The sequence below is a fragment of the Equus caballus genome, chromosome 16 (genome assembly GCF_041296265.1).
Source record: "Equus caballus isolate H_3958 breed thoroughbred chromosome 16, TB-T2T, whole genome shotgun sequence".
Taxonomy (NCBI): Eukaryota; Metazoa; Chordata; class Mammalia; order Perissodactyla; family Equidae; genus Equus; species Equus caballus.
The window spans coordinates 22280332-22424510 of record NC_091699.1 but is presented as its reverse complement, the minus strand read 5'-3'; the positions used below and the strand labels follow the sequence as shown (position 1 = coordinate 22424510).

The 144179-nt window shown below is 42.3% G+C and overlaps 2 protein-coding genes across 3 annotated transcripts; both read left to right on the top strand.

The window, feature by feature from the left end:
• Positions 1-47954: 47954 nt before the first annotated feature.
• Positions 47955-91056, top strand: ARL8B (ADP ribosylation factor like GTPase 8B). Its single transcript, XM_001496214.5, has 7 exons — positions 47955-48368; positions 78602-78682; positions 80030-80103; positions 80522-80615; positions 83382-83449; positions 83728-83798; positions 88975-91056. The coding sequence occupies exons 1-7, from the start codon at positions 48246-48248 to the stop codon at positions 89022-89024; spliced, it is 561 nt and encodes a 186-aa protein (XP_001496264.1). The 5' UTR covers positions 47955-48245; the 3' UTR covers positions 89025-91056.
• Positions 91057-98833: 7777 nt separating this feature from the next.
• On the top strand, positions 98834-124353 carry EDEM1 (ER degradation enhancing alpha-mannosidase like protein 1). Of its 2 annotated transcripts, XM_023620047.2 has the most exons (12): positions 98838-99483; positions 105103-105175; positions 108399-108502; positions 110432-110603; positions 111600-111783; positions 114053-114227; positions 115829-115949; positions 116449-116619; positions 118451-118524; positions 119387-119483; positions 121569-121772; positions 124053-124353. In XM_023620047.2, exons 1-12 carry the CDS (start codon positions 98975-98977, stop codon positions 124140-124142), a joined length of 1974 nt encoding a protein of 657 aa, XP_023475815.1. In that variant the 5' UTR covers positions 98838-98974; the 3' UTR covers positions 124143-124353. The 2 variants fall into 2 exon arrangements, 1 of the variants encoding a protein (XP_023475815.1); XR_011427220.1 differs by lacking the exon at positions 118451-118524 and having other exon boundaries at positions 98834-99483.
• The last annotated feature ends 19826 nt before the right edge of the window (positions 124354-144179 follow it).

Here is a 144179-nt window from a genome sequence, read left to right as displayed (position 1 = left end):
ATAAACTTAATTTACTAAGGGGGACAGAGTCATAGAAAATTCAGTGACTTGTCCAAGGTTGCACAGCCACAAAATGGCAAGGTCAGACTTTGAACTTGAGTGTATTTGGCCGTGAAGCCCACGCTCTTAACCACTGACCTGTGTTGTTTGAGCGCCGTGTGTGTGATGCAGTGATGGGTGTGCAGGCCACAGAGGAGCACGAGAACATAGTGCCTAGTCTCAGGGCATTTATGAGCCTTTTATTGGAACAACCGAATGCCAGGCACTTTACATGTGTAATCTTCGCACTATTACCCTTATCGTGAAAAGGAAGGATGCTACCATCTGTTATGGGTTGGACTGGATCATCGCCCCTCTGCCCCCCAAATTCATATGCTGAAGTCCCAACCCTCAGAACCTCAGAATGTGACTGTATTTGGAGATAAGGCCTTTAAAGAGGTAATTAAGGTAAAATGAGGTCATATGGGTGGACCCCATGCAATCTGACTGGCGTCCTTACAAGAAGAGATTCGGACACAGATGCACAAAGACGGAAGACGATGTCACCCACAGAAATAAGGTGGTCATCTACAAGCCAAAGAGAGGCCTCAGAGGAAACCAATGCTGCTGGCACTTTGATCTTCGGCTACTAGCCTCCAGGACTCTGAGAAAATAAAACTTTGTTGTTTAAACCACCTAGTCTGCGGTATTTTGTTATGGCAGCCCCAGCAAACCAATCCTCCATTCATAAGGAAATGGCTTACTATTAGCCAAATTACACACATCATAACCAGAAGAGTTGTTTACTTTGGGTTTGAGTGGCTAATTCTAAACCAGGACGGAGAAATTCAGAAGTGACTCCTCTCCTCTAGTCAATCCATTTCCAGCTACTTGAGTAGGTGCAAGGCCTTGGGTCTCAACACTCTGGGAGCCTGACATGATCTCCCTTTTTGTCACCTGGACCTTTCCTTTTCTTCTCTCCATCTCCCAGACTCCGGCAGTCCCTTCCCTCTCATTACTTCCTTCCCTCCTTCTACCCAGGGTCTATCCTTTTCTTTTGTTTAATTTGTAGGGTGGCTTCTTGGTCAAGTTCTACTGATGGATGGGGCCTAAATCTTAAAGGCAATGTGGAGAAGGGATAAGAACTCTGCACGGTAATCTGGCCTTAGAGTGAAGGATCTAGAAAGAAATCAGACTTTTCACACCACAAAGATTAACCTTCTATTGGTAAATCTCTATGCCTCCCATCACCTTCTCCACCAGAGTCACCATCCTATTATTTGAATGTATCGGTTTGGATATGTATCAATCAGAAAAGGCTAGGTTGTGCTGCAGCAACAAACCACCCCCAGATCTCATTGGTTTAACACAAACAAATTTATTTCTTACTTACGCTAAATTGGCTGCGGGAGCCTCTTTTGTCATAGTCACTGGGGAACCCAAGTTGATGGAGGCTCCATCTCTATTTCCTTGACCGTTCAGGCAGGGAAGGAAGGTGTGGAAAATCATACTGGCACATACAAGCCTTTGCCTGGAAATGACACACACCACTTGCAATCACATTTCATTGGCCCATGCAAGCCAAATATTTGCATCTTACCTCAAAAGAGGTAGGGAGGTGCAATCTTATCACGTGCCCAGAAAAAGAATGCAAATCTTTGCAAACAGCCTTGATAACCACCATGGGGATACTTTTGGCTGCAAGTAAAAAAACCCCATCTAACTAGAAGTGGCTAAAACAATGGAGTGATTTATCATCTTTTATAACAAGTTCCCAAATAACAGGGAGTTGCCAACTTGGTTCATTCGCTGGCCCGACACCATCATCTAGCACCCAGCTTCCTTGTTTTCTGCCCTGCCATTCTCAGTTTGTTGCCCTAACATCATAGGACGGCTCTCTTCATGGTCCGAAGACGGAAGCCTCCTTTCAGTTATTGCATGCAGGTGATAACACTCAGAGTTAGAAAGGGAAACATATCCGTCTCATAGCCCTCTTTTAAAGCAATGAAATCCTTCCCAGAGGCTCCCCAGCAGATTTTCCCCGTCTCGTTGGCCAGAATCGTATCATGTGCTCTTGTCTAAACCACCCACTTGACAGAAGGACGGAGACTGCTAAAACTAGCTTAAACGAAACAAGATTTATTCCATAGGACTGCCTAGAGGGCCAGTCCTCTTGCCCCCCAAAATAAAGGACACGGCCACTCACAGGAGAATGAACCAACTGGGATCCTGTTTTTAAGGGGTAAAGAATCGCACTGTGGCAGAAAACTGCCAGTGTCTGCTGTCCCAGGCTCCAGGGAGGGGTGAGTGCGGGAGGTGAGAGGGAAAATCATTCTGCCTCACGTGTCTGATCTCATCAGATCTTCACATTAAAGTTTAAGATAAGTTTTCTGTCCTGTTTCACAGATAAGAAATGTGACATTCGATACCCATAGGTCTATCTGACTCTGAAGTCCTCCTTCTTACCCTTGACCTGGCTGGTTATGCATCAAGTACAATTGCAGGGTGCAGCATCAGAAGAAATGTTTTAAAAAGCCCTTTGGGGAGGCAGAGGAGGAAGAGGTGAATCCTGGCTTTCCATTAATCAATGATTAGTCCCGGGGCAAATAGGATTCCTGTGGTCAAATTGGCTAATCACTGAATTCCCTTACAGACGTCAGCCAAAGAGCCCTTGTCAACCAGGGACAGTGCCCACTTCGTGGCAAGGGAAAAAGAGCAGATGTGTTCATCTGCGACTGTACCCAGGACCAAATTTACCTAGAAGATGAATGTGGCCAAGTTGTCTTTGAAGCGACTCTCCATTATTTCAGAGTCAAGGCAAAATGTCTTGTGACATTTCCGCCACCAAATGTTTTATTAGTCTCCTCTCCATGAGAAAAGTTGGCATCAATTTAAAATTCAGCCCTTTCCTCAGCCTTTGTTGATAGGCACACTGGTAAATGTCATCAGAACCCAAATCTAAGAATCCAGTTGGTGGGGTGGAGAAATGGGGCAGGCAGCTCTCAGGAGGGCTCCGGGATGGAGCAGAGAGGTGCCCACCAACATCTGCGCTTACCTCCACACTGGAACCCACAGCCTGCCCTGAGCTGTTTGCCGCCCAACTCCAGGTGTGCACTTGACTTCAACCCTCTGACCAGAACATGAAGAGGCCCAGGGTCTGCTCCTCCCACGCCTGATAAGTGGCACTCCCATTTTGGAGGCCTTCCTAAGTGCCTGGCACTGAGTTAAGCATGTTGCTTATGCATTGCTCATGGTTCTTCCTCCAACCCTCAGGGGTAGGTGGCTTTCTCATGGAGGAGTGGACAGAAGCTCAAGAATGCTAAGCAACCTGTCCAAAGTCACACGGAGGTGACTGAGCTGGCATTTTATCTCAGGTCTGGTTGCAAACTTAACCCTCTTAACTGCTATACACTACTTCCTCTACTGAGAGGAAGTGAAGAACTTGATTTTGTTTCAGAATCTCCATGAAAAGTCTACCACATGGATACGGAAGTGACTATCCCCTATCAGTTCAGAGAAATTACAAAAAACTTGCCCCAAGTTGCACAGCTAGTAAGTGGTGGAGCCAGGTTTTGAACATGTCTGGATGGCCCGACACCCAGAGCCCCCTCCAACCGTGAGCTGCCTCCTCCTGTATGTGCGTGAGCTGCAATCCTGGCATCCCCCATTCCTGAGTGACCTTTCACCTGGATAACCAGCTTCTTTATAATAGAGAATTGCTGCCTTTAAAAACTCGTGAAACAAAGAAGGATCATGTGTTATATTACAAGCTGGTTTTGAGATATAAACGTGTATAAAGTTTCCCCCTCTTTGAAGTGGCTCCAGGTTTTCTAAAGGAATCTTCTGCTGTTAAAAATGCCCCATGCATTTTCCCAAGGTCTCTTTAGGTCAGCCTATTTAAAAAAAGAAAGACCTTAACTTGTCACTCAGCTCTTACTTTGCATGAATCATAACAAGACTATACGTGGGGAACAGCCTAGTTCTAGGAACCGGTAATAGAAGCTGGGGTTTGTCACCTTCACTGGTGCGTCTCAAACCTTACTTAGGTGCTTGTCTGGGGCCCATGTGCTGGTGCACCCTTGACCTGGGGGAACTGAGCAATTGGGTGGTGGCCACCTCAGCTGATGGATGCCCGAGTAACACACCCAGATGCCTCTGTGACCAGACCCCTGCCAGAGGCCAAAGAGTAGAAAAGACTCTTCAGGGCAATGGCCTCTCCCTCCCTTCAAGACAATAGTTCTAAACCAGGGATAATAATATAACAACAACAGTAATAATGGCTGCTAACATTCATTGAACACTTCACAACGATTATTCTCATTGGTGTGTTTGCTACTGTTACTCCATTAATTAACTAATTTAACCATCAAAATACCCTATAAATAGCAATTATTCTTGCAACAAAGTGTGGTGCTTAACAGATTGGGCTGTGGGGGCAAAGAGACCTAGATTTGACTCTCAGTGTCACCTCTTGCTGGTCATGTTAGTCTGGGAAGTTACTTCAACCTGCTAGGCCTCAGTTTTCCTCATCTGTAAAATGGAGACAATAATGGTATCTGTTTCATAGAGCTGTTAGGAGCATTAAATAGGATCTTGTATGTAAGGCACTGAATAGCATAGTTGTTGGCTCAGAATGAGGGCTCAGTGGTTGGAGATGATGATTAGCTATTAGAAGTAAAATGCTGAGAAATTGCCATTTCTGTGCCTTCAAGACGAGTTGGCCTTCTAGGACCAACTGTTCTCTGCCTGTACCCTATGAGCTCCTGAAAAGATCTGAGCTTCCGATCAGTGGTGATGCAGAAGGAAAAACAAAGAATGAAATGATCTCTAGAAATGAATTACGATTTCTTGCCCATGAGCCAGAATATGGTGCTCAGGTGTCTTGCTTGGCAGATTTTAACTTGGCAAGGGTTTGTGTGGTGGTGGGAAGGTGGAGGACATGAGGAGGTAGGGAGGAATCTATTTTTCAGCTTTCATTTCTGCCTGGGATTTAGTACCAAACATATTTTCTCACCAGCAAGATCAAAGGGATGGTCCACCTGACATTGCTCATGGCATCCTGCCGGATGGCAGGGAGGAAAGAGAAATAAATCAAAGTATTTGCTACCACAGCCTTTTGCATTTGAGAGGAAAGGAAGACATAAATCTTTGCTGTAAGCTGGGCCTTGAAATAGGGTGAGAAATTGCTGCAAAATGAATATTCAAGCAGGAATGTCAGTGGCCTGGTTTTGTTGAGTTGAGTTTGTATATGGATCTGATTATCTCTTAGGACAAATCCAGTAACACTGTTCTGAGTTTTGGGACTCATTCTCCCTTCCTATGCATTTTCCTTTCCACTGACATCTACTGAGGGCTAACACTGCCCCGGGCACTGGGCTGCACACCAGAGGATACAGGCTAATGGACTCAACGTAGCACCGCTGGGAATGTCCAGTCTAGTGGGAGGGACAGACACTGAGCAGATTCTTAGACCAACAATAATTGTAATTGCAATAGATGCTAAGAAGGAAAAGGCTGGAACTGATAAGGATAAGAGTGAGTAAGACGGTCACCGCACCTCATCTGGGGCTTCAGGGACAGCCTCTCTGAGGAAGTAATATTTGAACCGAGACCTGAAGGTTGAGCAGAAATCAGCCAGGCAAAGAGTGGGTGGTGGGGATGTGGGTGGAGAAGCTTAGTGTTTTCGAGAAACAAGGAAATGGCCAGTGTGGCTGGAGCTCAGAATGCAAAGGGGAGGGTGACGTGATCTGGAGCTGGTGAGGGGGTAGGAGCCAGGCTTGGCCTATTTTCCTCTCACTGTGTATGGCTCCTGTTTAGTTCTGATGTGTCCAGTTCCTAGAGAGGAGAAGGCAGGCCTGCCCTACCTGTTGTGGGGCCATAGGTCTACCGGCCAATGGAGCACTCCTCTGGGTCTGGTTGAGGCCTCCTCCCACTGCATTGTGCCCAGTGGCTGGCTGGCCCCTTGGCCCTCTTTTCACCACAGTGGAGCTGCACAGTTTTCTCCTGGGAGCTCAGCAGCCCCCAAGCGCTGAAGCCTGCTGTCCTCACTCACAGGCTTGAGGAGTGTGGCTTCAGTTACTTGGGTGTTCTGGTTTCCTCTTCTTGTGACTGGTACTGCCTTGATCTCGAGTGCCAGTAAAAAACCCAGGTCCCCACTTCCTACCCAGTCTCTGGCTCTTTCTCTCGATATCATTCATAATAGTAAAATGGCTGCCTTCCACAGGGCCTTTCTAGTCAGTTCGCTGGACTAGAGTTGATCTGTGGCTGCTCTGTGTCAAGGACTCCAGGGTACGAATGGGAACAAAACTAGACAGGATCCTGCTTTTGAGCAGCTTCCAGGCCCCCTAGGTACGAGGCAAGCACCTTCCCTGTGATCCCTCCCATCCTCAGAACAACCTCATGCGGTAGGGCCTGTCCTTAGCACCCATTTTATAGTTGAGGAAACTGAGTCAAAGAGAGGTTAAGCAATTGACCCAAGGTCACACTTATCAGTGGAGAGGCTTGGCCTTGAACCTGTCTGATCCTAAAGCCCAAGTTCTTAACCAGTGCCCTCTGTTCCCTCTACTCACCTCTCTCTCTATGAATTTCTGGAAATGTCCTTAGACTGTGGTTCTCCTGGGACTGGGGCCTTGTCTTGTGGTGGAATTCTGCTCCATGCTCCCGTGCGTCCCTGCGGCCGCAGCTCACCTTCCTGTTCTTGCGTGCCCTATTGTGTCCTGCGGGGCCTTTCCGTCCATGTCGTCTGTTGGCTGAGTTTGCTTCTGTCATCATGTATTTCCTCTGCGTTCTTTGGCGCTGGAGTTTCACCTACAGCCTGAAGTTCAGCCTATCACTCAGAGAGGTAGGGTTTTCCTTTTCCAGACCTATCATCATTTCTTCTCAGTCCCCGCCACTTGCTCACTGCTAACCCTTAGATTCCCAGCTGGGTGACAAGGTACAGAGTGGGCGCCGCAGTAACCCCAAGAAAGACCCGAACTTCTCCCAAGAGTGGTGACTTCAGGGAAATGTTTCTTAAAGTGGGTGGCACTGTCCTTAGAGACTGTTTCCTTGTGAAGGTGCTTTTGGTTCTCACAAGGATTTCTGTGGTGTTGGGGGGAGACGGGGAAGTCTCATGTCCCACTGGCTTTGGGGGCCAGTGTGAGACAGGCCTGCTGGACAAAGAGTTATCTTTTGTCCCCTCAAGATTTGAAATGTCCCACCAGACATTTACACAGGTGAGAACTTATTTTTCGTTATCTCAGCATAGGTCCTAACTGGTTTTTTTTTCATATAAACACAAACATGGTTTTAATAGCCACCAAGCTTCCTAGGAAGGCTACTACTGTATAAATGGAAGACAGTCTCTACCACTTTACTAAGAACTGTTCACCACTTCGGAAAATAGCGTCATTCACAGCAGTACCGCACTGGGATCTGAGTCACCAGTGCCACACAGCTGCACCCGTCTTCACTCATAGATATTTCATTCCTAGATGCCTGTTTAGCCCTTATTTGGAAATAGCAAATACAAAGCAAAAGAGTCAACAATGTTTGGTTGAATGTTGTCTCACTCGTCTGAACTCCAGGTGTATTCACCAAAAGTCGGTGGAGACATTTGACTACTCACTGTCTTCTTGAATTATCTGAGTACTTTCATGTTGAAATATGTATTGTATGGTAAATTATATCCTTTATTTCTCCCTTAGATGACATTTAGAACAATACATTGATTTTTAGAAAGTAGTAGATTATTCTATCTATGAATTTCAATTCAGGACACTACAGGCAATGTTATAAAAAATGTTTAAGAAAAAGGGGTTGTGATGGAACTAAGAACTATAATTTTAAGGAAATGAGAATAACCTCTTTTTTGGATGCCAGAATTTATACTCCAAACAAACGATAGTCCCATCCAAGCCTCCTTGGCAACCAAGGACTTATTTTATTGGCTGTTTTTGCTCCAAAGACTTTTGGTATTTTTCTCTTGTAACTATCTTCAGAGGCAAGGTAGGATTTTATTTGTTCCCCCTTCCCCCTTGAGAATTGTCTAGGGTTTTGCTCATTGAGGAAGATTTTGGTTTTGATTTTTTTGTTTGTTTGTTTTTTTGTTTTTTTTTTTTTAAAGATTTTATTTTTTCCTTTTTCTCCCCAAAGCCCCCCGGTACATAGTTGTGTATTCTTCGTTGTGGGTTCTTCTAGTTGTGGCATATGGGACGCTGCCTCAGCGTGGTCTGATGAGCAGTGCCATGTCCGCGCCCAGGATTCGAACTGATGAAACACTGGGCCGCCTGCAGCGGAGCGCGCGAACTTAACCACTCGGCCACGGGGCCAGCCCCTGGTTTTGATTTTTGAAACAGTTTTTCAAGGCAAGTCATCTTGCAAGATGGGTGATCAAGCTGCGTGGTAATTCTTGGTCACGCACTGTGAGATCCGGGGGCAGGGACTGTGTTTATCCATCCTTTCCTCTCCACCCCAGCACTTAGCATGTGGATACAGTAGATGCTCCGTACTGAGTTGAACTAAATTCTGTCAAATATGTGATGTAAGCTTGGGGTAAAAGAACTGAATCAATGCACGTATATCCTACTGAATTTAAATAGTCTAAGTGTACCGTAGCAGAAAGTGAAACCTCCTCCTCTGAGTGTCAGTGGAAACACTTAAAAGATGGTGTGGCATGGGTTCAGTCCAATAAGAGTGGAGTGACCAGCAGGTAGCCCCACATTGGTGTATTCCAGATGAAAACTAGCCCCGCTCCTCCCTATCCATTCCCTTGGGGATCCCACTTCCCAGAGGTAACGATTAGGAGTAATGGCAGATTTTGAAATCTCTCCTTTCCTTGCAGAAAACACTGTTATCAATTTAGTGAGTCTCCTTCCAGACTTAAAATACATCCATGGCAGGTGTATGTATGTGTGAAGGGGGTATGTTCCTGGAGAGTGAGGGATATTTTCACGTATTTCTTCAATTTAAAGAAATGAGATTATGTCACAATACTATTCTAAAATGTGCTTTTTTCCACTTCCTGTACCATAGCCCGTTTAGAACCAGGTTGTGATCAAGTGTTTAGAGTAGCTTGGCTTTGAATGAAATTCCAAAGCAAGAATGCCAAAGATGTTTTGAAGCTAGGAAGACAAGACGACAATTTTAATGGAAAATATGCTTTCAGGAGGCTGGCCCGGTGGCGCAGTGGTTAAGTTTGCATGTTCTGCTTCTCAGCGGCCCAGGGTTTGCCAGTTCGGATCCCGGGTATGGACATGGCACCGCTTGGCAAAAGCCATGCTATGGCAGGCGTCCCACGTATAAAGTAGAGGAAGATGGGCATGGATGTTAGCTCAGGGCCAGCCTTCCTCAGCAAAAAGAGGAGGATTGGCAGTAGTTCGCTCAGTGCTAATCTTCCTCAAAAAAAAGAAAGAAAAAAGGAAAATATGCTTTCAGATACACAAGTTCTCATGAACACATTTTTCCTCCTCATTTGAAATGTACTGGAGCTTTGCAGTTGGTAGGTTTGAGTTCAGACTCCAGTGGGGAACCAGAGCTTTTATTCTGGTGCAGGAGACCAACACCAAACAGGGGACCAAATAAGGAAACAAAGTCAACATCATTTAAATTGGGGTAAACGTTCTGAAGGATAGAAATAGTGATGGTTTAGAGACTGGAAGGTCACTTTAGTTAGAGTCGTCAGGGAAGGCCTTTCTGAGGAGGTGACCCCTGAATGGAGACCAGAGACAATGCAAAGACCCTGAGGTAGGAGAGGGCTTGGTGTGCCTGAGGAAGCACATGAAGCACGAGAGATGAGTGACCAACCAGAAGAGGCCTAGGAGGTGAGAGCAGAGAGGCAGGCAGGGGTCTTGTAGGCCCACAAGAACCTTGTGACAAGAAGTTGAGGTTTTATTTTAAAGGGAGTGACTTGTTCTGATTTGGTTTTTAATGACCTCTCCAGAGAATGAGTCAGAGAAGGACAAGGTCAAAGTGAGGAGACCAGTTAGGAGCCATTTAGTTGTCCCGGCAAGAGAGGATGACAGCTTGGATGAGGGAGGTGCTATGGATGGGAAGAAGTAAATAGATTCAAGATCTCTTTCTGAGGTAGAACCACCAGGATTTGCTGATGGAGTGACGCGGGGTGAGTGTGTGTGTGTGTGTGCGCGCGCGCATGAGAAAGAAGGGGATCACTAAAGAACCAATGGCTTGGATTTGGACCTGAGTAACTGCGTCGATGGTGGCACTATTATAGAAATAGGGAAGATGAGTGAAGAACAAGTTTGGCAGGCAGACGGGTCAGGGAAGTGAGAATTCTTTTTTGGTCTAGTTCATTTTGAAATGCCTTTTTGACACCCAAGCGAGATACAAAGTAGGCAGTTAAATAAATACACTTAGAGTTTCAGAGACAGGTCTGTCTGGAGATGTAAATTTCAGAGTAATCCACATGCAGATCTATCTAAAGCCAAGGATGCTGACAGTGGAAGGTGGCTGCATTTTCCAGTTTTTAATCATCTTTACTGCAAAGTTTCTGAGGAATGAGAAAAAGAACTTAAAGAGAGGGAGGAGAGAGATAAAGAGAGAGAGCACACAATTCCAATTTTATCTACAGGCTCTGTCTTGCAACAAAACAAGTTTTTGGTTTTGCAAGTACCTCTTTTAGCAGGGCCCTGAGGTGGCACAGTGTTATGAGACATGGGACACACACACCACCTGCTGGTCACTTCTTAGCATTTTTCCAACACGCTCCTCAAGGCAGAAAGAAGTTTTTAAGTTCAAGAATATAAGCTGCCAGGGGAATGCCAAAGAAATCAGGGTCAAGGTTGGTGCCCCCAGTAGCTAACAGTCTCTCACTGGGAAGGTCACAGATGCTGTGGGTGTGGTGGCATAGTGGGAAGAACCTGGGTTTGGAGCAGAGAGCCAGATTTGGATCTTGCCTTTGCTTAAGCAAATGGCAAGTCTCTTTGCCTCTAGACTCTAGGCAGCATGTCCAACAGAACTTTCTGGAATGGTGGAAATGTTCTATAGCTGCACTGTTCAATGCGGTAGCCACTAGCCACATGTGGCTGTTGAGCACTTGAAATGTGGCTGGTGTAACTGAGGAAGTGACTTTGAAAATGTTAATCACTTTAAATTTAGGTTTAAATAGGCACCCATGGCCAGTGACTACCACATTGGACGATGTAGTTCTGCAGACTCAGTTTCCTCATCTGTTCAATGGGGATGACAACACCTACTTATGAGGTTCTGTGCAAGCCAAATGAGATAATATGGAAAAACGTCTCACACTGTGCATGGCTTATAAAAGGCAGTTATAATGTGTCTTTGGCTACACACCCAGTCGAATCAGTAGAACATTCCACCCGTACTCCTCCACCCATCACTAAATTTTTCATTAATCTCCTGCTGTGAATTCAAAAGGAAAAACAGGGAATATTCATCAGTACCACAAGTCTGTCTCTCTTAAAAACATTCTGTTTGGAATGAATCAGTAAACGTGTTTTGTATTTTCCCCCCTCTCTCTGAGACGGGAGACTGTGTCATCCCAGTCAATGAATAATCAAAGGCAAAGCCAAGCAGATGATAAATCTTGGCCTCTGTCTTGTGAAGCCACCCACCAAGCAAAGTTGAATAAATCTGTTCAGGCTTAGCATATTTTTCAGGGTAATTAGTTGCAGTTTTTGCAGACTCTCTGATTGGTTAACCTTATCCTGGGCCTATTCCAAGCTAATGAAACAGAGAATGAAGTCAGGTCTGATTTTGGTTTAAGTTTCAGGGAGGGGACCATACCGTTAGCCTTGACAACGCTGGAAGCAAAAAAAAAAAATGTTTGTTCTTGCTTCTCTATCCTGAACCCCAGCAACATCTGGGCTTCTATTATTTTCCCAGATGGTCCCCTTCTCCTTGGAGAGGGCTATAGGTGACTTAGAGAGAACATCACAGAATACCATGTAATTAAACTAATTACGGCTCTGTTGATGCAGAATGTTCACATTTTTAAGTCATGGGATTATGAAGTTATGAAGATAAACAAGAGGCACGCTCTAGAAATGGGTAACCATGTGGGCTTAGAGTCAAGAGGTCTGGGTTCAAGTTCTAGCTTCTCCACTTGTCCACTGTGTGACCTTGAGCAAGTACTTAAGATCTCCTAGCCTCTGTCTTCTTGTTGGTAAGATGGGCATAAGGCTACCCGCCTCAACAGATGGTTGTAAGGAGAAATAAGATAATGCCTATAAAGCACCAGCACAGCACCTGGTATGTTGGAAGGACTCAAAAGATGCTGGCTAGGGGCTGGCCCAATGGTGCAGCAGTTAAGTTTGCACATTCTGCTTTGGTGGCCTGGGGTTCGCCTGTTTGGATCCCGGGTGCAGACCTACACACCACTTGTCAGGCCATGTTGTGGCAGGCATCCCACATATAAAGTAGAGGAAGGGGCTGGCCTGGCCATGCAGTGGTTAAGTGCACACGTTCCGCTTCGGTGGCCCAGGCTTTGCTGGTTTGGATCCCGGGTGTGGACACGGCACTGCTTGGCAAGCCATCCTGTGGCAGGCGTCCCACATATAAAGTGGAGGAAGATGGTCACGGATGTTAGCTCAGGGCCAGTCTTCCTCAGCAAAAAGAGGAGGATTGGTGGCAGATGTTAGCTCAGGGGTAATCTTCCTCAAAAAAAAAAAAGTTCTGGCTAGTGTTATCACCCTTTCTTTAGTGTGTGTAGCTATGCTTCTGGGAGAGAAAAAATCCCCACATAGGCTTTTTGTGTCCCCCACTATGTTATGGGTTGCCTTGTGTTCTCCCCCTAAATGTGTATGTTGAAGTCCTAATCCCCAGGGCCTCAGAATGTGACCGTATTAGGAGATAGGGTCATTGGAGAGGTAATTAAAGTAAAAGGAGGTCATTAGGGTGGGTGCTAACCCAATCTGACTGACGTCTTTCTAAGATGAGGAAATTTAGACACACACATGCACAGAGGGAAGACCACGTGGAAGACAGCCACGTGCAGATTAACAAAACAGGCCTCAGCAGAAACCAGCCCTGCTGACACTTTGGTCTCAGACTTCTAGCCTCTAGAACTGTGAGAAAATACATTTCTGTTGTTTCAGTTACCCCGTCTGTGGTGCTTTGTTACAGCAGCCCTAGCAAACCAATACACCCACTCTGCCTGGTCCTCAGTCATTCAATTTCTCAGTAAATATTTTTATGCCTACTGTGTTCCAGGCTCTGAGGATACAAAGATGAACAGCACCAAGTCCTACACTCATTGACTGTATATTCTAGTCAAGCACACAAATGATGATTTCTATCGACAGTGCAAAGGCCCTAAAGTAGAAACGAGCTTGGAGGGTTGAGAGAACAGAGTGGAGGCCTGCACTGATGGAGCGGGTTGATGAAGGAGGAAGGACGTGAGATAAGAGTGAGAGACAGGCAGAGTGGATCCAGGTCATCAGCTGTAAGTTTTTGTGGGCGTTTGGTTTAAGGAAGGTCAGCACTAGAACTTGGTACCGCTGACTCCCTGGCCACTGCTGTCCTCAGAAACACCATCGTGATTCTTGATGAGTGAACCCACAAGTGTAGTGGGCTCTGTGATGCCCCCCTCAGATCCTCCTTCAGGAAAGGAGGATTCTTCCCCCAGGAGTTGGGAATGATGCTGGAAGACAGCCCCCTGTTGTTAGCCCACTTTAGGGATTTGCATTAACTGAAGAAAACTGCCTTGCTTTGTCATGCTTCCTTCCTAGGTTGCGCTTCCTTCTAGAGGAGCTCACATCCAGTGACTGGGAGACATGGGAGTTTAAAGTCTGGTGCTCTTGCTGCAACTGGGGACAGTTCAGAAGGACCAGTGCGGCTTCCGAGCTGCCCGTGAGGTTGGCTGAGACCTTTGCTGAGACTGCCTTGCAGGTCATCTTGCCCTCTGTCCCATCCCGCTTCTGTCCCTTCCCTTTCACAAGTGTTGTTATATTAAGCACTCCTTAATAAACATGCTGCTGCTAGTCTCCATCTCGGGGTCTGCCTCTTGGGAGCACCCCCGTGACAATGTCCATACTGAAAATCGAGCATGGATGAACCAGCAATGCAGAAGACCCTCAAGGCTTCCAAACCAGAGGACGGCTGTGCGTCAGGCAACTGTGAAGCAATGAGAGATGGAACAGGACGTTTGTGGGAGATCATGACTCCTCTAGGAGTGCTTACCACACTCCCACAATCCCTTCTGTGTGGTCCCTTATGCACGGGCCACTGCATGACCCTGCATCTGTGGCTCCAGCTGACTGGACCAGGGACAGGTGCCTGACTCAAAGGCAGTCTTCTAGAGGTCGGCCAGCAGCCCACGGGACGGCCTTTTGCAAGCGCCCTACCAGATGGCTTCTGTCTACCGCTCCAGACTCGTCCTGCGCCGGATTCTTCTCTATCTTCGCTTTCCAGCCAGACGGGCTTCCTGCAGCTTCTCCTTCCCTAAGACATTTCACATGCTGTTGCCTCTACCCAGAGCGAGCCCCATCACCTCCTCCCCATGTCTCTACTCCTCCTCCCTAGCAAATGTCCTCTTTTTCTCCTAAAAGTCACTTCATTGAGGAACCAATCCCTTACCTCTCCCCGACTTGAAGCTCTTTGTGGTTTCCTTCATAGCACTTACCCCGATTTGTAACCCTATGTGAGGATTGTTTCATTAACGTCTGTGTGCTGCACTAGGCTGGCAGCACGCTGAGAGGAGGCTCTGGTTGTCTTCGCTCCCCACATGCTCCCAGCTCCTAGCACAGCGCCTGGAACAGAGGGAGCACCCAGTAGTGTCTGTGGGATAACCGATAGGGATTTCCTTATTGAATGATGGCTGAATGAGCCAAATCAGTTCCCCATTTTTAGATTAGAAGTTTAAATTAGAGGGGCCGGCCCTGTGGCTGAGGGGTTAAGTTCATGCACTCCACTTCAGCTGCCCAGGGTTTGCAGGTTCAGATCCTGGGTACGGACCTACACACCACTCATCAAGCCATGCTGTGGCAGCGTCCCACATAGAAGAACTAGAATGACCTAGGGCTAGGGTATACAACTATGTACTGGGGCTTTGGGGAGGTAAAAAAAAAAAAAAAAGAGGAAGATAGGCAACAGATGTTAGCTCAGGGCCAATCTTCCTTACCAAAAGAGCTTAAAAAAAATACAAACAACGAAGTTTAAATTAGAAAAATACATACAGAGAGAGTCAGAGTAGATGAAGATTAGGGGGAAGGAGCAGGTTCTCAAAGTGTGGTCCAGGGCCCCCTGGAGGTTCCTGAAAGCTTTTCAGGGGGTCCACAAGATCAAAACTACTTTCCTATTAATTCTAAGCTATTATTTTGCCTTTTACTACTCTCATTATCTCATGAGTATACAGAATATGAAAAGTTCATTTTTATAGTTTCAGATTTCACATTGCAACTAACCTTTAAGAAACTATCACTTCTCAAGTTTTGGGGTAATATCAAAAAAGAATATCCAAAACTCTCTGAAAAGGCTATTAAAATATGCCTCTCTTTTCTAATGATACATATCTCTGTGAGGCTGGACTTTCTTCAGATACTTTAATCAAAACAACTTATGGCAATGTATTAGTGCAGAAACATATATGAGAGTTCAGTTATCTTCTATTAAATCAGACATTGGGAGAGAATTGAAAAAATGTGAAACAATGCCACACTTCTCACTAAATACATTATTTTGGGAAATATAATTTTTTTCATAAAAATATGTTAATATTAATATGTAACGGGTTTGTTATTAGTTTTATTAAGTAATAACAAAAAATTTCTCAATTTTAATTTCTACTATGATAAATATAAATAAAAATAATTCACATAAACAAAAGTTCTTTGGGGTCATCAATAACCTTAAATACTTAGGGGTCCTGAGACCATAAGGTTTGAGAACTGCCGGAGTTGAGTACTACTCAGAATTCTTTTGGAAGCAAGAGACAAACTCAACCAGAACAGCCATAAGCCAAAGCTAGTCTCTCCCCATGTCAGTCCTTCTCCTCTTAGTGTTGGCTTCATACTTGGCAGCCTTTCCCCAGGAGGTGGTGACAATGACCGTCAGCAGCTCCAGGTTTATATCCTATTAGCTTAGCAACCTCAGCACATCTTTGCCAGCAAAAGTCTCAGCGTATAGATTCTCACTGGGCTGGCTCCCACCACATTTCCATCCCTAAGCCAGTAACTACAACTCTGGTTAGTCAAGTCTTGGTCTTCAGTTCACCCCTGGAATGGTGAGTTGTGTGAAGAACCACATGGACTGAAAAGCACGGCTCATCACAGGAAACTCAGAAAGCTTTAGCGTGAGACAGCAAAAAGGGTGTCAGACAGGCAAACGATATTTGTCATTTTGGGAAGATAGGAGTAAAAGGCTGAGAAAAATCAGAAGAGCAAGTTCTCTCTAAAGAGAATTAAGAATAAGCAGACTTTAAGGGGTTTAAGATCCTGAATAAATAAGCAATGTCCTCTGTTTTCTCTTCTCTCAAATCTTTCCTCTTATCTCCGCCAACATCTGGAATAGTTGTTGGAAAGAGCGTTTTAGAAATGAAGACAGTAGACAGAGGTGGGGGCGTCAGGGAAAGCCAGACTGAGTGACACACGTTGGGACAGGATTGGTGGAGGGAGGTGTTTCCGGCTTCCTGTTTCTGTCCCACCCCTGTGGCCTTGGTGATGATGGAAAATGGGTAGCTGTGGTCTGTGCTGATTGAATATAAGTATCTCCAGTATTTTGGGGGCTCTCTGGCTGTACTCCCACACAAACTGGGTCACATCTCCCCCCCTGCCCTTCAAACTTATCTACCCTGGGTCCTGTGGCCTCCTCTCTCTTTCTTTGTCTTCCTTCCTTGTTTCCTTTCTCTCTCTCTTTCTTTCTGTGAGTGTCAATATTTTATTTTGGTGTAAAGACAGGAATCTGGAAAATACACTGTACTTGAAATTTGCTTGGTCCTCACTCACGTTGTGCAAACTCTTCCCCAAACCCCTAACCCAGCTATTCTGTTCAAATTCAGATACTTAAAAACTACAGCAGCAAAACAAAAGCACAGAAAAAAGAGAACCAGATGGAGAAGGCAGCCTGGGCCAGTAGTATCACTTAGTACCGACGCTAAGATGCTGAACAGGAGCTTCTGTTTCTGTTTTGCTTTCCTTTCCTCCTTTCTCTTCAGAGGGGAGTCCGAAGTGCTGGGGGGTCCAGTTTCACGAAGGCTGCTTCAGTAGCTTGGCTGAAGAGATCTTGGAATTGGGCCCAGGGACGCGGTCTGAGTTATCACTCTCTCCATTGTTGTCCACAGGGGAGGCAGGAGCCAGGCTGTTCTCATCTTTCTTTGGATCAGTTTTGGGCCAAACATCTGCTTTTGCTTTTCCAGTTCTCAGCATCTGGGCAAAGGAGGGAAAGGGAGAGCCCTCTTTCAGACTCCTGATGCCAAAAGAGGACTGCCCTGAGGCAGTGGGTGACAGAGAGGTCAGCACAAGGTCTGCCTGAAACTCTGGACTTCTGCTAAGAGGGCGAAGAGAGAGGGCTCCATGGCCCTTGGAGATGGCGGGACCCAAAGCAGAGCTGGAGGAGCAGGTATGGGAATCAAAGGCCAGAAACTGCTGATCTTCTCAGGGAGTGTGGACTTCTGCCTACCTGCCCTGTTCCTTGTTCTCTAGCTCACTCCTGCACTCTCTGCAGCACTTGTCCCAAGACTTCTGTGCTGGTGCTTCCTCTTCTTAGTGTCACCTGAGAACATCACTGGGGTCTCCTTAGAGATCATAGGAGAGGGTCCAATTTCCTGAGACCCGGTCAGCGAGCAGCCCTGTACTGAGCACCCTCAGTCCACTCACATCCCCCATGACCTCACTGGTACACCTTGGAAACAACAGCTCCCATCTCCTCTCCACTGAAGGATGCTGGGCATTGCTCAGACGTGTCATCAGCAGCAATGTGTCCAGAGACTCTGATGCTGATTCTCTCTGGGTTCCTGGTGCCTGAGTCCGCTAGGGCCTATATTTCTAATTCCACCCCCTCATCTAGTTTTCTAAGGTCTTTGTATCTAATTAGGAAAGCCACCTGTATCCCTGAGTTCCTCTGGCCCTCTGGAAAATGTCTGATGACAACAAAAACCTGTGAGTTGATCTCTTTAATACTACCACCAGTGTAGGTTGGAGGATCACATGTAGGATGATGCCAATAAGAAGAGAAGCCTACATGCCCTGAATGCTTAGTGCCTTTCGTAGATGAGCTCCTTTACTTTCTCAGCAACGTTATGACACAAGTACTATTGTTATGCCCATTTTACAGATGAGGAAACCAAGGCCCAGAGAAGTTAATTGACTCACCCAAGAACATATAACTAGCTTAGTATTGAAAATGGAATTCAAGCCCTAGCCTGCCTGACACCAATGTCCATGATCTTGACCATTATACAAACTGCTTCTGGTTATTCGTATCAGTCTCCCTATGGGGAGTTGTAAAGAGAATTGAACATCAGATGGAGGTGGGGAGATGGAAGTTGGCCTCTGTATCAATTAGGGAAACGCTAGCTACTATGGTGATTAAACTCCCAATTTCAGTGGCTTAACACAGCAAAAATATATTTGTTACTCATACAGCAACCTGCTGAAGGTGTTCCCAGTGGCTTTCCTCCATGTGGTGATTCAGGAACCCAGGCTGGTCCCAGCTCATGTCTCTGCCTTCCCTTGGGCCCGTGGAAACCTCTGCATCCAGGAGGAAGGGGAGGGAAAAGAAATGGCACACCCTCTTCTTTACTGCCTAGGCCCAGAAGTGCCACACATCACTTCTGCCCACATTCTATTGGCCAATGCTAGTCATGTGGCCTTGTATGAGTGAAGGGGCATTGGGAAATGTATTCCCTCCCTGGTAGCCACTTCTCAGCATCAACTCTGCACCTTGCAAGGGGGAGCATAGAATGTTTTGTAAAAACTTATTTCTGCCTCACCTCAATGAGTATAAGTTCTTTCTATCCCATAGGTTCTGTAGTTTCATAAATTAATTTGTCCAGAATACCTGGGAATTTGATGAAGACTTGAAGGTCCTTTCAACATGGCAGTATTTGTGTGAGAAATGATCAAGACAGAAAATGTCCGTGGTAAGTGCACCCTGTGGCCTGATATTTTCAGCTTCCGAAAAGCGAAAGTGTCTGGATCTTTTTTCTCTGCTCCAGCCAGTGTGGTCCATCACAGAATTCCAACAGGAGGGCAAGACGGACTTCAGAGGCAGCAGCCTCGCTCCGGCTCCATGACTCACTGGAGAGAGAGGTACTCAAAGACGTGGTTTTTACATAATGTTTAGAAATAAGCATCTGAGAAGTGTGGAAACATGCCGTCCTGATTTACTCAGCTCCGTCGTTAAGTGCTGGCATTATCACCATCTGCTGAATGTGGAAGTTGTTTAAAAATGAGTCACCTGGCACCAAAAACCATTTCTGCACAGAACCTCCACCCGACAACACATCTCTTGGTATCAACGCAAAGTCTCTCTCTGCTTGTAAGTTCTAAGAAGGCTAAGAGGGCAGGAGATCCCCCCAAGCAGCATTTGGTTATTTATCCTCCAGTACAAAGACCTCAATTTTCTTGAGCCTTGTTGCTACACTTGCTTTTCAAGGATGCTGAATTACGTCACATGGACAAATGCAATGTTATTTCTGAGTTAATATGAGCACTGGCCAAATTAGACTCTTTTCAGTCCCTTTCGCTTCTCACACTCAGTATTTCTTTGATAGCTGGCAACTTAACCACTGAGAAATGCTACTACTGAAAGATAAAATCGTCTCTTATACACCCAAAAACATGTCCAACCTCTTCCCAGTAAAGGGTCCAAAATCCCTTTATCCATTTTTGGGTGATGCTCATTTCTTTCCTAGCTGAGTCATACTGCCCCCTTGATAGCCTATAATTTAAATACTGAAATATAAGATTAATACATCTTACGTTAGAGGGTAGGGCAATGAAAGAGGGGAAGAAAAAATTGGTATGTACATGAGTAAATATATTCACGTCAAAATAAGGAAAAAATGCTCATCACTTACAGTCCTGGTTTCTGCAACTGGTCATGTGACCGTAGCTAATATTTACAACTGCCTTTTCCCATTATCCATTCCATATTCCCTTTGTCCTTAGCAAGCACACTGGCCCTGGCTCCTTACTGGTACCCAAAGTTTCATTCCTAACACACTTACTGTGTAACCCAAAAAGCTGTCAGTTTTATGTGGGACCTAGAACACGAGAAGGCTGTGGAACAGGATCAGGCTGCTGACTGGACGGCCCAGGAAGTGTCTGCAGCAGGAAAACGCTTTCTGGAGGTGCTGGTAGGCCCCGCACAGGTGAATCACAGCGTAGACATTTAGGATTGGGGGGCAAAGCTCTGTATTCAGCAGCAGATGATATCCGTTATAGGCAGATAACTACTCTCCTTTTGAGAAGCTGTTTGGGTTTGCTACTGGTCCTCATTGGAAGCTGAATCCTTCACCCTGGGCCACTGAGTTACCACGTGACCTGAGCTGTCCATAGGAACTGGGTGTTATGCTGGCTCGCTCTTCATCAATTGTGAAATATTAGAATGTGTGTCCACGTTTAAGAGTCCAGCCAATTTTATCACGAGGACTTCTGTAAAAGTTATCAGGAGACCTGAGCTATGATCCTCACTGGTGTTCCCAGCCAGCTGGGCGACTTGAGCGTCCACTTTCCTCATCTGTAAAGTAAGGACACTACGCTCACTGAGAAAGGATCAAGCAAACCCGATATAGGGAGGGGAACTCAATCAACTGGGTCTGCAGAGCAGTAAATTTGCCCGAAATGGGTTTCTCCATTCTATGGTCAAATCAGTTTGCTAAGCCTGTTTATGCCAGTTGTGCTCTCTCTCCCTCTCTTTTTTGTGAGGAAGGTTGGCCCTGAGCTAACATCTGTTGCCAATCTTCCTCATTTTGCTTGAGGAAGATTGTGGCTGAGCTAACGTCTGTGCTAATCTTCCTCTATTTTATGTGGGGTGCTGCCACAGCATGGCTTGATGAGTGGTGCGTAGGTCTGTGCCCAGGATCCAAAGCTGCGAACCCCAGACCGCTGAAGTGGAGTGTGTGAACTGAACCACTATGCCACCCGGCCAGCCCCAGTTGCTCTCTTGTATAACTTCTTATCATCCTTAATATTCTACTGTGCATGTGGTAGGCAGGTGAGGGGAGCAGAGTATTATTTCCCAAACTTATCATAAATATATATTTTTACATGTAATATAAATATAAGTATAAAACCTTGTAAAAACCCCTTTTTGTTGCAGACACCTATTAATAGCACCCGGAGCCAGGCTTCCACGGAATACAGGGTGGGAAATTTTGTTATCAAGTACTCCATAAAAATGATAAGCAGCTTTTAAAATTGGTAAGTCTAACGTCTGGATTTATACATGAGAATTCTTATAGAAAAAAGATTTAAGTTAAAAAAAGCCAAAGATGAAATTACATGTGCATACGGATGACGGTTAGGGAACGTTGCATCTAAGTACTTTGAAGAGGAGAGAAAATAAGAGATGAGTTGTGTTTGAGAAGTGTGGGATTGTTTTTCTATATGTTGAGGTCAATGATAGTTTAATAAATTAAGTTGTCAAGTGTTGGACTAGATGGGTGTTTATTAAACAGTGACCCAGGTAGTCAAGGGTAAGGCTAAGGTTAAGGGGAGAACAAGCAGAACTTTGAGGACCCACCCTCTGCTTTAACTAAAGAAATTCTGCTTTTGTCTGAAAGTAGAGACACAGCTGTGGAATTAGCCTGACTTTGAACCTCACCTCCCACTATTGCTGGCAATATGACTTGGGCATCTCTCTGACCCTCGGTATCTTCCTCTGTCAAATGGAGAAAAGAAAAAGACTCCCTTATAAGATTATAGCCAGGATGAAATGAGATAATCCAGACAAAGTACAAAGCACAGTACCAGGCACATGGTCATGGACTTGACAAGTGTGAACTATTGTTAAAATTCCTTTATATAATGGGTTTCCATGTAAGTGTGTCAGCAAGGGGCATCACGACCAAAAGGGCCTGAGAAACACAAGACTAGATGATTTTTAAGGTCTTTTTTATCTTCAAGAGTCTGCGACCCAACCGTATGACAGGTATGTCCTGTGACAGAAAATTGCCCCATCCTTGCTCCTCAGTTGTCACTTCTGGTCTGTCCAAAAAAAAAGGGAAGTCTTTGTTGTATAGTTCCTTGTTTTTTGCTCATTTTATTTGGTGTTTCTTTTAAATATGAGAACCAGCAGGAAAGTCACAAAGGCCCACAGTTTGTCTTCATATGGAGGCACATTTAACTCTTTTTTTTGTTTTGTTTTTTGAGGAAGATTAGCCCTGAGCTAACTACTGCCAATCTTCCTCTCTTTGCTGAGGAAGCCTGGCCCTGAGCTAACATCGTGCCCATCTTCCTCTACTTTATACGTGGGACGCCTGACACAGCATGGCTTGCCAAGCGGCGCCATGTGCACACCCGGGATCCGAACCTGCGAACCCCGGGCTGCTGAGAAGCAGAACGTGGAAATTTAACCACTGCACCACCGCGCTGGCCCCCATTAACTCTTGATTAACTAAGTGGGGGAACAGGTTCACTAGATTGTGTTTTCAATGTGAAAATTGTCCACCTAAAAAATAAAATTTACTATAAAATTTCTACATACTAGAAAATGACTAAAAACAGAGGCCACAGTTTATTTACAGGAAAGTGCTTCCTCCTTTGCAAGTTGTACTCATAAAGTGAATCAAATTTTTCATGGTGAACAAATTGTGTCCAACTTGACTCATGGAACTAGGGATGCTCATTGGGAGAGTAATCCTCCATTTGCCCCCAAATCCTTTCTCCACCCTTCTAGACCCTTCTTGGCATGCTGGGGAGGCTGAGCCCTATGGACTGTATCACCTAAGTCTCCTTGCCCTCTGGGTTCTGATCGGCATCAGCTGGAGGTTGGAGGGTGGAAGAGAGAGAAAAGTCTGGGTATTTCTTCCTTTTGCTTCCTCCATGACTTGACCTGGTTCGGGCAGTGGCCGTATTCCTCTGTGGCTTCAGCCTCCCTGGGACAGTCCCTCTCCGTGGTACCAGCTCTCAGCCAGGGTCTGGTCACATCTTCAGATGTGGGGGTAGTAATGGCTCCTCAAGTCACTGGTCACTGGAGACTTGCTATCCCCTTTAACCCTGCCCACACCTCTGTAAGTAGTTGCTCATTAAAGTCTCTTTGAAAATCCCAGCCAATGATTCTAATTATATGACATTCTGGAAAAGGCAGAACTATGGAGTCAGTAGAAAGATCAGTGGTTGCCAGAGGTTAAGGGGAAGGGAGAGGGGTGAATAGGTGGAGCACAGAGGATTTTCAGGGCAGAGAGACTACTCTGCATGACACTATAATGGGGGAATACACATTATTATACATTTTTACAAACCCGTGAAATGGACGACACCAAGAGTGAAGCCTAATGTGAACGAACTATGGACTTTGGGTAATAATGATGTGCCAATGTGGTTCATCAGCTGTAACAAAGGTACTACTCTCGTGTTGGGATGTTGATAGTCAGGGAGGCTGTGGGTCTGTGAGGGCAGGATGTATACAGGAATTCTCTATACTTTCCACCCAATTTAGCTGTGAACCTAAAACGGTTCTAAAAATACAATCTATTAATTTTTTTAAAATATCCCAGCTGAGTGTGCTCTTTCTGTGACTGCTGTCCACCTGTGCACTGAGTAACAATAGCATCATAAACACGATGGGGATAAAGGAGGAGACGGGCCTAGGTAGCAAAAACAAGACAGCCAATTACTGTATGAGACAGTATTAGATTTGAGTGTGAGATGCAGAGCCCCAAACAATGGCGGCTTAGACAGGAACAGTGTATTTCTCTCTCACGTAGAGTCCTCTATGCTCTCACCTTTAAAGTGGAGATGATTATAGAACAATCTCATTTGGCCATTGTGAGGATTCATTTAGCTAATGTATGAGAACTTCTTGACCGAGGTAGCAATGTACCTGCTTTGGACCAGGTGGCACCAGGGCTGATTGCTGCCGGGAGAAGCACAATATTTCCTCCCCCATCTGCTGAGGTTTCCTGTTAAAGGAAAAAAAATAGAAACGATATGAGACAATACCAAAAGGTAAAAATTTTTCCATTACTAAGAAAAAAAGAAAACTTCTCAGCACAGTAGCTGCCATATAATAAATATAACTTTTATTGCTGTTGTCATTACCATCCCCTTTCCTTACCTCCTCATATCTGCCATGCTCCATTCATTCTTTTGATTCCGTCATGTGGGAAATGAAGCTCTTTGGTGATGTGCTCATCCCGCTTTTGACTTTTCTCTTTATTCTTAAGACTCTTGGTAGCTGGTTTTGGAGGACGGAATCACTGGGCATCCAGAGAGAGATCAATGGCAAAGGTAGGGGGTAAAACAGCAATTGAGGACTGAGATCAGTGATGTGTCTCCACTGACGAGCACCTGGTTTGATGCTTCGCAGGAACTTGCATTTCCCTAAAATTACTCCTGAATGTCTACTGTCTATTTTAAATGATGAGAGCACTTAGCTCCTGCCAAGCTAAAACGTGCCTACATCTTTCCACGTGGTGATCATGCATCCAATAGATGGCTGGAGCCTGGGGTCATGGTGTGAACCCAATGCTCTTGGTGAGGGCCAGTTTGGAGGGGTGACATCGCTGGGCTCTTCAGGACAGGATTCTGATGGAAGGAGTTAGATGACATCGGATGTCAGCATGGACCAGCCACTTCCCCAGTGCTGTGACACAAGCCAATCCACTCCCTGATCTGGGAGGCAGAAATAATGAAGTGACTGGGCTTTAACCTGAAATGACTGAGAAAACCTGGGACTGAGATTCTGTTTTCCGCCACATGGCAGAACAAGGGCTCAACAGAGATTAAGCTGCACTGCGGACCAAGAAAGAAAGAAAGGTCCACCTGAGGCTTGTGGATGACTGTGGCTGTGAGAATTTATACTTACCATATTGAGAGAGTTTTAGGAATAATTGTAATATGAGATGAAACTTGCTGAACTCAGCTGTGTGCCAGGCACTATGCCAAGTGCTGTCATAAGGGATTTCATCCGGTCCTCACTACGATCCTGGCCAGCAGCACCATGATTCACATTTTATAGAGCAGGGCAACAAATGGGTTCATGGAAGCGAACTTCTAGAAATGAAGAGACTGGCCCAAGTTCATGAAGCTGGCAGATAAGGAGCAGGTTTCAAACCCAAGACCTCCTGATGTGGAAGCCTATGCTTCTAACCCCTTGGCCTTACTGTGCCCTAAATCCACCACTTTTAACATATCTTGCCTTCTATTGTAGTTTGTTTCTCACACCTTACTTTTTCAACTAGATTATAGTATTCCTGAGGGCAGGAGCAGGTCTGATGTATCTTTTAAAACTTTTTATTGAGGTATAACTTACTACCACAGACACAAATAATCAAGTGTGTGTAATCATCCAAGTCAAGATATTTAGAACATTCTCGCACCAAAGACCATTCCCCAGAAATCCATCTCAGTCAAAACAAAGATAACCAGTATTTTTATTTCTATGCCCTAGATTATTTTTTCCTGTTCTTGAACCTCATATAAATGGAATCATACAAATATATTAATATTTTGTTTCCTTACATGACTTAGCACATACTTATTTGGGGTTAGTTAATGTGCCCAAGAAATGCTGAATAAATGTCTAAGGAATGCATAAAGAGCCCTTATCCCTGGCCGCATTCAAAAATCTTCATAAAATAAACCTATACTTAAGTCTGTGAATACATAATATATATTATATATATTAGTAATGTATAATATATATATGTATACACATGTATATGTGCAGATAGATGTGTATGTATGTATGTGAACATGAAAAGCTATCCAGGAGTTTTTCTCTATAATGGTACCCTCACGCTGGATTGTAGGAGTCTGTTTAATGCCTTCCTGACCAACAATGAGGCCCTCGGCAGCACAGTTGTTGTCTTATTCACCTAGCACATATTTAATAGTCAGTGAATGAATAAACCATTCACTGATTCCATGTACTTATTGCCCATTCTTGGATCTTCTTTATGAAGCATTGCTTTTGCGCTTTTTAAATCGGCTCAATTGTCTTCTATAATTGAATTGTAGGAATTCTTTGCATACCCGAGATAGAAGTCCTTAGTTGGGTAGATGTTTTGCTAACATTTTCTCCCAGTCTGTAGCTTGCTTAGGCATTTTCTTTATGGAGGCTTTGATGAGCAGAAATTTTTAATTTTAGGGAAGTCCAACTTATCAAGTTTTTCTTTCTGATTTTGCTTTCTGTGACCTAAAAAACTTTTGCCTACTCCCAAGTCCTGAAGATATTATTTTGTATTAGTCTCCAAATGGTTTATGTTTTTACCTTTCATCTAGCAAAGGTAATGCTAAAGTTACATGGACACATTTTTTTTTAATTTAGTTGTAATTTTTAAAAAAAATTTTACGGTTACTTTCAATTTGTATCAGGTGATACTTGTTTTCCATTTATGGAAGCACAAGTTTCTTTTTCAAATAAACATATTAAAGCTAAAAAAGTGAGAATGAAAGTCTTAATAGATGGATGGAAATTGGTCACAATCATGGAGATGATACACTAATGAACGAAATCTGGAAAATGTTGAACTACTTTGTAAAGCAAGAAGCTTTAGCTTTCGATGACTCTAGACAATAATTGATTAACTTTTTTATTGATAGCTGAAAATAATTCTCCTATTAGCTTTGGCATTAAAGCTTTGGTGTGGTTCCCTTTATATCTAATTCTTTAGCTCGGATCGAGCCCAGGTTAACATAGTTTCTATGGATTAACAAATCCCAATTATCTAGAACACTGGACAAAAACAAAAACAGAGATCATTCAAAAAACAGTGATAATATGTCCTAAAATCAGCATTTGATGCCAACAATCATTTGAAATGTAATATTTATTCTGAATAAAATTCATGAAGAAATTCCCAGGATGGTACATCTTTCTTTCTCTCTCTTTTTTTAAGGGATTAAGATAGAAAGATGTTGCATATATGTGAGTTTAAATTTACTGTATTAACTTTGAATTTTAAAAATCTTTTCTAAGATATGAAAAATAAGAGAAAATCAGAGCACAGAAGATTTTTAGACCAGAGCATCAAAATGCTCTGATGCTGTCACGATGGATGCATGTCATTGTACATTGAACAACGTGAAGAGTGAACCTAAGGTAACCTGCGGACTCTGGGCAATTATGTCGTCTCGGTGTGGGTTTATCAGTTGTAACAAATGTACCACTCTGGTGGGGGATGTTGATAATGGGAAAGGCTATATATGTGTCGGGGTAGGGGGGAAGTGGGAAATCTCTGTACTTTCCTCTCAATTTTTCTGTGAACTTAAAGTTATTCTAAAAAAAGTAAAGCCTTTATAAAAATAGAAGAGAAATTATTTGTCTCTCTATCAATGAATTTGGTCTGATCATCACTGTGGATTATTGAGGGCAAACTACAGACCACTCAGCTCTGCTCACCTCCTATCACCCTCGACCAAGGCTGATAAGGAAACTGGAAAGGCAAACTCATTTGAATTTATTTAGATTAGGGCTCTTCAGACTTTTTTGATCTCTCATCCTATCAGCAAAAAATTTTGAGCACGTGCTTCCAATATATGTGCAGTTATTTATTTGTAAAGTATATATGGACTACTCTACTCATATTATGTACCTTATAAAACATATACCTAAAATGAAATTTTAAAAGAATGATATAAATATAAAAATATTTTAAATTATTTGTTTTAATTTAATATTAAGGCTAAAATATTATTTATTCTTTTCTGCAGCTAATGAAGAATTCATCCTGTAAGTAAGAGAAGATTCAGCTTTGTTATTTTCTTATTGTCTTGTGTTTGCGTTCTTGGTTTGTTTTCAATCAGTAGCTTTGCTGCAGGAATCATTTAAAGTCATTATTCATTAGATGAAGGTTAATTTTATTAAAATTAAGGACAAAATCTGTAAATCCGCATAAGTGGGAACACAGTAAAATATGCTAGAAGCAGATGTCTTAGCTGGGTTCCCCCAAAAGCAGAGCGTGGTTCAAAGTCTTGCTTGCAGCTGGTTCATTTGGGTTGTGATCCTAGGGAGCACTGATGCAGGATGGGGAGTGAAACAGAGAAGGAGGGAAAACCAGTACAAGAATCCCTTACCAAGCTGCCCCTCCCACTCCCCTGGCTAAGGAAGGTTGGTGCTTCATCTCACTGGGACCTTGTGGGAAGACACAGAGTTCATTTCAGAGCTGCGTGCCTGCAGGACAAAAGAGAAGCATTTAGCCATCAGCTCCTGTCCTGCATTGGTCAAGTCTGGCTTCGTGGGCATGAATATACCTGCTTTTCTGGATTGTGCAGAGGAGGTTCCCAAGGAACAGAAAGAGAGATCCACAGTGAGGGCTATGTCAGTGCTGACAGGATGCACAGCAGTGATGGAGCTCACTTCTTACACCTTAGGGGGCCAAGAGGATTTTGAATTGATGCACAAGAGTCGTCCAAGACAGCAGAGGAACCCCCAAAAGAGTACTTTTTCAACCTCAAAGCATTGTGGAACTCTCTCAGAGTACCTCCTATACCACACATGCATATGGTCATTTGGATACTGAGTGAGGGGAAAGTTTTTATTTATTTATTTATTGATTGATTGATTGATTGATTTATATATACCTCCTCTTTCCCTCCCTCCCTCCCTTCCTTCCTTTTCTCCCCCTAAATACAAATAGGAAGTGATAATGATTTATTGTTTCACCTCAGCGGACATTCTTGTATGCTGTGTGATGAGTTCATACTCTGAAGATCAGAGAAGATACACTACCCAGGAAAAGATAACAGAGGAAGTACGTTGTTACTGTCGGAAAAAATCCAAGCCGTATAATCCAAAGTCAAAAAGCATTTAGATTTTCCAGTGCATTTTAACAAAAAAAAAAGGGTCTCAGATTTCGAATGATTTACGTCCTTGCATGGATGATGGAGTGTTGGCAGTATAGAATTTGAACATTTGTCATATACGTGAGATAATAGCTGCTATTCAAACCTATTCATAAATGGTGAAACAAACTGAATTGTAAGTTTGGGCATCAAGCCAGGCCATCAGAGAGCAGTTTTCTTGGATTGTCTTGGTCCCTGAAGGAGGCCTTTTATTAAATTATGTTTTGGCATAATACTCATGGCTTGCATTGAAGGAAGCCATAAGAAACAGCTGAAAGTAATTTGCTATTACATTTTCTTTAGAGATGTTGGAGATATCTCCATTATATCAGCCAACATTCCCTCTATGAGGACTCCTGGAGAAAGTTCTCTCAGACATCAGTGCCAGTAGTTCTGACTTTCTGCTGAACAACTGGTACACTGGTATATATATCTATGCATATATACACACATATATACACATATCCATATACATATATCCATACATAGATAGATATACAGTATTTGTGTGTATGTGTGTGTGTAAAATCAGTTAAAATGTAGTTTAATCTTATATTCAATGGGCAAAATCAGTCTTGAGAATAATTGTCTTTTCCTTTTTGCTTTGGCTACCTGGAAGTTTAGCACTTAATTTGCTGCCTATCTTTAACATTTGTGCAAGACTGGAGAGCATGAATTTCAGTGTACTAACACTTCATTAGCTGTATTCTGTTGTTGGACCTCAATTTTCCTACTCTATTATATTTTCAAGCAAGAAAGAAATTCTTGTGCAATTGTATGCATTTTAAAGAAAGCAGCCTCAAGTCTGTTTTAGAGTTAGACTAGGTATAATTTTAAAAATAAAAATACCGTTTCAATATCTGGAAATCCATCTGAATAGCATAAATCATTCCAAGTGGTGGACATTTTTAAATTTCAAATCTCTGGAAAATCTAAAAACTATTGACATTTATACCCCACAGTATTTTCTCTTAAGTCTCTCAAACATTTTTTTTTTAAATCTTGGAGCCAATAAATAGCACTCCTTGATTCCCTTCTCAGTTCAAAACAATTGGGAAATAAGATACAGGAGACAGAGAAATGGAGATAAAAATGTCATCACTGGACTGGCCTGGTGGCACAGTGGTTAAGTGCACACGTTACGCTTTGGCGGCCCAGGGTTCGCCAGTTCGGATCCCGGGTACGGACATGGTACCGCTTGGCACACCATGCTGTGGTAGGCGTCGCATGTATAAAGTAGAGGAAGATGGGCACGGATGTTAGCTCAGGGCCAGTCTTCCTCAGCAAAAAGAGGAGGATTGATGGTAGATGTTAGCTCAGGGCTGATCTTCCTCAAAAAAAAAAAGTCATCTCTATTATCAATAAAGGTGACTATAGACCACGACTCAGGACTGTGTCCCAAAGGGCTTGCTGACATTCCACTGGAATTGACAGATTTTCCTGGCCAGGCTCTAGTGTGGATAGATTCCAGGTCTTCCCACGAGGGCAGAGCCTGCTGGGCAGACTACCACCCAATGAAGGGCAGCCCAAAATTCACCTTCTTTTCAGGCTGGCAGATCCCCAAGAGAACAGATCCTGGCAGGGCCCGAGCTTCCCTGCTCACTCCTTCTCCCAAAGCCACCAATTAGAGAAGTCACTCCTTCCTTGGGGCTGGGAAGGAGGGGGACAGCGAGGCAGGAGTGTCACCCTAGTGAACTGTTTCTTAATGATCACCATTTTACGTTGGGCAGGTTAGTTCTTGGTTGAATCATCTTAGACGTTGTAAGATCTTTAACAGCCTTAGACTGTGGATCCGTTATTTAATGACCAAAATAATGCCCACATATTTCCAAATGTACCTCCTTACCCCATAGGGTTGGGAACCTTCTTGAGAGGAAGGTGTGTGTGGCCTCTGTGGCCTAAGTGTGTGTGTGTTTGAGGTGGGGAAAGGGAGGGAGCAGGAGGGCACAGAGATGGAAGTTCCTTGCCAACGTTAGTGCTTTGGTTATCCTTAAATTTCTGTTAGCTGTACATTTTTAAGCTAATTCCTTAGAACGATAGTGGTACGAGTTGGCCTCATTCTGGTCCTAGCTGGCATCCCCAACGAGGATTGTCCGGAGCAGCACGGTAAGGCAACAGTCAGCCTTCAGCCTTCGGTGGCTGTAACTCCTCCCGTAGGTAGTTCTCATTTGTGATCTCAGGGTAGTCACATAGGAACCTGGTGGCTTGAATCCTGACAAGCTTCACGAAAGCTAAAGCAAAGGAAAAGGGCAGGCGTGGAAGAGACCAAGGAGAAGTTTGGGGGACAAGTGGGGGAGGCTTTTGCGTCTCCCATCAGCCACTCTACACAAAAAATAAAGGCAATATCTGCCCCATCCTGTTCCCAATTCTAGCCATCCAGAAGGGACTAAAAAGTTAACATTTCCAATGTCCATTCCCACCCTGAATCCATCACTCACTCCTAGAGATGACCGGTTTTTTTAACGATTCTTAAGCTCTACAAGTAGTTAACATTTGTTTCAGAGAGTGTACTCCTGTCTTGTTTCATCAGCCCTAGAGGGCATCTGTGACCTTGCTGCCATGAGTTACTGAAGAACTCAGTGCTGCTTCTCTATTGCCTGTGTGCCTACCACTCTTCCTTCCCCCGTTACTATTATTTTAAATTCTTATAATGGTGATCTTTATGATCTAAAGTAATATAATTAAACCTCAGTTTATTTTTGAAATTTAGACAGTTATCTATTGACACTCCTCTGTGAAAGGAGTGGAAACTAGGACATTAACATTTCCATCCAGTTCTCGTCTCCTTTTTGCTTTCCAATTTTCATTGTTCTTATTTTTTTACTGGCAAGATTATAATTCTTTCCTTATTCATCTAAGGATTGAGTCTAAGATTTAAACTTAAGAAAACTACTATAATATTACAATTATGTAATTACTATTTGCCACAAAGCCAATTTGTCATCCTAGATCCACGGAGAAGGAAATGTAACCTTGTGCCTTTAAACTTCAGCCACTTGGCAGGAGAGGTCTTGAGCATCACTGTTCAAGGGCATCTTCCTTCATTGCTTTTTAGTTTTCTTCTCTTCTCCTGGGTCCTGCTTAACCACTACTGCTTTTTTTTTTTTTTTTTTTTTTTTTTTTTACCTTACCCTATCTTCTTTCTTGAATTTCCTTTTCATTTTGCAGAATGTCTCCCTTTTCAATTACTTTGTTGTTCTGTACCTTGGTTTATTTTATTGCACAGTCAAGGTTTCCTGTAAGTGTGTGAGTACTTAATCTCCCCAGCAGGTCGCTGCGGCATAGATAAGCTGCAGGTGATGCCTGTTCCTGTTGTGCTGGCTATACCTCACCCCTGGATTTCCCGCTGGAGATTGTAAGTTGGAACGTAAGTATGTTAGAATGCCCTCATTATAGGAATAATCTAAAATCCACACTTGCTGATTTAAAAATATTAAAACAAACCATTTACAACTTTGGTAGCTCTTGGTGGTAGGAAGTTACTTGCAACAAAGCCCACCCTGCCATCCTTTGCTATTGACTGAGAACTCCAGCTCTGAGACCCTAGCTCATGGCCCTTCATCCTCTGTCTGAGCTGATAGCACCGAAGATTCCTAAGAATCATCCTTGAGTGTCAACCTCAGCTCTCCCATCTCTCTCCCTTTTTACACCCAATCATTAAAACCAGTGAATTTTTTCTCCTAATTTTTTTTATTTTAACAGTGTTTTATGGAGGTATAATTTACATAAAGGAAAATGCATAAATCTTAAATGTATAGCTTGATGACTTTTTACATATGTATACACTACCAAGATCAAGATATACAACATTCCTATCACTCCAGAAAGCTCCTCCATGCTTCTTTCTAGTCAATTGTCCTGCCTCCCCCACATAGGTAACCACTATTCTGATTTCATAGCTCATTTTGACCTGTTCTACAATTTCATTTAAGTAGATCCAGACCTATGTACTCTTTTGTATCTGGCTTCTTTTGCTCAACATAATGTTTTTGAGATTTATCCATGTTGTTGTAAGTATCAGTAGTTTGTTCTTTTCTGTGGATGAGCTTCATTTCATGAATACACCAAAATCTGTTTTTCCATTTTTCTGTTGATGGGCAATTTGATTTTTCCAAGATTTGGGCCATTATGAACAAAGCTACTATGAGCCTTCGTGTTCAAGTCTTTTCGTGCCCATATCCTTTCACTTTTTTTGTGCGTATACTTAGGAGTGCCACTTGCTAGGTTATGGCGTAAGTACATGTTGAACTTTATAAGAAGCTGCCACAGTTTTTCCATAGTGGTTGCACCATCTTATACACCCACCAACAACGTATAAGAGTTCCCATTGCTCCACGTTTTCCAAAATACTTGTCTTTTTTATTTTAACCATTCTGGTGTATGCATTGGAGTTTCTCATTGTAGTTGAGCACCTCTTTTAGAATATTATTTTTATTTATTTTTTAATTAATTTATTTTCTTTCTTTCTGCTTCTCCCCAAAGCCCCCCAGTACATAGTTGTATATTCTAGTTTTAGATCACTCTGGTTGAGCGATGCGGGACGCCACCTCAGCGTGGCCTGATGAACGGTGCCATGTCCGTACCCAGGATCTGAACCGGTGAAATCCGGGCCACCAAAGCCAAGCCTGTGAACTTCCACTTGGTCACAGGGCCGGCTCCTAGAATCTTATTTTTAAATCTTATGATATATCTTCATGTTGCCTGCCTTCGTGTTGGCTGGGTATAGAAATTAGGACTGAAACATTTTCATTCATGATCAGAAAACATTACAGCACTGACTTCTGGGACCCATGCTTGCTGAGGAGGATTCCAGTGCCAGTGTGGGTCTTTTTTTTTTTTAGGGAACCTGTTTTATCTTTCTGGTAGCAAAGAATATGGATATTGCTTGAAGAATTTTTTTCTTTTCATTTTATCCTTAGAATTCTGAGACTTTTAATAGTATATTTCTACTCATGAGCCTCTTTTTATTCATCCTATTCAGCATTCAGGGGCCTTTTAGGCTTCCAAAGGATCACGCCTTTCTTCCTCTTGAGGACGTTTTCTTCTATTTGGGGAGGTTATTTCCTCCTCTCTGTTGTCTCTGCAATCTATTCTGACTGTCCTAGTACACAGAAGCTGGGACCCCGTGGACTTATCTTCCATGTCCCGTCACTTTTTTTTTGCATAGCCTCTCCCATTATCAACATCACTCACCAGAATGGCACATTTTTTACCAAGGATGGACCCATATTGACACATCATAATAACCCAAATCCATAGTTATCTTATGGTTCACTCTTGGTGTTGGACGTTTGGACAAATGTATAATGACATGTATCCGTCATTATAATAGCCTACAGAGTATTTTCACTGCCCTAAAGATCCTCTGTGCTCTACTCCCATCCCCCAGCCCCTGGCAACCACTCCTCTTTTTAATGTCTCCATAGTTTTGCCTTTTCCAGAATGTCATCTCATTGGAATAACATGGTATGTTTCCTTTCAGATTTGCTTCTTTCACTAGTAATATGCATTTAAGTTTCCTCCAAGTCTTTTCATGGCTTGATAGCTCATTTCTTTTTAGTGCTGAAGACTATTCCAGTCCCCGGGTGTACCACAGTTTATTTATCCATTCACTTACCGAAGGACATCTTGAGTGCTTCCAAGTTTTGGCAATTATAAATAAAGCTGCTATAAACATCCGTGTGCAAGTTTTGCATGCACATAAGTTTTCAACTCTTTTGGGTAAAGACCAACTTTAACTTTTTTAAAAAACATGTTTTTCACCTCTTTGCTCTACATCCTAGAGATTTTATTCAAGATTACCTTCTAGGTTGCTGTCTCAGTCCTCAGCTCCATCAGTTCTAGTACTCAGTCAGTCCATTCAGTATTTAATTTTGGCTATTTTGGTCAGATTCTTTTATTCTGTGTATTCTTTTTCCATAGCAGCCTATATTATTTTATGGATGTAAAATATTCTCAAATAATTTTGATGATCCTAAATTAGTTTTTATTAAAAAATTAAATTTGTGTTCCCTGATTTTTTTGTTCCTTTTTGGGTCAGTCGTTGTGTTTGTTCTTCTTGATCCTTCTCTTCACCGTTTTCAGTTTTCCGGTTCAGCTGGTCTAAATGCAATTTGTGCCAGTTTGTGTTTTCCAAAGATGGCCACACGAATATATCCTATCTCATATACTCTTCTTATAACGTGATGCTGACACTGTTCCATCAAGAGGTGGGGTCTTTGTTCCCTCTCCTCGAATAGGGGAGGGTCTGTCTATAGTGCAAGTGATGCTATATGACTTCCAAAGCTCAGTCATAAAGGCAATTCAATCTCTGCCTGGCTCTTTCTTGTGACAAGTCCTTTTGGAGCACTGAGCTGCCATACAAGAAGTCCAGCTGCTTCGAAGCCACTACACTGGAGAGACCATCTGGAGAAACCATATAGAGATAGAGACGCCCAAGAAACCTGTGGTTGTCCAGCCCTCACCTCTGAATTACTCCACTGCTGAGAGGAGCAGACACAAGCTGTCCCCACTGAATTCTGCCTAAATAGCAGATTTACAAGCAGTATAAATATTGTCGTTGTTTTAAATTTTTGGTAGTTTGTAGCACAGCAGCAGATAACCAAACACTGCTCTTAATCCCAGTGACGGTCCCCAAACTGCCCTCCCCTGTGGCCTCCTGCTCCCAAGCTTCTCTTGTCCCCCGGGAAGGATTACTCTTTATTCCAGTGCTTTCCCTCTACTCTTTTCTCCATTCAGCAAATTCTGTTTCCCTTTACCTTTTACAACTTCCCCCCAATTTTTGCTCTGCTCCTAGTTCCTTTATTTTGCTTTCCTTCACAGTTATGGTTTCAGCAGTATAAAAAAATATCTTTTTTGTCTTCTCTATAGGCCCTGGGAGGTCAAATCCTGTGTTCAATTGACCCAGAAGCCTTGAAAAAGTAACACGCATACATACATATATATGTTTTCAAAATGAAACAAAAAAAATCGGAGTGGAAGAAGGGGAATGAAATAACTTAATGAAGAGAATTTTTTTTGTCAGTCACACGGAATGAATTTTGAAGTTCTGGGCTGAGAATTGAGTGAGGAAGCGAACATTCAACATGAGGGAAAGTAAGGTTCAGGTATGAAAAGCCCCCTTTATTTTATTCTATTTTGGTAAGAACGCTTAATACGAGATCTATCCTCTTAAGAAATTGCAAGTGTACAATGCATTATTATTGACTACTGGTACAATGTTGTACCGCAGCTCTCTGGAGCTGGTTCATCTTACTTAACTGAAACTTTATGCCTACTGATAAATTACTCCCCATTTCCCTCTCCTTCTAGCCCCTGATAACCACCATTCCAGTCTTTGATTTTATGAATTTGACTATTTTAGACTTCATATAAGTGGAATCATTCAATACCTGTCTTTCTGTGATTGGCTATTTCACTTAGTATAATGTCCTCAAGGTCCACCCACGTTGTCACACACTGCAGAATTTCCTTCTTTTTAAAGAATTAATGGTATTCCATTGTATGTGTATGCCACATGCTCCCAGTCAATGGAAGTGCATGTCGAGAAGTCAAGAGGCCTCCATGAACCTTCAAGAAACTGCTTTGTCTTTAGCTCCGTCTGAGTAAAACATTCCCATAAGGCGCTTTCTTCCATGAGCTGTTGGATGATTGGAAAAATCAGCTCATGTCTTGAGCCATGTCCCATTGTCACCACTGGATGGTGACATCTCCGAACATTAGCAACTCCACCCTTCAAGGCTATGTGGGGCATGAAACTGTTCAGAAGAGGCATTTCACACTGCATGCTGGAAAGCTGACCAATCATATCCTTTTTCGTGGGAAATACATATTCTAAATGAACAGATGTGAAGATGGGTACTTGACTAAGGTATCTCCTGAGCCTCAAGTCTCCAATCAAAGAAGCGCTGGGAGACAGAGACTGGACGGCTGGGGAAATACACCACGCTACCTCTAACTCCCTTGTATCCTTGCAATAACCCCCAATCTCAAAATGAATCTCTGGGCATGTTTGCCATAGACAACTTAAAGGAAACTAATAGGCTGAGGTATAACAACCAAAGTTATAGTTCATAATTTATTTTTCTGTTCAGCATTAGGACTTTGGAGAAGGAAATACCTCTGTCATTGCTTTGTAAAATACAAGTGATTTATAAATGGGGCTGAGGTCCTTGCCTTCTGACTATCTGCATCAGATCCACCTGTTGAGAGGATATCTTGTTTAAAATACAAATATCTGTGTCCCACTGGATACCTAATTAACTAGAATCTCTGAGGGCGGACCCCTGGAAACCTGCATTTTAACTGTTTTCTCAGATGACCCTGCGCACACTGAAGTTTGAGAACCACTATAATACAGATAGTTTTCTTCAAAGAGTGTGTGTATATACGTAGTGGATATGCACAACCTGTGTGTCAGGGGTTTTGGGGTGGCCATTCTTAGAAGAGGTGGGGTCAATGCCATTGCCTAGAAAGGAGGGTGAAATCAGCCTTTTATATCCAAAAGCTCAAGGGGCACTCTGGGAAGTTCCCTCTGGGAAAGACAGGGGGGCAAGTGCTGTCATTTCCAGCAGGGGCAAATTCCTGCTGAGCCCACACAGACGCAGCCTCTTTGAGGAAGGATGACCTCATGGGATGATGTCTGCAAAGACGTCCATGAGGACTAGGTAAAGACTGTGGAGCGGAGTGAAGGGTTCCTTGGGTGAGGCTGGCACCCAAGGAAAGGAAGAGACACGACCCACTTTTCTTCAAAGGACCCACTGTCTAGGGCATGCGATTGAATGAGCAAGAACCCACTCCCACAGTCAGCAGCCCCACTTGACAGACAGGCCATGAGCACGGCGATTTACCTGTACACGCAGATGTGGCTATATTGGTAGTCAACATACTGAAATACTGTTGTCATGAGTGATCAATAGCTATTGCCTCAATCCCCCCTCCCCTCAAGTGTCCTCTCTACCCTGACTACTCTCACCTGGCTGCCTCACTCCAATATCCCATGATGTAGTGATCAAAGGTTAATGCCAGATACGGTGGGGGTCCCAGGACCCTGCACCAGCACAACAGCTGGCTTGTCTTCTGATTGGTTCGTGCCCACACTACACAGATGGTTGCATATTTTGGGTCACACCTATAGTGGGTAACTTGTTTCTGATGACATTAAGTAGCTTGGAATATTAGCGGCCCTGGTAAGCCCTGGACTGAGAAATCAGGATCCTTCCTGTTGGAAGTTGAGCCAACTTCCTCGGGTTCTGAGGTCCTCTTAGGAATCCTGACATGCCAAATCAGAGAGAGCACCTCGAGAGACAGATACCAGACTCCCTCCTAATCTTGATATGTAGGGCTGTGAGCTGGTCCTAATTCAATTTCAAAAATACAGACATAGCATCAATACTAACCCAGGGATCATGCAGCAATTCATACTGGTTAAATAAGCATAAGGAATTATTATTTTTATTAAATTACCATGTATGTCACAGAAGGGTTGCTGTGTTCCTGAAAACAGATCATCAGGAATTGTGGTTTTCCTGGGCCATTTGAAGTTCAGACCACTAGAATGGACACTCCAAGAGTGTTTCTTTTTTTCTATTTTGTTCACTGATATCCCAATGCCTGGGACAGTGTCTGGCACACAGTAGGTGGTCAATAAATGTTTGTTGAATGAAACTATGATTTCAATGGATTCTCAGTTTACTGTTTTGTTTCAGCAGACACAGGAAGAAATCAGCAAGAGATATCAAATCTGTTTTCTACATAGAAGCATCCAGAGTCACTATCCCTTGTAATGGAGGGAAGCTCCATTGGAATTTATAAATCAGTGGTTTCAATTTGCAACCTCTGCCCTTGAGGCCAACTGCAAATCACTCGTTTATGAAGGAGTGGCACCTTAAAGATGTGACAAAAAATAAGCACGTCCATATTATTCCAGGTTGGTAATTGAGCTCTGTGAGGGAGGCTCTCATTACAGGCTCACCAGGTGATGGGTTCTGAGCAGACCTCATCTAGACCCAGGAGTTGATCTCAAGAGGCCAGACGGATGGTTGGATGACACGAAAGCCTTCAGATTGATATCCCTTTGTCAGGTTTCTTCCTGGGGTTTCACTCGTTTTGCATTCTCTGTTTGGTTCTCTCGGCCTCATTAGATGATTCCTTAAACATTCATTCCCAGCTATTTTTTCCCTTTTCTTTCTGAGCCCACAACAGCCAAACCCTTAACATAAAAGCCCCAGAGAGAACTGGCAGGCTGTTTAAATTCAGTAGATTTTAGTTGCATTAGGACAATCACACTAAATTAAAACAAACGAAAAACACCTCCTTTAAGGGTGGTTCACCTGAACATTAACCAGCAATGCTAATTGTGATATTAATAGCTGTAATTTCTTCGGCACCTACTATGTGGCCCAGGTACTTTACATACATAGGCTAACTTTCATGTTGGTAAGAACAGCAAAACTGAGGATTAGAGAGATTGCCTTGCAAAGTGCAATGAGGCAGAATCATAAATCTTGATATAAAGGTGACCATAATATATTCCTTGCAAAAGGCAAGTTTTACAACATCATGTTCTACTTAATCTTAATAGAAAATATACCTAAACACATACATATGCACTCACATAATATATGTTCGTAAATGTATGAGAAAAATGTGCAGAAAGCTGTGCACCCTTAGGCAAGTTACGCGCCTTCTCTAAGCCTTGGTTTTTACGTCTGCAAAGCAGGGGTCGTAAACGTATCCATCACAGAGAAAGGATATGAGGATTATATGAAACAGTCTATGTAAAGCATTTTGCACAGTGCTTGACACAAAAATGAGTCCTTGATCCATTTTTGGCTATCATTATGATTATTACGAAAGAAAATTCAGCAAACTGTCAGCAGTGAGTACCTTTAGGGAGTGAAGCTGGGGGTGAGGGAGGGGATGGCAATATGTGCTTTCTACTTTACTCACATCTGGGTTGTTCGAAGCATTTGCATCGATCAGATGCTACTTCTATTATATAATATAATGTCAATTATTTTAGAAAAAATACCTCTCATGCCAAAATTTATTTCCCCAAATGCCTTTATCTTCCTCTACAAGCAACCAGTAAAATAATAATGAACTGTTTTGGAATCTGAAAGGTCTATTCATGTGCTTCTGTTCCGTAGCATATTTTTGGCCCGAGAGCAGCGTGCAGGCGCCGGTTATGAGCAGTGTTTTCTTTGGACGCCCTGAAGCAGCCTTCCCCGGCGCATCGGCAAAGCAGACCGCCTGCCTAGGCCTGGTGAACGCCGGCGGTGTTTTGGACCGACGTGTCAACCCTGAAAGCTTCCCCTCCGCCTTTGAACTCAGCAGCAGATGAAAACCTCCCCGCTACTCCCAGAGATCCCAGACGATCCCGCTGCGTGTCAGAACTCTGTGCCCGGCGTCCGCTGCCAGGAGCAGCCCCTGCAGAGCGCTCCGCAGCCGCCAGCGGGAGCTCAAAGGCGGCGGCGCCGGCCGGAGCCCGGGAAGCCACGTGGTGCCGAGCGCGTCGCGTCCGTGGCGCCTCGCTCGCTGCCTTCGCAAGCCACCCGCGGAAACCAGAGGCCTCCTTTCAGAAGGTGCACAGAAGTTCACTTACATCTCACTTTTCGGCGCCCGCCTCCATTATCAAAGGTTGCTGTTAGGGATTTAATGAAAGCAGTCTAAAACACTGCCAAAGAAAAGGGATCCGAATGGAGAGAGGGCTGCAGAGTGGCCACAGCTTCATTCACTGGGAAGCATTTACAGACCTCCCTACCAGGTGTCAGACCCGCAGCCAGACACTGGGGCTGCCCCGGTGAGAAAGACAATCCCTGCCTTCCGAAGGCCTCAGTCTGGAGAATAATAGTAGGGTAAAAGATGGTTAAGATGAAACCATTTTGTTCTGCTTTTGGCTGAAACGCCAAAATAATAGATGTCACATAACGTCATCCTGTGTGAGATCTCCGTGAAAGACTTGCGAAAAGGATGGCGTTGAGGTGCTGAAGCCTTCACCCCTGCTGAAAGGGACCCAGCGGGGGAAATGAAAGAACAGGGTTTGAAGAGAGCTGTTGATGAGTTGAGTCGTCGTCGTCGTCCCCAGCGCCCCCCCCCCCCCCATCCTCACTCCCAGTGAGGGGATGTGCGAGGGTACCTGCTAGTCATTTGAAACCTCCCAAAAGGGCCTTTAAAGGGACCACTTAGAGAGGCCAGGGGGAGCAGTGAACTCCTGCCTGAGCCATCTAAAATGTGTGGCACTGGGGCTGGGCCAGCTGTCCTGACTGAGGAGCAAAATCTCCATAGCCAATCCATAAATCAAAATTGGGGTGAGTTTATTATGAGCCAGATCTGAGGACTAGCCTGGGGCCTTCCTTCCTTGAGGAAGGAAGGCCACCAAAGAAGTGGGGGTACAGAGTGGTTATATAGCGTCAAAGAGCATGAATCACATAGGATTGGAATGTCCCTTTTACAACAGTCGTGAGATTGCCTAGCTGGCACAGCGATTCGCACAGCAGGTAGCAGGTCTGCTGTCTCGAGCTGGGTGGTCACAGGGTGGGCGCAGCAATCAATTCCTAGCCTAGAGAGATGCTTATCCTTGAGGAAATCCCAATGGGGGGGAAGTTGCATCTTTATGTTAAGGGCATTTGGTCTTGTCTTTGGGACATAGGAAATGCTTAAAGCAGATGTACAACGCATGCTCAACGGCCATGTCAGGGCCTCTTGGAAAAACAAGGTCAGGCTGAATTAGTTTTACACCAAGTGGCTTCCTCATATACTCCAATATATCCTATTGCTTTCCATTTGTTTGTCACCACCCCGGTTGTGGGGCTTTGATATGGAATCCCTAGGAAGGGAACCCACCAGGAGACAGAAGCAGCTAGTCCAGCCCTATGTCCTTCCCAATGGTCCAATCTGCAGCTGGCTCCACACCCGGGGCAGGGGGCGCGGGGGGTGGCGGGGAGGGCAGGAGAAATTTGTATCTAAAATAAACTTTTGTTTTTTTCAATTTCTTAAAACTAGACCTATTTGTTACTGATCCTGAGGTGTGTGCAGTGACTTCAGGTGTCAGCAGGATGTGTTTGTTATGTAAGGGTGACAGGGGCAGGGGAAGAAGCAGTGGCATGCCAGGGGGGCCCTGGGGCCGCAATAAAGGGGTGCATTGTCTGTAGAGAAGGTAAATGCAGTAGTAAGCCAACAGTTGATCTGCTTGTTATTACCACTGTGCTGGCACTATTTGGAACAGTGTCCATGATAAGACTCTTCTCCTGCCTGGGGCCACCCCTGCTGCTCCCACCTGTTGGTAGCCATTGCCCCAGAGTGGATTTAAAGGACACAACGGCAGGAAATAGAAAAAAAAGACCTATTGTTGAATCCAGGGTCCTTAATGGGGAGCAATTTTGCCCCCCAGGGATATCTGGCAATGTCCGGAGACATGTTTGGATATGACAACTGGGGGCGAGGATGTCCTGCTGGCACCTAGTGAGTGGAAACCAGGGATGCTGCTAAAGATCCTACAGTGCACAGGACACAACACAGGATTATCTGGCCCCAAATGCCAAGAGTGCCAAGGTTGAGAAAACCCGGCCTTGACATTGCAAGGACAGGATCTATACTAAGGGCTCCTAAGGCGCCAGTGAGGACAGCCCAGAGAGGGTTCCCAACGGACATTGCTGCAGACCGTGGACCCTTAGAAGAATGGGATTATGCCAAATCTTCTGGTAGGAAACACAGGAACACAGGAAAGAGAGTTTCCACATTAGGCATGGAATCTCAAACGTGAGAAATAAGAACAGTGCCATTTAGTGAGCACTTTCTGTGTGCAGGGCACTGTGCCAAGAGATTCTGTAACACTGTTGCATTTGACCTTCATGCCAACGCTGAGAAATAGATATTGTCTCCGTTTTAGGCTCAGGAAGGTGAAATACTTTGCCAAAAGTCAGAAGTGAGAGAAGTGGGGTGCAGACCCACACCTACTTGACTCCAAAATACTTGCATTTACCCGTCAAACCATACACTGACTAGCAACTAAAAAACAGAACCAAAAAGCAACGATGACCCGGATGAAGCAGGGACTCACTTAAAAAAAAAAAAAGCTTCTATTCTGTATTTCCATGTTCTTTTATTTTCTATCATTCCCTCTACTTTGCTGTATTTTCTTTTGTTTCTCTACCTCTCTTTGTTCCTTTCATAGATAGTCTTTGTTTTTGTTTGATTCTTAAATTTATTTTAGACAGGATTATTATCAGAGCACTTGACAGAAACTCAGATCCAAGCGGCTTAAGGAGAGAGAGAGAGTGGCTGTCTCATATAATTGAAAAATTCAGAATAACAGGTTCAGGCCTGGCTGAATCAGGGTGCTCCAAGAAACAAACCAAAACCCTTTGGATCCCTTTCTCCTCTGCTGGATGGTCATGTGGATGTTTCTGAGTTCCACTGATGACTTTTTTCTCAGTTTTTTGTGCCACTTGATGCTTCTTTGTTTCTTTTAAATATTCGGAATCATAGACTATCAAAGTTGAAAGAGTTATCTCAAAGATTTTAGGGCATTCTGTATGATATGGTAATGGTGTATACTTGACATTATGCATTTGTCAAAATCCATAGGATTGTACAACAGAGTGATCTCTGACGTACCCTATGGACTTTACTTAGTGATAATGTCGCAATAGTGGTTCACCAATTGTAATAAATGTAACAAAAGTAATTGGAGAAGCTGGAGAGAGGAGAGGGGTATGAGAACTCTCTGTACTGTCTGCTCAATTTTCCGCAAACCTAAAACTCCTCTAAAAAAATAAAGGCTATTAAAAAAAGGAATTATTTCCTTTCCCATATAGGAATTCCATCTTGAACATTTCAGTCAGGCTGCTATGAAATCATAAGATTTTAGAGATAAGAGGTTCTTAAATTTTATCTTACCCAAAACCTTCACTTCATAGATAGGGAAACTGAAGCCAGAGAGGGGAAGTGACTTGCCCAAGATCGCACAGCTATTTCGTTTTTAAAGCCGGGATAAGAACCTTTTATTCAAGATAAGGCTTTTACTTCCTAGCAGAGTGCTCTTTGCATCACTCCACACTCTACTGAGTATCTGTTTCCACCTCTGGAATTCTCATATGATTGGCTTTTCTTAAAATGCAGTCAACTAGCTCAGTTTTAGAATAATGGGGAATGTTCCACCTAAAGAGAACTCCCTAACTGGTTCTTTCTTCCCTTTTCCTGAAGGCTGACTCTCTCCTTTTAAAAGAAAGAGCTGACGTTCTGCCCCTTCCAAATGTTGGGGGGCTATCTATATGACCCGGAGTGACATCCATGGCTAATGAAAAATCCTGGCTCCTTGACTGACTTGGCCAAAATGCAGAAATGGCCTGTGGAGAAGGCCCAGGTGCTGTCATTTTAAGATGCTATGGGGCTGATAATTAGGCGAGTGGGAACATATGGAATGTGTCACACCCATTTTATTCTTCGGCCAAAGCTATTATCCCCTTAGACAAATGCACAGCAAACAAAACAGATGCCCGAGAGACGAGATTTCAGAGTCCCCATACTGACCATGACTTTATTGATTTAAGCAGAAATGGTCTCTCTTCTTAAGGAGATTGCAATTTAAAATCATGTCTCTAAATGTGATGTTGCCTCCTCTGTGCCTACGCTTTCTGAGAGCTAAGATTAGAATGGTCTTCAAGGATGCGTCCTGCGCTGAGGCCGTAGAATGGTACCTTTCTTATGCAACAGCTTTACTACAAACACATGGGTTAGTCTTATCTCCTGCCCCCGTCCTCACCATCCACATCCCCAGGAGACTGGGATTCCTAACCTTTACATATGGTATGTGACTGAGCACATGATCCTGCATTCCCATTCTTTGAACCTAACTCTAGACAAAGTTCAAAGGGAATAGTGTACCCGCAGGACTGTGTACACTATTGGACTAACTCCAGCAGAAAATGTCTCCTCAGTTACAGCATCAGATAAAGGTGGGATCCCTACCTCTGTTTTACAGATGAGAAACTGAGCCCCTGAGTTGTTACCAAATGCCCCAAGTCACTATGTTCCAGAAACAATAACTAGCATTTAATGAATGTCAGCGCTATCCAGGCACTATTAGAAGAGCTGTATGTGGGCTCATACATTCACTTCTAGCAGTAATCCTTTGAGGCAGATAACAATATTGTCTCCCTTTACAGTAAACAGAGGCACAGAGAGGTTAAGCAACTTGCAGAGTTCACACAGTTGATAGGTAGAGGAGCTGGTGTCAGAAGCAGTCATTCTAACTATGTAAGCTATATGCAGTAAGTATATCATCCTGCCTTTCATGATTTTACTTAATCTAATTTAATATTATTTTATTGAATCTTCATTCTAATGCTATGAATTAGGTATCATCAGTGGTGTGCTGATAAATGCCTAACAGCGAGCTCTCTGAGGAAGAGGGCGGATCCTGATTTGTGGTGGTTGCCAGTTTCGATGGTGTCAACATTCCCGCCATGGCCAGTTTCAAGCTGCCAATGTGACGTTGATGAGCACAGAGTTAGGCAGAGATGTTCAGCAGCTCTCCATTATACGGATGCATCATACATCGTCCGTGTCTTTCCATCATATGCATACATGTAGATAGCTTCAGGAACATAGATAAATTGTAGTAAAATAATCAGGAAATGATGAATTTTGAGTATTTATTGCCTTTCTTTATAATAACATTTATTCAACTGTAAGTTAAGTGAACAAAGGAAGCTATAGAGTAATGCCTAGAACATAGTCCCATTTTTGTATATAAGACAAAACTCCCCCCCAACACATAAGTGTTAATTTGATTTAAAAAAAAAGGGAAACTGTTAAAATGAGTTACTTCAGAGACGAAGGATTGAGGATGCCAAGAGACAGATGACATTTTTCTTGTCACACCCTTGTATTGTTTGATTTTTTACAACTATCATATTGCGCTTTACAGTAAAAAATAAGTTATAAAGCCTTTTTAAAATGGGAAACTAGAACTGGGAGATAAGAAGTGACTTTTTCATGAAATAGTTTTAGAGGTGAAGGGAATTACAATAATTGTAAAGGTTGAGGAATGTTCAATTTCTCGTTTTGAAACGAGTTTGTTCACTTGTTCATTGTCTTTCCCGCCGGAATGGAAGCTCAGTGACGACTGAGACCTAAGTGTCAACAAAGCCGTGGTCCTAGTCCCCATCGTCACTGCCTTCAACTAATACAGCCGCCTCCTAAAGCAGCTCACTGCTTCTGCGTTTTCCCTCTGGACCAGTTTGCTAGGGCTGCAGAAACAAAGGACCAGAAACTGTGTAGCTTAAAACCACAGAAATTTATTGTCTCGCGGTTCCAGAGGCTAGAAGTCCAAGGTCAAGGTATTGGCAAGGTTGGTTCCTTCTGAGGCTGTGGGAGAGAATCTGTTCTGTGCCTCTCCCCTGGCTCCTGGTGGGTCGCTGGCAATTCCTTGGTGTTCCCTGGCTTGCAGCTGCAACACTGCGTGCAGTCTCTGCCTCTGTCGTCACATGGCCTTCTCTCCTCCTGCATCTGTTTCTCTTCTCTTCTTCCAGTCAGTTTGGGTTAAGGGCCCACTCTACCCCAGTACAACCATTGTAACTGATTACACCTGCAATGGCCTTATTTCCTAACAAGGTCACATTCTGAGGTACCGGGGGTTAGGACTCCAACATATCTTTTGGGGGTTGGGGACACAATTCAACCCATAATGCCTTCCTACAGCCAATCCTCCACGAGGCTGCAAGAGTGAACTTTTATTTTTTTCTAGTGAGGAAGATTGTCCCTGAACTAACAGCTGTACCAATCTTTCTTTATTTTGTATGTGGGATGCTGCCACAGCATGGCTCGATGAGAGGTGCGAGGTCCACACCTGGGATCCAAACCCATGAACCCCAGGCCTCTGAAGTGGAGCACATGAACTTAACCACTACACCACCAGGTGGCTTCCACAGTGAACTCTTCAAAGTATAAACTGGCTCACTCTCCTGGCTTCTTTCTCATCACTCCAAGAATAAAATCTGAACTAGGGTCACTGTGCCCTATTTCATCTGGCCCCTGCCTTTTTCTCTGTCCACATCTCTTCCCAATCCCTGCCTTATTAATCTGAGCTAGCCACACTGGCCATCTCTATGTTCCCGGAGCTTTCCATGCTCCTTTCCCTACCAGGGTCTCTGCCACCCTTCTGTCTGGAAAGTGCTTCCACCAGACGTGTGTCTGGCTCTCCGCACTTCTTCCCAAACCAGAACTACCTCCTCCGAGAGGTCTACTTTGACCCTAACTAGAACAGTGGGCACTCTTGTCTCCTTCTCCGTCTTGTCTCCTTTTGTTGCTCATTTTTCTTCATAAAGCTCAGTACTACGTGGCATTATATCTCATGTTTGTTTATTATATTATATGTCTCCTCACTAGAATGTAAGCTCCATGAAGGCAGGGATTGTTTTTTAATTTGAAAGCCTTGTAGGTATTTTTATTTATCTGTCAAATAAATTAGGCTTTTGAGTAGGCAACTCGTTTACATTGTTAAAAGTCAAAATGATGTAAAAAGATAACCAGAGAAATCTCATTCCCATTCCTGCCTTTGCCCATCCAATTTCCTCTACCCCCATAGGAAACCATTTTTATTAGTCTTCCAATATTTCTTTATGGAAATACAATACACATTTGCTTATATGGACACATATGCTTTTTTTCCCAACTCACACAGAAAATACTATATACATATTCTGCACCTTGTATTTATGTTCCTTGAAAATATTTCTTGCACATCATTCCATACCAGTTTATAGAGAACTTCCTCATTCTCTTTTTACAGCTGCATAGCATTCCCTTTTGAGGACCTACTATAGTTTATTTCATCAGTTCCCTCTTGATAAACACTTGTGACTTCCTCTCTTTTGCTATTACCAAAAATGTAGGATAGGGATTTTTATGCTGAATACTCCAGAGTCTTGAAGTCTTTCTGCACAGAGGAGACAGTCAAAAAACAATTGTAGAAAGAATGAACAATGAATTCATCAACATTAATGAATGAAGGAGCGGTGGCAGAAAAGGGAGTCCCACTGGGCTGCCGGTACGCTGTGCTGCGGAGAGGCCCCACCAGGGGGCGCTGCAGGAGGCGGGCGCGCCTGGCCGGCGGGCCACGCCGCTCTTGCCGTGCGCGCCGACGGCGGAGCGGGGACGAGCGTAGGGGTAGGGCGAGTCATATGACCCGCTCGGCTTCCTGGCTCCGGCCGCCGCCGCCCGCCCGTGTCCGTCAGCGTTGTGCCGGGGCCCCGAGGAGCCGTTGAGGGGTCCGGGCCGAGGAGTGCTCGTGTGGACGTCGTCGCTGCCGCTGGCCGCCTGCCCGCCTGTCCGTCGTCCCTCCCTGCCGCCATCATGCTGGCGCTCATCTCCCGCCTGCTGGACTGGTTCCGCTCGCTCTTCTGGAAGGAGGAGATGGAGCTGACGCTTGTGGGGCTGCAGTACTCGGGCAAGACCACCTTCGTCAATGTCATCGCGGTGAGTGCCCCCGGCTCCCCCGCCCGGGGCCCGCGGCCCGCGAGTCCGGCCCAGCGTCGGCCCGAAGGCCTGGGCTGGGGCTCCCCTTGGCGCGATGGGGCTAATGAGGGTGTGGGGGGACTTGTGCATGCCATGCTTGTCACCTCCCCGAAGGCCAGGATTTGGAGTTTCCCGCGGCTTGATGGCTGAGGTGTAGCGCCGAGATCGGCAGCTGAAGGGTTAATTCCATTTAGTCATCTTCTTCAAAGGGCTGTGTCCTCAATGGAGCCGGGGCTTGGAATGGGTGAAATTGGGCTTGCCACATATTTCAAGCGATTGGAGTTTCCTTCGGGTTTCTTCTGGGGGGCAGCTGAAGTGTTAAGACCAGCCTGTCACTTTCCCGACGGGTGGGACTCTGCGAGTCCGTCGGTCCGGTGAGAAAGCGTAAGAATGAGAGCCACCCCTAAGTCGCCAGTCAGGGACGAAGAGCCCTGTGGCGAGGCAAGCAGGAGACCTATGTGGGCTCCTTGCTGAATTCCGCGAGCAGCTTGTCGCCTGTAATTCAGTTACTGGTTTTCATTCGTTCCCCCTGGGACCGAGATCAAGTTGATTGCCTCTGCGCTCACTGGGAGAAACTGGGAAGAGAGACTTCCAGCCAGTCCACAGCATTTATTAAGCCAAGCACTTAGGGGTCTTCGCTTTTCCAGAGCAGATTGTCTGAAGCGAAAGGCTAAGATGGATCTGCCATCAGCATAAAGTTGACTACCTTGAAAAGAGGGCTTGGTCTCTGGCAGCGGTGTTTCTCACTTGAAGAGAAGGGCAGGAACATAGCTTATTCCAGGCCCAAGGAATGGGTGTCTGGGAGGGACATTGCCCTGGGAACCAATATACAATGTGGTGTTTATTCAGCAGCGACTGAGTGGAAGGATGATTATTAAATTTTGCTTGTTTGCTTGGCTGGTGAAGGAATAAGAGCGAAAGATTCTCGTCAATCTTTATTTAGAGCCCAGGAGTTGCTGTGACTCAGTCTTTCCTGCTAGGGGCCTGTACTTGTCAGGGATGAGCTTTAGAACTATTCTAAAGAGAGATGGCAGCATTCTTCCACTTTAAGGTGATGGTTGAAATCTTTATTTAATAGGAGACTAGCTGTCCGACTGGTTTGGTTACAGCAATGATTCAAACACGGTTCCCTTGTTGGAGAAAACATGTAACTTGTGACTTTTCGTCCTTGCAGTAGTAGAGCGACAGGAGTGAGTAAGACTTGGAGAAAAAGATTAGCAGAAATCCAAACTTCTTTGAGGAATGTTGCGTATAAGTATCAAGAAAATTTACTTACTTGTTTGGCTGTTTTTGTAATTTTTTTTTTTGGCTTGGGATGACTATCTTTTCAGCAGGTATAGTAGAGTGGAATGTGTATCTAATACTACTGAAATTAATAAGGAAAAACTTTGGGCTAGGTAGCCATACTAGAACTTTTATATGACATGGAAAAGATCAGCCTGAATGCAGCTGAGCTCAATTAACTGTAAATTTTCTGGTATTCCCTTAAGAATTGGAGTTTCCTTGTAAATCCTCTCCTTTTGACAAGATTGAATTAATTTATAGTGTAAATAGGTGTATCACAACAATCGATTGTTGTATTTTTTGCAGAGAAATAGGTGTGCTTGGGAAACCTAAAAAAGTTTGGTAAATCCCAGAGGAACTTCTAAAAACATAAGCAGGATTTTCATGTCTATGTTGTTAGTAGACAGCGTAGCTTAATATAATGAGCATGAACTTTGAAGTCAAGCAACCCTGGGTTTGCAGTCTGGCTCTGCCGCTTAGCAGCCTTGTATCTTCTTTCAGTCTTTGCTTTCTCTTCCATTAAACGTAGATAATAATATGTTTCTTACAGAGTTACTCTGAGGAGTCAATGAAGTGACAGATGTTAAGTATTAGCACCATGCCTGCCCATAGAAGGGACTAGGTGAATGGTAACCATTGTTATTGTTTATAATGCACACATTTGTTTAATGCAGAAACAATATTTTGAAAAATTCCGAAGGGAATTAGCTGGGGTCCTTTCCTTCTTTGGGTCTGTGTATGTGCCCAAATGTGGGCTGCTGTAGTGGATTTATGGACTGTGGCAAGTAATCAAGTCATGGAGCCCCTCCCCCTTTCTTTTTTGCATTAAATTGTTTTAACAACAACAAAACTTCTGGAAAGCTGTTGAATTCAGAATGAACCAGTGGTTCCACTATTATTTTAACATTAGACTATTCTTTTTGAATTATAAGGATATGAGTAGGTTCTGTTAATAAAAGAAATCTGGACTGTAATTGGCTATGGCCTTTAAGATGCTGGAAAAAAAAAGACACTTCAGTAAATTTCATACATTGTTTTTTTAAACCTCAGACTCCAACCTAATCTGTGATTCTTATGGAATATATTGAGGGTGAGGAAAAAGTTAGTAGTTAAAGGTGATTTTATAGACTTTTAGATAGAAACAATGTGTCCAACATAGTAAATTTAGCCTTATCGTTTAAAAAAGTCAACTGCACTATTCTTTGTATTTTGTATAAAATGTTTGATTTATAGACTCAGAAATAACAGATGTGTTGAGCGCTATGTATCATTTGAGAAAGTTGGCCCTTTATTTGCTCAGGTTCAGCAAGTGACTTCCCAGGTCTGAAAAGCTTCAGGTGAAGCCAATTTTGTTTTAGTAAGAATCAACTTTTTGTAACATCAAATTAAAATGTGGCTATATCTTCTGCCTTAAAAGTTAAAAATCTAATAGATGTCATTTAACTTTCTCAAAAAGTCTGTGAAGCTGAATTACTTATATGTAGGGTTTGGTCCATTCTGAAATTAGGCAGTTTACCTACAGAGAGGTTCATTCCTAAAATTTGTATTCTTATGGTTTTAAGCTGAAATGATACTTCATTTTATCTAATATTTTATGTAGAGACGTTTAGTACACATTATGTTCTCTTTGTTTTGGAGATTAAAAAAAGAAACACTTCTAGTCTTTACTGTTCTGATTAGTGTTAGGACATGAAATACTGCCCACTGCTAAATATTCTGGCAGTTATTGCATAATAAATCATGTGCCCTGTATATGTAATGTATGTTGAGTAATTTTTATCTTTAACTGAGCCTCTTAGATGGGTTATAGGATAGTTAATAAATGTTTAATATGATTTATCACTGTTACAGGATAAGTTTTATAGACATTGTGTATTTTTGAAATGAGTAGTGTAAATATTTGTCTACATTTTTGTGAAGTGTTGATACCTTGAAGTTTAATACAAAGAAAAGTTTATTACTGCTGAGAATTAGGTAAGGGAAATATTAGGGAAGATTGTGGAAATCTGAGCCTAGAATCATTTTTTAAGAGTTTGTAGAAACCTTAAATAAGTGGTTTAATTTTACCTTCATTTTATAGATGTAGCTAGGAGATCCAGAAAGGTGAAATTCCTAAGACAGAAAAGCTAATTAGTAGCAGAGATAAAATTAGAACCCAAGGCCAGTGCACTGTTTTCCTTGTCTGTCTCTGTAGATCCAGCTGAAGTTAGAACTACAGAGCTGTGAATTGTGATAGATTAATCCTTTACAAATCTTTTTTGTATATAATTATACTCCTTTTATGAATCTGGAGAGCAGTTTAAATCCAAGCATCTTAAGTGTGTTGACTAAGATTTGAGGACTAAATGTGTGTGTGTGTGTGTGTGTGTGTGTGTATGTGTGTATGTATGTCTGTCTATTTGAGGACATGAAGTAGGAGTAGTGGAATATTATACTATTATGGTTGGACTTTTAAATAACTGGCTAAGAGGCATTATTGGGCTATTGAACTATGTTTAATATCTTTAAAAAGCAGAAATAATTCTGTGTTTGATCAGCATGCTTATTATTTAATTACTGGGGGGTAAGAATGGCAAAAACAGTTTTTAAAGAAAATATGCTGTGGCTCAAGTCTAAAGTTTACCAAATCTGAAACTTTACTCTGGAAGCTAGCCTTCCAATGACGTCGTCTTCAAATATAGATTCGGAGTTGTGGAATATGAAGCATCCTGCCAGGGAGCACCTCTTCAGATTTCTTTGTCCCCATCCCCTCTCCCATTATTTTTTCCATGCAGACCTAGAATCTCAAAATGTTCTTGTTAAGAAGCTGAGTGCAATAATGCATTTTAAATTACTGACTTAGAAGATATTTCACAACTTAAAGCACTGTTTAAGTTTCTAAAAAAGATAAAGTGGATGGTCACTGAACATGGAATACAAAATGCATTGCACCTATCAAAAATAGTTACTTAAAGATTATTTTTAGAAGATTTTTTTCCTGATCGTCAAAATAATACAGGGCCATTAGTAGAAATTTGAAAAGAATAGTATAAAGTGGAAGAAACCACTTACCTCTACCATCCAAGGTTAACTACTGTCCACATTTCAAAGTATTCCCTTTTTGTCTTTTTAAAAATGTATACATCCAAATGCCTTTTTAAAAAGTTTTGAGATGGTACTATTTATAATGTTTGTATCCTGGTTTGTTTTCTTTTAATTATGGTGTATGCATTTTTCTACATGTAACACCATTTTTAATGCCTTCATAATTCATTCTGGTATGGCGTATCTTGTGGATATACCATTATATATTTGATCATTGCCTCATTATTGGACATTTGAGTGGTTTCCAGGGTTTTGCTGTTGTACAGCAATTTGATCTGCATTTCCTGAAGATGACTTCCAGAGTTGGCATCACTGGGTCAAAGGATATGAACATATTTCATGTTAAATGGCCAAATTGCTTTCCAGAAAGTATGCACTTCTGCTGAGAAGGTCTTCTCAACAGATTTCATATATAAAGTTAGACTTTAGTTAAGTAGTTTGTCCTTTGGTATTTTTAGGGCAAAACATACTTAGTTTTGTTGATAAGGTAAAGTAAACCAGCAGTACTTTTAAACTATCCTGTTAGATAATTGCTCTCTTTTTGTGTTTAATGTTTTAAGAAGTACCTATTTATGTTTCAGCAACTGCTGAGACTAATACTATAGAGAACATAATTCTTTTTTCCATTTTCTTTTTTATTGAACTTTGTAGGCAAGCCATATAAATGCAGCTCATCCTTGTTAGCTGTCATGATCAAATTTGTTTTAAACTTATTGGCGGATTGCGTTATGAGTTTGTATTCCAGGATTCTGGCATATTTCCATGCAGACCTCACCTGATCTTGTCCTATTATAGTGAGATACTGCTTTTTTTGAGGGAGCGGGGGAGGGTGTTAAAAAATACTCTTTTGTAAACCAGAGTCTAAGAAAGTTTGCCAGGTGGACCACTTTTTGAGGCAGTGGCATATGAGTTTTTTAAAAATTCATAACTGAGTATAATTATAAAAGTTGATTCATGTCCTTTGAGCTTGTATATGAAAAAAACTAAGGAAAAAAATATTAACCTATTTGCTGAATAGGTCAAAATTAAGTGATAATTTAAGGCACTTAGTTTTTCTAAGATGTGACAAACCAAAATTGAAATTTCTAATGGAGAAATTTGAGTGAATTTCTTTCTTCAAAGTCAAAATCACAAGCCTTATGTTCTCTTGTGCTATTTTTTTTTAAGGTTACAGTGTTTCTTAAATTAGATATTGGATCTTGTATTTGGATTCCATTTCATGGGTTGCCCAGTTTTATACACTAGAATAACATTCTTTTTGTTTTTTGTTGTTTTTTTTATTTGTTTTGAGGAAGATTAGCCCTGAGCTAACATCTGCTGCCAATCCTCCTCTTTTTGCTGAGGAAGACTGGCCCTGAGCTAACATCCGTGCCCATCTTCCTCTACTTTATATGTGGGATGCCTACCACAGCATGGCTTGCGAAGCGGTGCCATGTCTGCACCCGGGATCCGGACCAGTGAACCCTGGGCACCGAAGCGGAATGTGCTCACTTAACTGCTGCACCACCAGGCCGGCCCCTAGAATAACATTCTTATTTCATATCCTGGAGGAACTTTCTAAAAACATTGAAAAAAAAACCAAAGCTTTAGGATTTATTTAAAAATTGTCTCTAAGAATACTATATTTTTTAAGGATTATAATACCGGCAAAATAATTTAGGTTTCAGGTATTTAAGTAGCGACATTTCTGCTTGAAAATCAAAGCCTTCCCTCCCAAACTGTGTTAGAAAATAATCATTTGTTGTAAAAAAAAAAAACCGAAAAAACCCACACTTGGTTGATTGGCAAAATACTAAAAAAATGTCTTTTGTAACAGTTTACTTGATAACAGTTACTTTAGCATCTACCAAAGTAGTATTACTTTAAGAATATATTTTGAGCCTAACTCTTGGCATATGAATGTAGTGTGGTTGATATGGTGACATATTTATTTGGAATATATTTGAATTAAGTGGCTACATGAGTTGGAATGGCATAGAGGTTAGGACCTGAGAGCCAACCTGCTTAGGTTCAAATCCTGACTCTTCCACTTGTGTTATTTTTGGCAAGTTATTTAACTGGGTTTCCTCACTTGTAAAATAGAAATAATAGTAACTTCTACCTCATAGAGTTGTTACGAGTTAATACTTGTAAAACACTTTGAACAGTGTTCAGGACAAGGCATGATATGGAAGCCTTCCTAAATCTTAGCTGCTACATTACTATAAGGCCTCCTTGAGGGCAGGGATTTCTGCCTCTTTTGTTCCTTTTTGTTTCCAACTGTCTGAAACAGTGCCTGACACAAACTAGGTGCTCAAATAGATTTTCAGATGGACAAATATTATTATATTCAAAGTATAAAATTAAGAAAAAGTGTCTTTACGAGCTTATATTCGTATTTCAGTATGCAAAGTGTTGCATAATGTTAAGAATGAGAGTTCTGGAGTCTGACAGATTTGGATTTGAATATTGACTTGGCCATATATCACTTGTGTCAGCATCTCTGTGTTTCATCTTTTCCTCCTCTGTAAAATTATAGAGGATCGTAGAGCTGCCTCACAGAATAGTTGTCGGAATTAAATGAATGTATACACAGTGCTCAGCACAGGCACAGTGCCTGGCGCATAGAAGGCACTCCATAAATGGTGACTGTTATGTGTCCGGAGTAGTAGTAATTAGTAGCTGTTATGTTCAATTACCATTTAGATTTCTCTTGATTATATTTTAAATATTAGTAGCTTTTGTTTAGGAAGTAAGCCTTTTTTGTTTGTTTAATTCTTGGAAAATGTTATAATTTATCATGTTGAATTTAGTTGATAGCAGAGATGGGCTGGTAGAAAAAATGTTTTAGCCTCCAGGGTAGGCTAGTAATTTTTGATGGACGTATTCATATTGTTCTTCCTTTTAGAAGGTGAAATTAGATCTGATATACTTCTCCTTGGTCAGTATATAATGACAGTATTTGTTGTGGGAACAATTCTGAACAGAGAGTTGGAAATATGAGTTGGCCTTTTGCTTGTCCCACGACTGACTGTGGTGGGACTATGGACAAGTGATTTAACTTCTGTTCTTCAGTTGTGATGTTTGTGAAGAGTGAATGAATAATCACTGTGAGCACCGTGCTGCTTGAGAGTGAGTGGTGCTTTCTTGTACCTGGAATTAGAACTCTTAGGCATAGATCATAGAGTTAAATAAACGTGTAAGTGCTCCAATGTAAGATGTTGGTTATAAAATTCCAGCCTCTTGCCAGAAGAAAAACTGAGTGGTTTGCAGCTTTATGGTAAGAGGTGGAAAGACTGATCTTAACAGGAGGAAAAGAGTGGCCCTTGGCAGAAGTACCTGCCCTTTAGAATTTGGGTGTCCTGTACAAGTCTATGCTTAGATTATAATTTTAAATTTGGATAAGACCGTAATATTGCTGTCCATTTGCATGTATTTGTTGTAATTTTTGTTGTAATTTTTGAACCAGAACTTAAGACTAGAGTGGATTTAACCACTGGTGACAGCCGTAAATTTGCAAGCTCTTACAGGCAATACTCTGCTTAACCCATTCTCTCCTGGGTGAGAAGTGGGCTCTGTAGATTGCATGCAGGCTGGGCCAGAGAGAGCTTTTGGCAGAAGGAATTTCCTCTCTTAACATGGCTTAAGGTCTGGTTTAGATACTGATCATTAGGCCTACTTTTTCTTTACTTTTTTTTGAAAGCTCATTTTGTCTACAAAATGTTTTAATGCAAATATATAGACTTCATTACTTCTAAATGGTTCATTTCAGAGGAAAAACTAGGAAATGGAGGAAACCCACTTTTTCCCCCCTCCAAAATCTAGCTGTTTCACTCCACTAGCTTTTGGTTTCCTTATTTTGATCTTATTATTTTTTCATTCACTGGCTGAATTTAAAAACTTAAAATATTTGTTTCTTAAAAAGAATATACGTAATTCATGTTGTCTAAAAAAATGCTACAGATAGACAAACAGGAAAAAATCGTCTTTAATACCATTAAGATTTCATCACTATTAATATTAAGCTGTACATTCTTCTGACTTTTTTCCCTATCTTTTTATGTATACAAATATATGCTTGCTTTTTTTAAATTGAGATATAATTGACATATAACATCATATTCATTTCAGGTGTATAAATGATTCTATATTTTTATATATATATAAAAATATATTTGTATATATTTTGAAATGATCACCACAATAAGTCTAGTTCACATCCATCACCACACATTGTTATAAATTTTTTTTCTTGTGATGAGAGCTTTTAAGATTTACTCTCTTAGCAACTTTCAGATATGCAGTACAGTATTATTAACTATAGTCACCATACTGTACATTACATCCCATGACTTATTTATTTTATAACTGGAAGTTTGTAGCTTTTGACCTCTTTCATTTCACTCACTGGCCCACCCTCTGCCTCTGGCAACCACCAATCTGTTCTCCTTATCTATCAGTTTGTTTTTTGTTTTAGACTTCACATATGTATGTCTCTGTCTGAGTTATTTGGCTCTGCATAAATGCTTTCTTGATATCAGTGACAGGATCATGCTGTACCTACTGAGTGATCTCATATAGTCTACTTGATTTATCTACTTTGGCGGCTGATAGGGAACTCAAGTTCACTCAGTTCACAGTGGCACTCTAGACCCCCTTGTTCCTCCATCTAAGGAAGTAGCATCTACCCTTTTCTTAAAAATATTAAATCAAATGGATGTTATAGACTTTAGTTAACTCTTAGATGTATATTTTGGTTACAGACATTATTTTCACTGTTTGATGATTGAAATGTTTGTGCCTAAAACTTTAATTTTTGTAATTTCCTTTGGAGTTCCAGAAAGTGGGCCAAATGGCTTGACCAGTTTTAGCCTTTAGATTTTCTTATCATCCTGTCTATAGTACGTATCTTCTCAAGTCAGGATTGATCACATCACCTCCATCATAATTTTCACCACACTTACCATCATCAAAAATTATCGTGTCTATTGTCTTTGTCTCTTTTATGAATATAAGTTCCATAGGGGCAGGGCTTTGTCCTTTTTTTAATGCTGTATCCCAGTGCAAAGAACAGTACCTGGCACATAATACACTCTCTAAGTATTGAGTAAATTAACGAATGAATGTAACAACAAAATGTGTCTATTCTTTGTATACTTAAACTATGTGCAAGGCATTGTGACAGGAGATGATTCATAAATGTACCAGACAAGGTTATTTATGATATAGTATGTGCCTCATAGTAGCTGTGAATAGGATAGAAATACTAAGTGCTTCAATATTGGCGCAAGATGCTATGGGAATCTCCCCACCCTCACCTCACTAAGACGTCGGGGGACTTTTGGAAGGGCAGTTTGCTGACTTTTGGTGGAACCATGGTGGGAGTGTCCATTGAGCTGAACATTCTGGGGAAAGTGCTTTTCATTCATTCAATGAGTATTTGAAGCAGTGTTCTAGGAAGCATAGATATAATGAGGAACAAAACAGACATGGTTCCTTCCCTTCTGGAGCCTCTAGTATCGTGGAGGGAAGAAAAGATAGATGTTCAAGAAGGAACAGTAGGGGAAGCAAAGACATAATTAAGGACAAGAACTTTTGTTGAATTAAGTGTAACCTGCATGAAGCAAAAAAGTAAAAGGCTGGAAAAGTAGATTGAATCAGTTCCTACAAAGCCGTGACTGAGTTTGAATCTGTAGGCATGGGGAGCGGTTGAAGATTTTTGTTCAGGGGAATGGAGTAAGACCTGTGTTTCCAAAGGATTAATTTAGTAGCAATATAGAGACCATGGAAAAGGAAATTCGTTACAAAGTTATTACAAAGGTTTGATTGAGAGATAATGAGGAGGAGATTTAAGGAGTAAGGGAAAGATGAGCTTATGGAAGTAGAATGATTACAGTTTAGCAGTTGAATCAGATGTGCAGGGCAAAGGGGAATTTGTAATTAAAGACCTTTTTAACTATCTGAATGAATGGTGGGGAATATGGTTTTGCAGTCAACAAGTAGCAGATATGGGTGGAGAAGGGAGAATGGATTTAGAAGAGAAAGAGATGAGTATAAAGTGTATTATATAATTAATGATATAAAGGGAATGCTGTTCACAAAGAGTGTTAATGCTGTATTTGAAAGTACAGTGAGACTAAAACTGAGAATTAAAATTTCATCCAATTCGTATCTTTATCCTCAGGAATAGTAAGAGACTTAGGAATTACTCGAGAATTCAATCCTGGTTTCTTGTCAAAAGAGCATTGGATTTTCTTTCTAGTGATTCATGTTGACTGTGTGTTGATTATCTTACCCTGCTGATTACTTGTTTTGCCAACATTATGTACACAAGGGCTAAGCAGAATGTTCTCCACCCCTGTAGAACTGCAGTTGGGCTATCTTCATTTATCTTTGGTGCTTATGTACATTAATCTGTACCCAGAATGCTGGCTGCCCAGAAGAGGTCCTAATCATAGGCCCTTCAGGCAGCTGAATGAGGGCTGTATATTGCGAGTGGCTTAAACTCTTGTAGGCTTGGAAGGCTTTGCTGTTTAATTTGAAGAGCAATGTTTCTGTCCCTGGAAAGTATCTGGTTTAGGTTTATATAGTGTCTTTCTACTGAAGAGAAAAGTTATGTGTAATTTATTTGCCCTGAATATAAAGGATATCTAATTTCTTGGGATTTAAGTTGGGATTTTTCTTAGGTGCTGGGTGAACACATAGATAGCATTAGACTCAGAATATCATTTTTCTTTCTTATCGGGTTATATTATTGATTATTTTACTGGTGGTTGAAAAGACAAAGTGTGGTGCCGGCTCCGTGGTCGAGTGGTTAAGTTTGCGCGCTCTGCTGCGCTGGCCCAGGGTTCGGATCCTGGGCACAGACATGGCACCACTTGTCAGGCCACGTTGAGGCGGCGTCCCACGTCCCACAACTAGAAGGACCTGCAACTAAGATACACAACTATGTACAGGGGGCGTTTGGGGAGATAAAGCAGAAAAAAAAAAAAACAGATTGACAACGGTTGTTAGCCCAGGTGCCAATCTTTAGGAAAAAAAAAAGAAAAAAGACAAAGTGTGATCCTCATATCCCAGTTAGGTTGTTTGGTATCTGCTTAGAGACTCACTTAGTGCAGTCTCTTGTGGATTTATTGTGCTCAAAGACACTAGTTCATTTTGGAACACGTGGACATTACTGTAAAACAAGATAGGAAATGGCTGTACCACCTACACTATGTTGTTCTTTTTTTTTTTTTTGAATTTTCTTTTAAAAGATTTTATTTTTCCGTTTTCTCCCAAAGCCCCCCAGTACATAGTTGTGTACTTTTAGTTGTGAGTCCTTCTAGGTGTGGCATGTGGGATGCCGCCTCAGCATGGCCTGACGAGTGGTGTCATGTCTGCACCCAGGATTCAAACCAGCGAAACCCTGGGCCGTCAAAGCAGAGCGCGCGAACTTAACCACTCGGTCACGGGGCTGCCCTCCCCTATGTTGTTCTTAAGGGTAGTTAACACAAAGAATATTCCTAGACGACCTACTATTTCTTAATCCTCCTTTTCCTATATCTACAGCACACAGGGGGCATTCATTAAAAATCTTTTCATTTATTTAGTTAATGAAACATTTGACTTAGAAAGTGCTTTCACACATAATCCATTGTATGATTCTTTTAGCCCCCTTCTTAGTAGTTATTCATTGTCTTATATAAGGTAAAGAAAGGTTAAGTGACACAGTTTTTAGATAGGTCTGGAATTCAGCTCCAACTCTCAGCCTGTTCTCTTCCATAAGACAGGTGAACTATGATGAATCCATGTTTACAGGCAAATCCTTTAGGATCTTGCCTTGCCACTTGATAATTACAACTCTTTCAAGTCCTGTGACTGAGGATAGTTTGGAAATTGGACATGACCTCTTGTGATGTTGCATATGTGTTTTTAGCTTTCTTTGGCTCCTTGTTGCCAAATGCTTTAAGTTTACTTTACTGGTTGTTTTAATATTTTCCTATATTATCCTTTCTAGGAACACTTGTAAATATTAGTATTTTTGGGGGGTCAGACTTTGGAGGGGGGCTTAAATTTGCCAGTGAAAATTAGCAAGATGGGTATGGGGAGAAGGATTGGGAAAGCAGGCCTTTGAAATAGATATTAGACTGTGGTAATGATGGAGAATGAGACACTGAAGATACCAAGCCATTTTCATTGCTTACAATACATTTTTTAATCTCCTGGAGCTCCTTTTACCTTTGATGGCACTGTGTTAGAGATTGTTTACGTCCCAGATCTGTGAAGCTTTGCCACACCTCTTCTCCCAGGCAAAATTGATTGCCCCTTGCCCTGTTGTCATAGCCCTTTGTTCAAAATTGTATTTGTTTGTGCCAGTTATCTGATTATCTGTCTCTACTTCCAGACTGCGAACTTCCTTATTATTATTTATGCCCCCTAAAGGTAGCTCTGGGCCTGACTCAGTAGGTGCTCTATAATTATCGACTTCTTAGAGTGAAGCAGTATAAAGTAATGCTTAAGTATGTTGGGTCAGACAGGCCTAAATTTGAATTCTAGGTCTGCCAGAGCTCTGTGACCCCCTCAAAGTGTCAATGTCCTCCTTGGTGATTTGAGAATGAGAATTGTTGCCACATGGGCTCATGGTGAGGTAAGATAATCAGCTCAGTGCCTGGAGTAAAGTGAATGCTCCATAATTGGTAAATACCATTGTGGTCGATGTGACTTTTGGGGATTAGGGCAGGAGCATGTACTCCAGTTAGGTGCTAGATGAAGTGGAATCCCCCTCACCCCTTAAGTGAGCACTGAGTAGGAATTTAGTTTCAGAGGGAGGGAAAAGATTCCTTAATTCCAAGATGGAGGTCTACTGGGCACTAGGGACCAGTTTCTGATTCTTGGTGAAGGTTTTCTGTCTCTGTGAGAGAGAAATTAAAATAACAGACTGGCCTTTACCATAATCCACTATAGATGTGCTAGGATATTTGGAGCAACCTGCTGAAAAATTTGCCGATCTATTGAGTATGTCTTCCTGTGGGTAGATTTGGTTGTAGTTACTAGTTTTGGCTTGGCGAAAGAGATTGTGGTTGCATTAAATTGGTATTTTACTACATATGCTAATAGAATACTAACATAATATCTAATTATCACCTCTCAATTGACTGTTGAGTTTGTATTTTGTTGTTAAGCAACCTAACATTGGCTTCAAGCTTCTGTGCAAATAATGACCCTTGCTTATCTATCTACAAACAACCCTCTACTGCCTGAAGCGTTATACTTGATTAGAAAGTAACACTAAGGCTTTGAAGTTCAGACCTGGGTTCAAATCCTAGTTTGCCACTATTTAGCTGTGTGTGTGACCTTGTGACCTTGACTTGAAGCTCCTTTTCTGTAAAATGAGGCCAGTAAAGTGCATGGTGTTGTGCCGCTATTATCATCATTATTATGTTGTTAACAGTATAAATGAACAACATGTATCCTAGCTAATAACAATGATGTATTCTTGATGCAGTAATCACATATAACTGGAAAACATTCTTGTTCAATCCAGCCTCTTCCTGCACTTCTAATTCCCTGCCAAGCTCCCCACCCGGATGGTAGTAAATGGGGTTGTAGACAGCTACTGAATAAATAATGATGTTATAGCATCTAGAAGGCACTGCAGTTTGGAACCTGAGCAGTGTGCAGTGACTCAGTATTTCATGACTGTCCATCATTTAAGATCTGTTTCGGTGTGAAGCAAAGCTGATAACACTGACTAGGCTAATGGAGTAGCTTTGCAGTGTTTAGTGTTTGTTTGGGGATACCTAGAGTGCCAGGGGTGAAAAATAGCCCTTAAAAGAGAAGGTATTCAGACCATGGCATTTTCTGCAGCCACAGCACTTTACTGCCAAACAGATAAACGTGGAAGCAGAGATGTCTCTACTGATATAAACAAACAGCTGAAAGATTTGATGTACTCTAGTTTAAAATGTTTTTAGGGAATTAGTAACTTTAATATCTTAAAAAGTAAACAGTATTACTAAACATTTTACAGTGGGGGAAAATAAGGCAACCCACATGGTGTTATCAGGGGAGGAGATAAGGTTGTAAATCCACAAGGCAGGAAAATGTTACAAGTAGGTAGTAAAGGACTGATAAATTAAAATCCAGGTTTTAATGTATCCTAACGATAGGTGTCACAGTTTGCTTCCTCCAGAGTCTGACAACAAAATTGTGTTTATAAACATTTTCTTGCCTCCACTACTGCTGTCAAGGATGCCTCGGCTAGTCTTTAAAAGATAAGGAAAGGAGGATTGCCTGTCTGTTTTATGACATACCTGTGGAGCAGGGTTTTAATAACTTCATTCATCTTCCAGATAGAAAAGAGAACTGATAAGAGGTCATGTATATGCAGTCATCCATCTGGCATGATATACTGTAATCCTTGGTTCCATTTAGAGGATTTTTCATTCTAATATTTAAGGGTTTAAAGTATATCAGTAAGAGTCATGGATTAAATTCTAAATTAGGAGACAGTTTCTGGGTAACTTCTCAGTAATGTCTCTGACATTTGTTTAATTGCAGATCGAAACAGCCACTAAGGGATGTTGCAGTTGCTGTGAGCAGTGAAGTTTGTTTCCCTGGAATTATAATGAGGCAGACTCAGAAAATTGTGTAAAATGTTCATCACCAGTTAGATTTCTTCATGGCCCAGAAAAACTCCTGTATAGCTTTCCTTAAAGAAATGGAGCTGAACAGGAAGCAAAAGTAGTTAGCGGATGATATTGGACCTGGGAATTCGGAATGAGCCAGTTCAATTCCTGTAGGCTGTCTCATCTCGAAGAAATGAGGGGAATATGCGATGTAAAGCTTGCAGGGCTCCCAGTGGCCTTCCTAGTCAGATTCTTTCAGAGGTATCAGTAGTCATGGCATCTTCTTCCTGTACAAGATATGCTTAGCTTATTTTCTTTTTTTACTTTGGGGACCATGCCTGGCAATTTTAAAAATAATGCTCCCCTGTTCGTCCATCAGGAATTAAGCCTCATGGCTAAATTCCAACACAGATTAATTTTATCTTTAATTCTCTGTTTAGTGAATGTTGGAGCAGATTTCCAGACTGCTTTAAACTGAACCAAAGGTACAATCAGAAGAGAAAAGACACCCTGAGGGGAAGCAGCTGTGTGGGTGGAACTGTGATTTATTGTATTCTGGAAATTTTAGGTTAGAATACATGGTTTCTGAGGTACCAGGAAACATTGATGGGTTACCATCCGTAACCTCCTGGTGGAGGGGTTGGTACGCTCCCACCCCCTATCCTCCACCCACCAGCATTTGGTTGAACAAAATTGACAATCTAGACCATTCAACAAATGATAGATGTCCCTTAGTCAGTGCTATTGTCCCCAAGTCACAAACAAATCTGTTTATAGAATTTTGCTGTAGATTGATGTGAATTTTCTAGCCAGTGATCCATTCCTGTTACTGTCTTATATCGTTATACTTGTTTTAGGACAGTGTATCAACTGTATCTATGAGCTTGGTTTTTTGTTTTTAGATTCCACATATGTGTGAGATCATATGGTATTTGTCTTTCTCTGTCTGACTTAGCATAATACTCTTGAGGTCCATCTTTTTCACAAATGGCAAGATTTCTTTTCTTATGGCTGAATAATATCCATTGTATATATGTATACACACACCATGTTTTCTTTATCTGAAGATAAAGAATGGATGAATATCCATTGATGGGCTTAGGTTGTTTCTATATCTTGGCTATTGTAAATAATGCTACAGTGAACATAGGGATGCATATGTCTTTTCAAATTAGTGTTTTCATTTTCTTCAGATAAATACCCAGAAGTGGAATTACTGGATCATGTCATAGTTCTATTTTTAATTTTTTGAGGAACCTCCATACAGTTTTCCATAGTGGCCAGTAGTACTGATTTACATTCCCACCAACAGTGCACAAGCATTCCCTTTTCTCCACATCCTTGCCAATGCTCTTATTTCTTATCTTTTTGCTAATAGCCATTCTAATAGATGTGAGGTGATATTGCATTGTGGTTTTGATTTACATTTCCCTGATGGTTAGTGATGTTGAGTACCTTTTCATGTACCCATTGGCCATCTGTATGTCTTTGGGAAAATGTCCATTCAGATCTTCTGCCCATTTTTTAATAAGATTGTTTTTTGCTGTTGAGTTGTATGAGTTCTTTATATATTTTGGATACCAGCCCCTTATCAGATAGAAGATTTGCAAATGTTTTATCCCATTTGCTAAGTTTCCTTTTCGTTTTGGTAATGGTTTCCTTTGCTGTGCAGAAGCTTTTTAGTTTGGTGTAGTTCCAGTTGTTTATTTTTGCTTTTGGTGTCAGATTCAAAAAGTCATCGCCAAGACCTATGTCAGGGAGCTTAGTGCCTGTGTTTTATTGTAGGAGTTTTCTTGTTTCTGGTCTTATGTTCAAGTCTTTGATCCACTGTGAGTTAATTTTTGTGTATGGTGTAAGTACTGGTCCAGTTTCATTCTTTTGCATGTGGTTGTCCAGTTTTCCCATCGCTATTTATTGAAGAGACTGTCCTTTTCCCATAGTACATTCTTGGCTACTTTGTTGTAAATTAATTGACCATAGATGCATGGGTTTGTTTCTAGGCTCTCTATTCTGTTCCATTGATCTATCTATGTTATGTGTCTGTTTTTATGCCAAAACCATACTGTTTTGATTACCATAGCTTTGTAATAGAGTTTGAAATCCAGCAGTGTGGTGCCTTCAGCTTTGTTCTTTCTCAAGATTACTTTGATTATTCAGAGTCTTTTGTAGCTCCATTCTGTTTCTCTTATTTTGAGATTTCAGTGACATGTTAGACCTCTTTTTATATTGTCCTACAGATCCCTGAGGCTCTGTTCATTTATTTACCTGCTGAAACTTTCTATTCCTTTCATTTCAAGAGTGTTTGCCCTTGGAGCATGGTTGTGATAGCTAGTCTTTGATACTTGCAACATTTGGCTCATCTTGATGTTGGCATTTGTTCAGTGTCTTTTCCCTTGCTAGTTGTTGAGATTATCTTGATTCTTCATATGTTCACTTATTTTGGACACTTGAAATATTATGAGACTCCGGGTTTTGTTTAAATCCTATGGAGAATGTTGATTTATTGTTTTGTTTCGTTTTAGCAGGCAGTTGACCAAGTTAGGTTCAGACCACACGATTCAACCTGCCTTCTTCTGTGAGCTTTGGTTCTAATGTCAGTCTGGTTTTCAAAGCCTTAGTAGTACTATTTGGATCATTCCTGCCTATATACCACCTAGGGGGTTAATCAGAAACCTGGGTAGTGGTCTATCTCATAGTTTATTTCTCAAGGCCTTTGATATGTTTTTTAGGGTCAGATTTGCATATGACAGTTTGGGAATGAGCCCAGGTGTTCATATACAACTTTATAGGGTCTATTTCTCTGGTTCCTGCTTTTATGAATTTCCCTGATACTGTCTGACTCACAGTTCCATGTGTCATCACTGCCACTGCACCCCCCCCCCCCACCTTGCTGTGATCCTCTGGCTGGAAAGTTGGGGCTTCAGTGTCCCTGCTTTGCTGTGCCCTTACCCCCAGCTGAATGTGTCTGAGGGGCCAAGTGGTAGGAGAGAAAATAGAGACCAAAAAAAATCAGTAGCAATTCCTCCCTCCAACTGCCCTCCCCCCAGCAATTTTTGGACCACAGTTCCTTTGGTGAGAGAGGATTCCCTTCTCTCTAGGTACCTGCCTGGCTGTAGCTGCCGTAGGTGTTCACAGCTTCCGGGCGTGGTTTTGTCTAGGGGCTAAGGTAGGAGAGACGGAAAACAATCCAGGGGATTTCTCCCCCTCTTTCTGTCCTACTATCTCACTGCTCCCCTGCAACATACACGTACACTCCTCAGATCAAAAAGAGAACACTTCTCTTGGAGCTTTCTTTGTTCATACCTGGTGTACATTTCTTGCAATTAGGCTGCTTTTGAATCTAGGCTGGGAGATCAGGAGGAAAGAAAAACAACTAGGAAATAGTGCCAGATTGCTTGTGCTTTGAGTTCTGATTTCCTTCTCTAATGTACCTGCTGCCACTCTCAGAGTCCTCAGATAGCTGCTGCATGTGTCTGTCCAGGGATTTTAGTTACATTCAGTGGAAGGGTCAGGATGAAGTGTGCTTACCTAATCTTAACCAGAACCCTGTGAACTACATTTTAACATCACGTTTCACGGACCCTCTGTGATGACACTAGTAGTGAATATTGAGTGCTTTCCCTGTACCTGTACCAGTGCCTGAAGCAAGCATTGTTCTAAATGCTGTGTGTTTTAATTAATTTAATCTTTAAACAGCTCTATGAGATAGAGACTATCTCCATTTTACATTTGGGGAAAATGACTCATTGCAAAATTAAGGAAGATGCAAGAACGACATACAGCTAGCTAGGCAAGTGTAAGACCAGAGTTATAACCTAGTGTAACTTTCTCCAGAATCCCAGTCATAACCACCAGCCTAACACTACCTCTATTTCATTGTGTTTTAACATCTGTTACCTGAGAAAATGAACAGGACCTCTTTTAGTAACTCCACAGCCGCTGGGATTCTTTAAATTATAGTCAAATGATTATTAATCAGCTATGTGATTTGACTTTTCTAGGATGGGAAATACTAATTACATTCAAATTTTTATTTTGTTCTTCTGATTCTGGCTTACTTTAGTAGATCTTGATAAAGACTAGGCTTTCTTACTTTGTTTTAAAGGTTACAAAATTCATTTTACTGTTGGTAGGTTAAAAATTTGTTATATATGCTGAAACCTTTCCATGAGAGAGTTTTTCTTAAGACTAAAGGACTTTTGTTACATACATAACTTATTGATTTTTAGCATTTGGGTGGTTCTAGGAATCCCCCTTTTTAAGTCCAGTAATAGAAGCCTATTTCAGGATTTGAAGGAAACTTTTTTTTATTTTGAACAAGCTATGCATGTACTCACAGAGGGGCATGCAGTGAAAAATAAGTCTCTTCCTCACTCTAGTTCTCTAAATACCCAGTTCTTCCCAGAAAGAGGGAAAGAAACTTTTAAATATAGAAAATCACTTTCTCTATGATAAAGTGTTCATTAGAACGAAAAGTAAAAATAAAAAAAGTAGTTGAAGTATTTAGAGACCAACTAGTAGAATAGTATCAAGGGCTGAAAATGTGACTTGTATGTTAATTCCCCCCAACCTGTGCTTCTGACTTTAGAACCTGCTGCAGCCTACATGTGAAGATTAGTAGTCTTTTTATATAAGGATATAGGTGTTTATTAAAGATTTATGGTGGACCCTTGATGTTCATGGGAAGTACATCCAGACATATTAGTGACTTCACATGTTAGCAAATACAGATTTGCTAAAGCTCTCCAGCACTGATTTCTATTGGGGTCTATTTTTATGTTGTTATTGCCTTATCAGAATTTCTGAATATCTGAATGAAAATGCTGCACTATGATGTGGTCGCTGAGTAGTTGACTGGGGATACTCACTAGCAAATTATTTTATAGACAAGCAAATTGAATTTTTCTTCAGTAGTATATAGATTTATATATAGATCTATAGATTTATACATCTGTGGATAGAGATTTTCTTCAGCTTTGGATATAGATTTAGTAATACCATTATTAAAGTGCTGTTAATGAAAGGTATAGCGAACATAGGAAAATGGTCATTAGAGACCTTTTGAAATGAATCTTCAAGAATAGAGGTTGGCAGGAATGAGAGTTTTCAGGCTACTAACTGAAAGTGTGGGTTTGAGAATATTTTAATCCTCAAGAGTTGTCTTTGTAAAGGAGATTGCTGTGAAGTCGCTCTATTGGTATTAGCAGGAGATAAGGATTAATTAGTTGTTTGAAATGAGTTGAATTGGAATGACAGGCACATTAGCAGTTAGAGAGTTCCCTGTGCCCATTGTGCTTTACAAAAAGTTCTCATCTAGACAATTTTCATCTGTTATATTCAGTTTTCATAGCCTAATGTCAAAGAAAACATAATGTCTTTCGCTCAGTTTTAATGTTGCCACCCAAAAAGAACTGTTTTAAAATCCATGTTGCTACTGTTCAGGGTATTGTGTATCCTGATAGTATAAATAAAACCTACCAATAGTTAACTTGAAAAATAAGCTTCCCACTCTCAGTACCCTCCAAGACAAACCTGATTACTTGCCAAATTATCATAAATTAAACAACATCAAAAAAGAACAAGAGAAAAAAAAATTGGCAATTTTAACATTAAAACCTGGAGACTTGCCTTCCTGGACCCTTAGAGTTCAGGAGTGGTCCTCAGTTCAGAACTGTATCAGGAGCACCTCTGATGGCAGGGGGGCAGTGCTTGAATGGTTTGTGAGTACCCGTACAGCAGTTAAGAGTAAAATATTGCATCTTGTGGGTTGGAGTGGGTCCGCTTGCCTCGTAGATGAAAGCAATGCACTTTTTATTAAAGGCCAGCTGTTTGGGAGCAGAAACTCCTATCTGTGGTAGCTTTTGAAACTCAGGAAAGAAGAAAAGCAGAGGGAAGGGAGTAGTGAACACTTGAGGTGATGGAGGAAGGGAACTAGCTATAGGCCACTTAGGAGCAGCCGTAAGGAGAGGAGACAGAACCTTTGCATTCTGAGTAAGAGAGTTTTTATGAGTTCCATATCTATATATAATCTAAAGTAACACAGCTGGGGCTAAACTTTAGATTTCCTTATTCATTTTCCAGTAGCACAATAGGTAGGTGATCTGCAGAATCTGTCCTATTATCCTATGTAGATTTTAAATAATCTTTAGAGGCTTTAATGTCACTACTTCAGAGAGATCTTCTTGGATGCCCAATCACCCCCACATTATCTCCTCTGTTGTAAATAGCATATATTTATTGTGTAATATTTTTATATTTATTTTCTAGTTTCTTTTCTTTTTCTTCTCTCTGTTGAAATGAGTGAATGAATAAATGAATAATGGCAGAGTCAGAGTAGCTTTTTGTGGGTTTATAAGAGCATAGAGGAAAAGATGAACAATAAAAGGTGTTTGCGAATGAGTACAACACAGGTTATCTGTGTATGCTGTTGCTAACTGGATCATCTTTGAAGCAGGCTTTTATAATTGGCCTGCCTACGTTAGAACACCAAAGCCAGAATTTGTAAATGCCTAGCACGAGAGCTGCAACCACTTCTCCCTCATCTGTGTAGACAACACAAATGAAAGAGGAGCACCTCGCTCGCTGAGCCCAGGTCAAAGCCGCTGCCAGTTGGTTTGAGTCGGTAGGCCAGACGAAGACGTTGGCATCCAGACCACAGTCTGCATCGAGGGCCAGTCCACGCAAGGATCTGAAGATGCCTTTATCTCTTTGGCTAGTGTTTTTTGAAGAGGTAGAAGTTTTTTTGAGTCAATTTTGTTGCAAATTGTGTCATTTGTCGAAGGATAATCTTGGAGTTTTGTGGTTTTGCAGAAAATTTTTTATTAGTTGAGTTGCTTCAGAGAAATAATTTCTGAGTTTATTTTATTTGGAATGATGACCCATTTTGAGAATTTGGGCCATTTGAAGAAAAGAGGTCTTAATTGATTCTGCTCCTTGGGAACGTGAAGCTTAAAAATTTTGCAAACTACTTAATTCCGAGTGGTAAGTACTGAAGAGAACCCTGCTCTTCCAAAACAAATGAAACACAAACACGCCCAGTGGAATTTTGAGAGGTGCTATTCTTTGTAAGATGTTATTCTTAGTAGGGTTTCACTGCCCAAATGAATCTTTTAGCATGTTTTTTTAAACTGATGTCCTGTGGGAAGGAATTGTGTCTGTGGTTGGAAATAAATCCAGATTTGCACATAGAACTGGGAAAAATTGGGGAAATTGTTTACGGAAAGATTGTCTAGAGTGTTCTAAAATTGGGAGAAAGTGAACATTATATGGTCCTTCAAACGCTACTGTACTGAATGATTATATCTTTTCTAGCCCCTTAAAAAGAAAGTGTTGTTAGGATGATATCCTCAGATATGATATACTTGTTCACAATGGTAACCACTATATTAAGTGCTTAGAAAGAAAAGAAGAGGAAAATATGTTAAAATGGTGTAGTTTTTCCAAAAACTAAGGAGCTTAGACTTAGAAGAGCATGCTGTACTTAATTCCTTTCCCAGCTTACAAATAAATACCAAAACATTGGAGTAGATTTTAAAATGCCAGTTTTAAAGTCCAAGAGGCTTTTTCCTTATACCAAAAGTATAAAACATGGATTTTTCTATTAGAAGACATTTGTAAGTTAGTATCCTTTCAGAGTATTAGAGGACAGAACAAGATTAGCAATGACTTGTTCCTGAACTAGTTGTCAGAATTCCTTATGTTTGAGTGTATTTATGAATTTCATTATTATCATAGTAGGTAATATGTAGTAGTGGCATGGCTAATTTATCTTTTAATTCTAGATGTCCCCGATTTAATATAGGAGAAGGTGATATTTGATTATCCCCATTTAAAAATTCATCATTTTAAAAAAATGTTTTATTTGGAAATAATTTCAAATTTACAGGAAAGTTGCAGGAATAAAAGCGTTGCAAAGAACATCCACATACCCTTTACTGAGATCGAACTATTTGTTAACATTTCGTCTCATTTGCTATATCATTCATGTACCCCGTGTGTCACCTTACGTAGGATATATGGACCGTGGCCCTTTATCCCTAAATACTTGTGTGTGTTTTCTAAGATTAGGGATATTCTCTTACACGACTAGTTACTAACTTCATTACATTAAAAACTGATACCTCATAGATTTTGTCTATTCCTATTTTGTCACTTGATCTAGTAATGCGGTTTATAGCATTTTTGCCCACCAATACAGGATCTAGTCTAGGGTCAAGTACTGCATTTAGTTGTCATGTCTATTTAACCCCCTCAAGTCTGAAACATTTTTACAGCCTTTCTTTGTCTTTTATGACATTGACGTTTTTGAAAAATACCCTATTCTTTTTTTAATCGAATCTTCCTCATTTTGGGTTTATCTGATGTTTCCTTGTGATTAGATTTGGTTTATGCATTCTCAGCTGAATTACTACATAGGGAATATTGTGTCCTTCTCACGGTATCACTTCTGTAGGCACGTGATGTCCGTCTGAGCTTCGTTGTGATGTTCATTTTGATCAGTCAAGGTGTCCTCTGACTTCTCCATTGTATAATTGCTAGTTTCCCCCCCTACAACTAATGAGCTGTTTGTGGGGATACACTTTAAGACCATGGAAATATCTACCTTTCATTTTAAGTGCTTCACCAGCAAAAAATAAGGTTGTCATTCTTTTTTATTACTAATGTAAATTGAAATATGAGTAATATTATTACCAGTAATTCTACTTATTAGTGAAATGTAAGAGGCATAATAATGCTACCAACAGGAAAAATGAGTATTGATAATGAGTTTCATATCTGAATTAAAAATTCTTAGAAAGAAAAATGACTAACTTTTGTGTATTTATTGGCCTTCTCACTAGTCAAATGTGTGAATTTAGGCATTTTACAATTGAATCATAGTGTGTTGTTTAAAGAGAAGACCACGACAGTGACTCTGCTTAGCGTGTGAAAGTAGTTTCTTCTGGCCAAGAGGAGAAATTTAATATGAGGCTTTTGTTGTGTTCCTTATTTCCTTCTGTTTTTACAAAGTAGCTTGATAACCAAAACCTTAAAAAAAAGATTCTTAGGGAAAAAACTGTGAGACATTTGCCAAAGCAGGTATTTTTCCGCTTGTCTTTTCAAATTTATTGGATTAGATTGAACTGTTACTGTAGAGGAACAGACCAAGCCAAGAGAAACTTCTTTTCCCATGTTGTTAATAGCTTGCTCTCTGCATTTGTTCATTTAGAAGAGCAGTTATAAAATCTAATCTAATTCATTTAGAATCTCCCTACTTTAAAGCACTGAAATGTATGAGTATTTCACTGTGTTCTCACCAGTGTCAGATATTATGGTTTACAAGCAGCCAGTGCATGGCACATCAACCTGTTTACAGAGAACAGACCTCCCATTCTTAGTGTCTTAGGGTATGGTCAGTGAAGTATCCTTTCACTAACACAGGTTCATGGCCTCAAGTTTTCTGCCTTCCTGCTGTTAGCTTCTACCTTGGTTCCCCTCATTCCTCTAAACTCCTTCCCCTCTTCCATTTGCCTCATTTCTAAGATCTGCAGTAATAAATTTAGGTAAGCTCTACGTGGTGAAGTTGACACTAAAAGAATTTTTTGGGACAAGGTCTGCCTTTAGCCTTTGATACACTAGTTGGAAAAAGAAAGCCCCATTTCTCTACTGTTGTGAGCATTCATCTCTTGTTTATATTATAAACAAGAGGCCTATGAATAAAACATAAAACCATAAATGTCAGAGCTGGCAGTTACTTTGGACATACTCTTCCAATCCCCTCTTCTTCTAGATAAGGTAGCTTAATTCCAAAGGTGAAATGACTCGCGTGTGGTTAGTAAATGGTATAATGCATAATAGGATTCCCTGACTTCGAGAATAGTCTTCTTTTTATCATCTTATTTTGCTTCAAATTTGTTTTGCCCAACCAAACAAATTCAGGGGTACTGCCTTGTGGCTTTGGCTTACAGGGTGTGCATTGATAACTAAGTTCCATCTACCATCACAAAATCACAGTGAATGCCACTTGTAATCACAGATTTGTGTTATTAAGTGAAGGTCAGTTTATGTTTCATATGCTCCTTAAAAGGCAGGCATGAAAGCATATCTTTGTTTCTCTCTTCAAATCTTCAAAATAATGGAACTTTGGGCAAGTGTCTTAATTAATCTGTCTTTGCCTTGGTTTTCTCATCTGGAAAATGAGGATAATGCTACTTATTTCATAGAGTTGTTACAAGGATTAAATAAATTAATATTAATATTTATTAAGTGCTCAGAAGAGTGCTCAGTGTTATTTAAGTGTTTGTTAAATTTGTTAAAATAAATATGATACACAATTAAGTAGTATTTTTTAAGCAGCCGCATACCGTGCTGCCTAACATTTCGGTCAACAACAGATCGTGTATACTACAGTGGTTCCATAAGATTAGTGCCATACAGCCTAGGTGTGTAGTAGGCTATACCATCTAGGTTTGTATAAGTACAGCCTATGATGTTCACACAGTGACGAAACTGCCCAGTGACGCATTTCTCAGAATGTCTTCCCGTCGTTAAGGGACTCATGACTGTATTTGTTTCCTAAATTGCTAGTCTCAGTTTAGTGGCATTTCGACAGCATAGAAATAAATTCTCAGTTATCTAGAGTATAACTGCCAACTAGTGGTTAGTCATTCAACACAAGCTTTGAAAAGTGATGATTAAGATTTGATACTAAGAAAGAAGTAGAAAATACTTCAAAGTCTGTAAAGTAGTTATACCATAAAATCCATGCATCAAAATGAGCATATATTTATTGAAGATTTTGCCGTACTCAAGACATTTTGGATTAAAAACCCAGGGACTTAATTACTTAATTTTCAGCCGTTGCAGATTAGCAGTAGCAACTATATTAGGGAAAGTCATTGTCAGCATCTGCCAGCAGTGAGAAGTAATGGTGAAGAAAGAGCTGAGTGACCATCTAAGAAAGTTCAGGGGCACCCAAGTATGCTGCAGCCCCCTACATCTTCTCATGGGGTGGTGCTGTAATTGGTCTTCATAATCATAAAATTTTACTGCTAGAAGGGCCCTTAAGAGTTAAATCATTTAGTTTTCTTGTTTAACAATTGGTAACATAACTCTGAAACACCAAGAACACATTAAATCATGTTACATAGATTATGTGTGAGAAGTTAGCTAAGTATGTATTGCATTTTAAAAAGCTTTCTGTGCGAGGTGGTTAAAAAGTTTTGGTACCTGAGAAGTTTAGCTGCCATTTCTGGCTCCTTCATTATGTAAAACACCTATTTCCTAATGATATAAAATCAATGAGGCATTATCTCACATAGACCCCTCAGAGATTAACTAAATCTTCTTACACTTACAATACGTATAATTACGGTGGAAATCTTTAAGAAAAATATAATCAGCCACTGTTGAGCTATGTGACCTTGGGAATTTATTTCCTTTTATATAAAATGGTGGTCATAATTGCCTCTCCTTACATCAAACTAGTTTTTATTTTAAATTATAGTAAAATACACAAAACATGAAATTTACCATCTTAACTATTTTTAAGTGTACAGTTCAGTAGTAAGTACATTCGCATCATTCTGTAACCATCACCACCATCCATCTTCAGAACTTTTTCATCTTCCTAAACTGAAATTCCATACCCACTAAGCTGTAACTCCCTCTTTCCCCCCTTTCCCTAGCCTTTGGCAGCCACCGTTCTACTTTCTGTCTTTGTGACTTTACCTGACCTAGGTTCCTCATATAAGTAGAATCGTATAGTATTTGTCCTTTTGTGACTGGCTTATTTCACTTAGCATAATGTCCTCAAGGTTCATCCATGTTGTAGCATAAATAAAGTTTTTAAGGCTGAATAATGTTACACTATAGGAATAGACCGTGTTTTGTTTACCCATTCTTCTGCTGAAGGACAGTTGAGTCGCTTCCACCTTTTGATTATTATGAATAATGCTTCTGTGAACATAGGTGTACAAATATCTCATTCTCTGCTTCAGTTCTTTTTGGTATATACCCAGAAGTGGAATTGCTGGATCATGTGGTAATTCTGTTTTTAGTTTTTTGAGGAACTGCTACACTGTTTTTCTAAGGAGCTCTACCATTTTGCATTCTCACCAACGGTATGCTAGCGTTCCAATTTCTCCACATCCTCACTCACACTTAGTTTGTCTTTTGTTGTTTTTTGATAGTAACCATTCTCATGGGTGTGAGGTGGTATCTAATGTGGTTTTGATTTGCGTTTTCCTAATGATTTCCTAATGATGTTGAGCATCTTTTTGTGGGCTTATTAGCCATTTATATATTTCCTTTGGAAAAATGTCTATTCAAGTCCTTTGCCCATTTCTTTTTCATTTTGTTAAGAGTTTTCAGAGCAGTTTTAGGTTCACAGCATAATCGAGGCGAAGGTACAGAGATTTCCTATATATCCCCTGTCCCTACACTCACAGCCTCACTCATTATCAACATCCCACATCAGAGTGGTACATTTGTTACAATTGATGCACGTACGCTGACACATCATAATTACCCAAAGTCCATAGTTTACTTTATGGTTCACTCTTGGCGTTGTACATTCTTTGGATTTGGACAAATGTATAATGACGTGTATCCATCGTTATGGTATCACGTAGAGTGTTTTCACTGCCTGTTCATCCCTCCTTACCTCTCCACCCCCTGGCAGCTGCTGCTCTTTTTACTGTCCCCAATAGTTTTGCTCTTTTCAGAATGTCATATTGTTGGAGTCATACAGTATGTAATCTTTCCAGATTGAGTCTTTCATTTAGATATGCATTTAAAGTTCCTCCATGTCCTTTGCGGGTTGGTAGCTCATTTCTTTTTAGTGTTGAATAATATTCCATCGTCTGATATACTACAGTCAGTTTATCCATTCACTTACTGGAGGACATCTGTGTTGCTTCCAAGTTTTAGCAATTATGAATAAAGATGCTATAAGCATTAACATGCAGGTTTTTGTGTAGATTTAAGTGTTCAACTCCTTTGGGTAAATACCAAGGAGCGTGATTGCTAGATTGTATGGTGGTAAGAGTATGCTTGGTTTTGTAAGATAGCACCGCACTGTCTTCTAAAGTGGCTGTACCATTTTGGTTTCCCCCCAACAGTTAGTGAGAATTTCTGTTGCTCTACATCCTCACCAGCATTTGGTGTTATCAGCATACCAAATTTTGGCCATTGTAATAGGTGTGCAGTGGTATCTCATTGTTTTAATTTGCATTTCCCTGATGACATATGATGTGGAGCATCTTTTCATATGCTTATTTGTCATCTGTTTATCTTCTTTGGTTAAGGTGTTTGGCTGATTTTTTACTTGGGTTGTTTGTTTTCTTATATTGAGTTTTAAGAGTTCTTTGTATATTTTGGAGAACAGTTTTTTATTGGATGTGTCTTTTGCAAATATTTTCTCCTACTCTGTGGCTTGTCTTCCAACTCTTAACGTTGTCTTTTACAGAACGTTTTTAATTTTAATTTTAATGAAGTCTAGCTTATTAATTATTTCTTTCATGGATTGTACCTTTGGTGTTGCCTTTGCCTATTTTTTTAGTCAGGTTATATTTTTTGTTGTATCATGACTAGTTTTGATACATGTAGTTTTCATATCATGACTAGATCTTCACATATAAATCATATGTGAAAGTTCTGAGAATTGTAATGTCTGATATAAGTGAAAGTAGTGATTATGGTTATGTTAACATTTTTTCTAAAATCAGCCCAAAGTCCACTGAATGGGGGAAAAAAAGGTAGAACTTTTGGAGTTATGTAGAGGAAATTAATTTGTAAAATTGGAATTCATTTTGCTCAGGGCTTGTCGACAGTTTTGGAATGCATGTGTGGCTACCATAAGGTCACAGCAAATAATCCACCGGTGTTAGGGCCTTGAAAATAGTCCTGTTTGTTTAACCAATTCCTTGTTGAGATGTTTCATAATCCTAGGCTGTTTACCTAAAAAATAAGAGTCAGTCAACTGAGAAATCAGTATTTGGTAAATAAAATATATGAATATGTAAACATATAAAATAATATTAACTTTTATTCATCAGATGTACTTCACAATTGCAGTCAAATTAAAGAATATGACAAGAAATGTGGAAGACTTTATGAGAATTATGATACTTTACTGAAGGATATAAGAGATTTGAATGTTTGAACAAACCATGTGCCTGGATGGAGAGACTTGATAGTGATTAGATATCAAGAGTTGATAAAGGGCAGTTCTTCTCAAATGAATACGTTTAATATAATTCCAGTCAATATTTTAACGGAATTATTAATTTCTAAAGTTTATTTGGCATGTGAGAGATGAACTAAGACAATTTTGAAAGCATTTCAAATTTTTGATCTATATAGAATAATACATAGTATAAGCTGCAGTAATTCATATACTCCTAACTTAGGAATAAACAGACTAATGAAAAAGAATTGAGGGCTCAGATAAGAACTGTCTCTAAATGGAATTTGGCATATCACTTCAAATTAGTTAGGAAAATGTGGATTTTTAAATGAGTGAGATGATTATTGGTTATCCATTTGAAAAAAGGAACTTTCTTGCCTCTGTATAATCAAATTCGGGGCGGGGGGGTGAACATTTTAAATTTGAAAAAGTCATACAAATACTATTAGAAGGTATTTTAGTTTTGTGTCAGGAGGGTCATAAACTAAAAAGAACAGAATTGATTACATAAAAGGAAGACCTTCCATGTGACAGAACATTTTCTAAGTCTTGTTAAAAGAAAAACTCGGAAAAGCCATTTAGCAGTGAATTTTAACAGTTAAATTCAGTTTAACAGTAATTGTTAAAATTGTTAAACAGTTATTGTTAATTCATTTTAACAGTTATTGTTAAAATTTAAAGACTAAAAATGGAAAACTTTGAAGTTTTACTTCTGATTTTCTTCACTTTGTGAAAATGTATGTATAGGTGGGGGAATTAACAAGTTTTCATATGTAGGTGTAATGTACACTATTTCTTCTTTTAAACTTAAGGAAATATGTAAAAAGTTACCTTAGTTTCAAAAATATCTTTTTTTAATGGGAGACTATGTCTTTATGTGAACAAAGTAACTCACCTCTTCAAGAATAATGGCTATAAGGAATGTTTTCTTAAGGCAGATTGTTACCATCACTGAAAAATTAGTTATTTACTAAGACACATACAGTAGCAGCGTTGATGCCAGAAGGTTATGCAGTGTTATATGTCTTAATAAATATTGATTAGTCTAACTTCAAATGTTTTCTTTTCAGTCAGGTCAATTCAGTGAAGATATGATACCCACAGTGGGCTTCAACATGAGAAAAGTAACTAAAGGTAACGTCACAATAAAGGTACGTCATCTTCTTGCCATACTCGATTTAAATTGTTAGCACATCCAGCTAGGAATTTTTCTGTTTGTTTCTTTGTTTTTTACATGAGTATTTGCAGTTCTTAGCTAATGAATGGGCATGTTCCAAAAGAATGTAAATCAGTTTTTTTTTTTCTAATAGATCAAAATGTATAAGAGTTGAAGTGTTGTTAAGTGCCTATTAAAAACTTAGTATATGGGTTAGCAGAAGTATATTTGGGATTTAGATGTTCCTAGGAAATAAAAATCCCATCCTCAGAGTGTGGTATTACGTTATTTCATAAATAACATTTTATACTAAAAGATAATTTATTTATAATATTGGTAATTTAGTATTATGTTTGTGGTAGCAAATATATTAACCCAGTTTTCCCTTTCTTTACTACTAAGCCCTAAAATTAAAACTATAAAATATGAAAAAGTTAGCTAGTTGAAGATAATTTTGTTTTTGGAATGAGTTTGACAGGTTTAACTTGTGGCCTGTTGGACTGTTGTTTAGGGGCCATATGTTAGGAGTTTTTGGTTCACTAGTTCGTGGGAGTTTACCTCTATAGCCTGAGCCCTTATGGCCACTTCACCCAATTCTTGTGGCTCACAGAAGCTGTTTACTAAATTCTTTCTATAGTTCATCTAATAAAGCTCCTAATTTTTCATGTATATGTGTTTTTATTTATGTTGCTGGTGTCTGTAGCTAAATTGGAAGCCTCTTGAAGATAAATACCATAACTTAAGACTCTTATGTAGCCCAGTGCCCAGAATAGTACCCTGCAGAGTAGGCATAATAATGGAATAATTGTGAGTAGTGGCTTTCATATGGATAAAATAATTTTATGTAAGAAAAAAACCTAAGGAATGTTGGCTATGTTAGAATACACAGCAATTAAAAATGGTCAGGCATTAATGTATACCCCATCAGACGACTAAATTTTAATAGATTCTGAATGAACCGTTCTTTTCTGTCTTGACATTCAAATCTGGCTGTAATGCATGATTCTGTAGATTCTAAAAGTGTTATTTTAAAGATATTTATTTTCAGTACTTGAAATTTATTGGTTAACAGGCAAAGAAAATATTGCACAAAAACAAAATCTTTGCTCAAGCAGAACTTACTAGATCTAGTGTAAACATATTAGGACTTCGCATTTAGAAGTAGCTCCAAGAACTTCCAGATTAAGAGCTTGATTGAGCTCAAATCTTTCAGGAGCAGTGTGGCTGTAACATAGTGGAAATGAACATATCTGTCCAATCTCTCTCTCCTCCATCTGCTACTTTTTCCTTCATTGTAGTATTTGAAAAATCTTTAATAAGAATTGTCCGTCTTGATTTAAAGATTTGGGACATAGGAGGACAACCCCGATTCCGGAGCATGTGGGAACGGTACTGCAGAGGAGTCAATGCTATCGTGTAAGCACTTTTCTTTTAAAGTCAATTTAAATTTCAAGGAAAAAAGTTGTTTTTAGTACTTCTAAGGCTCAATTTTTATTTTAGGCAATAACAGTGTTTCTTAGATATTTTCTTAGTGTAATCCCATTAACATGAGACTAAAAATTTAATCATAGAATGAGAATTTTGTTTTTTGTTTATGCAGTTAAGAGCTAAGGGATATAAATGTTTTATATTTAAGGATTACAAATGTATTAGCCCCTAGGAACAATCTATTTGAAAGTATTTTTGGGTGCTGAGCTTTTCTTTATTTAGGACTTTATTTTGATTAACAATTTCAGTACTGTAAATCTTAAGAAAATTAAAGATCTGTAAACTTAATTGTGATCATCAGAGAATATGAAGAAGGCATATTGAAATCACTTTATTTTTTTTAAAGTTACATGATAGATGCTGCAGATCGTGAGAAGATAGAAGCCTCTCGAAATGAGCTACATAATCTTCTAGATAAACCACAGTTACAAGGAATTCCAGTAAGTATGGAGTACTTGTTATTTTACATTATATGATTATAATATTTATAATTATATTATTAAAATTATAATTATACGATTATATTAATTATGTTTGAAATCGGTAAAATGGATTCTGTTTTAAAGTCTGGAAGGCTTATATTTACTGAATATCTGCCATATACTGGGTACTATGCTTTTTATTCATTTCTTAACTAGCTATTTATTAAACTATATGCGGTAGGAGCAGTGCTCAGTCCTGGGGTTATAGTGATGAACAGAAGTGAATAGAAACATGCTCCCTGCCATCATGAAGCTTTTGGTTTCGTCGGAAAGGTAGATGATATGAAATCACTTGAATAATACAGTTCTGATACATGCTGCGAAGGAAAGGTACAGGGGGCTATGAAAGTTGTAAGTTAGAGGGGAGACTTCATTTAGTTTGAGGGAAGAAGGAAGGAAGTGATACTTAAGCTGAGATGTGAGGGATGTGTAGGCATGTGAAGGATATGATGATTAGAGGGAAAAAGAGTTCCAGACAAAGACCCTTTAGTAGAAGGGAGCAGGGCACTGAGAGGAGGCCAGTCTCTCTAGAGCACAGAGCAGAGTGGGGAAGATAGGGTAGAGTGTGGTGAGCCACGTGGCAGCTGGGACACTAGAGGAGGCCGTGCTAGGCTGGACTGTGAGGGAAGCCATTGTTGTGTTTTAAATGATCAGCTTTATTATTTAAATTATTCTGATTTCAGTTTAAGAATGGATTGAAATGACAAGAGGGACTATAAGGAGGACAGTTTTAGGAAGTCATTGAAGTTGTCCTGGCAAATTAGAGTACCAGGGATTAGGGTGGTATAGACAAGATGGTAAGAAGGAAACAGGTTCTGGGGATATTTAGGAACACAGTCCACCAGACTTGGCGATGGATTATAAGGGGAAATATGAAGAATAATTCCTAGTTCCTGGCTCACGTAGTTAGATGGAAAGTGGTGCCATTTGCTGAGCTCAGGAATGCTGGAAAAGGACCAGGCTTTTGCTTCATGACACATTCATGAGTGTCAGATACTTGAGGTATATTATCAAATAATTCTCACAACATATTGAGGTTGGTGGTATTATCCTTCCTTTGTAACAGTTGTTATTCACTCAAAGATGACGTGGCCATTAGTATGTTGCACAGCCAGGTTTTGAATCTTGACTTCAAAGCTTACTATTTTTCTTTTATATTAAAAACTATTTCTATATACCATAAGTAAAAATCAGTCTTATCTTGGTCACTGTAAGGATTCTTAGTTGCAAGCAATAAAAAGCTGATTTAAGAAAGGAGTTCATTGAAAGGATATTGGGTAGCTTACAGAGTCTCTGAGAAGGCTGTTCATAACCAGGCTCAGAAAATAGGCTGGAACAAGGGAAGCTAAGCAGCTGTGAGGATCACATTCAAACTCACACTGTGGAATAAGTCTGGTGACCTGCAGTTTTGGAACACTAGACTCAGTTGCTCTGATTGGAAAGTCATTTAGTTAATGCTCCTTCTCTATCAGAATGGGTTCTCTATTCCTGCTTTCTTTAATCACTGGCTCTCTATCCAGAGTTTTGGTTGATCCTAGATTATGTGTCCATGCTCTAGCAGAAAGGAAAGCTGGGAAAGAAATTATCTACAGAAGCAAGTAGCTTTACTGGGAGGCAGATTCAAAAGGTGGGGGATTTCTTAAATGTAGGAAGAGGGCTAAGATGCCAGGCAACCTCACACCTGACAGCTGATCACAGATGACCAGGATGTAGTATTAGAAACTAAGGTAGGTCCAGCTTGAGAAGCTGGAGTGACTTAAATAAGAGTCTACAGAGAGGTAAGAATTGGGGAAGGGAAGACAACTGACCAAAGGTGCTGAGATTTGGCTCTTGGCTCTCCAACTGCCTGTAGTTTAACATTCCCCTCTGAGCTCCCAGTGCCCCTGGCTCTCTGTGCCTCTGTCCTTGTTTCCTTGTCCTTTGTGTGAAATAGAGTCTCGGGCCTATGAGTAGAGTTGGTCAAAGTGTCTGGAGTCAGGGTTGGGGATGTATTAAGTGAAAGAAGTAGATATGACAAGGTAGACATGATGTGTACTTTGTTAGGATGGGTCAAAGATACAAGTTCCTAGAAAACACTGATTGAGAATATGGATGTTATTAAATAACGTTGTATGTACTCATATTCTTTGCTTTCTGTGAGGCAGAAAGGCTATATCTGGGAAAGACAGAGTGGTAATTGAGAAGCCCATCCATGCTTTCCTCCCTTTTTAAAGCATATCTAGCAATCAGAGGACAATATTTATCCAAGGGTGTATCGCTACAGTATTCATCTTGATCGCCAGATTTATCCATTGTTTTAGAATATTTATACGTGATATTCTGTAGGATGGATCCAGAATTTTAAAAGCTTATGTACGTGTCACATGATTAATGGCTAACAGATAAAAAAATGGTTAAAAAAATTATTCCTCCACCCTTGATTGTTAAGATCATATTCACATTTTGGTAAAGATTTATTAATAAATAGCAGAATGTGTATCAGAGACTTACAATATTTTAAATAGAAATTGGCAGCCACATATTGAATTAAGGGCATCTGTGTGGTAGAAGTTAAAATAGATGCTAATTTGAACGATTAAATGAACGAGATAGGTCACCAGTTATACTGTAATATTATGGCATGTAGTAGCATTCTAATTTTAACATCTGCAGATATGAATAGGATATACTTCTGTGACATTTTCTTACATAAAAGTTTGCTCTTAATATCTTTTCTTTTTAAAGGTGCTAGTACTTGGAAACAAGAGAGATCTTCCTAATGCCTTGGATGAGAAACAGCTAATTGAAAAAATGTATGTCTGAAGAATGAATGATGGCATTTAAAAAAAAATTTTGTTCTAAGTTATACTCTTTTGCCCACTACTTTGTTTAGCATCATTACATTATCATAGCCATGGTTTAGGTATTTAAACTTGGCCTACCAGAGAAGTGAATCTCTAACATTTTAGTAATAGTAAAATAATTTCTTCAGTATAGTAATAAAAAAACAAGTAAGATTGAGCAAAAAGAGTGATAAGTGTGACAGTTGTTTTAAAGCACAGACTTATTCTCTTAATTCTGCTTTTTATAGGAATCTGTCTGCTATTCAGGATAGAGAAATTTGCTGCTATTCGATTTCTTGCAAAGAAAAAGATAATATAGGTAAGAAATGACTAGTGTCTTTGGAAGAAATGAGTATCATTGGAAGGGATGTCTAATGCTTCTTCTTATTTATTATCCTCATTTCTGTTTAAGTGGCTTGCTTTATAGAGTAGTGTTGCTTTTGCCTCAGGAAGAAGAGTAGAAATTATACCTTTTGACTACAATCTGCTCTGTGCTATTTAAAGAAGTAAATGCAATAAAGACAGGAAGTTCAGCATTATGTAATATCAATTTATTGCATTAATTTTTGCAGAGCTGGTATCCAGCTGTGCCTTATTACAAATAACGATGTTTTTAAAGTTAGACTTTACAAAAATTGGTCTATAGGCACTACAACAATTTTTCATTTATTGAACAAGTATATTACTGCAGTATGTTAGCACTCTGTTGGAGGCATAAGCCAAAAATACCCTTTATCTACTTAGTGTCTGTATGAGTTTCCTAGGGCTGCCATAGCTAAGTACTACAAACTATGTGGCTTAAAACAGCAGAAATATATTCCCTCAAGTTGAGGAAGCTAGCAGTCTGAAATCAAGGTCTAGGCAGGGCCATGCTCTCCCTGAAGGCTCTGGGGAGGACCCCTCCTTGCCTTTCTCCAGCTTGTGGTGGTTGCCAGCAGTCTTTGGCTTTCCTTGCCTTGTAGATGGATTATTCCAGTTTCTGCCTCTGGTTTCACATGGCTTCTCCTTTGTGTGTCTGTTTTCTCTTCTTATAAGGACACATATCATTGGATTAGGGGCTACCCGAATGTAAATTTTTAGGGGACACTCTTCAATCCAGTACAGTATTCTTAAAGAATAATATATCTGTCTCAACTTTAGTCTCTTAACTAATTTGGTGAGGGATAATTTAATAAAAGTGTGTTGGAATGGGTGAAGAGGGTCAAAAGATTAAAAAAAAAAAAAAAAAAGACAAGGTGCCAGCCCTGTGGTGCAGCAGCTAAGTTCGCATATTCCACTTCTTGGTGGCTTGGGTTCACCGGTTCGGATCCCGGGTGCGGACATGGCATCGCTTGGCAAAAGCCATGCTGTGGTAGGCGTCCCACATATAAAGTAGAGGAAGATGGGCACGGATGTTAGCTCAGGGCCAGTCTTCCTCAGCAAAAAGAGGAGGATTGGCAGCAGTTAGCTCAGTGCTAATCTCCCTGAAAAAAAAAAAAAAGACAAATGGAAGTATTTGATAAGATGAAAGGCTATTCAGCATTTAGCTGCTTGAGTGAAAAGACCTATAACAGTACGATAAAATATAATCAAGAGTAACGGATACCTTCATGACAAAACATACTCAAGCTAAGTCACAATTCTTTTCTGGCCTGACAGGCTCAACCAAAGTTTGAAAGGGAAGTTTAATGCACGTGCCTTGAACAGATGGATAGGAGCCTAGGGATTTTCATGGCTGCTTCCCCTATCCCAGTTTGGTGGTCACTGGTGACAAAAATCTCTGTGGGTCACTGTAGAAAAATGAGGCCTTCCATCGATGCTGCGTAGTGGGTTAGAAACAGTGGGCTTTGGAGTCAGTCAGCCTCAGGCTTGAGCACTTGGTCCTGAGTTATTTTCTGAGTGGCCTTGTACAAAGCACTTAACCTCCTTTATCTCCAGTTTTTACTCATCTATAAAATGGGCATAATGGCAACAACTTAAAAACTCTTTTGTGAGAGGGAGAAAATGAATTGCACCACTGTTTGACGTATGGTGGACATCACCTGAGTGTATTAGTTTTCTAGTGCTGCTGTCAGTTAGAAGCCTGTCACAGGTCTCACCGAGCTGAAATCAAGGACTGACGTTGCAGGTTATGCTCCTTCTGGAGACTCTAGGGGAGAATTCATTTCCTTGCCTTTTTAGCTTCTAGAGACTGCCTACATTCTTGGCTCCTGGCTCCTTCCTCCATCTTCAAAGCCAAAAGCATTCTCTCTCTCTGACCCTTCTTCTATAGTCACATCTCCAATTAACAAAAAAAAGTATATTGGAATCAAATGTAATAAATAGTGTGTTTAACAAGGTATTCTGATATTTTTTTCTTTAGCTTTTCTTCAGTATGTGTTGGTTCTCATCATACTTTCTTCAAGTCAGTTCCAGTCTGTATCTCAACTCCTTCCCGCCCCTCGCAAACATGCTCTGAGGAGCTCCAAGTGTTGATAGTTTTTGGGCTGATTCTGGGCTTCCTTTAAAGACCACCCCAAACAATCTATGCTTGCTTTGCTGATGGACACAAATTCTCCTCTATTAAATGGATAGAATAAGTGACTTGTTACACTGGGAGCATTCAGTTAATTTGAGAACAGACTGTTCAGGTACTTAGGGTTACTTAGAGTTTATTTGAAAAAAATATTTTTTCTATGTTGAAGGGAACTCTTCTTAAATTTTAAGTTGTGCCCCCAAGAGAGCATTTACTTATACACCAGTAGTTCTCATTGGGGGATTTTTCTCCCAGGAGACATTTGGCAATATGTGGAAACATTTTTGGTTGTCATAATAAGGAGGGTGATGCTGGCACCCAGTAGGTAGAGATGGTGGATGTTCTAAACATCCTACAGCCCTCACAGCTCAGAATTGTCCAGCCTAAAATGTCAGTAATGGGGAGGTTGAGAAACCCTGTTCCACATAACCATAATTTTTCATACATTGTGCTGTTTTTTTAAATCTATTACTCCCTTATATTTTCTCTAGTATTTCCTAAAATAAGAAAAAAAAGTTTTCGAAGGGAGAAAAAAAATATCCTTTGTTTTACCAGCATGACAAACTAGCCACATACTTTTCTGAAAAAATCTTGTGAGCTCATTTATGAAGTAACTGCAGGGAAGCTGGGGAGAACTTCTGTTTGAGGCTGATCTTCATAGTTTGCTGTAGAGCTCCATAGTCACCAGGATTGTGATTGCAGAACTCTGGATTCACGGAGTCTTATTAAGCCCAAGGAAGCTGATCAACTCTAACCAGATTCAAAACAAGAAAATCCAAAACAATTGTAAATCCAAATGCCTGTTTGTTTGGAGCTAGAAATATAACTAACAGCCAAGTAAATTAGACTTCTTGGGTGATCAAGTCAGAACACCCTCCTAATTTCAGCTTTTATAACAAATTTCAGTACCGAATTTATGATTTTGCTAAATTGATCCAAAAAGTATTTCAGTGCACATGGGTTGTGTGTTATACTTCCACCTTCCTGATGTGGTAAATGAAGTGCCTTGGTTTCATTAGTAATGTGTCCTCAAACCGTACACAGAATAGATTACTTCTAGGAAGATGCTCTTTGCAAAGATGGCTCATACTTGTGGGCCTTTTTGTTATGGAAGATGACTCCTTCATCTGAGTATCTTATTTCTTTTCTGCCTTTTTATCTAGTCTTAAGGATCCATGTGTCTTTAGGATATGATTTCTGTCCAGTGTCCACAGTTGTTTATCTGGTTTTTTTAGTGCATTTCTTAAATATTTAAACCTGATCATTTCACTTTCAAATTTACCTTTTCCCCTATTCATTTCAAATGAACGTGCTCTTGCTCTTATTACACACTGCTGTCCTCCATTTGAAGTGCAAATGACCTGCTCCAGCAGTCCAGTTAATTCATTGTTTCCACAACTCTGAATGGGTCCTGTTTGTTCATGTCTCAGCTCTAGGCTATTCTTTATATGTGTGTGGCTTATAGTTTCTCTAATGCGTGTTAGCTGGGAAACTGGGAGCTTGCATTTGCACTCATCTTTCAGGCTTGGAGAATAGAGTGCTGCTTCTAATAGAAGTGCACATACCCTTTTTGTGGATAACACATTTCAAAGAACGCAAAGACGGTAATTCAGTGTTTTGACTTTGCTGCCTTCTCTTATCAGTCTAAGTGCTTTTCCTGGCTAATCTTACCTCCTGTAGCTTCAGTTGCCAGCCATGCGATGATACCTTGCCAGGCTCCATGTCTGCCTCAGATCCGTATAGCTAAAACTACCTGCTGGACATCTCTTGTGTGTTACCTTCTGTACCTCAAACTTGGTGTACTTTTAGCTGAATTCTTAATCTTCTTTTCTCAGGCTGTTCTTCCTGTAACCACTGTGTTAGTCAGCAGCTCCATGACCCACATACTCATTCAGGGCAGAAGCTTCCTTCTCACCCACTACATATAGTCTGTCCTTTCAGTTCTATATCCTAACCATGCTCCTCATTTTACTCCTCCCTGTCTTTACAGCACTTGGTTTGCTTCAGACCCTTAGCCCTTTCCTATTCCTATTGTAATAGTCAAGTCTCTATGTTGGCAGCCCTCTGAGCTGTCCTCCTCTGTTGCATGGTTGATCTTATTTAAAAAACTAATATAATTTCCCTGCTTAAAATTCTCCAATAACTTCCTGTTGACTTGAGAATAAAATCCAAACTGTTTAAGATCTTAGAATGGCGTACAAGGTTATCTGGCTCCCTCTAGGCCTGTGGTTCTCAACTGAGGACAATTTTGCTCTCTAGGAGACATTTGGCAATATCTGGAGACGTAATTGGTTGTCATAACTAAGGATGGAGGGGTGATAATGGCATCTAGTGATAAAGGTCATGGATACTGCAGAATATTCTACAGCTCACAGGAAGGGCCCTCCCGGCTTCCCAGCAAAGAATTATCCAGCCCAAAATGTCAAAAGGATAAGGGTGAGAACCCCTGCTCTAGCCTTATCAGTGAGTGGCAACCCCCTGCCCATCTCTGTGCTTCAGCCACATCTTATCACTCATCATCCATCCAGAGCTCCACACTGTTTCATGCCTTCGTTTATTCTTTTGCGGTTGCTGTTTCTTTTGCCTGAAATTCTCTGGGGAAGCCCCTCAACCCCAAATGATTACTTGTATGTTTTCTGACTGTTACACTAAAAGCTCCTTGAGAGCAGAGAAGGGTTCCCCCCAATCTTTGCTTTTCTGGCACTTTACATACAATATCTGATCTTATAGGCAATCAGTAAATTTTTAAATGAATAAAAGATGGCACAAGCTGGCTTGTACACAGTTGAACTTTTAAACTAGAGACTCTTCAGTCTCTCTTGTAATTCCTCAGATTATCTTCTTGAAGTTCAGGTAATGGAGAACAGTAGTATAGATGGAGAAAAGCAGAAGAGGGTAGGCCCAGCATGTGCTTTGAAATCGCTGCATTTTAAGTATTATCTCTGATATTTAGTTTAACTGTGGTATCTTAATGTCTTCACTTTTTTTTTTCCATCTTTAGATATCACACTTCAGTGGCTTATTCAACATTCAAAATCTAGAAGAAGCTGAAGCATCTCCTGAAGTCTTCCAGTCCTTCTTGGCTATAATCTTAGAATTATTGTCCGTTCCTCTGAAGTACTTCCCAGAATACGGTCCTTCCTAAACCCAAGAAATTGCCTTTTTCAGAGTTTATTTCTCGTGTGCACTGCTGAAGATGTGTATCCCTAATCCTTCATAAAGAATCAGCTAGAGTTGTCATGATAAAGTCAGCACACAAAAAAAGGCTGCTTATACATACTTGTCTTAAACAGTGTGTAGAGCTTTTTTTAAAAAACGCACTTTTGACCATCTGAAATCAAGAAAATTGCATATTTCTGTTCTGGTCTTTCTGGGCCAGACTTTTATATTGGTTTTCAGTAAACGTCCAACTATGGTATTTCATTATAGAGTCCAGTAGCTTAATATTGATACTGACTTGATACAGCATGAAGTTTCTAGTGCCACACACAGAATTTAGCAAACCTTTAGCCTGACTAAGGTGGGATGTAAATATAATGTTTACATATCTCACAAATGCATGTAAAATGTATAACTACACCTTAGGAATTAAAACAGTAGTCTGAAGAGGGAGCAGAGGCACCAGATTAATGTTGTTATTGGTTCTTTACTCTGGTGAGATCTTATGTGATGAATTTTTAAGACATTCTGCTTTCTGAGAATTCTTCATCACTGGAAAGCAGTTGGGGGTATGGGAGGAACTAAGGCATGCTGTTTTGTATCTGTCCAGATCATTACTTCTATATCTTTTCTTCTTTTTTTTCTGGTTCAACACACTTTTTTAAGGGGTTGGGAATTGAAGATTTTCTCAAAAGCTTTCATGAATTTAGAGCATTCCAGCCAATATAATAAAACGTGTTAAGAATGTCACACTTTGTTCAAACACCTGTTTGTTCTTTCTATCTCCAGTCATTAAATCAGTGCTGCTGCATGACACTCTTACTCTTGACTTTTTATATCCAGTCATAAAGTGGACTTTCAGCACAATAGACACTTATGAACAAAGAAAAATTCTTATTTTTCTCTCTTATTGATGTAAGGTTTGGCACTCTTTTGTCTGGTGCCATTAGATGTCTTGATTATTGTGACAACTCTAGAGCTGCCTGCTTTATCTAATGTAATCACGCGCACCGTCGACAGGTTGTTTAACGATCAGTCCCACCGAGAGCTGCGGAACTGATGCCGTTTATTGCTTCTATGATACAGAGATGTGTAAAAACTTAAAATGAACATGTTTTGTAGTTTAGTGATCTCCATATACATAAAGGGACATATTAATACTGGTTCACTTGTCAATCGTTATTCCCACAGAGCACTGTAGTAGATGAAACTCCATAGTACACCTGCTGATGCGTTGCCTCACACTGTGTGTGATTTTGTTTTTGTTAAGCAGCACCCATGTAGTCAGTGCATTTCCAAATGTGTTGAGCACTCAAAGTGCAGTCAACAGTAAGTTCTTTTAATGAATACCAGTTTTAATTTATAGACTGCCATGGCCTTAACAGTAGTCTGTACAAAATACTGCACTGTCTTGCACAGACACTACTTGTTTTTCTCCATTCAGATTTTTATGAGTAGAATCTCAGCTTTTAAAATTCTGTTCTTATTCTTTGAAGCATGTTGCATACTTCCCTGATAGGATGGATGGTTGTGTAAATGAAGATATTTAAACTTGCTACTGTAGTTCAACACCATTAGCGGTCACTGTGAACCATTACACAGAAAGTGGCAATTTGCTTGTGCCTGAAAGGAGGAATCGGAACTAGAATGTGTGACTGTGTGGGGATTGCATAGGTTCGTTAATTGACCTATCGCTAAACCTTAATGTGTTTGTGTGTCTGTTCATTCTTTCAGCATTTCAAGACATCCAAACACTACTACCAACATTTTCCTGTGCATTAACCTCTGCATGTGAAAACTTAACAGTTACTGAACTTTGTAAATATGTGAATTTTTTTTATTTAGGTGGATGCATTTTTTTGTCTGTTTACTGCTCTTCTCAGCTTTATTCAATAAACTTGCATTTTGAGGGTTGTATTGACAATTTTAACTTAAAATGTGCATCATGATGGAAGGTGCTGACTTTTTTGGGAGGGGGGTGGAGAGAAAGTTACCATGAGCAGGCTCCATAGACTGTGTGTTAGAAAAAAATCAGCTCAGCTCTCAAAGAATTGGGTCTGTGGGCTAGTTAAAATAGAAATAAACTTTTAAAATATCCACAGAATTGATATTGCAGTTTTTTGTGGGAGGTGTGGAGGAGGTGCTACTACTTGTAAACTCTCATGATACACCAAATTCAGGACTTCTAAAAGTGGCAAGAGCTAGTTAAGCATTTTCTTTTCTTTAGTGAGGAAGAATGGCCCTGAGCTAACATCTCTTGCCAATCTTCCTCGTTTTGCTCGAGGAAGATTGTCGCTGAGCTAACATCTGTGCCAAACTTCCTCTATTTTATATGCAGGATGCTGCCTCAGCATGGCTTGATGAGCATGGTGTGTAGGTCTGCACCTGGAGTCTGAACCCACAAACCCCAGTCTGCCAAAGTGGAGTGTGCAAACTTAACCACCATGCCGCCGGGCCAGTCTCTAATTAAGTATTTTATATCCAGTTGTTTCAAAAATCATAACAGAACTCTACTAATAAACAAACCATGAGACATGCTTACTTACTGACTTTAGTTCCAGAATGAACAGTTTTTTGGTTTTTTTTTTTGTTGAGGAAGATTCGCCCTAAGCTAACATCTGTTGCTAGTCTTCCTCTTTTTGCTTGAGGAAGTTTCACCCTGAGGTAACATCTTTGCCAGTCTTCCTCTTTATTTTGTATGTGAGTCACTGCCGCAGCATGACTGCTGACGAGTGGCATAGGTCTGTGCCTGCGAACCGAACCTGGGCCACTGAAGGGGAGTGTGCTGAACTTAACCACTAGGCCATGGGGCTGGCCCCCAGAATGAAAAAATTGTAAACATCAAATGTGGTTTTCCCATAAAAGCACATTTTTAAAGTAAAGCATTTGACTTATTTTCTAGTATGTTATCTTTTGCACTGTAAAGCAAACATTTATCTCATCAAAGCTGTTGGAGAAATGCTTTTATGTATTTTTACTCAACTTTTCCTCTAGATCCATACTGTCATTCTGTACAGCCAAACCTTGGTGGCCAGTTGGATGTGTGATTAGTATTTCTAGGACAGAAGTCCCTAGGATATCAGGGTTAAATTCTTTTATTGAATTGGTGGAGCCATTTACTCAAGCAACCAGTTTGGTCCTCTTCTCAATGACTGCCTACCAAAGCAATCTTTGGAGGAGTTGTCATTTTGAGGGGAACGGAGGGGATATAAATTTGGGTTACTTAACTCTTGATTCTAAGTCTATATGTGCTTTCAAAAATTGGGACTTCTAAAATTAGTCCCTTTGGTTCAGTCAAATAAATTGGATGTATTGGGCCATGGCTACTTCAGTTTTCATTGTTTTTGAGGAACTAATTGCCTTGTGTATTCTATCCATCTAGAATCCAGTTACACTGAAATCCTGTAGATTTGGTAATTTCAACCTCTCAGCGTCTGGCGGTTTGAGAACTGGAGTGGAAGTTTAAATTTACTGTAGCTGGACCTATAACTGTAACCTCCAGTTGGCCAAATGCTTTACTCTAAAAATGTGTCATTGCGGGGAAACCACCATGTTTTACTATTTGAAATATTTTCATTTTCTTACGAACTTTAAAGGTTATGCCCTCAAAAAAACTTATGCCGGTGAAGATGCTTGAAGAGGAAGACAAGAAAGCAAACACTAGCCGTGTGACTTCCCTTAAGTTTGCAGTTCTACAAAAGTGTGGCCCACAGCAGGTGTTTCCTGTTGATTAGTAAATATCCTCTGCACAATGTCTGTTTAAAATTCAGCTATTAATAAAAATGGGTACTTTTGTAATTGCTGCCTCTTGAAGGTTCTTAGAGAAACAGAAGCAGGTCATTGACATGCTGGATGGACTGCCATGGGAAGTGCCTTAATCTAAGCAACAGCAGTAGTCATTCATTATTCCATTTCATTAACAAGCCCTCTCTTCAGCAAGGTAATTCTGTTTTAAAATCCCAAGGCAGCTGATGACTTAGATAATGCAGATTTCCTACAGGAATCAGGAAAGGGGGAAGATACCTTAGCCTCATTTCACTGGGGTTTGCAGGTCTTGCATTCATAAAAGGAAGAGAAGGAGTAGGAAAAGAGTTGTCAGCTTAAAATGCTAATGTAGCTTGGTTCTGTGAGGAGTGCCGGATTGGCATTTGAGAGAATGGGTTCTTTTCTTTGCTGTTAACTGTGTGACTGGCGAGTTGCCAAACCCCCTCTGGCTTCGCAGTTTTCCCATCTGTAAAATGAAAAGTAGAGGATTTCTAATATAACTTCTCCCACTAACAGGCTGTGGTTCTAGCAGCCAAGAGGTTTGGATGGTGGTGAAACAAAGCAAAGAGAGATGAAAACGCCCCCTCATCCTAGTGAATCTGTTCATGTTGTGTTCCTACCACTTGAAAATAATCCAAAAACACAGAAATATTTACATTTCATAACTTTAAATCTTAGCATAGTTAAGGGCTGGAGATCACAGACAGTTTATAGAATGATACAATAACTTACATTTTGTTTGAAGGAAATACTGTAATCACGTGGGCTTATATTTTGAAAGTCATTTAAAAAATTTAAAGCATTTCTTCCAGACTGCAGAAAAATGTTTATTCTGGTATACAATGTGGAAAAATACATACCTACTACCAATTTGGCGGTAAATGCTTTAGAGCTAATATTTGACACTTTTTAACTGCTGTATGGCTAGGTTCTGCTTGAATTTATTTGGAGCTTGGAGAAAACTGGGAGCAGTTAGAAAATACTTCCTTTCAAAATACTGAGGGGGAAAAAACCCAACAAAACTAATGTTTTCCCTTTTGAACATGAGAAGTAGAACATCAATGGATTGGTAATTATAGTATCTCTTCCACCCAGCTCTTATATACCAGGTAATCTACAGTTTTGGCCTACCCTGAGTTTTGTACAATCTATCACACCATGTGCTATCTTGTTGCTACACTGAGTCCATCATTTCTATCTACTGTTAGCCAATGCATGAATTAGATGACTCCATTTTCTATTTGTATCATTCTCTGAGGAAAAGGAAATTGCTATTATTTGTCATACCACTAGCTAATTTATGAAAGCACTAGCTCTCCTCACCCTTCAAAGAAGGGTTGAGAATTTATATAGTTTTACTTTCTCTAGAAGCATCTGTAACCTAGGGGCTGGGGCATGGCACATGGATGGTGAATGTCAGTTCTGGATGGATAGTCGGCGCATTTGATTTAATGGTTTAGTAGTTAGAACAGCTTGGAAAGGAAGCTCACCACTTTTTTTCTAAGTTCCATTTGTTTTTTGAATAAGGAGATTTTTAATAGGGAATCACATGATTCAAAATTTAAAATACATAAAAAGGTATATGAACTCTTGATCCCACCCAAGACTGAGTAACCACCCCTCCATCACCACCCAGCCTTTACAGATAACCCTTATGTCAGTTTTTTATTTATCTTTCTAGTGTTTTCTTTATACAAAATACAAAAAGCAACTATATATGCTTTATTTTTTTCTAATCACCGTCTTACAGAGAAGGTAGCCTACTGATTTGAACACGGCTTTTCCCCACTTACTGTGTGCTGGCGGTCTTTCCATGTCAATATACAGAGTTCCTCATTCTCTTTCACAGCAGCAGGGTTCCCATTTCACTGTGTGTGTGGTTTTTAATAGATTCCAAAGTTTATTTAACTGGTCTCCTTTTGATAGACTTTTGGGTTGTTTATAACTTTTTGCTTTTATAAATAATACTGCACTGGGTCATTATTTACACGTGCAGCAATTCACAGAGGCATATCTGGGTCAAAGGGCAAATGCCTTTGTACTTATGCTAGGAATTGCCAAATTGCCCTTCACAGGGGATGTACCAGTTTTTATTTCTACCAGTCTGTCTCCCGTGTCTTGCCAACAGAGTGTGTTGACAAACTTCTGGATTTCTGCCCATCAAATGAGTCTGAACAATAAGTATATACTGTTCGATTTTAAACTAAATGTGAAACTTAGTTTTTCTTACCTAGCTATATAATAAACAATATTACTTTAATTCTGGAGTTGGATCTTCACCAAATTAATAATGGGATTATAGGTAATTCCCTCCCTCCCTTTTTTTTTTTTAAAGATTTTATTTTTTCCTTTTTCTCCCCAAAGCCCCTGGTACATAGTTGTATATTCTTCATTGTGGGTTCTTCTAGTTGTGGTATGTGGGACGCTGCCTCAGCGTGGCTTGACGAGCAGTGCCATGTCCGCACCCAGGATTCGAACCAACGAAACACTGGGCTGCCTGCAGTGGAGCGCGCGAACTTAACCACTCGGCCACGGGGCCAGCCCCCCCCCCTCCCTTTTTTGCTTAAATTTATTCCTCCCCACTCCTTTATAAAGCAAGTATATATTGCTTCAGAAAGCCGTAATCAGAATTTTAAAAGTCATCATTACGTCACTTGATGTTTTTACATTATTGCTTTGGATAATAAATCATTTATTACTTGTTATAAAAGAAAAATCCCTCCTTTTAATAGACTATTTTAACCCTGCTATTTAACATTAGGAGCTCTTGGACTACCCTTGGAGGTCATTCTAGAGCCAGAGGTATTTTTCTGGCTTTGCAGTTTTAGGAACCTAGTGCATTGATTCATGCACTCAGACTCACAAGACTGAATCCCATAACTGGAATGTCCGCCTTTTTTTTTACAATGGAGGGTATTTTTAAAGGCACTGAAATACATCTGTTAGCCAGGTCACCTCGTTCAACTATCAAAGTAAGAGGGAGACTGAATTTGGATCACCTTGTGGGATATAACCCCAAATAACAGAGCTGTAGGACCATGATGTGTAGAAGCTGGAACAGGTTGAGTTAAATGGAATTAGACCTGAGGACTCAAAAGCCCTTTCAGCTGTTCTTGGACTGTGGTTTTAGCCCTTGTCCTATTTTACATTTGGTTTCTTTAGACACATTTTTCTCCTAAAATAGGGCTTTGAAAATAGGAGGGGCTTAGTTTAATTCGTCCAACAGACCTCAGGTGTATATGTACTAAGTACTTTTACTAGATGCTGGTCTTGAAAAGTTCACATAGTTGGTGAGTAGTAATAATAGGGCTACTATGTATGTAGTGGTGGTGTAGATACATTATATACATGAAATAATTTGTCACACCTGCTGTATCTTATCACCCTCATTTTACACATAAGAAAACAGGTCCAGAAAAGTTAAGTAACTTCCTGAGGTCCCTCAGAGGGCAGAGCTATGATTTGAATACCTGGCGATCTGACTTCTGAGTCTGGGTTCTTAGCTGTCCTCTCTCTGGCGCCCCCCAGAGTAAAGCCATTTTTACCATAGTGCGTTTCAAGTGTTCTTGTCAGTCTCCTGACGCTCTTGTGAGATGACGAACAGAAAAACCAACACAAAACAGTTTCTTAAAAAGTTGCTTTTTAAGGTTAGGCTTTTCTGATTAGCTAGAGCTGTTGTCCCAAAGTCATCAGCCACATTTACCTTGAGGAGAGTCCTAGTCTAAAAGGCTAGAACAAGATAGTCCATTTTCTTTCCGTTCAATTTGAGAAGGGAACACTGTCTGAACCTGGCCCCTAAATCCTAGGCTGTACCTTGCAAGGACTAATGTCAACATTGTTGCCTGTGGGGTGGCTTTAGAAGAGCAGAAGGACCAATCTTTCTGTGCTTTGAGGGCCAGCTAGTTGTAGTAAGTTTCCCGGGACTGAAGTGTGGGAGAGCTGGGCAGTAGCTCTTTTTCTGCTTAGAGCCAAGTGGCTTGAGGAACTTGAGTCCCCCAACCTGAGTTCTTCCCTTATGACTTGTGCAATAAACCTTACAAGGTTTTTTAAGATTAAGCGAGAACATGTGAATTTTGAAAAACCACAGGACATATATGACTGGCAGCTATTGTGTCAGTTTTACTGTGAAAAGCATGTTTCAAAAGTTGGATTTTTTTTCTGGTTATGAAAGAGATTTGTTTTTATTAGAGATTGTCTCTGATGTGAGGACAGGAGCTGTCATCAAAGTGGTCTACAGTTGACTGTGGTGCGAGATCAAATTTAAAACTTTTAAGTAAAATTTGCAATAAAATAGCTTAGGAAGGAAACATACAACACACACCTTAATATTCAACATTCAGTCTGCAAGTTCCAGGATGGTAGACCTGAAAGTTCAGGATCAGGCACTGAGGTTGGACTTCCAGCAGAAATGCCTTTCACAGAGGAGAAAAAGTGGAATCTGTGAGGGCAAAGCCCCTGGCCCAGGCTCTCATTATACTCTTTCTAATGCTTGGGCAGGCCTGTCTCAGGATTTGGGGGATGAATAAGGCTCACCCAACAAAAAGGCTCTTACTATGTGCGAACCACTTTTGTGTTGTAATCAGATGTTTCTTTGGGCTTCTTCTCAGTCTCCATTACACCTCCTCTGTGTTGCAAAAAGTCCCCTGACCCTAAGAATGTGATGACTGTGCCATATGACAACTTCATCATCCTCTTAATCACTTCCTTGGTCACTCAGCCAATCTCTGATTTGGGCCACTTGTCAGGCCTTGCTTCCCAAGCTTTTCAGGAACCTCGGTATAACGGGCACGTGGTCTAAACTTATGGAGTGCAAGCCTTAGCAGACATTTCCAAATGCAGCAAACAAAAGAAAACAGAAGCCCTAACCTGTTGAATCATTACATGAAAGCCATAGATCTTCAGAGCTGACATTTGCAACCTTCTTAATTATGGGAAGTAGATAGAGAAGGGGTAAAGCGATTTGACCAGGAATCTATCCCATACCTCAAAGGTGAGGTGCCTGCTGCGGCGCACAGGAGAGATGGCGGGAGTGGGACAGGCAGGAGGGGAGACGGTTAAATACACCTGCTAAAGATAATTTGTTGGTGGCAGCAGCCTTGACTCCTCCCACTCTCTCTTTTTTTGTTAACGATCCTATTTCTGAGACAAAAGCAATATAACCTAACTCAGTATTTCCTGAAACTGCCAAACGCTAAGAATCGCCCAAGAGCACTTGTTATACACACGTTCCCGGGACCCTGCATTGTAGGTCGCTGGCTCTAGGACAGGATCTGGAAATACGTGTTCTACAATCACCGTCAGCGATTCTTACAAATTACCGTGTTCTGATCAAAAGAACAGAATTCAGGATACCGTTTTGTGCAGTCTTGAGCTAAAAGGTACTATCCCACCCCCATCATAAACAGACAAGTTAAAACCCCTGCCCTTGCTATGCAAAAGCTGCTTTACAGAAATGTCCCTTTCTCTTCTCTGACGTCTTTTACTGTCACCATCCCTAAGCTAGAGCCAGAGCGGCTTTCTCCTGTCCCACCTCGCTCCCACTCGTCCGAACACTCGCTCTGCCCAAAGCCGGGCGTGTCCGGGGCCACGTCTCTGTCCGGCGCCGGACGGGCGCTCTCGTGCCGCGCTCCCATTGGCTGGAAGTTCCCTCGCCATCGCCCGAGCGGCCCCTAGTCGCCACGCCAGCCCAGCCGGCCTCGGGACCGCCCAGGGGCGTGGCCCCGCGCAGGGGCGGGGCCAGGCAGAGCCGGGGGCGGGGCGATGGCAGGGGCGGGGCCTGGCGGCGGGGGACGCTCGGGCGGCCTATGGCGCGGGAGGGAGTCCCCGGCCGCGCCCCTCGAGGCCGGGCCGGGGCCGGGCCGGGCCGGGCCAATCCTGGCGACAGGGCGGGCGAACGCGGGGCCCGAGCTGCCGGCCCGCGGGGCTGGGGGTGGAGGACAATGGGTCAGTTCCTGGTGCGTCACCGGGGAGTTCCTTAAAGGGGAAGTGAGCGGGGCTCCGGGACAGGAGCAGGGTGCGGTGGTCGGCGGGGCAGGCCCCCAGCGCTTTAAAAGAATGCCCGCGGCGCCCGCGCGACCATGCAATGGCGAGCGCTCGTCCTGGGGCTGGTACTCCTCCGGCTTGGCCTCCATGGGGTGCTGTGGCTCGTCTTCGGGCTGGGGCCCAGCATGGGCTTCTACCAGCGCTTTCCGCTCAGCTTCGGCTTCCAGCGCCTGACGGGCCCCGACAGCCCCGCGGCGCCCGCCTCGGGGCCCGCGGGCCGGCCCGGCGCGGCGGCGGGGCCGGCGTGGCTGCAGCCGCCGGTGCCCGGGGAGGCAGCGGGGCGGCGCCGGGCTCCGCGGCGGGCCCGGCCCGGCGTGTGCGGCCCGGCGCACTGGGGCTACGCGCTGGGCGGCCGGGGCTGCGGGCCGGACGAGTACGAGAAGCGCTACAGCGGCGCCTTCCCGCCGCAGCTGCGCGCCCAGATGCGGGACCTGGCGCGGGGCATGTTCGTGTTCGGCTACGACAACTACATGGCGCACGCCTTTCCCCAGGACGAGCTCAACCCCATCCACTGCCGCGGCCGGGGGCCCGACCGCGGGGACCCGTGAGTAGCCCGCGCCGCGCGCGCCGTCCTCTGTCCTCCGCTTCCCCCAAGGGCCGCCGGAACGTTTAGGGTCCTGGGACGGCGCCCGCCCGCCCGCCCCGTGCCTCGGCCGACCCCCTTCGCGGTTCCCCTGGGCCTGGGGGTGCGTGGATGGGCCAGTGGCTGTCCTCTCTCCTGATTCTTCCGGAGTCAGCCCTCTTTACAGATGGCGAAATTGAGGCCCACAGACCGGAAGGGAAGGTGGCGGTATCACGGGGTGGCTTGGGGAGCTGTAGACTCCATCTCCAACCCCTTCTCAGACGAACATATAATCAAAATGGAATCCTTTGTAAACGTAACTTCCAGCCCTTATCTTTAGCCCCCCGCCCCGGCCTTTCTGTATGTAGATGTCAGATTCAGGGGTTGGTCCCGGAAAGGACTGCTCCAGAGCCTTCCACTGAGTTTGAGGCAGAGCTGGGCTACCGTCTTTCTCCTTCGTCGGAGGGTCTGCTGCTTAGGCTAAGGATAGTTAGGTGGGAGGGAGAGAGGCTGTCTGGCCCAGATTTGGGGTCCTGATTCTCGGGCTGAGATTCCTTGGCCGCTGAATTGGCTGTTAGCGTCACTGCCCCGTACCATCTGCTCCATAAAGTCCCCCCTGCTCTGGTGGCAGGGCTGTCAGGGAAGGTCGGCCAGTCCCCGTCGTGCCCCCCCCCCCCCCCCCCACGCCCCACTCCCCGCCTGGCTTCACACCAGCCGTGTTTTCGGAGGCTGAGCTTCAAGGGTCACTGCTGTTGATTTCAGAGTCCAAGAGGTCAGCACACCCAGCTAAGGACCTTTTAGCCGGAGGGCAAGGCGTACTGACCCTGTTCGGCTGGTAGATGACTGCCATCCTCTGGGTCCTTCCCCTTAGGTGGGAGTGGAGGAGTTGGCCTGCTCAGTGCCTTGGCACCACACCCTCTGGGTGCCTTTGGACGTTGCGGACGTGCATTTTCTTTCACCTGATGAAAAGCAGCAGAGTCCAATCCTTAGGTCCTAAAGAGGAAGCCCATAGGCTAAATGGGCTTGAAGAATTTTAAAGATGGTTTGGTTATCTACAAATTCATGTCTTAAATTTCAGTCTGAGAGCATGAGTTTTAGTGCAGCAAGGGCTCATCACAGGCTAACTTCAAAGGACTTTAGAAAGGATAGCTTCTAAAATTGTAGGAAATGGAGTTATTTTTCTTGTTCACCATATCAGGCTTTATACATATAAATATTTTCTATCTCACTTTTTTAGAAAAAAGTTTATTAAATTTTGACTAGAAGTACTGGGTCTTTCCTGATTATAGGAAATTAATGAGTTCTTTGTCTTGCTTGACTTATCAGAATTTATACCTATCTGTTTTCTTTCGCTTCCAATTTTTTCAGGAGAAAAAATATTAAAATTTGAAGGAAAAAGGCCTAAAATCTCACCAGAATTATTTTTATTTTGTCGTTCCTGCCAGCTCCTGCCCATGTGCCTACACATTTTTTATATAGATGAAATCAAAGTGTGTGTACGTATTTTGGATCTTAATTGTGTTTTCTCACTAATGCTCATGGTAGTACCAGAAGGAAGGGGACTCTCCTTATTCTGTCTCACAGACTTTTTTCTCAGATTTCCTTTTATGGTGTGGACCTCAGTTTATGGGAACTTGTGATAACACTTTCACTGGGGAATATGATCATCTAGAGAGTGAGTCGAACATTTTAATGCTTTTCTTAACGAACCTTAAGAACCCTCTGGAGAGTGGAGCCCCTCTCCTGCAAGGTGTGGTGGCGGTGGATTAGCTGGCTGGTCCCTGTGCTGTTTCCGGGTGGCACAGGCCTTTGTTTCAGGATGAAGTCTGCTGACGAGTGTTATGGTTTGGTGTGCAGTGGCAGTCTGGGTCAATTGAGGTCAGGTTGCTTTGAGACAGATATGTTGCTGTTAGAAAGATGGAAGTTAGAAATAGTGGGGGGATGGCATTTGGGAAGGGTTGTGCCCAGAGGTTAATAAACCTTTTGGTTGGTAAACCGTCAGGCCTTTGAGGAGGTGTGAGGGCTCCGGGGTTACAGGGGCCTCAAGTAGATTCCTCACGCTGGCCACTTACAAAGGGTGGAAAGGTCAATTTTTCTTACTTTCCTTCCTTTAACTCCTCTCAGATTTCAGTGTTTTCAAGGAAAGTTTAGAACCGAAGCTTTGTCATTCTGGCTCTGAAACAACAGGACACATTTTCATCCCTGAAGGAAATAACTTGTAATAAGAATCATTTAGATTTTTTTAAAATCAGATTTATTTTAATGATTGTTGTCAAATGTATTCTAATGATTTGTCTGAAAAATGGAGTGAAGTAGCTGTGAGAATATTATATAAAAAGTGCAGGAACAAAATGTGGGTGATAAACATGACTATCTTTTCATTAAGCCTCGTTTATTGAGGCTTATCTTGCCTGTCTTGCTTGACTGGAGATTGGGTGAGGAGTTAACATAAAGTAAATAAAACCTGAATGCTTAAAAAATAGCAAATCTTTCTGTCCAGCTTTACTATGCAAAGTCAGTTCCTCTCACATCCCCAATTTGGGTTGGAGGTTCCAAATTCAGAAGTTTCTTTGAGTAAATTTGGATATTATATTTTTGCAATCTTGTGAATGATAACTATAGTCAGTCACATGACCCTTGTGCTCTCCTCAGTCACATTGCTATTCAAACAAAAAGCAAATCTCAAAGTAGCAAACCAAGAAATATTGACACCCGCCCCCTGCCCCACCCCGACTCATTCCTAGGCATCGCTAGCTTCCTCTGCATTCCTCTTTCTTTCTAAAGTCCTATTTTCTTTCAGTCAGGCTCGAGTCTTTTTCTATGATGCTGTTAAACTGTTTGAAGCTAGTTTTCCTTGATTTACTCAGTTCTCCTTCTGGTTCCTTTCCTTTGAGCTGCTCTTCCGCATTTTAACATCATTTGAGCATTGAGTTCTGTTGTGTTTCATCTTCCTTTCCCTTTGTCCTGTCTCCGTGGTTTGTCAATCCCTTGAACACAGGGAGTGTTTCTTATATTATCTCTGTGCTTACACAGCACTGGGTGGATTTCTGAACAGCTGTTACAGGTTAAGGGTATGTAGGAATTTTTATTTTACACACGTTTGATTTTGTTAGCTATGTAATCAAAACTTTTCTATCAAAGGCCACAGTTTTCTTCATCCTCTCTGTTTCAGAGTGATAAGAACGTTGACAATTCACAGTGGGGTGAACGTCATGAACGGTTCCACATGGTAAATTAAGGGAGAGTTTAATTCTGGGTCATCACGGTTCAGCCAGCAGGTTATGTAAAAGATGTGTACTTTTGAGCCTAACCTTGTACAGGAAGATTGAGTTCTTGGCTGGAGGCGCTTAGAAGTTATCGTCAAGCTGGCCGTTGATGAGGAATATCCTCAAAGAACCAATCCACAGTCTTACTTCCACAATGGGAACATTTTATGGAGTCTACTTTTTCCTTCATTCCCCTCCTCCTTTTTCTTTTTTTCTATAGTGGCAAGTTTGAAAGAGTATATAGCAATTATTGGGTAGAAAAGAATTTAAAGTGTTTTAATGAACACCTTAGATCTTTGAGTGGATTTGTCTGACTCGAGTGGAGGGAAGGAAACACCCTAGTAATTGCAAATACATTTTCTTTCTGTGGCAACTCTTATGGTTGTTAATTGTTAATGATTGCTTGGGTATTGTATTGAGAAGCATTTTTTAAACCTAGGGCCATTTAGTTATAGCCTAAAAGGAAAAGCACAATAAAACATGGGAAGGAGTGCAGTGATCAAAATTAGTAACACCTGCCATGGGCCTGTGCAGGTGGAGGGGTGACAGAAGCCACAGGTTCCGGTGTAACTGAGGACAAGGTGGTTACATGTGGTTCATTCACCATCTAGCTTGGCTGCTAAGTGATGAGAGAACCATTTTCTGGTGAGGTGGGTTGTTGGAGCCCTCTCTTTGTTTCAGAGAAGCAGAGAAATAAGTTAAATATTTAAGCCCAACAGAATGTTCTTGAGTTGGCAAAATTGAGCACGAAGATCTCCGTGTCTACTTTGACCTTCTCCTTAACTTTCAGCACTTCCTGTATCCTTTCTGGCTGGCACTGCCCTTGAAGTGCTTATTTTAATCCACAGCTCTTGTCTTTAGAGGATCTTTTGCAGTTATATAAGTTTATTAGAAAGAACCAACAAACCCAAGAAGCAGGTGCAATTTTGCAGGCATGAGGTTTGCTGACTTCATAGCTTGCGAGGGATGAGATAGCCCTGGTTCCTAGATAACCCCTTCTCTACAGCTTCATTCAAAAAATGTATCTAAAATTTTGCTATAAATTCTTTGTCCTAGATTGAGTGACATAGCACAGCATAAAACAAGGCAACTGGAAGGTTCAAATAAGATCAGATGTGAAGTGTTGAAGCTGTCGATGCCTGCGTTATGCAAGGCCCGTGTCACTCCACCTAAGGCCCGTAGGAGGCCTCAGGGAGCATAGGAAGCCGCCAGGAACATGGAGATGCTGCCCACAGGCAAGTGAGACAAGGACCTGTGGGAGGGAGCCAAGGAGGAGAGAAGGGGGCCTGGGGATTTGAGAGAAGAGGTCAGAATATCAGGGAATCTCTGGCAGAAGACAGAACCAGGGCTTTTTCACTTTGGGCTTCAATAAACATCATCTTTAAACAGTCGTCTTTTTTCTCCCCTGACTATCATCTTTTCCAAACTTCTGCAGTTTCTTTCTGGGTTTGTGGGACTGGGGCAGGGGAGTAACAGAACTGCCCAGAATTTGTCAAGCTGCACCTTGTTACTCTCTATTTCTCCGTCCCTGCCCTTCCCAGATGTGTCAATTGTCTTCGTTATTGATTTTAGTGTGACAAAGAACCCTCCGAGTGGCTGAGGAGCTTGACCCTTCTCACTCTCCTGAAGCTGGGTTCTCGAGCTTGTTTCAGAATGGGAAATTGGTGCTGGTTATAAGGCAGGGGTGTGCGTAAACGTTTATGCACCATAATTAAGAGAAGTCCTGCCTTGATTCATGTTAAAAAAACATCTCCTTAGAACTGTGGAGATGATGGGGATTCTTTGGGTGAGATGTAAGTGAAAAAATGATATGAAGAAGTTATGTTATTCCCCCCAACCAAAGGACAGGTGAGCGATGTTGTGACTGTAGCTGAAGGCATTTGCATCTTTCTGTGTGTAATCTCTGGCAGGTCTGATTTCTCTGTTCGAGTGTTACAGGCTGGTCATAGGACAGAGTCTCTCCTTTTACTTTCTTAGTGCTTTTGAAATCAGAGCTTTTTGAAGTTGGAGAGAAAGATTATTTTTGGTGATAAAAAACTGTCTCAGGAGGGCAGGTGACTCTTGTTCACTGTCTCCTGACTTCCTGTACCGATTCTTTCCACTATAGTATAAGTCTGTGTCTGCGGTTCTGTAACTCGGTTCTACTTGTAGACACCATAGAAACTGTCACTTGTGAAGCAGAGAGACCTTTGCCACCCTGGTCTACCCATGACAGTCCCTGAATAAATAAGAGTTGCCAGCAATTTTAGTTTCTGATGGGTGTTTAGTTTTATTGTCTTTTTTCTCTTTTAAAATAAAGTACCGTTGTTTAATTTTAATTTTATTTCTTTTTCAGTTCAAATCTGAACATCAATGATGTCCTAGGGAACTATTCATTGACTCTTGTTGATGCGTTGGATACACTTGCAGTAAGTGTTCAGCCTTATTATTATTACTTTTTAATTGGTTAAGATATTTTGGAGTTAATTACCCCTAGTTTCCCCCAAGAATGGGAATTCCAGGAAACCCGATACTCAAAATGTATCTGTAGCTTTGATAGCTATAGTTTATTTTAATGACCTTAATGAGGAGAGCAAGAGAAGCACTGCAGCTTCAGCGAGGCGAAATGTGATTCCCCTACAAAAATGGAGACGGAAGTGTGGTTGGTTTTAGGGAACCTATTTTTCTACCAGTTTCTCCCTATTTTATTCCCTAAAGGAAGCCATAGAGAATTTCATTACGTTGACAGTTACTGTAGTGAAGATTTCAGGAGTAAAAGACAAGATCTCAGGGTTGCTAGGTCCCCTGAAGTGTCATCCAGCTCCTGGCTCCCCAGGAGCGTGTCTGAGCTCTGGCCCGGCCCCTGCGCAGGGACCCTCTCTGTAAACGCTCCTCTTTATTTGCTCCTCTGTGTTTTGTGGACACTGCCCACTCCACACCTGGGCTGCCCACCAGGTGCTGCCTTTGCCTCCTCATCCTCTGGTTTCCCTCATTGAGTCTGGGGAACAGGAGACCCTTGAACAGATTTGCAGAAGCACGTTGAAAGCAGGAAGGCCCTGTGGCCTGGAACTTAGCAGGCCAAGATGTATATTTGGTCGGCTTTGTGACCTTTCACTGTAGAATAGAGCTCCCACAAGACTGGATTCCCCCATAGCATTGTTTTCAAATCTTCTTAGAAAGGTGATTTTACCACCTCTGTCCTCTTCTTCATTGTCCAGTAAGCCTTGACCATTAGAAAATTCTTACTGTAGTCTAGCCCAAATCCTGCATTTAGTAATTTAGTTTGATTTCTTGTAACTTTCCTTAGAAGACTTTGAAACTGTCAGGAGTAAGAACTGGGTAATGCAAGCTAAGTTTGCATTACAGCTGGCTGGTATCTTGCTAGTAGTAGAATTACCAGAACTTGAAGAGAGCTTGAGAGGTCATTCTACGTTCTACTGGGCCCGTGGTCTAATAAGAGATCTGGGATCTCATTCTGCCAGGTGGTAGTTGCAAAGCAGTTTAGTCTCCCAATATCTCCTTCGGAAGTTATTGCTGCTGCACTTTGTCACCTGCCGTCCCTGATCACAATGTGCCCAGACAAGTATGTTCGACCTAATTAGAGTTAATTTGTTGAAGATACAAGAGGCTGACTCAGCTTTCAAGTGTTGCTTAAAAAAAAGTCCTAAGACTCATATATAGTTTATGAAAGCTCACCTCTTCTCCCTGAGCTCTCTTTTTTTTTTTTTGGCCCCCTTGTGTCTTTTTTTTTTTTTTTTTTAGGAAGGTTAGCCCTGAGCTAACATCAGCTGCCAGTCCTCCTCTTTTTGCTGAGGAAGACTGGCCCTGAGCTAACATCCGTGCCCATCTTCCTTTACTTTGTATGTGGGATGCCTACCACAGCATGGCTTGCCAAGCAGTGCCATGTCCACACCCGGTATCAGAACCGGTGACCCCTGGGCCACAGAGAAGCGGAACGTGTGAACTTAACCGCTCTGCCACTGGGCCGGCCCCCCATTGTGTCTTTTTATCCCACTGTCATGCTTATTAAGTACAGAGATCCTATCTCTATATTTACTCTACTCTCTCCACACCTAATGGTGTCTGGTACATAGTAGGAGTGCAAATATGTGTTCAAAAATGAATTTCTACTAATTCAGCATTTCCCAATGCATATTCCAAGGTTAGACCCTCCTGAAAGAAGAATTCTGTTCCCAAATGAACTTGAGAAAGTCTGCATGTCTGTCTCACTACTGGAGAGCCACATTGCACACCAGCATTTTAAAGGCACTGAGAAGTCCTACAGTAAAGAAACTTATTAAACTCTTCTGTCCAATGTGCTTTTCTTAAGCCTGAGCGCATTGTTTTGTAACCTGGTTACTCTGTTCTGTAGCTGTCTGACTAAAATGGTAAATTACAATATGTAATTGAAAGTTGCTGGCTTCCTTCATCATCCTCTGCTTGGTCTGAGATCATATCAGCATCTACAGCTGCTAACAGATATTGTTGCTGGTAAACATCTATAAGGAAATAAACCCGTTTCTGTGGTTTTCATTGTAGGAGATCGAGCTTTTAACATGTCAGCACTTCAGGCTTAGTTCTCAGGTGCTACTTCTGTTGAGGTTGTCCTTTTCTTTTGCTAACAATTTAAACAGGCTCTAACAGATGTGCTGTGGAAACACGTGGAACATGGCAATCCCCTGAGCATTGGGTGCAACTTGCAGCCTTATTGCATAATCTTTGAAAAAGAAAGAACTGAAAGCCAGAAGAAATGTCTGTACTTGCTCTGCATGTTTCAGCAAAATAACCAGGAGGAGGGAAAAAAAAAGATGCACTAGACCAATAAATATTAGGAAACAAGACATACTGGAGAGAAGTGGTGTCTGGGTGAAATTGTTTTTCCTTGTTTTTTTGTGTGTGTCCTTATGATGTCATTATAGTTGCAGGATTGCCATAAAATTTGGAACAGAACGAAAGGATTTCAGTGCAGGTTAATCTATAAAATTTTATGCCCAATTTACACTTCGTATAGGAGAGAGCAGCTTGGTATGAAGTCATATCCACGTACCCAAAATAGGAATTGTTATTCTAGATCACTTTTTAAAAAGCACACAGAGCTGATATTTGGATGTTTTGTTTTGAAGTCACTGGTTTATGCTATGCTCCAAAAGATAATATTACCATTTTTCAAAGTGTTTAGACATCTGGGTAACAAGCAACAAGTCAGTTTTCCAGATGTTTTGGTCTCCTGGGAGCCAAGCACCCAAGCCGTCGATTATTTGAGGAGCAGAGGGAAAGTCATAGTTTTGTTTCTTCAGTTTTGGGATTTAGTTTTACTCATTTTAGGAACCATAATGCCTCGCATGCTAAATAAGATCAGACTGAAGTCTGAGGGAGAGTGGGAAGATGAGGGGTGCTAATGATTTTATGAGGGATTATTTTCACAGTTGTGCCATTTGGAGGTATGATTCTGGAGTTGGAGGAAATAGGCTTGCCATCTGTCCTAGAATATATTCTAAGAGAGAACTGTGCTTTTCTACCTTTGTGTTTCTACTCCCGCGGGTGGTGAAACCACACAGACTGACATTTAGATGAGGTGGCCCAGCTCCTGTGGTCACGGAGCCTCAGGTTCATTTCAAGCTGTTGTAATGGTTTGTGTTCCTCTTTTTAAAGATAATGGGAAATTCATCCGAGTTCCAGAAAGCAGTCAAGTTAGTGATCAACACAGTTTCATTTGACAAAGATTCCACCGTCCAAGTCTTTGAGGCCACAATAAGGTAAAATAGTGCATAAACTGGATTGAAGGCTTCTTTTGTGTGTGTAGGGAGAAAAACCCCTCTGGGGGTCCGCCAGCCACGAGTTCCAGGGAGAGAGTCCCTGTGGATCTTGTGGGCGCAGCATCCATTTTTCATCTGTTTTTGGATTTATCACAACTGAAACGATTGACATTTCAAAGTAATTATGTTTTTGACTAAACAGAAAGACACACTTGAAGGTGAATGAAGGTGTAAGATAGGGGTTCCTTTAATGCAGTTTTTCATGGTTTTGCTTTTTGTCTGGTCTCTTTTCCTTCCTTCAGTGTGTCCTAGGAAAACCCCTACATATTTCTGAAGGAAATGAAACTTTCCCATCTTACTTACAACCCACAGAAAGACCGCTTCTTACCGTTTGGGTGTATTTCCTCCATGTGTGTGTGTGTGTGTATCCCTCCCCCTCCCCCCCTTGCTCTCCCCACCCCCAATGTATTGGGCTCATGTTTCATACCCAGTTTTGTAGCCTGCCTTTTTTAGCTTGATATACAGTAGTTCCCCCTTATCCACAGGGGATAGGTTCCAAGATCCCCCGTGGATGCTTGAAGCTGTGGATAGTACTGAGCACTATATATACTGTGTTTTTTCCTTTACATACATATCTGTGATAAAGTTTAGTTTATAAATTAGGCACAGTATGAGATTAACAACAATAACAAACAATAAAATAGAACAATATAACAACATGCTGTAATAAAAGTTACCATAGATCTTAGCGACCTCAGCATACAGTTTGTTTTCTTTCCTCGTTAGGGTGAGAATTTTCACCTTTTCACTTAAAGAAAGCACTTTAAGGCTTCTCTTTGGCATAGACAAATTACCAGCAGCACTACTCTTGCGCTTTGGGGCCATTGTTAAGTAAAATAAGGGTTACCTGAACACAAGCACTGCATTACTGAGGCAGTCAATCTGATAACCTAGACGGCTACTAAGTGACTAATGGGCAGGTAGCACGCACAGCATGGATCCGCTGGACAAAGGGATGATTCTTGTCCTGGGCAGGACGGAGTGGGATGGCACAAGATTTTATCACACTACTCAGAGTGGCGTGCAGTTTAAAACTTATGACTTGTATAGTTCTGGAATTTTCCATTTAATATCTTCAGACCATAGTTGACTGTGGGTAACTGATATCGCGGAAAGTGAAACTGCGAATAAGGGGGATGACAGTATTGTGACTATTCTGCTATTTCATTTAAATTTTTTGAAAATTGTATTACTGTGTAACATTCCAGATGCAATATTCATAATTAAAGTTATGAAAACATTTGTTCTGAAACATGTCGAAATCCACTTCAGATCGCTGAAGTGGGACACGAATTCCTGGCTCGTCCGGGATGCAGATCTAAGCTGGTGCCTCCTACCTCTGAGTAGGTCATTTTTTTCTTCATCTTCTCCTCTTCCTCACCTTTTCTCTTTGCTGGAAGTTAGAGAATTTCATCAGTTGCTTGGCAGCTAAAACTACAAAAGTCACTTAGTATTCTTTTGTCTTTCCCCTTTCTGTTTCTTATATGGCTAAGTTTTTCCTCAAGTGGGAGAAATCAAGAGTAATTTGTTAATACTGAAAGGTAATATTTATTCTGAGAATAATTAGTCCACTCCCTTCCGATGAGATGATTGAAATTACCAAACATTAGTTATTCCTTTAAGTGGCGTTATTCTCAGTCGCCTCAGAGGAACGGCTCCCTTTCTTCCTTTCAGTAATGTGGTTGACGTAAGAATCGATCATTTATTATTGGGCTGGAAAGGACTTCAAGAAGCCAGGCAGTCCAGTCCCTCTGATTCCAGGCAGCTCTGAGTCCATAAGGAGTTCCAGACTGCCTCTGTCATTCTCCACTGGCGTGTGTTCGTTTACAACCAACATGATTACATTATTTTTGTTCTTCCTGTCATTAGGGTCCTGGGAAGCCTCCTTTCTGCCCACAGAATAATCACTGACTCCAAGCAGCCCTTTGGCGACATGACAATTAAGGATTATGATAATGAATTGTTGCACATGGCTCATGACCTGGCTGTGCGGCTCCTCCCTGCCTTTGAAAACACCAAGACAGGGATCCCCTATCCTCGGGTAGGTAGACTGGTTTGACAATCCGCCATCTTCCTGAGCTAAAACTCTTCATTGATGAATTTATCTGGGGGACGGAATGGGGCTGATGTGGAAGAGGAAAGACGTGTCCTTGAGAGAATCTGGCTCTAAGTATGATGCAAATATCTTTAAATTAATTCAGCATTTACTGAGCACCTACTGTATGCCAGGCATATGGTGACATATGTGACTTAATCTCTCCCCTTATGGAAAGAGTTATGTTCCTGTGTCCAGTATTCTTAAGTCCTTTTGCAGGTGGGATTTATATCCCATGCTGCAAAATAGCGAGGGGAATTCATTTCTGACGTGGCGCGTTTCCCAAAGACCCTCACATTTGTCTTATAGGAGCTCAGTGAATGTTCTTTTGAATGCTTCACATGGATCTTTCAAATAAAGCCTGCACAGACCAGTAAGTTAGCTGCTGATTTAAATGCAAGATCTGGAATAAGATTATGTCTTTGCGGCATCTGATTTGCTGAGCCCAGAACTCCTGGGAATTGAGTCAGCCTTTTAGGTAACCAGCAGAGAATTGCCAGACCACAGAGCCTCAGTGAGGAGATGCGCTGTCATGTTCTCGCCGTGTCTCCTTTGTCTCCCAGGCGAAGGTTTGTTTACATTCGCTGAGCGAGAGTGAGTTCATAGTAGCTCACTAAAATCTATAAGTGACTCCACGGCCTGCCGTGGTAATGCCAAAGCCTGGTGTGTGTAACCATGAGGAGAACCTGCTGGAAAGAGGTGGATTAGTGAATAGCATTATAATGATTCCCCTAAGACTTGCTCTTATTAATAAAACAGGGCTCTGGTGTTCTTATTGTCTTCTTTGTGTTGTTGAAACTTCACTCCCATCTTCATCTTGGATATAAAGCAGGGGCCAGTGAGCTGGGTTCATTAGTGGAGTATAGTAGCTGTGACCTTGCCTGCTAGCCCTGCGGTTTCCTTGACTTTTGCTACAAATCCTTTGTCTCTTCCTGTCCCCAGGTGAATCTAAAGACAGGCGTGCCTCCTGACAGCAATAATGAGACGTGCACGGCAGGAGCTGGTTCCCTCCTGGTGGAGTTTGGGATTCTGAGCCGACTGCTGGGGGATTCCACATTTGAGTGGGTGGCCCGGCGAGCAGTGAAAGCCCTTTGGAACCTCCGGAGCAATGATACAGGATTGTTAGGTGTGGGGGCGCCTTCTTGCGCCACTGGGCCTGCATACATTTGACCGTCTTTCCTTTCACCCTCTCTGGGGCTCTCCCTCCTCTCCCCTCTTTCTTTCTCGTACCATTGAATCTGAAAATTGACAACTCAGAAAGAATGGCCCTCGGTGTCTGTCATATCCAATTATTTATGTGACTTTTTGCATAGTGATGCTGTAATGTTCGAGGGAAGGAATGATGCTTTTGCTGTTTGAGGGCTCCCTTCTGATTTGAATCCCTTGGCATATTCCACTTGAAAATAATTATTAATGGAAATGCTATGAAAAGAACTGCTTCAGGGCTGGCCCCACGGCCAAATGGTTAAGTTCGTGCACTCCACTTTGGTGGCTGAGGGTTTTGCTGGTTTGGATCCTGGGCATGGATATGGCTCCACTCATCAGGCCATGCTGAGGCGGTGTCCCACATAGCAGAGCCAGAAGGACCTACAACTAGAATATACAACTGTGTACTAGGGGGTTCTGCGGAGAAGAAGGAAAAAAACAGAAGAAGATTGGCAACAGATGTTAGTTCAGGTGCCAATCCTAAAAAAAAAACAAGAACTGCCTCTGAGGCAGATTATATTGCTTCAATATAAAGTTCTGAATATAGGAATTTAGAGTTACTTGTAGAGTGGCTTTCTCCTTTTAAAAAGGCATGTGGTAATAGATTGAAAGCCCAGATTAAACCTATAATAGGTGGGGGTTTTTTCCCTTGAGAATATTTGGTCAAGATGTTATTAAAAAAAATTATTATGGAGTCAGCCTTGTTGGCCTACTGGTTAAAGTTTGGTATGTTCTGCTTCAGCAGCCCAGGTTCAGTTCCTGGGCATGGAGCCACGCCACTTGTCTGTCGGTAGCCGTGCTGTGGTGGCGGCATCCCATACAGAAGAACTAGAAGGACTTACAACTAGTATATACAACTATGTACTGGGGCTTTGGGGAGGGTTAAAAAAAAAAAAAGAAAAGAGGAAGATTGGCAACAGATTTAGCTCAGGGCGAATCTTTCTCAGCCAAAACAAAAAAAGAAATGCCTTCTTTAAAAAAAAATTTTTGAAGATTTCAAACATATTAAGGTAGGAAGAAAGTATATGAGTAATGAACTCCTGTGCACTCACCATTCATCTTCAATAATTATCAATATGTTGGTAACTCAAGGTGTTTTTAAAAATGGGTTTTTACCTCGTGTAACTCTTTGTCTTATATTGAGAAATATTTTCTTTTTGTCATTGGGAAGTAGCTTGATTGGTTGTCCTAGAGCCATGGAGTGTCATTGCAAAAGCACTGCTTTTTAAAAGAAATTTTTGATTATTCCTTTAGGTCTTAAATTTATTTACAAATTTGTTGTATTTAACAACAATAGTAGAAAGAAAAAAGTCACCCAAATTGTTTGCCCAACACCAAATGGTTGACTAGTGTCACCCCAAATTGTCAAGTTTTTAACATAGGCCCTTTCAGCCTGCCATGTGCAATTTTTATGTATTTTCAAGTTATGATACATAAATAAACATTTTTAGTTAGCCTTACTTTTGGCAAGTCATTCAAGTATTTTCAGGTTACCTTGTTTTCATAGTTATTGTCTTTAGAAGCTACATGATAGTCCATTAACTCTTCTGATGTTGAACATTTGGATATCCATTTGTATAATTTCTGTAGTTTTTTCCTCCCATTTTACAGATAATTCTCTATGAACAACATAATACTTTTCTTTTTAAAACCGTTTTTTTTTAAGGATAAATTCCCAGAACAGCAGTATTGGATCAAAAGCTGAACACTCTTTTGGCTTTTGAAATGCATTGTTAATCTGGAAAAGCAAAATGACAAACCTGTTTTTCTTTTTCATTAAGTATTTTTCACTCTCTCTTTTTTTTTTTCCTGAGGAAGATTTGCCCTGAGCTAACATCTATTGCCAATCTTCCTCTTTTTGTATGTGAGCCGCTCCCACAGCATGGCCACTGATGAGTAGTGTGGGTGGGCACCTGGGAACTGAACCCAGGCTACTGAAGCAGAGTGTGCCAAACTTAATCCCTAGGCCACTGGGGCTGACCCAAATGTTTTCTCCATTTTTGCGTCAGTGGCTAAACACTGTATTCAGAAAGATCTCATGGCTGTCCATGCTACTGGTAGGACTGACACAAATTTGAGGGCCAAGCATTTATTCCTTCTCTTACCTGTCAGGGACAAAGGTGCTGGAGAGCAGTGGGGCTGAAATAGGAAGATAGTTGGGACCTAAAGAGCCTTGTTTGTTTTCACAGGCAATGTTGTGAACATTCAGACAGGCCATTGGGTTGGAAAGCAGAGTGGCTTGGGTGCCGGACTGGATTCCTTCTATGAATACCTCTTGAAATCTTACATTCTCTTTGGAGAAAAAGAAGACCTAGAAATGTTTAATGCTGCATATCAGAGTATTCAGAACTACTTAAGAAGAGGGTATGTCTCCTTAACATCTCTTCTATTGCCCTGTAAAGCAGACAGAATGCATTCTGAAAAGTTCATATTTTTCTCAACATAAATTCACAGGGTCTGTTGGTCTCTGCTCTCACCTTACTGCCTTCTAGTTGGTTGTCAGTCATTTGGGGATGAAGAGGCATGTTAGCTATCTACTGCTGCATAACAAATTGCCCCAAAACTTGGTGGCTTAAAACAACAAACATTATCTCACACAGTTTCGGAGGGTCAGGAGGCCAGGAGCAGCCGAGCTGATCCATGGGTTCTCACGAGGCTGTCATCAAGCTGTTGGTGGGGGCAGCAGCCATGACAAGGCTCAAATGGGACTGGAGGAAGTACTTCCAGGCTCACTCCTCTGGTGGTTGGCAGGCATCAGTTCCTTGCTGGAGGTCTCAGTTCCTTGCCACATGGGCCTTTTTGTAGGCAGCTGGCTTCCCCCAGAGTGAGTGATCGGAGACAGACAGAAAGAGAGAGAGAGACTGCAGTGTAAGCCACGTGCTTTCATGAGCTAATCTCAGAGTGACACACCATCACTTCTGCCTGACTCTATTGGTCACACAGACCTACCCTGATACAGTGTGGGAGGGGACTGCACACGGTGTGACTGCCAGGAGGCAAGGGTCATTGGGGACCACCTTGAAGACTGGCTACCACAAGGGGTGACATATCCCTGTGTTCAACTGTGGCTTTAACTGCAGATAGAACTGTAATGCAGGTCAATCACTGAGTTATTTTAGTTCTTTTATTTTCCAGAGAATTGTTAGGATTGGTCTTTATGCCTGATAAGAGAAAGAACAGTTACCACATTTTTTTCCCCTCTGTTTGTTTAAAACAGCATTATCTGCTGCTTCTCAGTTGTGCATTCAGGATGGCAGGAGAGTACCATTTGAAGCTACAGTGGCCTCTACCCTGATGTCACCCCTCTCTTCCCCAGGCCTTCCTTTGTATATTTTTGTCTATTAAATGGCCAATGCAAGTGATAGCTAATGAGCTTCCTGTGTGGTAGGAGTTTCTGGGATCCATTGCCACAATAGGCTTTGTGGGAACCACTTGTCCAAGTGCTGTTTTAGTGAGAGGTTGTTCGGCCAGAGTTCAGTCATTTAAAAAGTCATTAGCTTTTTAAAGCCCCAAGCTGAATTGAGTAGTAATTCCTGAGCATCTTGCTCTGATGCATTCCTCCAGGCCCCTGGTATAGGTCTTTATTAGAGAAGAGACACTTTTTTGTGCAGAAATAACCAGGTGTCCCCACTCAGGTCAAAACCAACAGAGACCCATGCCGTACACCAAATACTATTACGTGGCAGCGTTTTTAAACCTGAAGGTCAAAGTGCTTTCTGCACAGCACCCTGAAATCCTGATATGTTACAATGGCTGAGTTTAGAGCTTTCGTTCTAAGGTAAATGTTATCTGGCGCTAGAGTCTAGTGTGGGCAGGTCGAGGCAGTCTGTCTCCCAAGGCTTAAAGGACGAGGTAGGAGGAAAAGTGCCTTTCAGTTAAAGCACAGGGGCTGCGGGAGGAATGGAGGAGCACGAGCCCTGCCAGTGATCGTTCCTTCACCTGCGCCCCTCTGCTTGGCTCCTCAGCCGGGAAGCCTGTAACGAAGGGGAAGGAGACCCTCCGCTCTATGTCAACGTGAACATGTTCAGTGGGCAGCTGATGAACACTTGGATTGACTCTCTGCAGGCCTTCTTCCCTGGACTGCAGGTAGTTTGCGATCATACTCGCTAAAGAAAAGCTGTCATTGGAAAGGGCTTTTTTCCTCTCTTCCTTTTTCTGATACCAAAGTGTTCTCTGGCTCCTTTGGGTTTGGGAGGTCAATAGCACAGTATGTCTTGATTACTCTATTTGTGAAATTAGTCCCCAGAATATTGAACAGAGCCGTTAAATAAGTGTGAAACCAAGCTTGAACAGTGTAACGCGTGTGGGTTTTGGATGGCCCGTCTCTCAGCTGTCTGTTCTTTGTTCAGGAGTACAGTTAACCTCTCGTCCAGTGCAGTTGACATCAGTTTGGCATTGATGGCCAGACAGGGAGAGCATCTGTTTGCCTGGGTTGCTACTTTTGGCATAGTTTTGTCTCCAACCGTGCTTTAGGTCAGATGAGAACCAGGGTTACAGGGAGAGCCCAGGGTGCCCTCTTTGTGTCATGTCTTACCGTTCTGGGAAAAGTGTCTTAGCTTGGTGCCCTGTGTCTTCTTCTCCTTAGGTTCTGATAGGAGATGTGGAAGATGCCATCTGCCTCCATGCCTTTTACTATGCCATCTGGAAGCGATACGGGGCCCTCCCTGAGCGTTATAACTGGCAGCTACAGGCCCCTGACGTGCTCTTCTACCCGCTGAGACCAGAGTTAGTGGAATCGACGTATCTCCTCTACCAGGTACTAGAGCTTGTTAAACAGTAGTTTGTATTTAAACACTGGGAGGACATGTAGCAGTTGGTTCGTAGTGAACATTTGATGATTGATGTACAATTGTCTTGTTTCATGGTGACTCTGGTCGAGTTACCATGTATCAATAGTTTTGGTAGTGTTTAGTGTCACTCATGGTTCCACAGGACAGAGAAGTTGTCTGTGGTCTCAAGCGTTTTTTAACCTAAAATTCTGCAATGCTGAATCGTGTCCTTACTGTGGGGCTTATTTCTCACCTTCTTAAAGAATCAGGAGGAAGATTTGGTACTCAGTGTTTTCCAAATTTATTTGACCAAAGAACTCTTTTCTTGAGATGCGATTCTGTACTCGTGTACTGTGGAACCGTGGACTATGTAATAATTATTCAGACAAAAACATTCTTTTTCTTGGTTGTAAAGGAAATCATCTGGGATTCATCTGAATGCCTATTTTTGTTTAATTCTAAAAAAAATATAATGTTCATCTTTCTTGAAATTACTTTAGTGCCAGAGGGAATGTCACGTTGTGAAAAGTCTTCTTCCCTGTAGTTTAAGGCAGATATTTATACTTCTGTGCCTGTCATACATATATACACACTCCTCCTCCATTTACAAAGACAGCAGCATGAGCTGTTCATTTTCCAAGAAGCTGGCCTTCAGCGCAGTCCAGTAAACCTGTAACAAACACCTGCTGTGGGCCAGCCCTGGCAAGGAGGTCCTTACTTTTATGAGCTCTGGTAGTAGGTTTAGTACTGTGCTTTAGTTTTCTTCAATAATTTGTTAATACTGAGTCCTTGCTACTTGCTTCTTGCTGAAAAAGGGAGAAATCCTGTGAAACTGATAATAGTCCTCATGCCTAAAGACAGACTTCATGAGTTTTAGATGACCTCTCAGAAGAGGGAAGGTAGCCTCCGGTTTTTCCTCTCAGAACTCATCTGAGGATGACATGCCTGGTGCTGTCCGAGTTCTCCTCTTACTCTCAGCTCTGTTGCCTTTGGGTTTATACCTCTTAATTTCTCTCATTGCTTCTTATTTTCAGCTTCTCCCTCACAGTGACTATTTTCTCAGAGTCCAGAGAAATCTTCAGCTTTACAGCTTTGCCTTCTGAAGCCACTCCCTGTACTCTCTCCATCCAGACACAGCTGACCTTGTAGTAGTTTACTTTTGCTGCTGCAGGTTGGCACTTGGCATGAATTAAAGATGATCCCCAACTTTAAACTATTTGTGGGGTAGAAGTCTCATCTTCCCAGAGAATTTTTTCCTGTAACGAAACCATCTAAGAGCATGTAATGGAAGAGTAAGCAACCCAAGGACTGAGTTCGCAGGGAGATTAGGAAGGAAAGTGTAGAGACCTCCTTTAGGTACTTTGGAAAGTCTTCCTCTTCCTCTTAGCCTTTCCTCACAATGCTGGAAGTGGAATAATGGGGCAAGCTCCTGTTTCCCTGTGCCTGCATCTTAAGTTTCTAGAAATTTCTGAGGCAAGATAGAAACTGGATTTGTTCTCAGAGATGGTACTGTCAGTGAGGCGTGGTTTCATATCTGATCATGATGGATCAGGAGAGCCAAAGCAGAGTCTTGTTCTACCCTGGGAGCAGATGTCTCAACCCTGGTTAAAGTTAAAGAGATCATAGGTATGCTTTGATTTGAACTGACACAATACCTTAGACCTTTAACGTTTGTGACCCTTCAAGACAAAGTGAGCTGGGCCTGCGCCTTCGTTTGCCAGTGACTCATCTCAGGAAATTCCTGCGGTCGCCGTGATGTTTGTTGATGGCTTGCCTTGCAGGCCCTTGCTGGATCACATTCTCTCGTGTTCTCTCTAGGCAACCAAGAATCCCTTCTACCTCCATGTAGGAATGGATATTCTGCAGAGTCTGGAAAAGTACACAAAAGTCAAGTTAGTTTTCCAAGTTCTTCCTTTTTCTGTTGGCCACTTTTGAGTTACTTTGAGTTGTTCTGGGGAAATATTCTTCTGTTTTGGATTTTAATTTATAGAACAGGTCATTAACGTTAATTCTGCAGGGAAATTGCTTACTTTTTCTGTGGTAGAACTTATCCGTTATAGTGTGAATTACTTTTTTAAAATTTTTTTTTACCTTTTTTATGTAAGGTTCCATGTGTGTTCTTTTTAAGTAACTTATTTACCCTCGTTTTACAAATAATACGCTAAAAAGTTTGAGTACAGAAAATATAGAGGTAGAATATTGTCACTATAATCTCCACATGCAGAGATAACCACAGTCAGCATTTAAGTTTATATACTTAGAACCTCTTTTATATATTTATATATATAATGTGTGTATATATGTATATATAAAAAAACCCCATATTTCAATTTTGTGACTTGCTTTTTTCACCTAGCAGTATATCATAAGTTTTTTCTTACAAAGTACTGTTGTAGACTATCCAAATGATAAAGTCAGTTCTGCAAATATTGGGACAGAAATTTTAAATCAGTCCTTTTAAATTTGTTGCCAGTCATTTTCTTGGTGTCATGTTATGCTTTTGGCAAACACCTTGTACCTCCCACCCCTCCCCCGTACAACTAACCTGATGATTTAGCAACCAAACCACTTTTTACATGAATTTGCAGACAATCTAGGCTAAAAAAGGATAGCCCTTAAAGCTAACGTCCTTTGTTTTTCATATGGTATTTGCTATTTGGTTGATTATTCTGTTAACAGACGACTTGTGTTTCTTACATAAATCAGCAGGTGGGAAGGAGCAGAGGCGGGGCTAACGGGAAGATTGTTTTGTAGGTGTGGGTACGCCACGCTGCATCACGTCATAGACAAGTCCAAAGAGGACCGGATGGAGAGCTTCTTCCTCAGCGAGACCTGTAAATACTTGTATCTGGTATGTGTGTTGTAAGATTAACCCAAGAAATGTTTGCTACCGTGTGGAGCAGGGGCTCACTCACTCTTCCATCTGACATGTCTCTGCGGGGCACTGCCCCGTGCTGGCCATTGTGCTGGCCCAGAACACAGCGCTCTCAGGACCAAAGGATGTGGCTGCCTTCCTCCGTGGTTTCTAACCTCATTGCGGAGGAGGCATTGTCAAGTAAACAAGCAACGAATGTAAGGTTACAAATTGTGCCAAGTGTGGTGATGTTAATGGAGGGCTCACATCAGCGTGCTGGTTGGGGAGGGCTCCCCTGAGGGCGAGAGCTGTGTCTATAGCTCTTCCTTCTTTTGGTGTGTGTGATCTTGGCTGAGACCCGCCGGCTCTCTGGGCATAGACATGTTTTCCTGTGTATGGAGAGAGAGACAGAATTTCTGGACCTGGAAGGAACCTTAGGGATCATCTCACTGATGTTGATTCTTCCCTCCTGGAAACTGCAGTCTACACTGAGAGGTCAAGTGACTTGCCTGGGTTCTCGGGGTGACTACATGGCAGAGCTGAGACCTGAAACCCGGTCTTGACTCCTCCAGCGCTCTTTCTACTTTACCACTCTGCCACGTGCATGCATGGTGTCTGTGCACTTGTGCATGTAGCCACTCTCCTCCCCTCTCTGCCACGGTACTCAGTATGAATATATACAAAGAACGCTTCCTCAAGGCACAGAGGGTCTGGACAGCGTGGAGACTGAGAACTTGGGCTGAAATTCAAAGATATTGATCAATAGTGATGGTTGTATTATCTAGTTCAGTGGTTCCCAAGCCTGGGGGGCCAGCTGGATTGGAGTCACCCTGGGGCCCTTGTTAAAATTACAGCCCTGTTAAATCAGAATCTTTAGAAGTGGGCTCAGGAATCTGTAATTTTGCTAAGTGGCTCATGATTTTGTACAAAGCCAGGTTTTGAAAGTACTGGTCTAATCCCTTAAGACAACACTTCCGCATCTGGCACCACTTTTCACAGAAGGCTGCAGAGGAGACATGCCCCCCAGCAGGCCGCATAGTCTAGGCAGTGGGGAGATGGCTGTCCTGCTGCCAAGTCCCCGTGGTGTGCCGACGTCCTCGCTCACAGTGCGGCGCAGCGGGGTCAGGTTGGCTGAAGCAGGCTGATCAGAGGCTGGCCTGCATCCCGTCAGGCAGCCGTTGGTATCTGGGATGCTCACAGGGCGAGTTCTGGAGTGAATGGAGAGGAGCCTCTAGGGTGTTCTAGGGGAGGAACTCCGGGTGTGGGAGGAGAAAACCTGGCACCTACCCCCTTCTTCTGTTAGCTGTGTAAACACAGATGGGCTGCACTGAGTCTTGTTTTTCCTCGTCTATAAAACACTTGAGGTGACTGTGAGGTTTCTTCCATCTCTGAGGTTTCTGTTTCTAAGTATTCACTCATTTACTGAAGGCATGTACTGAACACCTGCCTTCTCACCCCACCAACCTGTCCCATATTAGTTAGGTGCTCATTCTGGATGCTCTTGATGCTCCCTTTTTCGTCGCCACTAAGCTCACTCTTGAAGGAAACGACTGCCCTGTGTGCTGTCTCCTCAGAGCCCAGCCCGTGTTCTCACACAGAAATGAACCAGATGGTGGCGATGTGTCAGACTCTGTGCTAGGCCCTGGGGATTCGGTGAAGGGTGAAAGATGCCCCTCCTTCCCTCCAGCATTTGGCATTTAGGGCCTAGTTGTGTGTGAGGTTGGGGGTAGGTCTAGCATTCCGGCATGAGAGCTCTCAGGGGAGCATGGAGGGTTAGCCAGAGGGCTTGTATGGACAGTGGTGCTTGGGTCTCAGCCCCCAGCCTGTGAATCTGTAGGTCTGGGTGGGGTGGGGTGGGGTGGGGTGGGGTAAGTCCAGGCATCTGAATTTAAATAAATTGGTGATTCTGCCCAGTAGCCAGGGTTGGAAACCTCCGTTGTTAACTGATACCTTTTCACCCATTGAAAAGCCTGAGGGCCAAGCAAAATCCTGCTCCCTGAGTGGCCTGGGACACAACACCCTGTGAGGTATTCTAAACTTGCTGCAATTACCAGCTGTGGCTTTTTGTCTTTTTCTCATTAGCTCTTTGATGAGGAGAATCCAGTACACAAATCTGGAACCAGATACATGTTTACAACTGAGGGACACATTGTATCTGTGGACAAGCACCTTCGGGAATCACCCTGGAAGGAATTCTTTTCTGAAGAGGCAGGGCAGGACCAAGAGGGAAAGTCTGTGCACAGGCCTAAAGCTCATGAGTTAAAAGTCATCAACTCCAGCTCCAATGTAAGTTGCTTTTTCCAGGGGTGATTTGCATGTGGAGGAAGAGAAAATACCACTAATTACTTTGTCACCCAGAGTTCCTGACAGAAAATTGATGACACACTTAGATTGGGTTATTTGAGAGGAGTTTCTCAGAGAGGCTCTTTACGTCGGTGTCGTCAGGGTCTAGGGAACCCATAGGAGCGGTGGCACCTTTATCACTCCTGGCTGCAGGGGCCATTGGAGAAAGGGGTTGTGGAACCTGGACAGAGAGGCGTGTGGGAGGGGGTGGCCTCCTGGCAGAAGCCGCTGCTCTGAGCATTCGGTCATCTTGCAGAAAGGGAGCCAGCAGAGTGGACACTTGAGCCTCCTTCTCTCTTCTGATCTGCTGGAGCTTCTCAGTGGCCGTCCCCACCAGAAGCCAGAGGGCAGCGGAACCTGTTGATATAATCCAGATATGATGCCAGAGCAGGGTGGAGACGGGTGGAGAGTGGACCCAGAGGGCAAATGGAAGAGATCCAGCAAAATCACCCACCAGCAGGAGAGGGAAAAAAGCAGTTATCAGTCACTGTGTTTTTATTGAAGATGCTCTGGAAGTGTAGGAAGTGCCCAGTTGTATTTAAAGCAGGGCTTCACCGAGCATGCCTAGATCACCCTGATAAGCAGTGGAAAGATTTGGAAACACAATTCTTGAGCCTCTAATAGCAGACCCAGCTAGTGTATTGACTTGAATCTAATGGAATGGTTGGGAAGTGAGGATGGGGAAATCGACTTGAAATATCAAACCTCATTATCCCACAATGCACTGGATACCATCTCTCTTCTCGGAAAAAGCCTCTATTGTTAAGAGTTCTACCACTTACCCCCAACCCGCCTTGGTTAGAGGACACCCTTGCATCCTAGACTGTACTTTAGGACTTTCCCTGTAGTGTCTCGTTGAAGGTCTTTAGTCTGTGAACTACATTGACAGGCCAGAGCAGAGGTAAGTTCCCCAAATTTCCATTAGGCCATGGAGTGTGGATTAAGTGAACAAAGCATAATTGAGAAGAAAAGGGAAGGAGAGTTAGGGGGAGAAATAATAGTAATAGCCAACATTTATTTATAACGCTTACCATATGCTAGGCACTCTTCTAAATACTCACGTACATTAACTCATTTACTTCTCACAACAGCTCATGAAGGGTAGGTACTTTCAATATCCCCATTTTATAGATGACAAAAGGGAGGCACAGAGAGGTTCAGGTCACATGGCAGAGCCATGTGGTGGAGCCAGGATTTGGACTGAAGGAGACACTCATGTAATAGACCTGATCCCGTTGTGCCAGGCATTGGGGATGCGGGCCAATCAGAGGGGTCCTGATTCTGGATAGGCTCATGGCCTAGTGGGGAGACTGGGAGACTGGCTGCCCCCGGATATGCGTCAGTAGGGGACTGCATGAAATGCTGTTGAAACGCACAGGAGGGAGGAAATAATCTGCCAGGGAAAATTTGAGGGCTTCACTGAGGAGGTTGCTTCTCAGTAGATCCTGGAAGGATGAGAAGCTTCCCCAGAAGGGATGTTCAGGCGGAAGAAACAGCACCTGCAAAAGCACTGTGGTGAGGGGAGTGCTTGGGACCAAGTGAAGGACCTGGCGAGGATGAGGAGCTGGGTGTAGTGAGTTCAAGTTCAGAGCAGTGGGGAGATGATTCTTTGGGGAAGAGCATCTAATGAATGTATGTGGAAACTGTGTCCAGATAACATATTTGGTTCTCAAACTCGCATCACCTTTGAGGGGGAAAACAGCCTTTAATTAACAACAACAAAAGATAGCATTCTTAAGCATTTAGGTTTTAGCTGTGGATGAGAAGGACCATAAACTCAGAAAAAATGTCGTATTTTCAAAAAGCTAAAGCATTTCCCGAAATTTGGAGTGACCCAAGGGATGCAGCTGTTAGTCCCGGCCACTCTGCGTTTGGGTGGGTGTCTTTCAGCCCCTTTGAGTCTCCATTTCTTCCCCTGTGAATTAAGGATATTAGTTACATCAGTGGTCCTCAACTAGGGGTGCTTTTGCTCACCTCAAGGGACACTGGGCAATGTCTGGAGACAATCTTGCATGTCACAACTGGGGGGTATGGGTTGGGGGGCATCTAGTGGGAGCGCCAGGGATGCTGATAACCATCCGACACTGCACAGACAGCCCCAAAATGTCAACCGTGCCCAGGGTGAGGAACCCTGGATGAGGTCATCCAACCACATTTCCAGAGGAGATGACACTCGGATTTTTAATTCCGGGTTCACGTTTTCCCTCATTGTTTTCTTTCTAGTGCAATCGGGTTCCTGATGAGAGGAGGTACTCCCTGCCCTTGAAGAGCATCTACATGCGGCAGATTGACCAGATGGTGGGCTTGATCTGACCGGCTCTCCTCTGTGTGGCCTCCTCTGAAACCGGACCCGAACAGCTGAGCCCAGGCCGAGATCCAGTCTAACGTGGAAGAAGTTGGGAGTCTGGCCGTCCACGGTGGTGTAGGAATTTCTGTCTAGCTCCTCACCCACATCTAGTAGTCAAATCTTGCATATTTTAGTATTTCTGTTCTGTTCAATAAAATGCCCTGTTTTTCTTAAGGATCTAATTTGAAGTGAGAAGCTCCATAGAAGTTGGCTTCTATGACATGCCCATGTTATTAAGCCCAGTGGATGGGGCAGCCTTGGATTGATCTTCATTGCTTCGTACCCTGGAATCCAACTGGTCTCTTCCCGTGGCCGGCACTCGCCGTGACTGTAGTATTGCTCCCCCTCTGTTAGAGGATTGGGGGTGGAATTCTGTGCAAACGGGCCTGAGGTTCACTTGGCATCCCTGTTGATTGCATTTTGTCATCCTTTCTCTCTCTTATCGGATAATTGGGCTCTCTCCTGGATATCCACCCGTGATTTTGAATCACATGGGGAAAAAAATCATCCAGTTATTTATTTGCACCCCCAATAATCTTCATAGGGTTGTGGACTATTTGCTTATGAATGATGGCTTTATCCGAATTCTAACAGGCAGTCTCTTACTTTGTCACATCAGGATTTAAGAGGTTAACTGGCAGACTTTTTGGATGATGTTTTACATTTATCTGGAACTCGCCTGAGGAACTTCCATAGTTCTAGAACCAGGTGCATTTTAGGGAGAGAAAAATACCTAAGATTTCCTGAGCTTCCATCTGTCTCATATTTACTAACCAAGGATTCTCAATTCTGACCATGTTTGGGTTAGAATTTTGTTCTGTTTTTGTTTCCTGTGACTAGTGCCAATTAGCTAAGTCAGGGAGAAAGAAATGATCAGAGGAGTTTCTGGCATCCTCGAGCCATTTCTCTGTGTAATACAGGCTTCAGATGAGTGCCTTATGTGATTTTGGTTTGGGCCACTGTGTGTGCCAGCTGCTGCTGTGGTCTTAGCAGGCAGGCTCTATGTTGCCACATGGTGGGACCACAGTGAAAGAGGGATAGGATGGGTATTAGTTAGGAAGATGCTGGAAATATCTTGGTCAGTCCTTGCCTTTCAACCTGATAATTTTAAGCAAGCATGTATAAGGAGGAAGTTGAGCTAAAACACCTTCTTTGTTTTTTGTTACTGTTTTCTTATCCAGAACACAAGGATCCCTCTTTGAACTTGAGCTCAGTGCTCATACAGAGCAGAGGTGGATTTGAGCCCTACCCTGGCTTCCATGTAACCTCAGAGGCTGAAATGAATCCCAATAGAAAGGGCAGAAAGTCTCTAAAAAGCCACCAGCCTCACCTGTCATGTTGCTCACCTGTCACTGCTTGCACACTTCACATGATTTCATTTTAGTCTTTTTAAAACTAGAAGTGCTGTCTATGCCATTGCATCATCCATCAAAAGGGAGAAATTTTATTCCTTTTGAAAAGTTAGGTGTTACTGTTTTATAAAATAGATATATAATTCAGTTCTTTGAGATTTTTGAAAAAGGGATTTTCAGTAATAAATGTGTCACTTCTATCTTTTAAACATTTACTATGCAAATTATTTTAAAGTAAAGAAGTCAAATGCTTCTATTTTACTTTTTTTCTTCATTTCAGAAGCGGTCTGTTTATCAACATTATCTCATCTACTGAATAGAGAATTTTCTTGGGGAATACGATATATTTTAAATGTTTTCATGGACTCAGTAAAACCAAAATGTCCCATGTTAAATACACAAAAACACACTCAGCACATGAGCGTCCCTGGACCATTTCTCCAGGCAAATCGAGGTGGGACTGTAAATGACCCAGCTGGGAGACTGGGGCACATCAGAGAAGAAAGTGGGTCCTTTGTGCTTCTGTTTTCTCTCTTGGCACCCTCCTGGTTTCCCTCGCCAGTTTCTGTGACAACACTGATGTGTAGCACACCAACCTCACCCTCTCATCGGGGCCCTTAACCTGCCGCGTGCTCGGGCATTTCTCCCTCCTCCTGCTCTGGAAGGGATCTGTGCCTGGCAGTGCCCTGGCACCTTAGACGCACCTCAGGGGCTACCAGCTGACGTGAGACATGTTTTGTATGAAGTCTCAGACCCTCTTGACTTCCAGGCACTGGACTGGTGCCATTTGGGGAGTCTCAGGGCGAGCGAGTTACTGCACACTAGAGCTGGTTGTTGAGCTTCCAGACTACCCACTCTAAGGGTTGATGCTCCCTAGTCAGTCATTTGTGGGACTAGGTACCAGAGTGCTGTCTAGTGGCAGTCATAAAAAGAAGGTTCTCTGAGCCAAGTTCAAAGCTTGCTTGTTTTCTTTTTGAAAGTCAGAATGTCAACAACTGTGATCCATCCTTCAGGGCTTTTGCTATTCCTTCCAGTCTGTGTCGTGTGATATCAGGAAGGGCAGGGCTGAAGAGGGGATGTCAGAGAAATCCCCTTGATCAGTGCTTTGCTCCTGAACAGGTGTCATCCTTGGAACAGCCGTGAGCCTGGACATCCTCGCATTCCCGTGTGTAGCTAGTGTCTAGAGTCTGCTTTGGTCGATAGGATGAAAATGGTTTTGCAAAACCGTTGTAGGAAGCTGCCTTACAGTTAGTCTTGGTGGGGTCTGAATCTCCCACCAACAACGTTCTAAATCCTTGCAGGCAGGCTTCGCCACTTTAGATGACGTGACTGAGGAACTCTTCCATTTCGTTGAAGAGTAGGTGACAAAGGAAGTGTTTGCTAGCTCTCCGATTTTGCTGACCTTTGTGAAAAACCCTCTTCTGTTTCCAAATCTTTCCTTCAGTTTGTTCCAGCTGTTCTGCCAGAACTTGCTCTGTGCAACTGAATCCCAGGTTCGGAGGCTGTCCTGGATCGTGGGATGTGCGCATGTCACGAAATCGTTTTCTCTGTATTTATGCACCAGGGTGGCGTCTGTGCAGTTGCAGGTTAGAGGACATCTGTAGTTACCTGGCTGGATGCGTGCAGTCATGCCATCTGAGGGCCTGAACTTGGTCCCGTTCTGCATCCCCCTGTCTCCCTCACCAAAGAAGAATACCCCTCTTAGCCATGTTCTGAGCTGTGTTCTGAGCTCCGTGTACTGAATGATTGCGAACTGTGATCCTTTGCTTTGGATTTTGTAGACCCAACATCAGACGTTCCTTTCTTCCTTCTGGAGGGCTCCCGAGGTCTTTCTCTCTTGCCGTTTCCACATTTAGTGCTGGCTAACAGGGCTGAGTGATGGCCCGAGCCAGAGTGACTGTGCAGGGACTTTAGAAAAACCCTTAATCTTTCCTTTGCTCTTCCCAGACGCGCAGCTCCTCTGGTGCCTCTTCCCTGCAGGGCGGGGACCCTCGTGAAGGTGAGAAGGGGGCAGGCTGGCTGCGTGTCCCAGGTCTGCAGGGCTCAGGGTTCTGCTCCCGCTTGAATTTGGAGGTGAATCTGGTGACAAGGTTACGTCCCTGTGGACCGTCCTGACTCCTTACCCCCTCCCCTCTTTCTGAGAGGCAGAGAAATAATATTTTTAAAAGGTATTTTGTTTTAGTTTTAAATAGCAAAACACAAGCTACATTTTTATTTATTATGCACAGGAAAGGTAAATCTGTTTTTACAAAAAATCTGGAGTTGGAAACTCTGGGAAAACCTATTGAAATATATGAATGCTTCTCTCTCTGTAATGTGCAATATGCTTTGCAACTATAGATGATATTTTACGTTTAATCTGTAAATAAGAAATGTATTTAAATTAAAAGGGAGCTTTTTGTAAAAGGACCAAATGTTCTTTTATAAATGTACTAAGGAATATCTTGCTTTTTGAAATTTATTAGGATTTTTATGAGTAATTTTTATTAAAAGATTCTTTTTTTTGAGTTGTCATTTTGTTTCTCCTTTTTATACTCACATATACACTTTACATGCAGGGCAAACAAAGGGAAAACATCTTTAAAGGAAAGTATAAAACTAGATGAATAAAAACTATTTTTTTACAGCTAAGCCCTAAGTAATACCGCTTCATGTCTGTCTGTCGCATCTTCATTTAACTGTCCTTCATATATGGGTGGGAGCCACTTTTAATGGTCTTTGTCCCATCCCTGTCCTTCTCTCTGTATCAGCCTCCCTTCTCCCAGGCACTGACTCATTCTCTATTCTTGTTGCCATTTATCAGAGTCTGTCAGGGTTCTAGAACCAGTTCTCTTATGTTATCTTAAGCAAGGCAATTCATTTCTCCTACCTTCTTACCAGCTAAGATGAGGGTAATGGCATCATGGGGTCGATGTGGGGTGCGCTGGTTCAGGGAAGCGTGAGCCAGGAGGGTTTCAGAGGGATGTCCTCATTCCTGCTGCTACCTGACTTGTGATGGGATCTTGAAGGAGATTGCTGATTCTGCCCCTGTGACATCTTGCTGTCCCAGCTTTATGCCATAGGCAATTCTGATGGGCTTTTATAAAAGTTATGAATTGCAACAGGGCTAAGGAGAAAGTCCTGAGATTGGAAGCACTTTGCTGATATTAAACCATGTGCATTGTAAGGCCTGGTGGTTGGGTTTATGAAGTCCTGTGGGTTTGTAATCCTCTTGACAAATCCAGACAGGCCCAGTATGCGAGAGGGACAGCTGAAGAGCCATAGAGCTCACCTCTTCCTCTCCAAGATGCCAAGCCCTGATATTGGGAGCAGCGGTACCCTCGGTCGGCCGTGGATCTAGTGGACTGGAGCATCCTGCGTTGGTATGGCAGTAGAGCATTGGAGTTGAGGATGGGGACTCTGGACCCACACTATGTGGGGTACAGTCCTAGCTCTACCACCGATGAGCTCTGTGCCAAGTTAGACAAGTTACACAACCTCTCTGGGCCTCAGTTTTCCCATCTATTATATGGGATGATAATAATAGTCCATGTGCGTAGGGTGGATATGTAAACTGCCTAAAACACAGCACCTGGTACATAGCAGGCTCTGTGTACATTTCCTATGATCATGGCCAAGTTGGATTTGATACCCAGGGTGAGCCCTAGGGTCTTTAAACAGGGACCCTGAGGAGGGATGAGACCTTGGACTGGCATGGAGCGGCCTGTGTCGGAGTCTTTCCCCACAACTCAGAATATTCTCTGTGCCTGTCGGGGGCGTAAAGTAAGGCTGCTTTGGGGGTCTGCACTGCCTCCAGACAATAGAAATGCCCTCTCTCAAGAGCTGAGTCTTCCTGAAATATCCGCCTTTCCAAGGCAGGGATTTCTTGCATCATGGGGCACTTTGAGGAAGCTCTGCTCTGGGGGTAGCGGGCCTGGGGGGCCATCTTCACTGGTGGGCTAATTAAATTCTTGGAGAAAACGGCCTGATTCTTTGAAAAGCTTGATACCTGCTTAGCGAAGACTCCAAAAGGGAGCAAAAAGCCGGGTTCCATTGTTAGAAAACCCACGTGAGCCACCCTAAACAGATATTTTTGGTAAATATGGACATTTAAAAATAACACTAAGTTACTCTTTTAAATGTATCTGTTGAAGTCTAAAAACCACTGCAATTTGTTACCTACCATCATCTATTAAAACATAGATTCCCACAAGTTCTTCTTTATTCCTCTCCCACCACAGAATTTCATGCTGATTTCATATATTTCAATCCTTTGAAGTCTTTTTGTCTACCAAACTGTGTGACAAAAATACATATAGTTTGACAAATATAAGGTTTAACAAATTTTCTGTGATCGTAAGCCTCTTAGTCTTAAAAAGCTTCTTCAGGGTTGAGCTAACATTACAATTAGTACGTAAGCAGCATAAATATATATTTTGATAATTATTAAAGTAAAATTTTATTGGAAGGGTTTTCTTTTATTAAATGACATTGTTTCCCCTGCTAATTGAGTTGTATATATCTGGATGAACACTACTTATTGCCAGAATCAGACAGGCTTCCGTATCAATTATATTTCTATTTTTCATTTTTATAGATGTAACCTCATTCACATAAATAAGGGATGGGAATAGAGGCAGTTTTTGTTATACATATTACATATAAATATCTATAGATATAGATATCTTAATTCTTTGAACTTCTGAGCAATATGCCAAAAATTATGCAATAATTTATCATCAGAACTTATTTTTAAGAATCCGCTTGCTGACAAATTAATTGGGCTCTCTTTCAATTTTGTTGCAAGCAAAGAATTAGAAACCGCTGACCTGCAAAAAGATTTGTTATTCAGTCATTAGAGTCATCACTTTTGCAATTTCTGGAATGTATTCCAGAAAAGCCTTCCAAGATTTATCAAATGGTTATTCATTGTACCTGTTATTTTTTAATTTAGGGGCACCTTGTGTAACCTGAAATACTAACAAAGTGCTGGGAAATGTAAAAATATTATTAGCTTCAACATATCTCTGATAATACATTAAAAAAAATAAGTGCCTTTATCTTGTCACTTCCCTTAAATATATTTGAATCAAAACCGTGGAGCTGTAGACTTAATTCTTCAATTTAGAAAATATATCCATCATTTAACCTAATTGGCTAAGTCGGTGCTTGTTTTCAAGCTAACTGGCCCGATCAAGCCTATTTGCTAACCAGAAAAGTCTGACTTCATTTTTCAGTCCTAATAAATGTGTTAATACCATTATGTGGTGGCCCTTTCCCCTCTGAATTCTGGGATGGAGAGATGGGCAGGAAGTTTGGCTGCAGTTCGCTGCAGGAATGGAACAAGGCACTCAGCCTCTGTGTCTGCATGGAGACTCAGCCTCTGAAGCAAGGCATCGTTCACCGACAAGGAGGGAAGGCAAGAGGCGTGGTTGTCATTTCACATCCACCCTTTGGTGCTCCAGAGGTTTTTACACCCCAGGGCTGTGCACCCAGAGTAGTAAGGTTCTGGGTTTGTGAGAGATGTGCCCTCTGATAAAGTAGAAGAGAGGATTGTCGGGGATGAGAACTGGCAGATCACAGCTGAGGTCTCAAGCTGATCCATTTTAGGTGAAAGTACAAATGCGTACTTTTATCTTCTATACATTGAGGATCTGGAAATTGTTTCCCTTAAAGCCAGTGCTTCTCGGACTTGAGAGTGTGTCAGAGTCACTTGAAGTGTTTGTGAAAACACAGATCGTTGGGCTGCACCGCAGCGTTTCTGACTCAGTAGGTCTGAGGTGAGACCTGAGAATCCGAACTAACAAGTTTCCAGGTGAGGCTGATGCTGCCCATCTGGGGACCACAGTCTGAGAACCCTGCTTAAAGCTCTCCCTGCAGACAGGCCCCTTGGAAAGTGTTCCAATACAAATGACACTGCCCTGACTTTTCCATGTCTTGCAGGGTTAGCTTGTCTCCGGGTTCTGGAGGCAATCTCTTTTAAGAAAAATAATATAAAATTATGAATGCAAAATTAGAAATGCAAAAAGTGAATATGTATTTAGGATGAGAAAAGAAGTCACAGCAAATTGCAAATATTAAAAAGCTGACAAACATCACAACACAATCCGTAAAAATTACAATGCTTTAATTAAAATGACCTGATTCACCTCTTGTTCCTACATCTTTTGGCTACATACCCTTTGATTATACTCTGTATTTATACTTATGTTAATACGTTTATATTTTGTGGCTCACATTTGTACGTCCCTTCCTTAACACATACCCTCAACCCTCTGGTTAGAGAAACTCAGCTTCCTGGCAGTTAGAGCAAAGAGGGAAAGTAGTTGGGTTCCTGGCCTCTCATTGTCCAGCCAAGCCAACCCTACTTCTTCAATAGGAGACAAGCGGGTCTGATCCAGAAGAGTTTATGTGGATTTACATAAGGGACATTCTGCTATATTCCTGATTGCATTTTTTAAAAAAACTAGCAATAGCCAGCATTTATTGCTTACACTTTATGCCTGAAACATAGCAAGCTTTTCCCATGCATTATCTCATTTAACACTTAGACTAAGCCAATGAGGGAGGTTCAGTCGTTACTGCCATTTTGCACACGAGGAAACACAGGTTGAGAGGAGTGTAGCATCAACCCAAGGTCACCCAGCCGGGAGGTGATGGCGCCAAGACTTGAGCACAGGATGTCTGGCCGCAGCACCCAGATCTTAACCACTAGCGGTCTCACATACGCTCCACGTGGGGCAGTCTCTTGTATAGGCTCTCTGTAAGTTGATTAATAGTGAAGAGTGGTTTGTGGTCTTTTTAAGGAGCTTATAAAAACCTTCAAATAAAATATGCAGTGATTGAGTTTATAAAACAGATGAAAAAACCGAAACCCCACACTGGTAGCTCTGGTGACGTGCAGATAGGAATGGGGACCCTGTGCCCGTGGCACATCCCTCCCCAACCTCCCTCCTGCCCCAACCAGGCCTGTTTTACAAGCCCTAGGAGTCCCCTAGAAGGCCCTAAGATAGCCACTCACTCTGCTTTCTTCACTAGGAGGGTTGTGTTTCTTTTCCAGGGTTTTAATATGGTCTGTGGTCTGTATTTCCAAAAAAAAAACCACAAAAAAATGGCCTCGGCTTCAACCACCAGTCTTGGTTGCCTGTCTTTCACATTAGGAGGGTTTTTCAGAGGTTTGAGGCATGATCTGAATTACCAAAAGAATTGCCTCAGCAATGTGTAAGCTTGGTTTTGGGGGCAGGGGCAAGAGGGAGACGTGGAAGCACATGCTTCTGCCACTCAGGGCCCCAAGGAAAATGACTGAGCTTCAATTCACACAAAAGTAGTACCACTGGCAGAGATACAGGAACTCAAGACTCAGCTACTTCCAGCAAAATGCAAAGCAAAATTTTATTACATACCCAGGAGTTTGGCAAAAATTAATGCTACCAAGTACTGGTCGGGGTGTGAGTGATGGGGACACTTCTACTGCTGGTGGGAGTGCAAACTTGCAAAACCACTTTGGGAAGAGTTTGGCATTATCCAGCAAAGCTGAACGTGCACATACCCTGTGACCTAGCTGCAGCTTCTGGCTGCAGAACTTGTGCAACGGTGTGGCCCTGGCAATTCCACTCCAAAGCAAGTCATCTTTAGCAGGACTTGGCAAATTAGTGGACCATGGTCCAAAAACGGGGTGCCATCTGTTTTTGTTTTGTTAAAGTTTTTTTTTGTTTTTTTTAAAGATTGGTCCTGTGCTAACATCTGTTGCCAATCTTCCTCTTTTTTTTTCTTCATCTCCCAAAGCCCCCCCAGTACACAGTTGTCTATTGTAGTTGTAGGTCCTCCTAATTGTGCTATGTGGGACGCCACCTCAGCATGGCTTCATGAGTGGTACCATATCCTCGCCCAGGATCTGAACCGCGAAACCCCGGGCTGCTGAAGGGAGCGTGTGAATTTAACCGCTCAGCGACAGGGTCGGCCCCTTGTTAAAGTTTTGCTGGAGCACCGTCATGCTCATTTGTTTACATACGGTCACGGTTGCTCTCCCGATACAATGGCAGAGTCGAAGAGTTGCGAGAGAGAACGTCTGGTTCGTACAGCTCAAAATATTTACTATCTGGCTATTTTCAGAAAATGTTTACCAACCTTTGGTCTGGAGGGTTCCTTGCATGTGGGAATCAAGTGATAGATGAGACACTTCACAGAAGCATTGTTTGCCAAAGCGAAAAAGTGAAAAATGACCCAAATGTCCATCAAAAGTAGTCTATTTGTACAATGGAATATTAAAGAGCAGAGAAGCGAGTCACAAGGCGTCCATTTACATACAGTTCAAAAACAACCCAAACTAAATTTATTGCTTAGAGATATAAACACATGTGGAAAGCTCTAAAGGAAAGCAAGGAAATGACTCTCATAAACGTTAGCCTAGGGGCAGTCATCCCCAGAGTGGCTGTGACCGTGGAGGGCGCAGGGCTCCTGGCACTGCTCCTTCTTAGCCTGGGCTCACTGTTAGTTGCCTGGATGCTCACTTCAGTTTTATTCTTTATGTGGTCCACATGTTTTAGATGCTCTTCAGTGTGGACATCAAATTTCATAATAAATGAATTTTAACATTGTGTATGAAATTGGTTTCCCAAATCATGAAATATAAGTCATAAATTCAGTTTGTTCTGGTACAGTGTAAACAATGGCAAAATCTTCATCAAAATAGAGGGAAATAAACACTCATCATTGGGTGAGAAATCTACCACGTATTTGGGGCCCCCTCCAACCTTTTAGTTCTGTTACTCCTCAGCTAGCCCTTGTCTTTCTTTGCTTACGTGGACACAAACCTAGACTAGAGGTTGTCAGTGGGTTAGCAGCCCTGTTTTGAATGGGTGTCCAGGAGGGAAAGACTTTAAGTGGTGTGGCCCCACTTTGAAAGTGGTATTTGAAGGAAACGCAGTGGTATGCACCACACGATGCCAGTGAAACTCACTGGAACACACACTCTCAAGAGCACATCCTGAACCCCTGCTTCAGACGTGCCTGGGTGATTGAGGAGGGCAGAGCAGGAAGGCTGGGGGCTGACAGGAGGAATAAAACTTCCATGGCCCCAAGGAGTGCTCCCAAATACGGCCTTAGGTTTTAGGCATGCCCTTTCAAAAACCATCCACTCTGAAAATGGGCCATTTTCCACCAATGGGCTTCCAAAGATTCTGTGCCATTCAGGATTCAGGTTCTATAAATTGTTGTACATACTGCTCGCTTCCACAAGAGACCACTATTGCCTCACTTTTTCTAATGGTGCCTTTAAAAAAATGCAGTTTTAACAACCAGTGGTACAGCAAGAAACAGTGTTGGCGTGTTTTAAACACAGTGTGCAGAAATGTAATTTCATGGTCCTTTGGAATCTTGTATCAAACTCTCAGTGCGTGCTGCCATTGACATATGAGGAAGAGTGCTGGCAATGATGATGCTGGGCGTCTCTATAGGGTCCTCCTCTCAGGATCAAGCTCTTTCACACATATTATTCAATTCCAACTCACAATGTCATGCATCTTGGGATGCGTAAAGAGAGTAAAATTAGGGAAACTCCACAAGTTGCATAATTAGGTGGTGATGTTTCAGAACCAAGAGGTAAGTAAGAAAAGGGGGAAATGTAGACCCATTCTTTTGGAAGCACACCAGGCCTTCCTCAGTGTTCAGGTGGGTGGATTAATTTTCATCTTGTGAAGTTACTTTCGGCTTGATGTGAAATTGGGTAGATGCGTCGTCCTAGACTGAGCTTGGGAGGGTGTCTCTGGTCACCCACGGAGTGTTGCACAGCTAGGAGGTTCCCAGATGACAGCTTCCTTAGGCTCTCCTTCCTCACAGCCTCTCACCATGAGCTTCTACTCTGGATGTTAGAAGCTTCCGGGTCCCGTGGAGCCCTAACTCTTAGAGCCTTCTATAGCTACTGCCCTGCCTTCAATTTCCATGATCCCATTTGGCAGACAGAAGGCAATATTTGGAGTCGACATCGTGGGTTTGACTCTGGACTCCGCTCCTTATTAGCTGGGTGAGTCAGTAAGCCTCTCTGAGTCTCAGTTCCCTCATCTGTAAAATGGGGCTAGTGACACTCATCTCATAGGGTTTTGTGGGGATTCAAGCACTTGTGTATCCCAAGGGCCTGGCGTGCGGTAGGTGGATCTGCTGAGCGAATCCTCCTCCCCTTCTTCCTCCCTCACCCTCAGATCAGCTGCCTCCGTGGTTGTGGGCCCCGGTTCTGAGAGAATTCACAGAATACTTGTTACAGACCTAGTTACGTTCAATAAAACCCTGAAGTCCTTCAGGCAGTGGTTCTCACACTTAAATAAGAATCTCCTGTTCAATTCTTAGATGCCTGGCAGGGCAGGGCTCTGGGGATTGAGCCCATGAAAGCATGGCTGGCCACTGGCCCTCCCTGCCCCCTCAACCCCTGGCCCTCACTAATGCCGGCAGGCATCATCCAATCCACTGAAGGCCTGAACAGCACAAAAAGGCAGAGGAAGGGTAAATTTGCTCTCTGCTCAGCTGGGACGTCCATCTTTTTCTGCCTTTGGACATCAACACTCCTTGTTCTCAGGCCTTCAGACTCAGACTGGGACTTATACCACTGGCTTCCCTGGTGTAAATTATTTGATTGCCAAATAGCTCCTGAATGGCCCTGAGTCAGAATCTGCTTTTTAATAGTCTCTCGAAGGGACCGTGAGGCCGGTGGTCAGAGGATCACAGTTTGAGAACCACGGCCTTGGGAGTTTGCTGGGGGACCTGCACCACATCCGGCAGCTCAACGCTTACCTTCAGGGACTGGTTTAATAAAATTCACAAATCTAGCTCCTCTAGGCATCTGCCCTCTGTACCCTCGGCACTCAGTAGTGCCTGCCAACTTTGGAATACTATTAGAAAAACACTTGTATTTTTTTTCTAAGATTGGCCTTGAGCTAACATCTGTTGCCAATCTCTCCTTTCCCTTCCCTCCTCCTCCCCAGAGCCCCCTGGTACATAGTTGTATATTCTAGTTGTAGGTCCTTCTGGCTCTAGCTGTGTGGGATGCCACTTCAACATGGCTTGATGAGCGGTGCTGGGTCCGTGCCCAGGATCTGAACCGGCGAAACCCTGGGTCGCTAAAGCAGCGCGTGCAAACTTAACCACTCGGCCCCAGAAATACACTGTCTTTGACTGCAAGAAAGCTCCGTTCTCAAAAGTGGTTCCTGGAGCAGCAGCAGCACCTGGGAACTTGGAAACGCAAATTCCTGGGCTCCACCCAAGACTTACTGAACAGGAAACTCTGGGGGCGGGACCCCGCAATCTGCTCTGAGAAGTCTGGGGAGTCCACTTGAGTGCGGGGCGGGGCTCCTGTGCCGGCCGGTGCGTCTTCCTCCCAACCAGGTGGGACACATCCTGGACGCCATCCCAGAGGTTCGGTTCTCCTTCCGACACGTTTGGGGATAGGCACGTGACCCAGGCCTGGCCAATCAGAGCATTCATCTCTCTGCTCCCAAAGGCGGAAAGCTTCATTGATGGGCTACGCTCGTCCCAGGTGCCTGAGGGAGACTCAGTCCTGGGGCTTTTCCTAGACACTGCTGGAGAGAAAAAGAAATGGAGAACCTCTTTTAATTACTACTGAAGTTATTGGGCTGTGAAGATTTTAGGCTTGGGGTTTTCAGGGGCTGCCATGATAGAACAGCTTTCCTGAGAAACAAAGCTGACCCGGAGGAAGTGGAACTGGGAGGAGGTGAGAGTCCTGATCCCATCATTGGACCCACTAGATCCCGCCATGCCTGAGAATTTGCACCTGGACTTTTTCGTTTGGGGAGCCAATACTTTACTTTTTCAGCTGGGCCCTGTTTCAATCTCCTGTAACTCAGAGGGTTATAATATTAAACTCAGAGAACATGAGTTCAATGCGCTCTGCCAGTTTCAGGCTGAGTTGTTACCTCGTCTGTTAAAGAAGATTCAACAAGGGGAGAAAATCTGCGAGGCAGCTACCACCGCCCTTGGCCCATCGTAGGTGGTCAGTAAGAGGCAGCCGGACTGCAGAGAATGATCAGCTGTCGAGCAGATTTCTTCTTTCCTTAGCTTAATCGCGTTCATATTTTGTGTTTCAGAAACATGTGACTGAGTTCTCAATGATGGAGTGAGTGGCTGTTCTATTTTTCATCTCTGTTCTGGCGGTCCAGATGGTACAGTGCTCTCCCTGTCCCTCCTTCCTCTCCCCCATCAAAAGAAGCACAAGTCTGCCGAGGGGAAACATTTTTCCTTTTCTCAATGAAATACAATTACAGTGAATTCATGGCACTGATGATGTTCATTGTCTCAAATCATGCTGTTTCCTGGTGCCGGTTGAGAGCTATATAATAAGGTACTGATAAGGATTTTCTCTGTCTAACCCAAATTGTGTGCAGATAGATGACACTTTCTTCGGGCAACTCTTTCTCTTTCCCCAGAATTGCAGACAATTCAGTCATCCTGAGGCCGCTTCACGTTGCATGTGTTTTTTACACATCCATCAATTTCAAAATAGATTTCAATGAGAAAAAAAGTAAAATTCTCTCAGCCCAGACATCCAAATAATTCGGCTTTAATAATATGCAAACCAGGGGTGGAGGCAAGGGAGAAGAACGACCAGGCTTGGCCGTGCATCACTGTGCCACGTGCCCGAGAGAGGCAGGCAGCATTCGCTCAGGCTGAGAACAGGCCCACCGCATCACAACACTGACTGCCTGGGGACGGGCGGGGAGGAAGTGGGGGTTCTAGAAAAGCAATCTGGACTGACCAGTCCTGAGAATGGGCCTCTGCCCAAGTAACAGAAAGAGCCCATTTCTGTATTTTGGCCCTTTGGAGAAATTTGGGCTCTGTCACCGCCATCACCACAGCTAGCGTCCATCTAGAGCAGTGTTTCTCAACCTTTGTTGCATTATTGCCCCCCTATGGAGCCTTTTAGACTTTGTTTCCTAATCCTGCTTGCTTTGAAGTTTTGATACCATAGATAAACTCTATACCTGTTTATGCACTATATGTATATCTGTGCTTTATACGTAAAAATAGTATGCATGATCTAGTGCTTACTCTGTATGCACAAGGCTCTCTTCTGAGTGCTCACTTGTATTAGCTGATTTAACCCTCACAATGACCCTACCAGGTTTTCCCATTTCAGAGTTGGGGCACTGAGACACAGAGAAATGACTTGTCCAAGGTCACAGAGCGTGTAGGTACTGGTCTCAAGTTAACTAAGCTGCAAAGGTTAAGGGAACAGATTCCGTGCAAGACTTCCCTCACTTCTGACACCAACTACAAGGGATTTTGGTCAACTACAAAGTTAGAGGGAGCAATCTTCTCCCCAAACCACCCTGAGGTGTGATAATTTGCTAGCAGGACTCAGGGAACTCACTGCAAGCTGGTATACTCGTGGTTACAGTTTATTACAGGGAAAGGATACAGACTAACTAGCCAAAGGAAGAGATGCATAGGGCCGAGTCAGGAAGAGTTTCAACCAGGAAGCTTCTATTGTCCTCAAGGTGCATTACCCTCTGGCATTAATGCATGACAATATGCACGGAGAACTGCCATGCAGGAGATGCTTACCCAGGCTTTGGTGTCCAGTTTTGATTGGGACGTCCATTACGTAGGCGTGATTGATTTGTTGATCGATTGCCCATGTGGTTGAACTCAGTCTCCAGGTCAGCTGATACAGCTTGACCGAAGCCCCCACCCTAAATCATATGGTTGGTCTTTCAGGCATGGTCAGCCCCCACCCCACAGCTGTTAGATATGGCCAGCCCCACTCTAAGATCTGACGTGGCCAGCCCCTGCCCTATACAAAGACACTCCTATCATGTATGATATCAACTGCCTCCCAGAAGCTGAGGAAAAAATTCAGAACTCTGGGTAAGGCCGAGTCCTTACTGCATAGTGGTGGAGCTGGGATGTAAAGACAGACAGTTTGAACCCTTGGGGACAATGGAGGACCTAACATTTGAGTGTTATAATCATTACAACAACACTGTGAGGAGATAGGCATATTCCCACCACACAAGTGAGCACACTGAGTGTGATAGGCTGAATAATGGCCCCCAGAGATCTGGGTTCTGATCCCTGGAGACTGTGAATGTTACCTTACCGGCAAAATGGACTCTGCAGATGTGATGGAGTTAGGGATCTTGTGATGGGGAGAGTATCCTGGCTTGTTGGGGTGGTCCCTGAACGTAATCACAGTGTCCTTAAAAGAGGGAGGCAGAGGGAGCATTGACACAGAAGAGGAGGTGATATGAGCAGAGATTAGAGTGTTGAACTTTGAAGATGGAGGAAAAGGCTGTGAGCCAGGAAATACGAGCGGCCAGTAGGATCTGAAAAAGGCAGGGAAAGGAATTCTCTCAAAGCCCCCAGAGGAGCCAGGCCTGCTCACACCTTGACTTTAGCCTCATGTAACTGATTCTGGACTTCCGGTCGCCAGAACTGAAGGAAGATAGGTGTGTGTTGTTTTAAGCTACCAAGTCGGGGGTCATCTGTTCCAGCAGCCATAGGAAGCAAATACACTGAGACACAGAGACGCTGAATGTTTGCCTGAGGCCCCAGGGCTAGTAAGAAGCTGTTCCAGAACTTTAACATAGGCCTTGCTGGCTCCAAAGCCTAGTTCTCACTTCTACAGTCCAGAGATGGCTCGTTCAAGACGTGCAGGTTGACGCTTCACTCCTGCGTTGGGGTCAACTATTGCTGGTGGATCATGCTTCTCATTTACCTTGTCAACATGATGCTCTTGGTGGACCACAAGCTGCAGCCAACCAAGGATGGCCTGAGATCAGTACCTGAACCTTCTTCCTTGAGACTCGTATGGAGAATAGCAGCCCCATTCTCGGGCAGATCTCTTGCTTTTGTTGTTAGACCTGAGTTTGTCATGCCAGTCCACTTAAACACAACAAATGCTCCTTAGAGGACCACTCTTTGCACCAACCCCTGTTGCTTGGATATTTGGCTTTTGCCAACTGCAATCCAGTGTTCCAGCCCTCGGCATACATCCTGGAAGACCAACGCTTCCAACAGTGCCTGGCATCTTGGATCTTTTGTCACCATCTGTTCCTCTAGAGGCCACTTCCCCTAGCAGCAGAGCTTGAGAGAGGGATTTGGCTGTAGGTGATTTCTTGAGGAAAAATGTGTGTGAGGGCAGGAGGGAAGCAGGATGCTTAAGGGGAAGGAGCAGAGCAAGGATGGAGATTCAGGGAGTCTTGCCTTGCCAGGCAGTGGGCCACCCCCAGGAGGGGTGTGCATGCACTTTTCTGGGAGAGTCGGCTCCTGCCATCTGGGGCAGTTCTCTGGAGAAGGGGCGGCTGTGCACCACTAGCGGACAGACAACACTCTCGGTGGGCACTGTGGGGAGACGGGTGCCCCTCCCGGGAAGGGAGATCTGGGCCGGGCGCCGCAGAGCCTCCTACTATCACCTTGCTGAGTATCTGTTTGGTTTCTTTTAAGGAGTCTAAAAGCATCCCTCCAGCTTGGCCGAGGCCCTGGCTCTGGGAAGACCTGAGTTTCCTCTGGCTGCTTCATCTGTGCTCCTCCGATATTTGTCATCTTTAGTCTTTGTGTTTACACGAGATGATCTTTCTAAATGTTTAATTCTTCACTGTTTGCATCTGCTGCTTTCGCATTCTCACTGGTGTCTGGCTCAGTGGAAACATCAGGTACTTAAAATCTGCTCTGTTCCCTTCCCGCCTCTGAGGGTGATGGGAAGGCCAGGTGAGCCTTGGCCGCGGGCCTCTGGCTGACTGTGGAGGGTGAAGCAGGACGCTTCTGTGCTGCCCCCCAGCCTTCTCCCTCCACGGCATTCACGGCCTGAGTAACCCCTCCCCTTGTGTGTGGCCTGGACCCAGGGGCCTTTCTGTAAGTTCACAAGCCCAGTCAGAACTTGCCTTGAGAAAGCTGCCTTAAACCAGTCCCTGCAAATCTTCTAAATATTGCAACTGTACCCTCCTGCTCTGAGATGCTACTACGAATTTGACAAGGCTGTCTTCCTCTTTGTCGTAGGAGCAGTGACCTTGAAGTTGGGAGGTGATGGTTCTCTGAAGGAGTGAACTATAGTCCTAAGAGATCTCACAACAGAAGATTGGGACCCAAACTGGGGCTTTCCTGGAAAGATAATGCTTGAGCTGAGTTCTAAAGATGTACAAGAGTGAATATGGCAAAGGGAGAGAGGAGGATGACAGAGGGCAATGAATGGGAAAGGAAGAACGTGCAAAGGCCCTGGGGCAGGAAGGAGTGCAGAACTTCAAAGGATAGGAAAACGTCAGAGTAGCTGGAGCCCAGAGGGCAAGGGCATCACAGTGAGAGTTCAGGCTGGGGAGGTAGGAGGGAGCATGCCACATTAGTGCTCGTGGCCTTTATCTGGAGAGCATTGGGAAGCCACTGAAAAATTTTTTTACTCAAATTTTTATTTTTATAAGTGCTCGCCACCCACAATCAGCAAGGGTTATTAATCAGGGGGCCATTGTGGCTATCCTGGGTAGAGATAGCCAGAGTAGCTTCCATTAAGGGGTTAGAATGCTAGCGGAGAGATGGAAAGAAGTAAATGGATTTGGGAGGTCTGTAGGAAGTGAGGGCTGGAGAAGTTAAATAACTTGACCAGAGTCACATAGTGGCTATTTAAATTTATATTAATTAAAATTGCGTAAACATTCCACTTTCTCAGTGGTATCAGCCACCTTATAAGTGCCCAACATATGGCTGCCTTATTGGACAGGCAGAACATTTCCATCGTCACAGGAAGTGCTGTTGGACAGCGCTCATCTAGAATCCCGGTCTCCTTGTGTTTCTTGCCTAATGCACGGCCGGCTTCCCTACTCAGTTTGGAGTCCCTGAGTGCTTGGGGGCTGAGGTCGGCAACTCGAGACTGTGCTTGACCCGCAGGTGCTCCCAAGCCCTAAGAAGAGCAGCTCACTGATTCCTGCCGTCTCCACTGCGAGGTAGTGATGGAGAAGCTGTCGTCTGAGTTTGATCACAGGGCCACCGGGGCTGTATGGAGACCCCGAGGGGCGAAGCACCAACACTTCTTCATGCACAACCAGCACTCAGCGGTTTGCCCAGCTTCTGCATATATTGGCATGCAGCACACACATATCACGGCTGGAATTGCCCATTTCTGAATTAGATAAAAGATGTCAGAAGAATAATAAAGTTACTTTTGGTGAGTACATATTATCGGTAATGAAATAGAATGGGGATTGCAGCAACTACAACTCAATCTTCCAGCTCAGAAGTTTATTAACTCTAATCCCACTAGAATCAGTAGCAGGATCTGGGAGTGTAATAAAATGGACTAATTTTTCACATTTTTTTTTCCTCAAGTGCTGGTGGAGTAAAAAGAACAATATTAAAAAGAATGAGCATTTGTTTACATTTCCCCTGCTAATTTATGATTGATTTTTGAGGTGATTTTTGTAACAGTCCTGTTGCTTTGGGATACTGGCTTCTACCTCACCTTAGTTCAGAGCCAGAATAGCGAATTCATGGTGTGTGTCTTTGCTCCCTGACCCTGCAGACATCATTAATCAACCACAGAACTCTTTCCCCATGACTCCATGACACAGCCTTAGATTCCTTCTCTCCCCAGTAGTCCAAGCAGGGGAGAGGATAGGTCAGAAACCTAGTTGCTCTCCTTGGATTAGGGACAGGCGTTTTATCTGAAGTGGAGCAAGACAAATATTGCGTTCTCAGAACAGTAATAGAAAATTGTTCAGAACTGTCTACTTCTGGGAAAGAGGGGAATATTTTTGCTATTTTGGGGGCTGTTAAGGAGGAATAGTTTACCCTAGTCAACCTGGGAGTGGCTAAACAGCATCACAGAGAATAAAAGGAACTCTCAGAATGAGGATGAAAATATTTCTCAGCACTTCCATTAGGCTTTTTTTGTTCCCGGAGAGCTCATTTATTAATATTTTTACAATCAGCGTCCTATTGATGAGACGAAGGGCTGTCCCTCAGCCAAACTGGGTAAAAGCATGTTGTGTCTCAGATCTGCTTCTGACTCCATTGACTTTCTTGTAAACAACATGGCAGGTGTCCCACTCAAACAAGCAAACTAATTGAGGTGGGATAAAAGAATTCTGGAACTTGGGGAGACTAAGAGGAACTGAATTAGTGATTGAATAAATGAACATGGGCTACTATTCCCCTAAAATGGCTTCCATGGAACCATTCTCCACACTTTAATAGGAGTTACAGGTTAAAAGTGTTTCATGGTCAACCATGTGTTGGAAATGCTGGGTTAAACAAAATGAAACCAGCTTCTGTAACGCAGGGCTTCTTAGAACTCGTACATGTCAATGCAGCCTGTGATTCCCCAAAAAGTCATTCAATATGCTACCTTTTCCAAACTTATTTGGTCACGGGATCTTTTCTTTTTGCTTTTTTAATCTATGACATGTCTTGTAAAATTAGCATTCTAAGAAACACATTTTTGGAAACACCACTCTGGTCCAAACTCCTCATTTTCTAGGTTATGAGAAATGGGTTCCAAAGAGGTTAGCGTGACTTTCTCAAGGTCTTGTAGGATGGTGGTTACACTGGGACTCAAACTTGTCTGAGGCCAGTGCTTGGGCCACTACATCGTGTCGCTAATTGAAGAATTGGAAGTACCTTCCACGTCGTCCTCTTACTAGAGATCCTGGGGCTAATGCTGTCCCTTCTAGGCAGACTGTT

Bases quoted from the DNA above. Each gene is read 5' to 3' on its own strand.
- ARL8B (XM_001496214.5), top strand. From the start codon at position 48,246: ATGCTGGCGCTCATCTCCCGCCTGCTGGACTGGTTCCGCTCGCTCTTC. The intron at 83,450-83,727 runs GTATGTCTGAAG...TGCTTTTTATAG, and splicing joins AAACAGCTAATTGAAAAAAT to GAATCTGTCTGCTATTCAGG. The intron at 83,799-88,974 runs GTAAGAAATGAC...TTCCATCTTTAG, and splicing joins CAAAGAAAAAGATAATATAG to ATATCACACTTCAGTGGCTT.
- EDEM1 (XM_023620047.2), top strand. From the start codon at position 98,975: ATGCAATGGCGAGCGCTCGTCCTGGGGCTGGTACTCCTCCGGCTTGGC. The intron at 99,484-105,102 runs GTGAGTAGCCCG...TTTCTTTTTCAG, and splicing joins GGGCCCGACCGCGGGGACCC to TTCAAATCTGAACATCAATG. The intron at 119,484-121,568 runs GTATGTGTGTTG...TTTTCTCATTAG, and splicing joins CCTGTAAATACTTGTATCTG to CTCTTTGATGAGGAGAATCC.